Source organism: Cinclus cinclus, chromosome 28 (assembly GCF_963662255.1).
Source record: "Cinclus cinclus chromosome 28, bCinCin1.1, whole genome shotgun sequence".
In the NCBI taxonomy this organism is placed as follows: Eukaryota; Metazoa; Chordata; class Aves; order Passeriformes; family Cinclidae; genus Cinclus; species Cinclus cinclus.
The window spans coordinates 5,049,688-5,169,522 of NC_085073.1; the positions used below are offsets into that span (position 1 = coordinate 5,049,688).

At 51.9% G+C, this 119,835-nt stretch overlaps 1 protein-coding gene across 2 annotated transcripts; it reads left to right on the forward strand.

Annotated features, from left to right (window-relative positions):
* The first annotated feature begins 45,634 nt into the window (after positions 1-45,634).
* PTPRS (protein tyrosine phosphatase receptor type S) lies at positions 45,635-118,929 on the forward strand. 2 transcript variants are annotated; one of them, XM_062510247.1, is made up of 34 exons: positions 45,635-45,805; positions 46,708-46,849; positions 55,232-55,420; positions 57,997-58,008; positions 62,335-62,349; positions 64,788-64,898; positions 67,313-67,324; positions 77,259-77,528; positions 79,933-80,514; positions 81,326-81,459; positions 81,615-81,759; positions 87,159-87,464; positions 89,170-89,363; positions 89,817-89,843; positions 91,698-91,815; positions 94,140-94,730; positions 95,385-95,482; positions 95,598-95,851; positions 96,263-96,356; positions 96,554-96,769; positions 98,376-98,533; positions 101,193-101,305; positions 107,050-107,147; positions 109,210-109,333; positions 111,939-112,114; positions 112,656-112,775; positions 112,890-113,044; positions 114,394-114,679; positions 115,089-115,267; positions 115,891-116,017; positions 116,114-116,239; positions 117,425-117,579; positions 118,272-118,407; positions 118,861-118,929. In XM_062510247.1, the coding sequence occupies exons 1-34, from the start codon at positions 45,635-45,637 to the stop codon at positions 118,927-118,929; spliced, it is 5,703 nt and encodes a 1,900-aa protein (XP_062366231.1). The 2 variants fall into 2 exon arrangements, with proteins under 2 accessions (XP_062366231.1, XP_062366232.1); XM_062510248.1 differs by lacking the exons at positions 45,635-45,805; positions 46,708-46,849; positions 57,997-58,008; ... (1 more) ...; positions 67,313-67,324; positions 89,817-89,843 and adding exons at positions 99,441-99,452; positions 103,561-103,608 and having other exon boundaries at positions 55,252-55,420.
* The last annotated feature ends 906 nt before the right edge of the window (positions 118,930-119,835 follow it).

Below are 119,835 nucleotides of genomic sequence, written 5' to 3' on the forward strand. Positions count from 1 at the left end.
AATGTGTGTCCGGAGCAGGAGAGAAGAAAATCCACAGCAAATCTGGTGCCAGTCTGTCCCCCCAGCTTTGTCACCCTTGGGAGTCCTGGCTGCTCTTGCCTGGCTTCAGGGTCACTCGGTTCATTCCCTGCTGCTTCCTATGGATTCAATAACCTCCTTCTCTCCCCGGAGATCATCTTAAATTAAAACTTTATCCTTTACTTAAGGAAGCAAGCAGCAGCCTCTCCCCGTGCTCTGTTAGAGGATCTGGGTACTTTGCAGGGCCCTGTCCATCCCTCTTTCCCTGAGGTCACCAAATGGGAACTGCTCCCTGGAGCTGGCAGCTCTTGGGCAGCAGGAGGGGCACAGGGGATGTCTTCTGCTGATCCTTAGTCAAGGAGTAGGAAAGAAAAACTTGATTTTTAAAAGATGCCCTAAGGGCAAATAATTTGATATGCCTGGCCTGGGAAGGGGAAGCCAGTTGGTTTTCCTGGTGTGGGAGCTGTGTCCTGGTGGTATTGCTGGGATGCATCACGATCCTTTCCCAGAGGTCACTGTGCCAGCCCATGTCCATGGAAATGTCACTTGGCTGCCTGCAAGAGCAGGAGGATTTTCATAGCCATGACGGCCACCAGGAATGGGCCAAAATGGGGACCTCGAGGAACAGCCACAGTGAAATCCAATCTTGGACAGGGGCTGTGTTCCAGGATCAAATCCACGTGTAAAATGTGCCCAGAAGGTTTAGTGTCTGCTGGCTTTGCCCCCTGGCAGTGCTGTAGAAGGGAGGTCACCTCTGCAGGACTGGAACTCGTGTGCGGGGGCAGCAGGTGCCCACAGGTGTGTGCTGAGCTGGGTTTGCTGCAGAACATGAAACGAGGAGTGCTGGGACTAGGAGCTTTGGTCCTTCCTTGTCTTGCACAATGTCAAGGCGCTGAACTGCCTTGTGAATTTTGGTTTCTTCCCTGTGTTGAACAAAGTGTTGGTCAAGGGGGGCCATGGCAGTGCAGCAAACCTTGTGTCTGCAAGGTTTCTGAGGATGAAAAACCTTTAAATATTGTTCTGAAGAAGACAGGGGAATGAAAAATAAGGGATAAAGTTACAGCTCCCATCCTGAAAATGTGTTTATTTAACTTTAGCAGCAAAAGGCAGAAAAATTTGGGGGAGGGGGAAAGGAGGGAAGAAGTGACTGTAAAAATGCGTGCAGGGAAGTGAACAGCTGTGTCCTGTGAAATGGGAGCTGCTGGGATTCAAAGGATTATGTCACTAACCAAGACCTGGTGTTTGCTCTGGAGCTGAAGGCTGGAGCCCCAAGCATGCAGGCAGGAGCAAAAAACAGAGTCACGCAATGGGTGAGGCTGGAAAGGACCTGCAGAGGTTCAGGCTGCTCCAAGCTGCCCAGGTGAGTTCTGTCCTGCTGGAGAAGGGCTCCAGCAACCAGGAGGGCTCTGGTTTTGCAGTGTCCTGTGGGTCCTGTTCTGGGAGTGCTCTTGTGCCATCCTCGCCTTGTTCCTGGAGCACTGAGTATGTGTGGAGTAGAGAAAACTTGGTTCTTTGCCATTCTCCAGCACGTATAGGTTTGGTGTCTCAGGTGCCCCTCTGTGCTCCCTGCTCGATCCTGCTGCAGCTCCTGTGCCAGGCATTGCTGGCTTGGAGCTGGCAAAAGCTTCACCCAGACAGGTAATTCCTCGGAAGCTTCTGCCTTTGGGTGCTGCTGGACAGGATGGATGACAGAGGCTGCAGCTTGCCGTGTTTGCCTGCCTGCAGGGAGGAATTGCAGTCCATTACCAGGAGTCCATTCCTCCTGCCGAGGGTGGAGCGCTCCTGCTCGTGTGCCATGAAACATTCCTGACAGCGCCTTCCAGAGCAGCATCCCCTCGTGAGTGATGGCCCCACGCCTGCTTTATGCACTGCCCTGAGAGGTGGCAATGTGTAAATCGCACCGTGCCGGTGATTTAGCCCCAGGTACAGTTGTGATTCAAAATGAATTTCTGTCCCCGCTTCTCCCCGGTGCCTGCGCTGCGGTAACAACTCGTTGTAAACCAGGAGGAGATTGCAGCATCCCCGGTGCCAGGAGGATGTGGCTGTCCCCTCTGTGTCCCCTGCATGCGTGGGCCCTGTGCCGGCACAGGGTGCAGGGGTGGCTTGGTATCAATCCATGTCTGTCTCTGGGATAGAGAGACCCAAATCCGTGTCTGTCCCTGAGCAGGGAGCCGTGGCACAGCTTCCATCGGGCTTAATAGGGAAGATGAGTGACATGGTAAAAGTGGCTTTAGGTTTTATGCAAAGCCAGTGATGCTTAAGACAGCTGGGGGATTTTAGGGTTGCCAGCAAGTTTTGTTGGACAAAAAATTCCTTTGGAAAGTGTCTCGGGTCTAGGGTGAAATTTTGGTGGATTCAAGGTGATGGGTGTGGATGACTTCACACCTCGTGTCCACTCTGGGGAATTGATTTTCTTCCTTCCTGCTTTGGGGAAGAAAATGTCAAAGTCAGGAGAGACTTATTTTCCTTTGTGGCAAGAAATGAACATTAATATTAAAACTTCTGGAGTTTGTTTGTTTGTTTGTTTGTTTTTTGTTTGTTTTTGTAAGATTAGTTTTGCTTCTTGGCAGTACTCTGCTTTAGGTCTGAAATTGCTCTGGAAATGCAAGTTTAGGCAAACACAGAGAAAAGGTGAAGTGTGGACTTCACTGTGGTGTTTTCCTCATGATTTGCAGAGCACTTCTGGTGCCTCACCATTCTCCTGGCTCTGCCTGATGTCCAAGACTTGATTGTTCCTGAAAATTTAAAGGTCAGGAGTACTGAACCGCAAATACTTGATCCATGTTTGAGGCTTTGGCTCTCCTGACATAGACATGGTGTGGGTACTTTCTTACAATTCCTAAATACACCTGTATTCATTTCACTGTTTCAAAGTGAACTCATTTTTTCAGAAAAATCTGCATTTGCTGTTCCTTGCCTGCAACCAAGCGTGGTTTGTGGATAACCAAATAAAATTCTCAGTTCAAAGTGTTTCAGCAATGTGTTAAAGTTTATGGAGCATTTAACAAACTTTTTTAGTGTGCAATAGTTTATAGTGCCAGCAAACAGCCAAGTGTCACATCAAAGTTGTAGTCTTTTCTCACTTAATGGCTCAATGTTTAGTGCTTTTTTGGTTTATCTTGGGTGGCTTTTCAGCCCACAGCTTAGAATGGCTTTTTCTTTCGTTTCTCCCAAAAAAAAAAAACCTGAAAAGTCAGGTTATGGATACTGATTTAGGGCCCACAATTCAAGCCAAGTGCTTGGATTTATTTTTACCTTTAAAGAAAGAAAACCACCAACGGCAAATAATCCCAGTGACTTCAGGAGTTCTGCCTGGGCAGTTCTCTGCTGGGCTGGGAGAGCAGAGGAGCAAAATGGAATCTGCTCCCATCCGAGGGCAGGGATAGTTTTGCCATCAACTCTTGCAAATCTTTAATGATTTTTCTCTTCACCGGGATCTGGGATGTGTCTGCAGCTAAGCCCCAGCCCACTGACACCAGTGGGGCTCCAGTTTGCTGCCTTTTGCCCAGATTTTGGGAATTGCTCCTCTTCTGGACTAGAAGAGGATGGGCTTGAGGGAATTCTCTAAAGGTTTTCCTCTGCCCAGGTCCTGTAGGAGAGGAATAAGGAAGGAATGTAAAGGAATCTGAACCTCCAGAGCAGCTGCTGCCATTGGGAATTTCCTGGAGCTGAGAGTTGTCACTTCTACTAAACTTGAATTAAATAGGTGTAAAAGCTCAGCAATAGTTTCTAGATACTGCATCATAAACCATCTGATTTACTTTATTGTGGATTTAATTATGATGATGCAGATATATATAACCATGTCCACGCACAAGATCTATTCAGTAGTAAAGGGTTTATATAATGTTATAAATAATGAAACCTGAGCTGTTCAAGAGCTCCCTGTAGCATCCTTCATCACGCCCTGGAAGTGGGAAGTCTCCTGTTCCCTGTGAGTGACACAGGGCTGGATTGCTGAGGTTCAGCCATTTCCAGGGGATTGGCTTGTGGCAGGGGTGTGATTTTCCTCACAGCGCCTGCGTTTGTCTGAGTTTGCTTTGGAAATTTTCTGTGGAGTGGAAGACGGTGTAAAATGTCTTAGGAATGCTGATGGGATCTGGCATTGGCATACCCAGTGAATTGGTGTATGAGAGGCATGTCAACAAATCTGAAACCGAAATAATCTGCCTGTGTATTATTAAAAAACAAGCCAATATGCAGCAATAGAATGTGAGGAAATGCCATTTTGAGCTCCTAACGACAAAGCTTTCTCGCGTTCCTCCCATGATTTATATAATTGCTGAATCACTTTGATGTCTTGATGGAATTACAGCTCTGCATTACACGATGGATAATCAATCAGAATAAACGGTGTTTACCCCTCTGCTGCAGCGTGTGTATGAAACAGGGAATTGTTCTTTAACACTGGCATTTGTGCGGAGTTTCGGGTGTCATTCTGGGATCTGATATCTGTGTAAGCCTGACCTCACCTTGTAGGCTTCAAAATCATGCTGGCTTCAGCAGGGGCTGTAGTAACTTGCTTTTTCTGTGGTGCATGTAGGAACATTTCTGCCTAAATATGCAGTGGGCTTGTTTGTTTAAATATCACAGACAATCAAACCGCAGCGAGGAGACAGGAGGTGCCAACACCCGAGCTCTCCGTCAGGGCTGGGTGAAGCTTGTAGGCTGAAATTCTGCCTTTCTAGGCAGGCTTGGAGCTGGTCTTGGCTGATGCTAAACGGGCTGCTCTCCACCTCATTTGCCACACAAGTTACTGGAGTTTTAGTGCCTGGCTTTAGAGGAATTTCTTACCCTGTTTACTAGGTGTGCCGCTGTGGAGCGTGAACCCTTTTCTGCAGGAATTCTGGAGTCAAAATGAAACCCAGTCTTTGTAGCTAGCAGTAGCTGGGATAACGTATCAATGGTTGATATTTGTGTTTAAAGAGGTGGGTGTGCAGGAGATGCTGCTGTTTGTCACTGCAGGGAGCTCAGTCCTTTCTTCCCAGTGGGTTTTTCCCTCTTGCCTGCCCGTTTTTGGTCCCTTTCCCTGACGCCAGGGGTTTGGGGAAGCTCTGTGGGTTTAAATGGCTTTAAATGATGCTGCAGAGCTGGACTTGCATCCCTCCTGCATGGGCAAAAGCTGGGAGATCCTGAGGAGATGATGGGGATGGGGATGGGGATGGGGATGGGGATGGGGATGGGGATGGGGATGGGGATGGGGATGGGGAGAAGGAGGTGGAGATGAGGAGATGGAGATGAGGAGATGGAGGTAGAGATGGAGATGAGGAGGAGATGGAGATTGGGGATGGGGATGGGGATGGGGATGAGGAGATGGAGGTGGAGATGGGATGGGGATGGGGATGGGGATGGGGAGATGGAGGTGGAGATGAGGAGGAGATGGAGATGAGGAGGAGATGGAGATGGGGGCAGGGATGGGGATGGGGATGGGGATGGGGATGAGGAGATGGAGGTGGAGATGGGATGGGGATGGGGAGATGGAGGTGGAGATGAGGAGGAGATGGAGATGAGGAGGAGATGGAGATGGGGACAGGGATGGGGATGGGGATGAGGAGATGGAGGTGGAGATGAGGAGATGGAGGTGGAGATGGGGATGGGGATGGGGATGAGGACGAGAGGCTGGAGCAGGGCTGCAGGCACAGCCCCATTCCCTTCACTCGCCCCTTGCCTGCTGCAGTAGCCCTGGCTCTGCCGCGGGTTTTTGGCGTCTGTCCCCATCGCTGCCCCCGGAGCGATCCTGTCTCCTTCTCTCCATCCTCGCCTCGCTGTAACGGGATCACAGCTGCTGAGTAAATGTTAAGATAATGGTGTTATTACGGAGTAATTATACCGCGAGTTATTGAATTAAAAGTGATGAGGCTGCGGTGCTGCCGAGCGGGGAGGGGAGGAGAGGCTGGGTGGGAGAGCGAGGAAGATGCAGAACGGGAAAAACTCATAAATTTCCTCTTGTCGAGAGCCCCTCGCTGCCGGGACTGGGACTGGGACTGAGAATGAATGAAAGGGAAGCTCAAAGAGCTAATAAATAAGCCATTTCCCTGAGAATAGAGGGTATAATTAGAAACCATGGCCCTGTGGTTTTGTGTCTGCCCTGGGGTGGAATCTGCTTAGCGCTGTGCTGTGGCGATAAAACAGGGAGACAATGTGGAGATGATGTCGCACAGTTGTTAACTTTTGAGGAGGGAGATGCTTTGTTCCTCTCTTTTTCTAAGAAAAAAAAAATAATAAATAATTTAGGCTTTATGTTGCAAAACTTCACTAACTGACAATACCTTGGGGCCTCTCCATCAGCAACGCCGGCTCATCCCACATTTTTCTTTCTGGATATTTTCTTGGAGGGGAGGGTGGTTTCCACTGTAGACCTTAGAAAAGTGCACCTTTTTTCATTTTTCTTCCTTTTCCTCTCAATTGAGCCAAACCCGTTTGTTTGTTGGGGTTTTTTCCTACGTCAAGCTGAGATTTATCTACAAAAGGAACATCTCCCAGTCCCCTCCAGCCATAGCACCGGTACAGCTCCGCTCCAGGGGCTGCACTCCGTGATCCCTGTGGGTCCCTTCCAGCTCAAGGTATTCCATGCATTCTTCCTGCCTTTTCTGCATTTCTGAGCTGGTGATAACGAGTGCCGCGGCAGATGCAGGGAGCACGGTGGCTGCACAGTGACAGCAGCGGGGATGAGCGTGTGGAGAGCAGCGGGAGCATCTCCTGGGATGCTCACGGGGATCAGGAGGAGAACACCGCGCTCTCTTTGGCTCCGGGCAGTCTCTGACAGCCGCAGGCTTCCCGTGGTTTATCAGATAAACAAACAAACAAACAAACAGGTAAACAAAGCGCTGCGCCCTCGCTGTCCCAGCCAGGTGTGCTGTCCCAGCCAGGTATGCTGTCCCAGTCAGGTGTGCTGTCCCAGCCAGGTATGCTGTCCCAGTCAGGTGTGTCCCGTGTGCCCGGGCTGCGGGGTCCGGAGCTGCTCCTTTTGTTGGCAGCGATCTCGGGGCTGAGACGAGACGAACACCGGTGATGAAATCCCGGGGAGGAGGGAGGAGCGAGCCTTTGCTGCCGCTCAGCCTCGGATGATCCTGGATCCAGGATCCTCGGAAGATCCTGGGTGGCTTTGGATGAAAAGGGGATGATGCTCGGTTGGGAACAGGACGGGCCCCCCGCACCGGTGTTAGTGGAGATTGAATAATTCTTTCTCAGAAGCTCTTGGGTAGGTGTTAGAGAAATGTTGAGTGTTTACCTTACTTTACAATTTTAAAAGCCCTAATAAAATACACAACAGGGGTATTAACAATGAAACTATTTTGAGGATTATTATGCTATTATAAAAGAATGGAAGAAAATCTGCCTGGCATTATGTTCTATGCCACTAGATATTTAAATTAATGCTTTCCTATAGCAGCTCCTTCAGAAATCTTTAAGGCACTTAATCATCTTCAGGGAATTAGATACTTGGTGGTGTTAAAAAGCTCTTCAGCATCCTCTGTTCATGGAGCATGGGAAGAAACTGAGGCAGAACGATTTGGGCGGTTCACTCGCCATGGGAAGGGTAAAGTCGGAATTTGTTTCACATGTGTTGGCGTGGTGTATAATGGAAAATGCCCTTGTCCAGCGATGTTTCCACTGCCTGGGAGTGCTGGAGTGTTCCTTCCTTCTTCCCCACCCTGCCCTGCTGCTGAGGAGCAGAGCCCTGCTGTTGGCACCAAGAATTCCTCATGGCTTTTCCTTTTGCCTGATGGCTGCTGTGCAGTTTTTACAGCTCTGCCTGTGCCCATCTCAGGGAGACCCATAAACCCTGATATAATGGTATTTCCTTGTAAAAGGCAATTTGTAAAGATCTGTCTGTGGGCTGCTGTCAGCATATCCATGGGATTTATTTCCAGTTTATTTACGGTTTGTGCTCATGTATATGCATCTCTTCTTTCCCATCATAATCCAAAACTTGATTGTCCCTTGGACTTGGCTGTCACTTGCAGCATTGGCTGGGCAGGTCCCTGGGCTGCCTCTCTCACACAGGTTGATTTTTAATTTTATTATCTGTTGAGTGAGGAATGTCTGTAGGCATTGCATCCACGTTGGTCTTGGAATTTGCTTCCAAGACCCCCTGCCCCACAAAGGTTGTGTGTGAAATTCATGGCTTAGATTTAGGCTAATAAATGATTTCCTGACTTTGATGGCACACAAATTCTTTGGTTTAGGAGTGGCTGATTTAAGGGGTGATTTCTCCCTGGTCTCTGCAATCTGTTTGTGATGGGATCTGGGGACTCTTTTTTCCTTTACCTATTCTTACAAGTCCTGCATGTAGGAGGTCAATACCTGGAAGTGCTCATTTAAAAATAAGGTTATGGCATCCAGCAAAGGGCTGTAATGCTTTAAATTGAGGTGCAACCCCTCATCCACTGAGCAAACCTTGAAAAAGATTGTGGCACAACCCCAGCCCTGGGCAGTATCTGAGGAGCTGCTGACCCAGGGGTGCTTTCTTCAAGGAACAGCTCAGAAAAGGGACCTGAGCTGGTGAATTCCTTTGGTATGCAGAGGAACATGCTGTAGATATTCTGAAAAAAAACCAAAATCAATGGGAGAACAGGTAGTGGAGCTCTTTGAAAGTTGTTCAAAGAGACTCTGTCAATGTGAAACTCCTATTTGTTTTTTTTTTCTGCCTCCTCTTTTCTTTTGTTGATACAATCTTGGAAGTGGGAGGAGGATTTACAAAAATGCTGTGTTTTTAAGCTGCTGCTTCAGACACCTCTTCTTCCCTTGTAAATATTGTGTAAGAAGCCAAAAAGAAAAGCACAGAGAGCAAACACAGAAAGGTCCTCATCGGACCATTTCTCTAATCAGTTCAGAACCTGAAAATCAGCTTTGTCATGGGCTGTGTTGCAGATGTGTCCCCAGAGATGCGCCAAGGACCAACCTGTAAAACCCATCCCAACCTTAGAACCAGCCTGGGGACTTCTCTAAAGGTCTGTGGGGACAGAGCAGGGGCTCAGCACCACCAGGGCTCTCCAGGAGGTGCCTCCAGACTCCTCTGGTCCTTCTTCAGGTGTGTTCCTCAGTCTCTGACTGGGGGATTACCAGGGGTGTTGAAGGGTGCATGAAATAGCCTCGAAGTCAAGGGCAGAGGAGCACCCAGCCTGTGCTGTGCTCGACCCCATCAGGACATCCCCAAGTCTGGTGATGAGCACCACGGCAGCAGAGGGAAGGCATCCAACACTTTAAGCAATAAAAGTGAGTTTTTAGAAAGTTTTCTGCCACTGGTTGCAGCAGCAGCAGCAGCACTGGAGTGGTGTGAATGGTGTACAGACCTGGCACACGAAGCCCAGGGGAGCTGAGGAAGATGTGAATTTACTGAAATAAGCACCAGAAGCTCTGTGGATGCTGCTTTTTTTCTTCTTCAGGTGCTTGCTGGTTACTTGGAGCCCTGTCTGGGCTGAGCAGCCTCAGGAGAAGGTTATATTGGAGCAGACTTAGATTTTTCTGTAAATTAACAAGTGATGTCAGATCTTGTGGGGTCCCTTGGCTTTTCCTTCCCTGCCTGGCTCATGGGAGATCCATGAGTGTTTTGGCTGCTGGGCAATGCTCAAACAAGCTCATGGTGAAGCCGTGCCAGCCCTGGGTTTGCAAGGAACAGGGCTCTTCCAGAAACGTTTTTCTTGGAGATTTGCATGGGTTTGGCTGAGCTGTTTGCAGAGGTGCAGGAGAGCTGGGAAGAGGGAATGGGGCAGCTTTGCTTCGTGCTGGGCCATGGATCTGCACTGGCAGGGAGTGAGAGCAGGCGATGAAGGGTTAATTACAGGGAAGGATGTGCAAAGCCCTGAGCTGGAAGGGAGCAGGGTTTGCCCCAGGATGAGGGGAGATGGAGCTGGGCTGGAGCACGGTGCCCAGGCTGCTGCTCCTGCCGGGAAGTGGTTTTGGTGTCCATTGCCAATACCTTTACCTTGATTTTTCTGGCTGTCGGAAAAACTGTCAGGGCCTGGAGGACTTGAGCTCAGATGCCTGGTGTGGATGTCTCTCCCTGGAAGCTATGGAAAGCAGAACTTGCAGTCCTGTTTGAACTTGTTAGTTGACAAGTTAAAAGGTTGTTTTGACCCTTCGGGATATTTTTTTTTTTTTTTTAATATTTCTTTCACCTTCCTTCTTCCAGCTTTATGAGAGGGCCAAGCCAAGAGCTTTGCACCCAGCAGTAGGAGTGTAATTACAGCAAGTCTGGGCCAGTGACTCTCCCCCAGGGCTGTTTCAGAGTTGGGTTTTGCTTCTCTTTTTTGCCCTCCCCCTGCTCCGTGTTATTGTTCTTGTCCCTCCTCTCCCCATGCAGGTGCGGTGCCGCAGCAGCTGCGGGACCCCGCTCCTTGCCCGGAGCTCCGGGGGCAGCAGGGGGGGATGCAGCCCTGGCTGCAGGGTGAGCCAGACAGGAGCTGGAAGGGAGCTGGAAGGAGCTGGAAGGAGCTGGAAGGGAGCAGGAAGGGAGAAGGAAGGAGCTGGAAGGAGCTGGAAGGGAGCAGGAAGGAGCTGGAAGGAGCTGGAAGGGAGCTGGAAGGGAGAAGGAAGGAGCTGGAAGGAGCTGGAAGGGAGAAGGAAGGAGCTGGAAGGGAGCAGGAAGGAGCTGGAAGGGAGCAGGAAGGAGCTGGAAGGAGCTGGAAGGGAGAAGGAAGGAGCTGGAAGGGAGCTGGAAGGAGCTGGAAGGGAGAAGGAAGGAGCTGGAAGGGAGCTGGGAGGGAGAAGGAAGGAGCTGGAAGGGAGCTGGGAGGGAGAAGGAAGGAGCTGGAAGGAGCTGGAAGGGAGAAGGAAGGAGCTGGAAGGAGCTGGGAGGGAGAAGGAAGGAGCTGGAAGGGAGAAGGAAGGAGCTGGAAGGGAGAAGGAAGGAGATGGAAGGGAGCTGGAAGGAGCTGGAAGGGAGAAGGAAGGAGATGGAAGGAGCTGGGAGGGAGAAGGAAGGAGATGGAAGGGAGCTGGAAGGAGCTGGAAGGGAGAAGGAAGGAGCTGGAAGGGAGAAGGAAGGGAGAAGGAAGGGACACGTGCGAGGCAGGGCTGGACCGGACCCGGCTCTGGCTGCTGCTCTGGCTGGGGGAGCCAGGCCCGAGGAGAGAGAAGAGAGAGGAGAGAGGGGAGAGGGGAGAGGAGAGAGGAAAAAGAAGAGGGGAGAGAGGAGAGAGGAGAGGGGAGAGGGGAGAGGCACCAGGAGCAGCGCCCGGCCGGGATGCAGCTCCGCATCTCCTGCGGTTCCTGCATCTCCCCCATCTCCCGAGTCTCCCCCATCTCCCGAGTCTCCCCCATCTCCCCCATCTCCCGAGTCTCCCCCATCTCCCCCATCTCCCGAGTCTCCCCCATCTCCCGAGTCTCCCCCATCTCCCCCATCTCCCGAGTCTCCCCCATCTCCCCCATCTCCCGAGTCTCCCCCATCTCCCCCATCTCCCGAGTCTCCCCCATCTCCCGAGTCTCCCCCATCTCCCGAGTCTCCCCCATCTCCCGAGTCTCCCGCAGCCGTTCGGGCAGTGCTGGGTCTGTCGCACCCGCGGGGCTCGGTGAGCTCCAGCTCTGCTCCTCGGTGCTGCCCCATCCCTGACGGGTCCAAGGCCGTGTTGGGCAGTGCCCTGGGCACCGTGCCGGGCCGGGGTATTTTTAGAGAAGATAAGAGCGGTGGCAGGAGAGAGGTCTCCATTCCAAGGCACTTGGACTCTTTAATTATGGTTTTGGTCTAGAAAATGATACGGTTCCTAGAGCATAAATAGAGAGAACACAGGGAAGGTAATTGCACCTCTGGGTGCAGATGAGCTGCCAGGGGCTGTGTGGAGCCTGGGATCAGTGGGAAGAGGTGCAGGGAGAGGGAGAAATGGGCTCCTTGGAGCTGCTGGGAATTGCCCCTAACATTGCACCCCCGGGTTCCTGACACCCCGTCCTCTCCATGGTGCTTACCACAAGGTAAAGGTGAGGACCAGCCCTGTGAGTCACCCCACTGCCATAAATCCCTGCATTTTGGGGGAAACCACCCTTGGGCCCTCCCTGTGCTGTCCGCAAAAATCGTGGTTGTGATCTGCCCCTCTGGAATTACCTTTCACCCACTTGGAGCTGATTTCAGCACAATTGCTGACTTGGCTTTATTAGTTTCTTCCCTATCTTTGGAGTCTTGCCAGATGTCCTTGTGGCCTGTAAATTCTGCATTCTTTGCATCCATTATCAGTGGTACATCCTTCTTTCCAAACTTTCTTAACCTCCCTCTAGGTCTGAGATCATGATGAGCATGTCCAGCCCTAAACTTTAAGAAGTCAATTTGACCAACATGAAATTTGTTTTTCTAGTAACTGGATATCACTCAGAGCCTGTTTGCTACTGTTTCATGAATTAAATCTCCCTTTTTGTTGATTAGGCTTGAAAGTATACAAAGATAAAGCATCAAAGAACATTCTTACTTAAGAAAATTTTACATATTCCACATTTTGCAACACTTGGGCACAAAGGCCAGTCCAGGTTTTCTGGAGATGGTGGAGATGTGCCTCTGCCTTTGGCTGGGGTGTGCCCTGACCTGCACTTGGCTCTACAGGGAGGAAAGACATTTAAAAAGTGTTTTTTGTACCTTCCACTCTGTTCACGAGTGGAGAACCTGCAAAGAGAGCCTCATTTTTCTCTGCATTTCCTTTTCCTTCAGAGCAGCCTTGAGTTGCAGCTGTAATCCAGAAGTTCATGATGTAGCACATGGACCTCAACGTGCACGTCTTGCCTCTGTGCTGCCCAAAATGATGATCTTGTTCTGCAGCAGAAAGGGTGAAGCAGGACCATTTCTTTTCAGTGCCTTATTTTAATACACTCAAGCTTAATATTTGGGGCGTGCTTTTCTTTTAAAGCGTTTCATTTAAAAACCCCTGAAGCTCTGCGTTGGCGATTTCTTGCGTGTCCCCACATTTCTTGGCAGCCTGTGATTGCACAAGGAGGCTCCTCCAGGTGGGACCTCATTTTCCAAGCACTTCCCACCCCATCCCTGGAGTCCTGATGTTCTTGGGATCTGGAGCCTCTATCTGGGGTGAGTCCAGCAAACTCTTTGCTTGAGAGGGAAATCAAAGGTCTTGGTGATGGGAGGAAGTCTGACAGCTGGAGCTGGGAGATAGGAGAGGGACTCTGGAGAAAACAACTGGGACTGGATAAGGAAATTTGGGCTTCAAATCCATCTGCAGCTGCAATTTGTGGAGCAGTTTTGCAGAGCCTTCCCCCAGCCTCCCTCCTCTGGTTTAACCCTGCACATGGCTGAGTGCTGGAGATGGGGGATTTCCCTTCCCCCTTCCTCATGGTTCCCAGTATAAATACATGGAGCAAAGCCGCCAGCTCTGTTTATTGAACACAAATAGAAGATAAAATAGTGGAAAACTAATTTTTTCATGCTCATTGGTGGGAAAGATTAAAATTATGCAAATCCTCGGCAGCGAGCTTGGTGCAGAGATAAGGGGATGTTCGAGTCAGCTGGCTGCCTGCTAATTCACTCATTGAAAACAAAATGAGCAGGAGAGCTGTGAGCAGGAGAGCTGTGAGCGGCGTCACCGGCCCCTCACGGCTCGGGATCTCTGTGCTGGGAGGAGGCTGAACAAAGAAAACCCTTTCAACCCTTTTTTGGAGGTGCGCAGGGTCAGATGTTCAGCCCAGAGAACCACGTGTCTGCCCAGTGTCTGGGGAGCTCTGGGATGCAGCACCTCCACCTTGGCCAGGATGTATCTGCAGCCAGTGTGCAATGGCCTGGAATCCCCTGGCGTGGTGGTTCTGGAGGTGAGGCAGGTGAAATCTGCCACCTTGATCCCTCAGTTGGATTCCATAAGCAGAGCAAGGCTGGGAACTGAGTGGGAAACCACGAAATAGGAGCAGTTCTGGTCTTGGTGCTTTGTGCTGCAGCAGCGTGGCCCTGGGGGGCTCCAGCAGGACCTTCACTAAGGTGGTACAAAGGGTTCTGCAAGGCAGGGGAGGGCCAGGTCCTGGGCCTGGGCTTCCCCCCACGATCCCAGTGCTGCCGTGGAGGAACCAGTGCCCATCTCTCCCCACATCTCCCCCGGCCACGCCTGCTTTGTAGTGGGAACCCAGGCTTGAAATTCCCCGCATGGGCACGTTAATTAATTTTTGCAAAGCAACGGCGCTGAGGGGGTTTTCCCGGGATGAAAGGCCCGTGTGTGTGCCTGGGGAGGATCAGGGAATGTGCAGATGTGTTTGTGGTCAGGAAGAAGCCGGTGGAGCAGCATCCCATCGCCCTCTGACTCTGGGTCTGACTCAGCCCTGAGCTTTGGTCAAAGGGAGCACAGCTCCTTCAGACCAAACTGAGCCTGCACTGCTGGAGAGAATCAAGTGGCCACCTCTGGAGAGTTATTGGGGTGAATAGTGGGGTTTTTGCTCACTGTGCCCAGCACAGGCTCCTTAGGCTGTGTGTTTATTTCTTGGGATCTCTCAAGATGTTCCAGGCACAGGGGAGACCAAAAACCCTCACAAACCAAAACCCTACAGAGCAGCTGGAGCTGCTGGCCATGCAAAGGCACCCAGGAAATGATGACGACTGCTCATTGTGCTGGGAGAGGGACACAATGCCAGAGAGTGTTTTTGGAAGGGTTTGTCTCACTTCCTGTCAAATCAATATTTATTCACAAATCTATTTGTTTGCTTTTGTCATTGAAAACTCTTGTGGGCTTTTGTGTGTGTGTGTGTGTGAGAGTTGTTTTGTTCTCTTGTGTATTTTTGGCTGCACAGTGCTGGCGAGAGGGGCTGCCACAGCCTTTCCTGGCTCCAGCCATTCCAGCTGCCTCTCCTAACCCGTGCTTTGAGCCTCTTTTGTAAGGTGGAACCTGCCTGGCAGCTGTCCTGTGCCTGGGCACAGCTTCCTCCCCGCTGCCCCCCACGTGTCCTTGGGCTGCAGGTGAGGATGGATAGGAAGGGGTCGACCTTAGTGAACATGGAGCAGTGTTTTTCCATTATTGTGTTATGGATCATGGTGGAACAGGGGTGTGGAAGAGATCAACTACTCCCCGAAATCATAGGATTACAGAGTGGTTTGTCTTGGCAGGACCTTAAAGCCCATCTCATTCCATCCCCTCCACTATCCCAGGCTGCTCCCAGCCCATCCAGCCTGGCCTTTGGTACAGCCACAGCTTTGGTCCTGCTGGGGTTTCACCATGCCCACCAACCTTCCCCTTCATTTCTTCTCCATTTTACTGTGAGTGAAAACAAATGATGGCTGGAGCTTCACCCTCCCTCAGCTCCTCCTCTCCTCTCCTCTCCTCTCCTCTCCTCTCCTCTCCTCTCCTCTCCTCTCCTCTCCTCTCCTCTCCTCTCCTCTCCTCTCCTCTCCTCTCCTCTCCTCTCCTCTCCTCTCCTCTCCTCTCCTCTCCTCTCCTCTCCTCTCCTCTCCTCTCCTCTCCTCTCCTCTCCTCTCCTCTCCTGATGCCCGAGCCCATTCTCTGCTGTTTGTTCCCTCCCTACCCATGCTCTCACCTCCTGGGGGTTCATTTGTGCTGCCCTGGTGCTCAGCACTGGACAGGGATGGGGATGGAGCACCTCTCCCTCCCTCCCAGGGCTCCCTGGCCCAGCCCTTTGCCTGCCCAAAGCTGCAGGTGGAATGAAACAGGGATTTTTAGAGCCAGCTGAGGACCTGCTATGCTCCAGGGTGTGGGGAGAGCTTTGCCTCCTCCTGGGTTTGTCTGCTGAGCCCCATAGCTGGAATATTATTTATCTGCCCCCAGCCAAATCACGCAAAGCTAAATTGAGCTGTGGCAGGAGAAAGTGTGAAGCGTATTATTAGGAACAGGGAGCTCTTGTTCCACAGCTGCTGCTGCTGCTGCCGTTGGTAATTAATGTTTGAGGAATTGCAGATCTTCATTAGGAGAACAATTAGATTAACGAGAGAACTCGAGCCGAGGCTGTAGTGGGAAAGGGCTGGGGGGAGGCTTTAAAAACAAAATAAAATCCCTCCCTGGCAGCCTGCCTCGCTGCTCCAGAGACGTGCTGATGCTCTGGGAGGCACTGGGAGGAGACTGGTCCGTGACAGGCACAGGGACTTGTGCTGGGGAGGGAGCGTGGGGGCTTCATTACGGGCAGGAAAGAAGCAATCCATGATGGTCATAAATATTTCAGGCAGCCCAGCACCCATGGCTCAGCCACAGCGCGGGGTTATTAGCAGAGAGAGCTTTGGGCAGAGGCTGCTCAGGGCTCTGCAAGGTCCTGGGCTTGCATCGTTAAAAGCTTTAATTGGTGTCCTTGTTGCTGGAATCACTGACCCCTTCCTGGCCACAGGTATCACCTGCAGGGCCTGGGCTTAATTCAGGCCAATAAACAGGCCTGATGTTGAGGGATTTAAGATGCTTCTTAATAATATTCTTTCAGTAAGAGTTGTTTGGGTTCCCCCACCCCCAATTTTCTTCCCTGTGCTCTGTCCCCGTGCTGGGTCCATCCATGAACCTGCAGCAGCTTTGCCCTCACACAAGTGAGGTGCTCACAGCTGGCTGATGAGCAGGATGCAGCAGGAATTCACTCAGGATAAATGAACCGTTTAGAGAGGTTGTAAAATCACAGAAAGTAACGACAGAAGGGAGGTTGGAAGGTCAATTAGTCCCTCTCAGTGGCCCAAGGCAGCACCGTGCGTTTGGAAGTCAATGGAGGCAGATGCGTGCCTGGCCTTCCCAAAATCCTGCACTGGTGCTGTTCCCATCCCTGGATGTTCCCTGGCTCCCTGGCTGTGGCCCCACTGCTGTCCCAGCCCCACACAGCCTCTCCCATGGGGCACCAGCACTGCCCTCCCCTGAGAGATGCTCCAAGCACCCCTCTGGGCCACACCATGCCCAGCTTCTGGTGAAAGGGGTGGAGAGAGCTGAAGTTTTGCCTTTCGTGGGACAGCAGATTTCTCCCTTGGGTAATTGATGGGGACAAAAAGTTGCATTTCCTGGTGTCTCCAGATGGTGCAGTGCCAATAAAGCCATTTTCTGCAATATGGTGGCTTCTGCATGTCCAAAGGAGAGATTTGTTGTTGGAGCCATTCCTGTTTGGCTCGGTGCCCCCGAGGATGGACGAGTCACTCCCGAGCCTGGCTGAGGCTTGGGGGCCCTGGGAAGCTCCTGCAGCCCTGATGAGCAAGAGGGAAAGCATCAGCTGTTGTGAGGCAGAGCTCTGCCTTGCCCTGCTGCAAATGGAGAACACACAGCACAGCACCCTCCCCCTGGCCAGGCACAGCCTGTGGATGGTCCTCACCTGCTCAGGAAATATTATTGCATGTTTAATTCATGGCACTGCAAAAACATCGCCGTGAACGCTCAGCCAGCCTCCTTGGAAAAATCTCACTGCCTGATCCTTCTGATGATTGACTGCTACAAAGACACTGAGATGATCTCAGCAGCTTGTCAGAAAAAGCCCTTATGTTGGTTTAAAGTAAATATGAAGTTTAAATATAAAGCGACGTGCCAAGCAGGTGGAGGATTTTTGAATGCTGGGTAATGGGAAGGTTGTCCCATGGTGCTCTCCCAAGCTCCTTTCCTACAGCCTGTTCCAGCAGGGATATTATCAATCTCCAAATGCTTATAAATGTTGTAAGCCACCTCTGAAGCATGCCTGCTGTGCCTGGGCTGTGCCCGGGCTGCTGGATCCCACTGGAAGCCTCCTCTGGGCAGGGATGTGTGCACCGACCTCTGCAGTGGAGCAGGAAGGGAGAATACCAGATTCAGTAGAAGCAAACTAGCTGGGTGGGACCAGGCTGCCAGGCGGGAGCTGGAGTGCTCTGAGGACTGTGTTACTCCCAGTTTATGCCTAGTTAGCAGCCTCTTAATTTTGCATCTTGTACGGAAGATGAAAATGGCAGCAGAGCCCTGCCTGGCTGAGCTGCTCGGCTTGGGAGCAAGCCCCTGGCTTTGCCATCTGGGGGTTGCTGCACATTGGGGTGGTTTGTGGGGCTTCAGTCAATTCGTGAGGGGAATTTCTGGAGGCACCCGCTGCAGCTGGGGCTCTCTGCAAGGATGTGACAAGAGCCAGAGGCTTCCTCAGACAGACAGCCCAGAATTAAATCAGAGGGAAAGCAAGCACGGAGCGTGGACGTGGCTTCCTGACCCCGCTGCTGACCTTGAGCACTGCAGCCTAAGACTCTGTCCAGTCTGTTCTGGTGTCTGCTGGTCTGCAGGGCTCCACCAGCCCAAGCAGTGACCCAGCATCCTCCCAGCTTAGCTCTTAAATTCAGATGAGATCACAACAGCAAATGATGGATGGGGTTTTTTCTTTCTCTCCTCCTTTCTTAATCTCCCCTGGCTAGTGGGTCTGAGACACAGGATCCCTGCCAGAGCAAGGGAAGGGATTTGCTCATCTTGTGTCTTGCAAGCTCAAACCCAAATCCTCTTTATGGAGTTTAACCCCCTGTGTTGGCTGGCAGGGCTGGAGCGCCTGGCACATGGGGAGGGAGTGAATGCTGAAGGAGAAGGCAGGGTGAGCTGCAGAGGGGAGCCCAGGAATTGCATCTCAGTGCCCAGGGGTGCACTCTGAGTGGGGCTCGAGGCAGCACTCCTGATCCTGGGGTGGACAGAAGGCAGCTGGGGGCATTGCTGGGCCAGTGGCCGTGGGAGCCACGTTGCCCCGTGTCCTCGCGAGCGGGCGGCTGTGACACCCAGGGAAGACATTTCCTAATAACCTTGATTAGCTTTCCTCGCTGGTCGCTAATCAGCAAGATGCAAGCCGTGGTGCTGAAGCCAGCTCTGAGCCAGGGACAAAGAAAGACAAGGCTCTTTATCCTTCTTACTGCGGCTCAGCGCCCCGTCCTCGCCCAGGAGGATTTGCTGGGGTGGTTGTGGGGCTGCCGCTCGCCCTCCCAGTTCCTCCATCCCCTCACTGGAGCACAGCTCTGCCTCTTCCGTGGGCTGTGAGGAAAGCAAACAGCTCATCAGCTGCGCTGTTACCACAACGATTTTCATTTACCGTCGAATAGCAATTGGGAGGAACTTTGCATGTTTGCTTCGCTACTTTTATTTCCTGTCATTTGTTTTTCACTGATGAGCAGAGTGCTCTGCCCAGGCACTGCAGCAATCCCGTGGCATCTCCCAGCCTGGTGCCCTGGGACGTGCAGACAAGAGTGGCCATGAGGTCTAAGACTGTTAAAAGGAAACTTAGTTCTTTTCTTTTTTTGTTTCCCGAGGCTCTTGGCTCGGGGTGTGTGGTCTAGGGGTGTTCCTGGGCTGGAATTCAAGAGAAAGGAGGGACAGTCCCTCTGCATCTCGGGTACTGGGGACCCTGAAGATGATAAGCAGGGGGTTAATTTTTCCACTGTCTTAGTGTAAATCCCGACCAACTCTGTCATCCTCCATGGAAGCTTCTCTGGGTTCAGTGGGCTGGGGGGAGCAGGGTCCTTGCCTGTGGCTGGTTAAAGTCTCCCACGTTGCTTAGAGAGAGTTTTGTATTTTGGTTTTGGTGTGAGGTGCGTGCCTGCGTGTAGTTTGGGAATTTTTTTGGTTATTTCACTCATAACTCGTATTGTTGGGGCCTGTTTCTACCTGGGGATCAAAACGAGCTGTGCAAAATCTGGAAGAAGCTGGGGCTGTTGGTGCTCCCCTCCCTGGGGCATGCCCTGGTGGGAGCAGCAGGAGGGTGTCCCTGCCATGTCCTTGCCCAAGTGCCATTGTCACCCCCTTGCCCAGGTAGCTCTGCCCAGGTAGCCCTGCCCAGGTAGCCCTGCCCTTGCCCGGCTGTGCTGCGAGGCGATGGAGACAACAAAGGAGCGATCGATCAGCGATCGATCAGCGATCCCGATAATGAGCGGCTCGTTCTGGCGCTGGTGACATCCCACACCCGCAGCCGGAACTGATACAGCACCCTCGTGTTCCTAATTAACTTTCTCGAATGTTTTTTCTTCCTTTCGATTTTCCATCTCTTTTTTCCCTCTTGCTTGGGCTGCGGGCTGGCAGGAGATGCTGCTGGAGCAGCAGCTCTGGGGGAGCAGGTGGCCACAGTCAGCTGAGCCCCTGGCCACAGGGTTCCACTGACCACAGGGTGTCACTGACCACAGGGTTCCACTGGCCACAGGGTTCCACTGACCACAGGGTTCCACTGGCCACAGGGTGTCACTGACCACAGGGTTCCACTGACCACAGGGTGTCACTGACCACAGGGTTCCACTGGCCACAGGGTTCCACTGACCACAGGGTGTCACTGACCACAGGGTGTCACTGACCACAGGGCTCCACTGACCACAGGGTTCCACTGGCCACAGGGTGTCACTGACCACAGGGTTCCACTGGCCACAGGGTTCCACTGGCCACAGGGTGTCACTGACCACAGGGTTCCACTGGCCACAGGGTTCCACTGACCACAGGGCTCCACTGACCACAGGGTTCCACTGACCACAGGGCTCCACTGACCACAGGGTTCCACTGACCACAGGGTGTCACTGACCACAGGGCTCCACTGACCACAGGGCTCCACTGACCACAGGGTGTCACTGACCACAGGGTTCCACTGGCCACAGGGCTCCACTGACCACAGGGTTCCACTGACCACAGGGTGTCACTGACCACAGGGTTCCACTGGCCACAGGGTGTCACTGACCACAGGGTTCCACTGACCACAGGGTGTCACTGACCACAGGGTTCCACTGACCACAGGGCTCCACTGACCACAGGGTTCCACTGACCACAGGGTTCCACTGACCACAGGGCTCCACTGACCACAGGGTTCCACTGACCACAGGGTTCCACTGACCACAGGGCTCCACTGACCACAGGGTGTCACTGACCACAGGGTTCCACTGACCACAGGGCTCCACTGACCACAGGGCTCCACTGACCACAGGGTTCCACTGACCACAGGGCTCCACTGACCACAGGGTTCCACTGACCACAGGGTTTCACTGACCACAGGGCTCCACTGACCACAGGGTGTCACTGACCACAGGGTTCCACTGACCACAGGGTTCCATTGGCCACAGGGCTCCACTGACCACAGGGTTCCACTGACCACAGGGCTCCACTGACCACAGGGTTCCACTGACCACAGGGTTCCACTGGCCACAGGGTTCCACTGACCACAGGGCTCCACTGACCACAGGGTTCCACTGACCACAGGGTGTCACTGACCACAGGGTTCCACTGGCCACAGGGTTCCACTGACCACAGGGCTCCACTGACCACAGGGTTCCACTGACCACAGGGTGTCACTGACCACAGGGTTCCACTGGCCACAGGGTTCCACTGACCACAGGGTTCCACTGGCCACAGGGTTCCACTGACCACAGGGCTCCACTGACCACAGGGTTCCACTGACCACAGGGTTCCACTGGCCACAGGGTTCCACTGACCACAGGGTTCCACTGACCACAGGGTGTCACTGACCACAGGGTGTCACTGGCCACAGGGCTCCACTGACCACAGGGTGTCACTGACCACAGGGTTCCTGGCCTGGCTGCTGGGGCTGGGAGCCCACTCCTTGTACTCAGGGGATGGCTTGCACAAGACTTGTTGGTGAGAAGCACCTGTTGTGTGAGAAACCAGTTGAAGTTGTGCTCAGAGTTTGCGGAGGGCTTTAGGAGCTGGAGGAAGGCTGGGCAGGCATCTCTGGGCAGGTGAGCTCCTGTCGGTGAGGAGCAGCAGCCCCAGGAATGGTCTTTGCCCCCTGCTTGCACAGGGCTTTGGGATGGAGGAGGAATTCTGTCATTCACTGAACACAAAGGGATTCCCTGTGCAGACCTGGCAGAGCGCTTTGGAGGGTGGAGGAGGTCACAAGATGCAGCAGCATCCAAATTTCTGTGTGAAGGGAGCAGAAAGCCAAAGCTGGAGGAATTAGCCTGGTCAGAGGGACTGATGCCATCTGGATGGACTTGTACTGGTGCAGGTCATCTCCATGCCGTGCTGCAAGCCAGGAAAGCACCAGTTCCTCATTGCTCAGGGGTTTTCTCATGTTGTTAGTTGGACACGCACAGATGTGAGGCCAGGCAGTCTTTCTTCCCTAGGAATGTGGAGCTGGTCTGAACCTGCATTTGATCTCAGAAAAAAGCTTTTCCTTAGCTTCGACTCCAGACTTGAGAAAGGCTGTTGCACTTTTGTTGGTGTGGAGCAAAAGCTGCTGCTTGGTTGAGTTCTTGGTTGAGTTTTTGGGGTTTATTTGTCTCTTTTCCCTCTGCTGTGTGCAGTGTCACCATCGGCCCAGGTGCCAAGCTTGGGGTGCAGGTGCTTTGGGAGAGGGGTGATGGCTTTAGCACTGCTCTCTGTCAGAGGATGGTGTTGGTTCCCCTGGCTGGGCAGAGGATGCTGCAGGACGTGGCTGATGGGGTTATTACCTGAGCACAGAGATGGGATGCAGTCTGTGCCCCAAGGAGCTCCCAGCCTGCCAGGCAGCTAAGCTGGGGCTAATGATGAATGACTTCCTAAATAAATAAATAAAGCTCAGAGGCAGGGAAGGAGAAATGTGAAGCATTACCCTGAACCACAAGGCAATTCCGCTGGTGGTTTGTGATGGGCTCGGCAGAGATTGCAATGGTTTGCTGGGAAGTGCTGGAGGATGGGGAGGGTTTGTGTGGGAACGAGAGCATGGGGATGGGGAGAGTGGTCCTGGGTCAGATCCTTCCCTTTGTGCATCCTGGAGGAGAGCCCAGCCTGCAGAGGAGAAGCCACATCCCCTGCTCTGTGCTGGTCTGGAGGATGCTCCTGGGGTTTCTGGTTCATTCTGGTGCTGCCTCTGTCATGACTTTCAGCATGGGGGTGCTTTGGGGTCCTCCCTGGGCTGTGGCCACAGCCCCCGGGGGCATGGATGGGCTCCCTCAGCAGGGTGCAGTCAGACCAGGGCAGCTGTGCTTCCTCCTCTTCCTCCTCCTCCTCCTCCTCCTCCTCCTCCTCCTCCTCCTCCTCCCGTGGTGCTGCCCCTGTGCCCTGTCCGTGCTGGGCTGCACCTGCTGAATGCTCCTGGCACATCCCTGCCTGTCACAGCTGTCACTGCGGGGCAGTGATGGGGGAAATTAATTCCTCCTGACCATCCAAACCCAACCCGGGGCTCTCCTGTCTCTCTGTCCTGCAGTTTAACCCTCGCTGTGCCATCGCCCCCCTGGGCAGGGAGCAGCATCTCTTGGAACACCCACATGGCTGTGCCCCAAAATTCCACTTGTGCCTGTTGCTTGGGGACCGTGCTGGGTGCTTCACACACATGGGAGAACCAGAAATGCCACAGGGAAGAAAAGAGAGAGACAGAGAGAGACAGGGGCTCTGTGTGTGTGTGTGCAAACACAGCGAGCTGTCTTAGTGTGCATTTTCCTCTGGTTCCCCACATTGTAAAAAGGGATAATACTGTCATATTAAAGCACTTGGAGATCTGGGGATGAAGAGCGGCGAATAGGACCAAGACAGTCATGATCAAAGCTCTTTTTTTTCCTCCATCTGTGTTTGTTTCCCCATGGAAGATAATACTCTGCCTCTTTCTTGTAAATATTTTTTTAAGATCTGAGTAACTCCATGATAGATAAACAGCCATGCTTCATTCTGAAGATCTCTGCTGCCTGCTCCAGTTGTGTTTGCCAAACCCCTGGCCTGCCTTAAGGAGTGGCCTGGGGAGCTGCAGTCCAGCCCAGAGGAGAAACTGTGTCCAGAAGCTTTGTGGGGGAAGGCACTGACCTGGAAATGCTCCATCACCTCCTTTTTTTTGGGCAGGATCAGGTACCTTTTGAGATCTGCACAGCTGGTGGAGCTTGGCACCCAAAGCCACCTGATGTGCCTGCCCCATCCCTGGAAGTGCTCCAGGCCAGGTTGGATGGGGCCCTGGGTCCCTGGTCCAGTGAGTGGCAGGAGGGGGTGAAGGAGGAGATCTCCTGAGGTCCTTTCCAGCCCAAACCATCCTGAAATTCCATGGCTCCAGATCCAGCTCTGCACATTGGCATCTCCTTGTTCCCCCGGGCCAGGTCCCTGTCCCAGCCCTGGTGAGGCTGGGTTTGCCAAGGACAGGCTGGAGGGAGCAAACTGGAATTGTGGGGTAGTGAATTCAAATTTCATCTCTGCCCTCCCCAGGGGAGGTGACAAATGAGCTGGTGGTTGTGCTAAAAGCTTTTCTTTCTCTCTTTAAAGAGGTTGCTGGGAGGAAATGAAGTGACCCACTGACCTCTGTTAATACACAGCACAAACTGAGCTGGTGCTGCTGGAAGGAAGAGCCCTCAGTGCAGCCCTCTGCCTGCAAGGTGTTTGCTTCCATTGATGTGTCTAATGGGAGCAATTCTCCCACAGCAGCTGCCGAAAATGAAGATATTTAATCATCTCCTAGATCCGAGTGGAACTTTTTGCAGAGAATATATTTAAAATTGCCCTTCTCCTTTCCACAGGCAGGTGAAACAGAAAAGAAGCCCAAGTGAGCTTTTCTTGTGATTTTTTTTTCCAAGTTTTCATATTGTAATGAATCTGCATGGTTCCTTCCTCCTGGATTTTTTTCAAACGCAGAGCAAATGTTTCAATTACCCAGTCCATAGGTGCTAAGAACCAGTTACATATGGCAAAATGTTGCCCAGAGAGGCTGTGGACTCCCCATTCCTGGGAGTGTTCAAGGCCATGCAGGACAGGGCTTTGAGTAGCCTGGTCTAGAGGAAAGTGTCCCTGTCACTGAAAGCTTGGAACAGCATTATCTTAAATGTCCCTTGAACCCAAAGCATTGTGTTCTGTGAAAATCCTGGCACAGTTCTGACCCATCCCAGGGTCTGTCACTGTGCAGGCATTGGCTTTTAGCAGCATTTCCCTCTGGAAGCAGTGAGGACCAAAGCAGCCAAACCCCTCCTCCCGGACCCCCTCGATCCCCAAAGTGGCTTAAGGGACTTAGGTGTCCAGCACCCTCTGAAATGGGAGTTGCTGGGGGGAAAATCTTCAAAAGCATCTTAGCGGCTTAGGCTAAGTCCCTTTGACTCCCAGGGGAACTTAAGCTCTTAAGAAATGTAGGTGCTTGAGAGATTTCACCCTCTGTGCCTCGCTCCCCTGGGTCCCTGGCTCGGCCCTGGATGCAGGAGCTGCCCTGGGAAGCTGCTTCTTGCAAACACTTCTCAGTTTTATTATTTTTAATAATGCTCTCCAAGACCCCGTGCTCGGTGCTTACAAGCTTCACACATGGCCTTGCTTAGAGCTGGAGATTAGGCAGCACACAAGAATGAATGTCTTACAGGAGCTCTTTTACTGTAAGAATTAATCTTATTCCTGAAATGTGACCGTATCTAGCACAAATCTGACCCCACTGGGGGCCATGGCTTCACTTAATTGCATTCTTTAGCAAGGATTGAGGTCTATTAGGTGGTTTGCTTGTGTTGTAGGGGTTCCTGTGCCAGAGAATTTAGTGAGGGTTTGCAGAGGAAAAGTGCCATTATGTTGGCTTGGCTGGTGCCAGGAGCTTGGCTGGGTTCTCAGAGGCAGCCAGGGGTGAGCAAACCTGCTCCAGAGAGCACAGACAAGATAAGCTGTGCCCTGAGGAGGGCAGAGGATGGGTGACTGAGCCCTTGGGATTTGAGCTTTCATCAGAATAATTCTCACTGGATTTCAGCCTCGGTGGCAGCTGGGTTCCAGCAGGGCTGTTCTGCTCTGCAGGCAGAAATCCTGCAGGGAATGAGTCTGTTCCTACTGGCAGCAGAGCAAACCCTGCCCCAGCCTGTGCTCCACATCCCCAGGGGAGCCAGGTGGGTGCACATCCTGCTGTCCTGAAAATCCCGTGTCGGGGGGGACAGCCCCTGATGTACCTGCTCTGAAGGATGAGCTGCTGGATTGAAGCTGACATCTCCTAATATCTCTGCCAGCACTTTCTGTCTCTGTCAAGGGCTCGGAAAGCACATTAGCACTGGAGCAGAAGTGTCACCCTCTGGCATCTCCCTCTCTCATCTTGGAGCTGTTGCTGGATCCCCTTTACCAGACCTTCTCCATCAGGGCCCATGATATGGCATGAAAAGCTCCTCTCTCTGGAGAAGGCAGAACATTTCCCTGACATTCAGTTCCCTGCCTTCAGCTCCATCCTGGGGGGACTCTGGGGACTCCTGCAGGCTCTTGGCTGCTTTCAGCTGTGCAGGATCATTGGTGCCATGTTTAGGGAGCACACGAGGCTCGAGGAGATGTTTGGTGGCATTTTTGGCACTGGCAGGGGTGGATATACTGCTCTGATAAAGAAAAATAAGAGTTTCTGAAATGGTGGCTGAGCCAGTGTGGTTTGTTGGATTTTATTTTAATATAGGCACCTAAAATAGTTGAGTGGATTCTTGCTCTCCCCAACGCCAGCCTTGCTGGTGGGAACAGGGACTGAAGGAGGAAGAAGGAAGAGCCAGGAGCTGCAGCATGGCTCCATTTGCTGTGCTGGCATCGATGCCACATCCCCAGTTTAATTAACAGTTCCCATCACAGCTATTCACGACGTTCCCACTCTCTGCTCGCCCCTGACAGCAACAAAAGAAACCCCAGCACATTGTTCTGTGCCCTGGAACCCTGTGATCCCTGCACTAGGGCTGGCTGGAGCCTCTCTGTGTTTCTCTAAGTGTGTCTAGAGCAAACATTTGAAGAGATTCCCAGTGACAGGATTCAGATTTCTTTCTCTTTTTTGTTTCAGTATTTATGCTGGTTTCTCGTGAGCTGGCACTGAAGCACAGTGGATCTGAGCTAGCACAGAGCACACAGCAGAGGCTTTTTAATCCTCAAAGTGCAAGTCCAAAGCTTCTCTCTGAAAAGTTGTTCTTTAGGGCTGAGTACATACGGGGACTTCTTGTTTATCCTGGCTTTTCTTTTAATTCTGCACAGTTCAGCCTTGGAGAGTTAATGGGACAGAAAAAGATTAAAATGCCCCTTCACACCGCCTGTCCCGACGGCCTCCCACCCCGATGTGTGTCAGAAAGCTTAAACAGCCTCACTATCCCCTTAGTCCTTTCAAAGCCTTTGATCATTGTACAATATCTCCTACCTGGCTTTCCTCCAAAAGGTGATAAACCCTGGGTTTGATTTCTAATTGGAGTAATGATAGCGGGAAGGAATCTGTCAGATCTGAGAGCATCCTTCCATCCTTCCACAGCTCTGGCCCATTATCCCAGAGCTCAGCGTCTGCCTGATGGGAAACCTCAGAGCTGCCGACCCTACGAGGAGCCTGTGGCTGCAGCTTTCTCTCTATTTTCAGCCCTTCTGGGGCAAATCTCACTCTGTGACTGAGGGAAGTGTTTGCCAGTGTTGACACACAGGGCTGGGGCGGGGGCTAAGAACACAGCTGCCTTAATGCCATTCCTGCTTTGCACAGAGATCAGGATAAAGCTGTAAGCAGGGAGCTCCCTTTGGAGCCAGGAGTTGTCTCCATGGAAATGTGCTGGGCAGGGTTAGGGGAGCAGGCTGGTGCTGAGCTGGATCTCCCTTGCCACAGCCCTGCTGATCTGCTGGTTCTGTCCTGCTGCCACATTCTGCCATGTCCAGGGCAGAACCGGTCAGGAGAAAATCTCTCCCACCTCCTGTGCAGGCTGCATTTGCTTGATCCATCAGGATCAGCTATGGCAGCCCCTGCTCCAGGGATTCTCTCCTCCAGTTTTGTGTCACTCAGTAACTCAGTTCCTCTGTGTGCTGCAGGTGGGGAAACTGCAGCACCATCATGGAGCTGGGCTTAACCCAAGGGATTGGGCTTAACCCAAAGGACTGGGTTTAACCCATGCATTGGGACTGTGCTCATGGACTGGGGCTCTCCACATGGATTGGGGCTCTCCTCATGGACTGGGGCTCTCCCCATGGACTGGGGCTCTCCCCATGGATTGGGGCTCTCCCCATGGATTTGGGCTGTGCCCATGGGCTGGGGCTGTGCCCATGGATTGGGGCTCTCCCCATGGATTGGGGCTGTGCCCATGGACTGGGGCTCTCCCCATGGATTTGGGCTGTGCCCATGGGCTGGGGCTGTGCCCATGGACTGGGGCTCTCCCCATGGATTTGGGCTGTGCCCATGGACTGGGGCTCTCCCCATGGATTGGGGCTGTGCCCATGGATTGGTGCTCTCCCCATGGATTGGGGCTCTCCCCATGGATTTGGGCTGTGCCCATGGACTGGGGCTCTCCCCATGGATTGGGGCTGTGCCCATGGATTGGGGCTCTCCTGTAGCACTGCCCTGGGTGCCAGGCAGGTGCTCAGTGCCACCCTGGGGAAGGTGCCCCGTGTCCCCCGGGCTCTGCTGGGTCTCTGTCCAGGCACCTGTCCCTCAGAGCTGTCCCTTTGTGCCCCGCAGGTGCTGACAAGGCTGGGGAGACGCTGCAGTTCCTGCTGAGCCGGAGCCTTCCCGGCTGGGGCCGAAGGCCTTTGCAGAGGATGAGGATCCTTCCCAGCCCTGGAATGTCTTCGCTGGTCTCCCTCGTGAACGTCCTCTCTGTGCTGCTCATGGACTGCCTTGCTGAAAGTGAGTGACTCTGCTGTCCCCCTGCTCCTTTTCTCACTCTTCTCCTTTCACTGCTGAAGAAGTGAAGCTCAATACCTGAAGGAGTGTTTCATTTTCCAGCACCCTTAACTTTCCCCCAGTGCCCTCCTGTTGTTCCCAGCCCTGCCTCGGATGGACACAGGGCAGCTGGGTCGTCACAGCCTGCTTTGACTTTTGGGTTGCCCTCAAGGTTGCCAAAGAGCTGAAGGGAAGGGAGGAAGCTGTCTGGCAGCTCTTGCCAGAGCCTTCCCCACCTTCTCCCAGCCTCATCTCCTCCTAGCTCGCCCATATCTGTCCTGCTCCTGCCTTTCAGGGTCTGTCAGACACTGGTGGCCCTTGTCATGTTACTTTCTGGGGCTGGGTTCCAAACAGCGTTTCAAGAAAGAATATTATGTTTCTCCTTCCCCTGAGTGAACCAGCTCCAGTTCAACACAGTTTTTATCTTCGCTGCCTTTCAATTCCTGCTTTAAAAAATGAAAAGGGGAAGGGAAAAAAAAACGTGAAAATCTTCAGCGAGTTGAATGTAATGTTCCTTTGACATGAAGGCTGATCGCTTGGGATCAGTGGGGAATAGACTTTTCCAAGCTGATTGAATTATGAGTTTTCTTCCTCCCCAGCAATGCTGCTTGAAGCTGGTGAGAGGGCTGCTCTGGTCAGCACAGCCCTTGACAGCTCTCTACACAATTGTTCCTTATCAGGGTTTATTGTGGTGACGTGGCCACCGGGGCTTGAACAGATCCACAACGTTTTGCTGCTGGGAGATGTTTTTGGAGCAGTGCTTTCTGTCCTCTCTGCAGCAGGCAAGTGGGGATGTATTTGCCCTTGCCTCTCTCCTGGGTTTTGCTGGGTTCGTGCTTAATCCCTCTTTGCACAGAGAAACACTCATGTGCACAAAGATAATGTTTTCTTTTATTCTTTTTCGTTTCATAAACCTGGCAAGTGAGCTGGGTTCTGGAGGTTCGTGCTGGGTGAAGTGTTGGCTGTGGGTCAGTCTGCAGCTCAGATGGTACCACTGGTGACCAGACAGACACACAGACAGCTTCAGTCTGAGCTGTCCTGAGTGGCAGCAGCAGTGCAGGGGCTGGCAGGGAACTGCCCCGAGCCTTTTGCCCAAGGATTTATCCAGGCTCCTCCTCTGGTGTTGGAGCCAATGCTCTTGCAGGGGCTTGGTGAACACCCAGAATTGGTGGGTGCTGCTTTGTGGGTTCAGGGTGGTTTTGTTGGCTTGTGGAAGTGGGCACTGGGCATCTCCTGTCTCTTTGTGCAGTGATGTCAGGAGTGGGGAACCAGTGGAAATCTCAGTCAGGACTGCAGAGTCTTGTTCTTGCCCCTGGGTTCCTGTAACAACGCCTGGCAAACCCACTTGGTTTGCAAAGCAAGCTGCAGCTCTGCAGGCGTGCATGGGGAGTTCAGAGTCTTGCAGCTCTACAGCCTCTCTGTGTCAGCAGAGCCCTGATTCATCCCAGTGACACACCAGTGAAAACTGGGGTCCATTTGAATTTTGAGTGTGCATCGAGGCCTGTGCTCCAGTGCTGGGAGTGGCAGAATCAAGACTTCTTCAAATCATGACTGTGTCACCTCAGTTCTCCTGTCCTTTTCGTTTTCCCGGGAAGGAACAAACATCTTGTCTGTCCCTCATATTTGGGGTGAGGTTTGCTCAGAGATTCCAGCAGAGATCCCAGGTGCTGTCTGACTGCCACGGGGCCCTTTTGGGGGAATTGTGCCCTCAGGAGGGGTTGGTGCTGCTCAGACACAGAATGCACCAGTGGTGTGGCCTGAGCCCTGCTGAAATCTGTCACTGCTCTGCAGACACCTTGCTGCTTGCAGCCAAGTTTCCCTCTCCCGTAGTTCTGCAGTGTCCTTGGATCCTGAACTGTGAGGGTTTGTGCTTTTTTTCCCTCTGGCTGCTCACAGATGTCTGTGCTGGGACTTTGCAGGTTGCTGAGCCGGGGCTGCTCTTACCTGCAGATGTTGTGCCAGGTGTTGTCTCTCCTGTTGACCTGTGGAGCATGCCAGCACCTCCCTGCCCTGTGCCCTTGGGGGTGCTCCCTGCTACCAGCTGTCTGACTTGTTCTGGGGCTGTTCTCTCTGCCTGGGGAGGGTGAGTGGGCACCGAGCTTTGGTTCCTGGCTTTGAGGGGCTCCTGAGCCCTGCGAGATCCCATTTTGGCCAGCGGCACCCGAGCTGGTCCGTGCTGCTCCCCACGGAGCCTTGCAAACAGCAGCCAGCTTTGTGTGTCACAGCTGCAGAGCCTGTGAGGAGCTGTCCCTGCTCTGACAATGTCCTCTCCCATCAGATGGCCCTGGGCTCTGTCACATTCCCGTAATCCCTTGGCCAGCTTCCACTTGGCCGGCGCTGGCCACGGGCTGACCCCATTTCCTGCCCTAATTCACCCCAGGCCCTGCAGCCCCCCGGGCACACTGGGCTGGAGTTGGGGAAGCCCTGGGATTCTGGCTTCTGGGGGGGCATCACCCTCCCAGCTTTGCAGGGAGCAGATCCCAGTGCAGCAGAGCCCGGGCTGAGCTGGGACCTGCCTCCTCTCCCAGTGCTGCTCTGGAGGAGCTGTGGCCTCTGCAATCAAAGGACCATTAAAATACTTCCCTTGTTTCCGAGGCTAATTGATCTCAGTCAGTGATTTAAATCTTTCTGTGGCAGGAGCATTCTATTTAAAGGAAACTGCCATTTAAATTAAAAACCCAAAGCACCACAGTACTTTCTGCCTGCTGTTCCTCCTTGGGAATCTGAGGAGAACAATAATTGAAAGGTGTGACACAGACATGTTCTTTCTCTTTTTCTTTGGTTGCATACGGACATTTTCTTTGTTTCTTCCCTATGGTCAAAGGCAGCCATGGAACTGGAAATTACAAATTCCATTATTATTTTCAGTGGTGTAATTAAATGGAAAGTATTATCCTTTTCTTAAGGATTCTGCTGTTTGTGAGTATCAGGAATTGGCATCACTGCAGGAAGTTAGGGGAGCCTCCCAGGGGCTGCACAGCCAAATGTGCCCCTTGGAGCTGAGAGGAAAGCAGGCAGCAGAGACAGATGAGGCCTGGAGATGAGTCTGGGGAGAGGAATAGCTCCCAAATTGCTGATGGACCTGGGCACAGCACCAAGCCTTGCTGTTTCCTGTTCACACACCCAGCCCGAGCCATAAAGGCTCTGTGAGGAGCACCCCAAAGCCTCTCGTTGTGTGTGCACAGATCCAGCCTCGTGTGGCTGGGCAGGAGCTCTGCTTTTTTGGGCAGTGGTCAAGTCCCCCTGCCCTCCTCCGCCACCCAAAGGAACCACGGGCCTGCTCCAAGTGCTCCTCAATTGCACATAAAAAGCTATTTACTGCATGGAAATGTGGCCATTTTTCTGACTGGAATCAGCATGCTCGCTGTTTTCAAGTGGATTTTTCTCATTGATTAAACCTTTGTGTTTTACAATAGCACTTTGCTAATTGGCACTTTGCATACACAGAAGGCTGGTGCGTGGCTCTCTCCACCCCAGCAAAGATTTAAGGGCAGAGAACATTGCTTATTACTTACAATTCCTTCCTTCTGTAAATCACGGTATAGAACCCTTACTAGCACACTCTGAAGTATTACCATAAATAATTAAATCTAAATTGCAATTGACAAAATAAAAGAATAAAGCCCCTTTTATGATGCATTACCCTGGCTTTCTTCCCTTTTAATTGCCCGTGCTCCATCATTAATTTGCAGAACACAGTAATTCATGGGAGGTGCCTGTGAGAGGGGGCTCTCAGCATCCCTGGGGCCAGCAGCCAGGTTTGCAGCACGTGGGACTCCAGAGATGGCAGAAATCATGTGATGGGATGGGAATGGAGCTCCTCCAGGTCCATGTTCAGGCTGTTTTGGGGAGCTGCTGCCTTGTTGAAGGTGTGTGCTCTGTGCCACAGGGGCAGGAGCTGGTGGCAGCTCCTGAGGTCCAGCTCCCAGCCCTCACAGGTGTGTCTGCCTCCTCTCCTGAATGGTCCCTCCTGTGCTCTCATCCCCACAGGATGAGCCCCTGCTGCACAGCTCACAGCTTTCAGCTCTGCAGCTCCAGGCTCTGAGCTGCTGCTGGCCAAGACAGCAGCTGTCAGGTAAGATGGGAGTAAACATCAAGGAGGCTCCATCTTAGCACTTGATAGACACGTTGACATGAGTGGGAAGAAGATGTCTCCATGGTGGGGGAAAGCTGCTCCAGTTTGAAGTGTTTGAGATGGGAGCACTGCCCCAGGAGAGGGGAGGAGCTGCAGTGTGCTGTGCCACGGTTCGGGTCACAGACCCTGATTGTTTGGGGACCCCCAAAAGGACAGGGAGCCTGCAGTGTGAGGAGCCAGGGAGGTGCTGCAGAAAGGCATGACCCCTTGGTGGGTGGGTGGGAGGGGGAGCAGAATTTATGAATTTAGGGTGGGAGCATAGAGGAAGTTTTGCAGTCGATTGGAGGGTGATGGAGTTTTCACTTGGTGTTGCACATTGTCCTTGCAGTGAGTGGAGTCTGAGAGAGGAGACAGCAGCTGAATCCTGAAAAGGCAGAGATCACTGCTTCCCTGCCCAGATCCACCTGCTGCTCCTGTTCCTCGTGCACCCGTTGCCTTTGTAGGCAGGGGACACTTCCCTGTCCTTGTTGCTGCTCTGCCCTTGCCTTTGCTGCCTTCTCCTTCTGCCAGCTGAGATCTTGCTGAGGCTTCTGGACTGGTTGTTGTCTCACTCAAGGACACTGAATTAAGCTTCTATGTCACCTTAAGTGCCTGATTAAATTAAACCTTGCCTGACTGGATCAAGTGATATATCTCTTTTCTTTTATTTTTCTTTTTTTTTTTTTTAAGATAACTCAAATTGGAAAGTTTGTCTTCTGTAGGACCCAGAAGGAAATAAATCATGTGTTGAAAGAGCATCCTAGGGGGCAGGGAGGGCTGTCACTTCCCAGGTCTCAGCTGTGCCCCACAGTGTGAATGCTCCTTCAATTAATCTCTGCTGAGGAGCCCCTGGGGACAGTGACAGCCACGGTGTTTGGGACCCAGCCATGGGTGTCTCCTGGTGAAGGATCTTTTCCCTGCCAGAGGCTCCTTCTGCTCAGCTTCATTAGATGGTTAAGTTAGGGGAAAAGAGCATCTGTTTGTTGTGTAAACAAGTGGCTTGTGTGAAAATGTCACCTGCAGAGGATTGGGATGGAGGAAATGCCTGTCTTCATACCTGGTTGCCAAAACTGGGGCTGTTTTTCTGTGTCAGGCTTTGCCAAGGAGCCAAGACTTCTTTCTTTATGACTTTTCCCCTTGGTTGTCCTTTTCACATCAACAGTTCTTGCCCTTGCTGCCAGGAAGGACAGGATCATTCCAAGGTCTCTCCAAGGCCCTGGGTCACATCAGCTTTTCTTCTGTCTGCCAGGGTCTGTGCTCGTGTCTTTTCAAGACCAGCTCAGTACAAATCTCTTGGGTCACTAAAGGGAATCTGTGCAGGGTTCCTCCTTTTTGTGGCCTGGCAAGCCCAGCATTATTCTTAGAAGGCAAGCAGAGTGTTTTTCAAGGACGCCCGACCAGAGGAATGTCGTTCCTCCATGCGTGGGATGGAATCTGGGCTCGAGCTGGCCTGTGAGACACCATCTCCCAAGAACAGTTTTATTTACTCTGTGCCACTCTTCCCCTCCAGTCAAGGATGTTCTCTTGCAACATAATTGGTCCCAGTTCCCACCTTAGAAAGCTGTGATGTTCTGTGCACTGCAGCTGCCTTTCATTTTTGGGGATTGTTAAAGTTCATGAAAATAATCACGTTTTGCACCATCTGCTGTGTGCAGGAAGGTAGCCAGGGCTGCAGGCCAGGGAGTCAGGAGCAGCCTCACTCTGTGACTGCACCTTCCCAACCCTCCTTTCACTTGCCTGGATTTGCTGTTCTGAGCAGGGACTTCTCTTGCTGTGTTGTTGTCTGAGCAGCCCTGGTTTGGTTAGCACACCCTGGTTTGGTGAGCAGCCCTGGTTTGGTTACCCCACCCCAGTTCTCCCCCTTCAAACCCCAATTTCAGCCAGAGCTGTGGATGTGGCAGCGATCACAGCTCACCCAGACCTGAGGAGGGCCAGGAGAGAGCAGTATAAATAAATATATTTTGGATGTCTGCTGCTTTGACTTTGAAAGGGGATACTGGGATGAATGATTTAAAGCGTTGACAGGAGGGACTCTGGGCTGCCCTGCTTTCACAGAATCGTGGTGCACAGAACCCTCAGCGTGTCCTGTCCTGGTGGTTGCAGACATGAAACGTTCCATGCAAGTGGTGGAAACCAGCGCTGCTCGTTTCATCTGCAATGCACTGAGTCATTTCTGTTTCCTTTTGAGGCCGAGAGGAAAAGCAAAGCTTTAAAGAAGGAAAAAAATAAATAGAAGGAGCTGCAACTGGTTTAGCATTCTACAAAGTTTCTCTGAGTCCTCCAAATCTTTAATTGACTCAGGAGCATAAAATTGGGAAAGGGGAGAGAGTGAGAGAGCGTTCGAGTGGCGCGAGTGATTTGAATAATTTATTGTCCTTTGAAGTTGCAAGAGAAATTTCAGCTGCCTTGGGGAGTAATTTCTCCCCATTCTGAAAGGGTTTCTCCTTATTTTAAACTCATTCAGAGGATGATAGTTTTGCATTTTCTGCATAATTAATGAGCATTGCTCCCCCCACTCTCACACAACCTCTAAAGAGTGGTGGGGTGATGAAACTTGGTGGTTTTCTTAATTAATAAAGTCAAATTAATTTGACTGTGTCCTCATCCTCCCTCACCTCCATTGGAATCCATGGATTTATTCATAAATTAGTCTGAGCATGCTGTTAGGAGTGCCAACACTTACAAATTTTTAGCCTGGTCTTTGATTTGTTTGGATGAATTTCTGAAAAGATGGTGTAAGGTTTTTTCAGTTCAGCTCTTAAAGATCACCTTGAGACTGGCTCCAGTGATCTCCCAGGGAGCCAGGAAGATCCTCCAGCTCTCATTTTTCTTTGTCTGTCTTTTTGGGGAGGATCTGATTGATTTTGAGAGGGTCTGTGTGGTTTTTTTTCTGTATGAGTGCTATGATACACCCCTTTCCTTCTAAGATCTGCTACTTGTGATTCATTCCAGTGGCTGCCACTTGAGGCAATGAAAAGGAGAGGGATCTTCTTCCTGGTGCCTGGAAGGGCTGCAGGACAGCCTGCTGGTACAAAGCCATCCCTTGGCAGGTGTCAAACATGAACAGGAACTGTCCTACTCCAGAAAAGCTCACCTTCCTCAATTATTGTCTTTGACAGACAAATTTAAGACGTCGCTGCTGCTTTTCCATGTTTCCATTTCTCTCTCATTCACATCTTGCACTGTTTTCTGGCTCACTGAGTCTCTAGTTGTCCCAAAACTGAATTCATCACATTCCCACTGCTGTCAGTTCTCAGAACTGTTGTTGAAGTCTCCTTTTTTTTTATTCTTTTGTGTTGATGTTCCCACTACAAATCTGAATGATGAGTAGTGTGGTTCAGAGACAGAAATTGCAATGACTCGTGTGGTAAGAGTCGAAGTTCACCACTGTTGGAGGTTGTGCTCATCCATTAGTCATGGCTTTACTAGGTCTTGGTTTCTCGTTTTTGAGATCTCCCGTCTCGAGCTTCCTCCACATTGCAGTTTCAATAAGCAGTGCAGGCTCATAATGTAATCATAATGTACTGTTTAGACCCAGGTGTTTCAAGCTTGTCTATCCAGAATCTCCTTTTGTTCCATGGAAAGTGTGGGCTGAAGTCTCTCACCAGAAGTCAGATAGGAATGGTGTAAGGATCTTTTAGAAACACCCCGAATTCTGGGCTCTAGGAATTGCTCCCTGCTCCTGTAGTCTACAAGACTAGAAGAGTCTCCTTCTCTTGCCTGAAGGAAAGAAGCAGTAAGTGGAAGTAATCCAGCTTTTATTTACAGAGTAAGAGAGAAGATCTTTATCAGACATATTTTATTTGCCTGGTGTGTCTTTCATCTCCAAAAGATCCCCACGTGCCCATGTCAGCTGCAGCTCTTGGCTGGGGTCAGTGCAGCCCCTGCTGAGCTGGTGGTGCAGGGCAGGATTTCTTTCCCTGTGTGTTTGCAGGGTGCAGAGCTCTGTGGTGTCACTGACCAGGGACTGGAGCTGATGTCCCTGATCCCATCCTTGGGGCTCCGGCGCCGCGCTGCCTCGGCAGGACCACGAGCTGCAGGAGCTTGTAGCACTTTGTTTTCCCCTTGCTGCTGACTCTGCTGTCACTTTGCTGTGGCACAGGACCACGGTTGGGATGGATTAAGATGGCATTGCCCCCTGGGAGCTAGATCTGGTCTCGTTAAGCTTTTGCTCCTTGCGGGCCTGTCCCATAAGAAATGTTTTTCCATGTTCCGGTTTCCCCTGTGGACTCTGCTTCTTTAGTGACTCAAACAGAGCAGTGGAAGTTGAGCAGAGAGCCAAATCCTTTTCAGCTGGGTCTTTTCTAGGCGGGTGGTGAATCAGGCTGCTCCAGGATGCCAGTATCAATGACATGGATGGAGGAGAAGCTGTCTTAGCGATATGGCAAGGGCAGGAAGAGCTCCGTGCCTCGAGCTTCTGCTTGCAAACAACCTGGGATTGCTGTCAGTGATGGACAAGGTGCCCTCATTAAGTTGCCAGGACAGCTCCTTGGGTCTCTGGCTCTGCTCTGGGCTGTTATGCCTTGTTATGGGACTTGTGGACAGATCTGGGATGAGATGCTGCTGCAGCTGATGGGAAGCACTCGTGTACCCCCGGGGTCCTGGCTGGCCACGTTCCTGTGCTCCTGTGCTTGCTGGAGCTTCCTGCCTGATCCTGGGCTGCCATCCTCCATTACAGCAGTGCTCATCTTCCTCACAAGCAGAAACTTTCTCCTTGTAGGGCCAGAAGGTGAAGGAGGATCCTGGCCAGAGGTCCACCTGCATTCCCACCAGGTTATCCCTGGCTCTCAGGTTGGTCGGTACCAGGAGAGGGTGGGAGCAGGGAGCAGCAGTTGGGGTCCCTGCCGTGCTGCCCATCAGGATGGGTGAGGGAGGGGAGTGGGGAAGCTGAGGTGTGGGAGGAGCATCTTTGGGAAATGGCTACACATCCCTGTCCTGTCCCAGGGAGCAGTTTGCATCCTGTGTTTGTCACTACACGTGTCCCGTCCCTTTGAATAAATCACAGCTGGAAGAATGTTCTGCTGGGCTGTATCAAGGAGCCAGTCACTGGAGCTGGGACTCATCCTTTTTGCCATGGAGAGAGGTGGATCCTTTCCATGCACAGGGATGTGCAATGGTAGCCTGGAGGAGTCCTGTGGGAACAGGATGACTTCATCCCAGCTGCTGCTCCCATGTGATAAGGAGCAGCCCCATCCCTGAAAACCAGCAGTTCAAACAGACCAGAAGGAAGGATTATGCTTCCCCTCCAGCAGGCAGGATAATGTGGTTTTTCTCACCTTGGATGTCAGAGCTAGGAACAGATTTTTGGTAGCCTCAGTCTCCTCCTGCCTCAGTGCTGCAGGCTTGTGCCTCCCTTCCAAAGGGTCTGGATCCCAGTGCACTGCAAACAGGAGCTTGAAGGCTGTGTGGATGTGCCAGATCCCAAAATTGCCAAAGTACAGCTTGGCATGTTCTGTCTGGGAAGGGTCTGCTGCCTCATCCTGGCCAAGGAGAGAGGGGGCAGCGGGCACAGGGGTTGGGGTTGTTGGACATCCAGTGTACTAAAGGTGTATTAGAAGAGTTCTTTGTCTTCCTCACCCATATTCTGTGTGTGTTAACTCCCATGCTGGTGCCATTCTTCACTGCTGTCTTTTCCCTTCTGGGGCCTTGCAGGAAGGGAGAGGGTAATCCTCCAAGTGACATTCCTCATGCCTGCAGGGGAACAGGCTGCATCCTGTGGTAGCTCAGCTTTTCTGAGTCAGGTAAGGGCTTTGGTGGCTCAGCAGCAGGGGAGTAGCCAGGTGGAAGTATTTCACTTCTAAAAAAACATCCTCGATCTTTTTTTACCCTCCTCTGCCCAACCTTGCCAGTCCTGTCTCCCTGAAGGGAGCCAAGAGCTGCTGACAGTCAGAGGAAGTCTCCATCTGAAGCCTATAATTATCCTGTCTGCCTTCCCAGAAAAGGCCAGTTGGGGAGCGAGCGTGCTCCTGTTCCCTGGACCAGCCCTGCCTTCTCCTGCCTCCCCAATTACTGCTTAATGGACTTTTTATGATGATAAGACGACTGGGTTGGGGAGAAGTTATTGATGGGGAAATGGAATATAATTCACTCCCTGTTTGTTTGTTCTGTCAGAAAACCCTCATTTTAATTTTATTTGTGAGGCACTGAGAAACAGCGCTCAGAAAGAAAAAGTGCAAAATCTGTCAGTAAAACCCTGGATTCCATGGGGTCCAGAGTCTCTGCAGGACCTCTCCAAGGGGTGTCCTCAATCTTGTGGAGTGTCTCCATAGAGACTCCTCCCCAGTCCTCCTCCTAGTTCGCAGCTTTCTCACTTGTCCTGAAGAAAAATGTAAATTCTGGAGCTCTCTTCCTTGCCTCTACCCCTGTCTCAGCTCCCCCGCTCCCCAGCACAGACCCATTCCAAACAGCGCATCCTTGCTCCCCACTCTCCATCTGTCTCAAATTTGGCTGCTCTCTCCTGTTTTCATCTGCTCTGTGGTTTATCTCCTCCATCTAATCTTCACTTCCTTGCTCTGGGTCTAAACACCTCCCTGCTCTCCAGTTTGCTCCAGTTCTCATGCACAAAATTGTGGAATATCCTGACTTGGAAGGGATATTCAAGGATCGTCAAAGTCCAACTCCTGGCCTGGCACACGTCAGCCCCAGGAATCACACTGTGTGCCATTTTCCCTCCTGATGGCTTCTCATTCCCATTGATTCTCCCATCCTTCCTACCTTCTGCTCCCCATTTTATCTCCTTGTCCCCTGCTGGGACAGAGCTGCTCCTCTGGCTGTCCCTGTCCCTCACTGCTCCGCTCTCCCATTCCCATCCTGAAGTTCAGGGCACGGATCTCCATGTACAGGCAGACCACAGCAGTGATGTGTGCAAAACTGCTCCCTAAAAGCAGCAGACAAACCCTGAGAGCCCTGCCTTCCTGGACAAGAGTTAAAAGCACAACTGCCCAGGGCTGTGGCTGTGGAGGACCTTGGGCTCATTCTCCAATTGGGAACCCATCAGCAGGTGTGGAAAAGGGAGATGGAGTTCCACTAGGCCAGCAGAAAGCTCCAGCCCAGAACCCAAAGGGAAGAGGAGGAGGAGGAGGAGGAGGAGGAGGAGGAGGAGGAGAAGAAGAAGAGGGGGTTTAATCCTGTGCATGGCAGTGGGAAGGCCATCAGATTCCTCCCAGATTGCTCTGGAAATTAGCAGGAGGTGAGAAATAACAGGGAGAGAGTCTCATTCCAGCTGACACGACTTGGTTATAGGGAATTTCCAAAAGATTTTGTCTAGCTTTCAATTTTTATCTTTGTCCCCCAAGAAGCACCTCTTGGGGGAGGTCTCTGAGTTCTCTCTCGTGAGGATTTTGAGGTTATTTTGTTTTTCTCTCTTTTCCAAGGCTACAGCTGTGCTCGGTGCCACCCGGGGTGCTGAGTGGCGAGCAGCTCTGTTCCCAACCCGTGCCCTGCTCCAAACTGCGTGTGGTGTCTAGACCAGGACAGGCAGGAGGTGTGAGAGATGAGCCTGTCACCTTCCCCACATGTGGCAGCCGGAGGCACGGGAAGGGCGAGCGCCCAAGGTCAGCCCAGTTTGCACCAGAGCCAGAGATCTGAATCCCAGTTATGGGAATGATCTGGAGCCTGGAGGAGAACACAGGGTTGTGCAACTAAAAGTGGAGGTGCACTTGTGTGTGTGTGTGTGTGTGTGTGTGTGTGCGCAAAAAGGTGAATTTCCTTCTGCTGAATGCTTTTGAGCAAGGATAAAAGTTGTGTCTGCCTCTCCTGTAGCATGGACATGCTCCCAAGTGGGCAACTCCATGGGGAATGCAGGGCTCAGCCCCGTGGGGAATGTGGGGCTCAGCCCCGTGGGGAATGTGGGGTTCAGCTCCTGGGGAATGTGGGGTTCAGCCCTGTAGGGAATGCGGGGCTCAGCCCTGTAGGGAATGCGGGGCTCAGCTCCTGGGGAATGTGGGGCTCAGCCCTGTGGGGAGTGTGGGGCTCAGCTCCTGGGGAATGTGGGGTTCAGCTCCTGGGGAATGTGGGGCTCAGCCCTGTGGGGAGTGTGGGGCTCAGCCCCGTGGGGAATGTGGGGCTCAGCCCCATGGGGAATGCGGGGCTCAGCTCCTGGGGAATGTGGGGTTCAGCCCTGTGGGGAAAGCGGGGCTCAGCCCCGTGGGGAATGTGGGGCTCAGCTCCTGGGGAATGTGGGGTTCAGCTCCTGGGGAATGTGGGGTTCAGCCCTGTGGGGAAAGCGGGGCTCAGCCCCATGGGGAATGCGGGGCTCAGCTCCTGGGGAATGCGGGGCTCAGCCCTGTGGGGAGTGTGGGGCTCAGCTCCTGGGGAATGCGGGGCTCAGCCCTGTGGGGCCGTTTGTTGAAGGTCGATGAGCAGAAGGACGGCTGTGCTCGTGTGCAGGGGAACTCATCAAGCCGCAGGGAAATGGCCTTCCTGCTGTGCCCTTGCCGCAGCTCCAGCTCGTGTGCCACTCTGGGGGCTGCTCCTTCCCCGGGTGGGATAATGAGGGTTAGTCACCGGCAAGGGAGGAGCTGCAGCTTTGTGCAGGTCGTGGGCATCCAGAGAGGTGCCAGCGGGCACCAGGGCTCCAAAAACAGGAAAAAAACCTTCTAAAAGACGTGTTCTCTAGCTGCCTTTCTTTTGTCTCCGTGGATTGCTGCCGCTGTGGGCGAGGGGCCCTTTCAGGCAGACTCCGGCTGCTCTGTGCTGAGGCCAGATGGAAAACAAGTGGGTTTGTCTTTGTTGGCAGCCCTTTGTTGAGGTGCTTTCCTGGGGCGGCAGGGGCAGGAGGTGGGGAGGGTGTGAAGCACACAGGTGAGAGAGGTGAGGTTTGTCACCTGCACTCAGCACCAGGTCCCTGCTGTGGGGCTGGAGGTGAGGAGAGAGAGCTGGAATGGGGGTCAGGAGGATGCAGGGGCACCTCTGCACGCCCTCAGGGACAGCCTGGGGGACAGAGGGACAGAATCCCACACACAAATACAAATACACGTCAGCGACCATCCTCCAGCCTGTTCCTTGCCACCTCTGGGGCCAGACTAAGGAGACAGAGGGGAAGGGGACGTGTCCCCATCCATGTGGGAGCAGCTTTCTGCCTTGGACCGCCCCGAGGCTGGCTGGTGGAGCTCAGGAGGGAGCAGCAGCTCTGGGGTGCTGTGGAGAAAGCTGCTCCTGCCCGTGGCGTCAGGGAGCCTCGATTCCTGCCCAGCCTCCTGTGCCCTCCATAGCCCAGCCCTGGCTGCAGCCTGGCATGGGGAGGGCAGGGCAGGGACATAGTGCACATCCACAACTGGCTCTTTTTTCTTCTCCCCCTGTTCTCATCAGCTGTCAGCTCAGATATGTGAAGCTCATTTGTTCTCCTGCCTCTCTCCCACCCCTCACACCACCTCTGGGTTCTCCATGCCTGTCCCTGGCTCTGGCTGTTGATGTTTCAGACAGGCATATGGTGGCTGGGCTGTCTCCCTCGCTGCTCATCCATCACTGCCTATTCACCGTGGCAGCCCTTCCCGAGGGACATTGGGTTCAAAGGCTGAGGATGTCCCCTCCTTCTCCCCACTCCCACATCTCTCCAGCTCCCCTGCTGCAAAGCTCTCAGCCTGTTGTGCCATCCCTGTATCCTTAGCAGGGAGATGTTGGGTGGTTTTACACGACTCTGTTCAAAGAACTTTTCCTGCTTTGGTGTCACATGGAAAAGGGAAGAAGGAGAGGGGAGAGGAGGCAGCAGCATCTTTATGTTTGGTGAGGAGCTGCCTGGGTGTGCAGCCCTCATCCGTGGGCTGGGGGATGAGGAGACCCCCACCCTTCTCACCTGGCAGCCAAAATCTGCATTAGAATCCCAAAATCACCCGTGTCCCTTTGGAGCAGGTGCTGCCCGTGGTTCCCCGGGCTGTGGTTTGGGAAGGGAATCCCACGGGAGCTGATGCAGTGTGGGGATGGGAGGGTGAGCGTGGGACCCAGGCAGGAGCAGTCAGGGGTGGCCAAAGGGGTCAGGGGTGCCCAGAGGGTCAGGGGTGGCCGGACACGCTTGTGCCAGTGCAGCTGCAGAGCAGGGGATGCAGGAGGTATCTCTCTCTTTCCCTGCAGCTCTCCAGAGTGGTGCTTGTTGCTTTTGGGAAATGTGTGGGCAGTGGGCAGAAGTGAAAGCTTTGGTTTGACTTGATGGCTTTCCATTAAGCTGTGGAGCAGGATCACAGGTACACAGCAGCCATCCGGTCTTCTCAACCTTCCCTCTGGAGACCCAGACCCTTCAGGAAGCCTCTTCTAGTAGGAAAATTCTTTTAAGCTCCAGATTTTTCCATTCCTATTTTGATACTGCACAAAAAAAAGGGGTTTTCTGCTTTGCAAGCAGAGAAAGGGGAAAAAATTATCTCTGTGGCTGCTGGACTGATGGAGCTCAGACTCAGCCTTTCCAAACCTGACTTGTTCTCAGCTATCAGGGAAGCTTGGTGAAGTGATATAAAATCCCCTGGACTGTCACTATGTTGTCTGGAAAATGTGTTTCTTTGATTTGTATTTATTTATTTAAAGCCATGGTCCTGCAGTCTTGGCAGACGAGGGGAAACACCCTCTGGGTGGGCTGAGAGGGTTTCAGCTGGCACCTTGTCCCTGCCTGTGGAGGCTCCCAGAGCCCTGTGCAGAGCTGGAGCCTGAGCTCTCACCGTGTGTGTCCCTTCCAGCTGGGCCTGGCACGGCAGAGCTCAGGCAGTCCCAGGCAGCATGGGGAGATGGGCTCCAGTTTTGGGTCACCAGCCCCTTGAATCACTAACACCTTGGATCGCCAGCACCTTGGGTCACCAACACCCTGCACCACCAGCACCATGGCTGTGCTGGCACTGGGTCTCTCCAGTTCCCTCCACTGTGCCTGTGCTGGCCCTGGCTCTCTCCTCCCCAAGGGGAGAGGGCTGCTCAGCGCTCAGCATGAGCTGGAGATGAGTGCTGCAGTGACTGGGGGTGCAGAGGTGGAGAGCACGAGAGGGGAGGAATCAAATCTGCAGCTCAGCGCTCGGGCAATTTTCAAATCAACAGTTTAGCTCTGATTCTCACCCATTTTCCAAGTGAGCTGTAAAATCGTATAGGTTGGGTGGTAAGGATTTTTGTTTGGCCCTTTGTGTCTAATGGTGAGTCCCTTGGAGGCAGCTGGGAATGGCAGGAGCTCAGGAAGAGCCGTGGAGAGCTCAGCTCCCCCATCACCCCACACTGGGGCAACACCCCAAAAAGGGATGCTGAGCAATGACTCCAAATGTAGTGGTTTTTGGAGCACCACGCCGTTCTTCAGGACGGAAATAGAACCTTGTTTTTCTCCTCGGCTGAGCTCTCATCATGCAGCCTGCACCCATTTAAATGTATACGTGACATTAAGGTTTATTAGGGGCTTTTATTTTAGGAAATGAACTTGCATCAATAAAGTGTTCTTAAAAGCCCTGGATGTTTTTAGCTGTACCTTCAGAATTGACTTTGCAAACTCTTCAGATATTGAGCGGAGGTGAGGGGAGGAAGGAAATCAGGGGCAGAGTGAGCATTTATATTTTAGCCTGGAGAAAAGTTTGGGTTTTACCTTTCTCAGATGGAAGACACCCCAGTGCCAGTTCCTCCAGTGGGACTTGCTTGATAACCTTTAGCTGTAACATTGCAAAGAAGACTCTGACCTCTAAATATAGATTTGGGTATTTATAAATGCGGTGCTTTGTACACACAGCATTCGGTGGGACGTAAACAGCTCCAGCAAATTGTATTTACCTCCAGCATGGAAACAAATGCTTGATTGCATCACATGAGCTTGCTCAGTGCCTTTTATTTATATACTGCTGGCCATGCCAGGCAGGCAAGGGGAGAAGGCTTCCTTTTGTGTTTCGACCCCTAAAAGACCCTGGAGATTTCTCCCCAGCTACCATTTGCCCTCCTGTCGAGCCCTGTGGGAGGCTGTTTGCATCTTATAGACTCTTGACTATGAAGGGATAAATACACACATTTCAGAGTCACGTGCTCTGCTTTTCTCAAGAAAACAGACGGCAACTTTATGATCTGAGTGATTTTATTTGAACACAGCTGTGGCCTTGTGATTTAAATATTTCAATAAATTTTAAAGTAACAAGATGAGAGGAAACAGTGCAAGGAAAACAGGTTAGAGCACGGAAGGAGGATTCCCAGAGGGTGGGGACAGTATGGGCTGTGCACTGCTGGCCTTGGCTTCCTCTGGTGAGCAGCCCCTTGGTCAGAGAGCCCAGCCCAGCCTCCTGCCATCCCTGCAGAGGTGCTCTACAGGCAGAGGGGTGTTGGTGGAAATCAGTGGAGGGGCTGAGGGAGGGCTGCTCTGGGCTCAGGTGCTGTTCTATGGGGCTGGGCTGGCTCAAACACAGCCCCAGACCTGCGTGTGCATTCCAGCATCGCTGCACTGCTGCTGCCTGTGAGAGGAGTGTGGAGGAGAGCGTGGCTTCCTCCTGGAGCAGCAGGAATTCCGTGTCTTTCTTCGTGCTGAGCAGAAGAGAAGAGGAGCAGGCTGGGCCCTGCTCTTGTGTTTGACAGCTGGGAGGTTGTGCCCTGATCACAGCTCTCAAATTGCCTGTTCTGAGGGGTCACTTACCTGGTCTATGTAAAGGTACCAGGGGAGGACCTGCAGGTGAAAGAAGAGGTGCCACAATCAAGGGGATTTCGCATCCTGAAGCCACTGGCATCAGACTCTTTCACACCATTTTCCTCAAGATCTCTGTGTGCCAAGTCCTGCTCCAGCTATTTCATGGTACTTCTCCCACCTTCTCCCCTTCCCTGGCTATATTCCTATAACTCTTCCCCCATTCCTTGGTGTTTTGGTCATCTCCAAGGAGCTGGGGAGTTCAGTTCACTGTTTCTAAGTGTTGCTTTCAGCTCTACCAGCTTTTGGTGATGCTTATTAGATGGGTTTTGCAAGGGCAATTTCCCCTGTACAAAACAATTTAAAAGTCCACTTTTCAGGAGTAAAAGAAGCTTTGCAACATTGAAATCTCTTTGTAGGATCAGACCCTTAGTCATTTTCTGGTGGAGCTACTTCATATGTAAAATGGAGGTAAAGGCTGCTCTGAAAAAGGCCAAGAGGTTTAATTTCAACTGGGATCATTAAGAATAGCAGCAACAACACTGCTATTAATTACAAAGCGCATTTATTAGAGTTTGTGTTCATGACTGCCACTGATGATGTTTCCTTTTTGTTCTCAAGGTCCCCCTGTGTTCATTAAAAAGCCTGTGGACCAGATCGGTGTGTCAGGAGGGGTGGCCTCCTTCGTGTGCCAAGCTACTGGAGACCCAAAGCCAAGGGTCACCTGGAACAAGAAAGGGAAGAAAGTGAACTCTCAGAGGTTCGAGGTGAGAGATGTCCTTGAAACCTGGTGTCCCTGTGAAGAGAGACTGACACAAAGCAGCCCCTGCTCCTCTTTGGCCACTCTCAGACCTGATAATAAAGGGAAATTTGGAAGGGGAAGAGTTTTAACAGCAGGAGGAGTGAAATGCAAGCTCTTGGTCATGTCAACAGCTGAGTTTGTTCCAAAGGAAGAGAGAACTTGGCTCAATTATGTTACTGAAGTTTTTTATTTTATTTTATTGGGTTTTTCCCCTTCCTGGGATATAATATAACTTCCTGCTTTCCTAAGAAATCCCAGCTAAGCTGGTGGTACTTCAGCTCTGTAAATGTACCTTTCATCCCCATCCATGGCTCAGCATTTTAATCCTGGGACTGTCTGGAGTAAACACTGCAGTTGTTGGCAACCAGAGCCAAGCAATTGGCATTGTTTAGATAGAAATGAGAGCAGAGGAACAAGGACTGGGAGGTCATCCTGTGGAATTTGCTGTGGGACTCAGCCCTGCCAGGCAGCTGTGTGCTGAGAGGAGCTTTGTAGTGTCAGCTGCCCCTGCAGATGGAGGGACAAGGCAGGGGTTCATTTTTCTTTCGTTTTCCTTTGGTGTGTTTCGTCCTCCTTCAACCCAGTTGTGCTCTGAACACCCACTCCACACCCTGTCACTGAGGCTCCTTCTTTCAAAAACTTTGAGATGCACACTGGGGGTTTGGTGGCTCAGTGGTCACTGGCAGGGGTGGCTGTGACAGCTCTGTCACCTGGAGGTCGGTACAGAGCCAGGTTGGATGTGTTGGTGATGTGTGAGGGCTGAGGGGCAGCTGCTGGAGGTTTGCAGTGGATGTGTGCTTGTGTCTGGGGTCTCCTCAGAAGCACCAACCTTTATTGTGTGTGTGTCTCTTTGCCTCTATCCCCCAGACCATTGAATTTGATGAAAGTGCAGGTGCTGTTCTGAGGATCCAGCCCCTCCGGACCCCCCGGGACGAGAACATTTATGAATGTGTTGCTCAGAACCCTCATGGGGAGGTCACTGTCCACGCCAAGCTCACCGTGCTCCGAGGTAAAGAACCTGGCCAGTGGCACAGGGGAAAGGGCCCTTCAGCTGGGTGGGAAGGCTGTTAAAAATCTATGGCTAAGGCACAAAGTCCTCCTGGGCTTGGTTTGGTTTGGTTTGGTTTGGTTTGGTTTGGTTTGGTTTGGTCTGACCCATTAGATCTCTGTGCTGTTCTTACCCCAGAGAGACATAAAACTGCTGTGTAAGAAGCAGAGGTAAAACTGGACCACTTCAGGAGGTTTGACTGATGATGTGCTGGGGTTCCTTCCAACCTGAATTACCCTATGACTCTTATGATCTTCCTCCCCTCCAAAAATTCCTTCCCCAGATTTAGGAACAGCACCAGGACCTCCCCACTGTACACACAGAAATGTGGCTCCAGGAAAGCCTTCACTGAGGAATCACTCAATGGGCTGGGGTTAAGGTCATTATGGATCTGCAGGGGCTTGCACACATTTGGTAGCAAAGCAAACATTTCTCCTTGTGCAGGATATCTACTGTGCTTTTCTGGGCTTCTCCCCTCTTCCCAGAGGTCCTTGGCTCTGTGCACTCTCCAAGAAAACAATTCCATTCTCCATTTTGTTCTGGTTCCTTTTCCCACTTGTCCCCATTACAGAGGATGTTTACATGGATGCCTCCCTCATGTCATCTGTTTGAAATATGGTCCCTGAACTGGATGTGGGGGAGGGAACAATATGCTGTTGCTCTGGATGCCTCTGGATGTTTGCTGTTATAGCCCTGGAGATCCCTAAAATCAGTGTGTGAAGCACTGAGCCAGGCTGGGTGCTAAAACAGACCCATTGTAGAGTTTGGAGCACCCATCAGTGATGTTCTGTTCCAAGCACAGGGCAGTGCAGGTGATTCTGGTGGGAATGGGGTGGTGGATAACTGCCTGAGAGCTCCCAAGGGGAATTTAGCTTGGCTGTGGATGGAGCCATGGGTGTTTGAGTAGCCCTGGCAGTAAAAGCCCTTCTCTCTGCAGTGAGCAGGACTGACAACAATTCTAGGTGCTCCAGGAAGGAGCCCCACAGGACCAAGGGGCAGCTCTGCCTATGGGCCAGCTGCTTTTCCTTCAGCAATTCCAGCATTCCTTCTGGGAGCAGCTTAAATCCTTTTGTTTAAACAGGCAGCGAGCACATCCTTCAAAGTGCAGAGCAAAATTGGTGTTTGACTCCCCAGTGTGCAGCAGGGAATTAACACCAGACATAAAGGGCACAAGGCAAAGCCCCCAACCTCCCTTTTTTATCTGGGAATATCCCTGCTGTGGGCTCGATGCTGTCAGGATTTTGGCTGTCTGGGAGTGTGGGGGCCCGTGGTCCAGTCATGCCTGACAGATTTGTGTAGGTGACTTAGATGTGTGTGCAGCTCCTGTGCCTGGCATGGCATTTAACCTTCTGTTGGAGGAGCGTGGTGGGATGGAGCTGTCAGGAGCTTGGAACAGCACAGTGTGACAGGAGTGTGCCTAACTGTGCTTATCCCAGAGGGTGGAGCCTTATTCTTCACACTTATTCCCATGAATTCCTTTGGAGCTGTGACAGTCTGGGAGAAGGGCCCCTGCAGTCATATTTGAAGTTTGTACCCCTCAAATTTAGCTACAAGCAGTGGCAGAGGAAGGTCCAGTTGCTCCTTGGGCACTTTCAGGGATGGGCACTCAAACCTCCCTGGGTAGCCCCTTCCAAGGAGAAATTCCTGCTGATGTCCAACCTGAACCTCCCCTGGCACAGCCTGAGGCTGTTCCTGCTCCTGTCTCTGGCTGCCTTCGAGCAGAGCCCAAACCCCCACCTGGGCACAACCTCCTGTCAGGGAGCTGTAGACGCTGAAATAGGAATGAACTGAGCTCAGGGGCCATCCTGAGGGACCTGGGCTCTTTGTACAGCTCTTCCTTCTGGGATCAGCATCATCCACGTCAGCCTGGGACAGCTGACAGCACAGGGGCTGCATCTGCCCACTGCCTGACTAATCCACCCTTTGCTGGTCCCACCAGAACATTCTGACTGAGGCTCTGCTCTCACAGCCCCTGCTCTGTTTGCCTGATGGGACCTGGTTTGGAGTCTCCTGGAGCACTGGGGGTACCCGTTCATGGAACTTGAGGGAGCAGGAATTACCTGCAGGGTGGGCCAAGGTGATGTTGAAGAGCATCAAGGAAGGAGATTTTGTAGCATATCCCCCCCTTCCCTGCTCAGCTGGAGTTTCTCCATCCTCCATCACTCCTTAGCTCTCGCACAGCAGAGTTTCTCCCCTCTTTATCTGCATTTTTAGGTGCTGGGCAAGTTAAAAGCACCCAGCCAAATGCACTGATCTGCACAATGACAAAGTGAGCATGTTGGCATCTACTCCTCTCCTGCTCCTCCCCTCTTCTGCACCCACCCACTCTCCTGTTTGTCTTTTCTCTCCCTGCTCAGCCTCCTCCTCTCTGTCTCTGCTCTCACTTGCAGAACTGATGCTGAGCAGAGAGGGGGCTGCTCCACAGCCTGGAGATAGATGGGAGCTGTCATTTGCACAACCTGTTACCTTGGCACACTCTGGAGAGTGGAAACCTGGGTCCAGCTGCTGCAAACTGCACGGGGGGCTCTGGGGTAGCTGTGCAGCCTGTTGCCTGTGCTGCTGTGATCCCAGACATGCCTGTGGGAACCTTTCTGCACCAGCATTGCTGCATTTCCTCAGCACCAGTGCATTCTCCTAACAGCAAATAACAGAAAATATTTTCTCTTTTCAGAAGAGAGAGCAATACATTCTTCCCTACTACATGCAGCTGCTGACAGGATTGAGCATAAACCCCTCTTGCTTATGCACTTGATTATTCCTGGAACAGACCCTGGTAGAAACCCACATGCCTTCACTTGAAAACAGGAAACTGCAGGAGAGGAAACCTTGGGGAGCTTCTGAGAAGCAGAGATGTGATGGACACTGTTCAACTCACACAGTCCCTTCACACCAGCTCTGCTGGCTTGTTTGTCCTTCCTGCTCTGCTTCTCCAGGGATCCCAGTTTGGTAGGGCTGTGGAGACTGGCTGTTCTTTCCACAGCTGGCTAGACAGAGTGCCTGCAAACCTGACTCCTGCAGAGCTTGGAGAAAAAGAAATAAAGCAGATTCGGGGAGCATTTGCCAGTTGTTTTTGACTCCAGCTGCTGTTGTTTTTCGTTGTAACCTAGGCAGGAAGGAAGGTCATTGGCACAGGCATGCCAGCTCCCAGTTGGTGTAGATTCTCTGAGCTGCCCACTCCCAAGGAAGATATTTATGTATTACATATATAAGAAATATAGTCTGTATTTCTTGGGATAGATACAGAGAGGTTGTGGACTCCCCATCCCTGGGAGTGTCCCAGGCCAGGCTGGACAGGGCTTGGGGCACCCTAGGACAGTGGAAGGTGTCCCTGCCATGGAAGGGCTGGGGTGAGATGGGCTTTTAGGTCCCTTCTGTCCCAAACCAATCTGGGATTCTCTCTGTGTCTACATTTATAGCTCTATCATCTCTGTCTATATTATGATGACTATTATTGCTTCCTGCATGCAGCTTATCCTTTCCCTCCACATCTTGAGAAGCCTGAGAGAGATTCTGGTGCTGTGAAGGCTTTCCTGTGCTGTCAGGGCTGGGTGGGCTCAGGGGACAGGGCCCCTTGCTCAGCTGCAGGAGCAGGGGCTGGGTTTCAAACAGGGACCAGGCTGGCTCCGTTCTTTGCTCTGGGAAAATTGATGGAGGGAGTTCTGTGGGGGTTACTATTGTGAGTCATTGGTAAATGCAGCACAAAAAGCAATGATTAGTCCAGCTCAGTGCAAGGGAGCAGAATTTGGTGTGCCCTGAGCCACCACTCTGTACATCCTGGGCAGTGCTGTCTGCTCCTGGGATTGCTGCACTCCAGAGCATGGGGGAGAAGGGGCTGTGGGACATGTCAGGGCTGTGGGACTCCCTCCTGGACTGTCACTGGGTCTGCTATGGACAGACTTTCACAGCTTCTAGTGTTTCCCTCTTGGTTTCCTTGCATGAAGTATTCAGACTTTGCTTTAACAATTCCAGCCTGAAATCTCCCTCACACATTTCCTACTCCAAGAGCACATCTGGTGTGGGAATGTGTAAAGTTCTAGCAAAATCCCTGTGGTTTGTTGGGGTTTTTTTGTAGTTGTTGGCTTTAAATCACAGAAGGTAAACAAGAAGCAGCTCTGGATGCTCAGCAGAGTCCCACGGGAGCACACAGGAAAGGGAAGCTACCCCCTCTGAAATGTTACCTTGCCATTTGGAAAATTCCTGGCAGTCTTTCTTCAAACTTGACTTCCTTTGCTTTGCTTGTAGTGACCTGAAAATTGGGTGACATTGACAGCAGTTAATTCTGTAGCTTCTGAATAACATCAAAGGAATTTTAACTGAGATGCCTGTAGAAGGAGGGTACCTGGGGACATGTTAGTGGAGGGAGCACAGGCATTGCCTGAACTGCTGTGGGGTGCAGCACACATATCTAAGGGTGCATTTATTGCTTGTGAGCCCACAAATTTTAATAACATTGCTAGGCTATTACTCTTTTCATAGTGAAACTTTTAGCTCCAAAGAAATGGAATCAACAGACAGAGCACATTACTGAGACTTCTCCCTGCATTAAAATTGTCTTTGGCTGGGCAATAACAGAAAGCTGAGACACAGGTACAGACACATGGGTAGAAATAACTTGTTGATGTAATTTCACAAGGCACACAGTGCCAGGATACCTGGGGAGAGGGCAGCTCAAGTGTTCATAAACATAATGAAAGGAACAGGGATGGGTTCAAGAGTGCTGGATTTTGATCCTGATTAAAACTTGTGTCACTTGAGCTGCTCCATCTGTGTGTTCCTGCTTCTTCCACCCTGGATGAGGACAGTCAGAAGAGCCAGCATCCACATCTCCAGAGGAGAGTGAAAAATCCCTCCTCCTCTTCAGAGCATCCTCGTGGCTTTCTGCACCAACTCCATGGCATGTCTGCTCACGCTCACACCCTCCTCCTCTAAATTATTAAACAACTGTGTACACCCTGCGGGAAAAAGAGAAGCAGCAACACCCGCTTTATCTTCCTTAATCATCCTCATTTCCAGCACAGCTAATTAGCTAAACCCAGAGCTGCCACCTTGCAGAGTGACAAGGGGACAGAGCAGCCCTGTCCCCTGGCTGGGGTTGGGGACCTTTGCTGTGTGTGGCAGCCTGAGCTGGGTCCAGGCACATCCCCGAACACAGAACATGTCCCCGGGTGGGATTTGTTATAAATGACAGCCAAAATGCTCCTCTCTCTTCCCCTGCCTCTCTCCATTCCTCCTCCCCTGTTCTTTCTCACCCTCCTTTGCTCAGTGAGGTCTTGAGGTGATTCACCAGCTCGGGGGGGCTGTGAAAAGCTGGGTCTAAGTCAGGGATGAACAAGGTGTTGGGATGCTCCCTTCATATGGCAGCTGCACCTCAGGAAAAGCTTTGCCTGCATGAGCCAGCACGATTCCAGCAGCAGCAGCTGCCCAGATGTGCCCTTGAAGCATCTCCAGCTTGTGTCTGGTTCTTTTGTTCCTGCATTTCTGCTGTTCTGAAAGCCTGAGCTGCTTTCAGAAAGAGAATTCACAACCCAAAGCATTCCTTGTTTGTTTGGGGACAGGTCTGGGGGTGTTTGGGATGGATGAGGAGGGGTGGCAGGGCACGTGTGTGCATGTCCTGTGGGCATTGCAATGAGGTTGTAATTGCATTGTTACAGGGAACCCAGCTGGCAGGGGATGGAGGAGTTTTACTTCCCTGACAGGAAGGAAATCTGAGCACTTGAATCGGAGTAGTCTGGGATGTTCAGAGATGCTTCCTCTGCTCATCTGATCCTCAAATCTGATCACGCCTCTAGTCGCAGTTGTTTTAATTAAACTCAGAGGAATTCTGCACATTGTGCTGCAAGATTAACATTTTTGTTTAATTAGAAACACTCCGTAATAATGGTTGTATCTGGCCTCCCCCGGCACACACACACACACACACACACACACACACACACACACACACACACACACATACAGACACATGTGCACACACATCCCACCAGGCACAGGTTATTCCCTCTGAGGATTAATTGGCTCGTGGAAGGAAGGGGCAGGGGCTAGAGGCAGGTGGAGCAGCATCACCAGGGAGCAGGATAAAAGCAGGGATCAATAGTGATGTCATCTGCAGCCAATACGGCTCCAGCTCCTCACCCTCCCACGGCTGCTGAGAGAGAAGAGGGGAGGGAGGACCATTAAAGCCTGGCTGAAAGCTGTGCACAGGCACAGCAATTCCCAGAGCCCCTGTGCTGGCCTGACATCAGTGCTAGGGGGCTGGGGGGCTGCAGGAACACACGGTCTGGAGGTCCTGCAGTGCCCCAGCTCAGCCCAGGCAGTTCAGAGTCAGTCCCTAGTTAAAGATGTGTGTGAACTGCTCCAGTTTAGGATACAAAATTTTGGTTTAGAGGTGCTTCAGATGCACCAAAGTGGCTTTAAACTGAAAGAGTGCAGATTTAGATTAGATACCAGGAAGAAAATCCTCCCTGGGAGGAGGGGAGGCCCTGGCACAGGGTGCCCAGAGCAGCTGTGGCTGCCCCTAGATCCCTGGACATGTCCAAGGCCAGGTTGGACACTGGCTTTTGGAGCAGCCTGGGACAGTGGAAGGTGTCCCTGCCCATGGCAGGGAGTGGCACTGGGTAGGCTCTGAGGTCCCTTCCTTCCTAAGCCATTCTGGGATTCTATGAAAAGGCTCCCACCACAGCAAGGCAGCTGGGTTTCTCCCTTGTCCTGCTTTCTCTGGGTTCTGCCATTTGTATTTGGCTCCATTCCTCCTTACCCATCATGTGCCAGCCTTAGGAAACTGCTCTGGGTGTGTTTGCAGTTGGCAGGGTGGTTCCCAGCCAAGGTCAGCCCCATCTCAGCACCCCTGTGAGAGCTCCCAGCGGTGTCAGTGGGGGGCTGGTTGTGATGGATGTTCATTTTTTAAGAATCCCGCCTTATTTAATTCCCTGCATTATTTCCCTTCTGTTCGCTCACCTGCTTTTGGGATGGATTCCATGCACAGACTCCCAAGGCTGTGATTCCCTGACACGGCTCATTGGAGCTGACAGAGGATCCCTCCCAAATCTCACCCTGATGCTGGCATCCTCCTTCCAAGCTGCCCTTCCCCAAACATGTTCTGGGGGTGAAAATGGCACATTCCTGAGCTGTGGCAGCCAGCAAGAGACAGCTCTTCCCATCCCACAGGAGTAAGGGGCTGTGTCAGATATTAGTGGGTAAACACTAGGGTTTCATAGAAGTTACCACAAATTAGTCAGCACTGTTGGGACTGCCCTCCTCACCCTCATTAGTGAGGCAAAAGCAGGATTGAGAGGAGCAGGAAGCTCAGCTGCAGCTCAGTTGAGCCTCTCTGCTGGGTGCTGGTGCCACTGTTCTTGGAGGGCAGCAGCACTCGGAGTTAATAAATCTAAAAATCACACCCTGGCTGACAGCACTTGGCATGTTGTGTGTGTGTCCCCTCTGGTCAGTGCAGCTGAAGGAGGAGATTTTCCTCTCCTTTCTCTCCCAGTCCCACTGTCTTTGACAGCCCTTTCCACGTGGGTTCCTCCATTATTTCTCTTGTGCAGTGTTTTGTACTGTGAGGTTTGGAGGGGGAAGGTGAGCACTCCCTTTTAGCTGTGAGTGCTCAGAGTGTTCTGTGAAGTGCAGGGATCCCTGCACAGCCTCTGCTCTGCAAACCAGCCAGTGCCAGCCCTGACCTGGCAGAGCTTCCCTGCAACACCTGGAGAAGCTCTGACACGGTGACTCGAACACAAATCCTGTGAGGAGCAGGAGAGGGAGCTGGGGGGCTCAGCCTGGAGGAAAGGGCCTCAGGAGGGACCTTCTCACTCCCTGCAGCTCCCTGACAAGAGGGTACAGCCAGGTGTGGTTTGGTCTCTGTTCCCAGGTAACAAGTGATAACACAAGGGGAAATGGCCTCAAGTTGCTCCAAATTGTTTAGGTTGGATATCAGGAAAAATTTCTTCACCAGAAGAGTGAATAAACATAGAACAGACTGCCTGGTGGAGTGATCATCTCTGGACATGTTCAAAGAACGAGCTGACATTGTTTGGTGGGCAGGTGGACCTGGGGATCTGGGAGGTCTTGTCCAACCTTAATGGTTCTCTTAATGATTCAGAATAGAATTATATTCTGCTATTCCCCAGAGGGTTTTAAAAGATTGAATTTAAATGTAGAATCTTGTGTTACATTGAAATAATCACACAAAATGGACAAGCTGGTAAAGCTCCGTGTGTCACGTGTTTTCCATTTGGCGCAGTCAGTGTTTGCACTTGCACTGCACAGGGCGATGCCCGGTGCTTTCCTTGGGCTGTTGCGCTGAACCCTGGCACCTGTTTGAGCCCTGTCCTTTGTCGTCCACCCCAGAGGACCAGCTACCTCCTGGCTTCCCCAACATTGACATGGGGCCACAGCTGAAGGTGGTGGAGCGGACGCGCACGGCCACGATGCTCTGTGCGGCCAGCGGGAACCCCGACCCCGAGATCACCTGGTTCAAGGATTTCCTGCCCGTCGACCCCAGCGCCAGCAACGGCAGAATAAAACAGCTGAGATCAGGTAAGGGCTGGGGCTGAGGCTGGAGGAGTTGAGAGCCAACAGAGACGTGAGGAGACTGCTCAGAGGGTCCTGAAGCAGAGGAGAGGGCTGATAGATGCAGGCCCCGCTGCTGTGGATTGGGATGTTTGAGTTTTTTGGTCTTTACACCAAGAGTGGTTGGCGTTTCCACTTGGAGCCCTCCTGGTCTTCTCTGCTGCCCAGCTGGCACGAAGGGAATGACAGCAGGGAAGCTGGTTCCCATCCAGTTCCCTGGATCACGGTACTCTGGAGCTCAGGGGAAGCTGGGGCCTGGATGGGGGCTGAGGGTTTGCTCCTCAGAGCAAGAACTGGCAAAGGAAGAAAGAACCACTCTGGCAGGCACGGCTTTTTGGGCCACACACACCTGGGATAGGGTCCGTGGCTCAGGCAGCCTCTTGCTGCCAAGAGCGGTGGTGCAAATGGAGCCTCTCAGAGCTGGTGTTGAAGAGCAGCTCTTGCAGGATGTCCCCAGCATCATGTCCCTGCAGCCATGGCTGGAGAGCACTTGGGAATGTTCTGGAGTGACCCCTCGGTGCCTCTGCCCATGGAGTCCATCTCCACCAACAGATGTACCCCAGCTCTGTGGCTCTTGTCAGTTTTCCATCTTTCCCCATCTGCTTGTCCATCTGTCTCTCTTGTTTGTTTTCTGTTTGCTGTTTTGTGTGTGTGGCAACGTGACATCTCTTAATATTCACGTTTCAGGAGCTGTTTTTGTACTTGTTAAATCTGCCAGTTCTCTGTGTGAGAGTGTGTGCAAGGAGGGCATAGGTGGATTTATTTTTGAGTACTACTGATAAAATACTTCCATTGATAGCTGCAAAAATGAAACAAGTTTTGCAAGTTCTACCTTTTGACAAAAACTAGTCCAAGAAATAATTCTTTTCACAAACTGCTGGGGCTGACTGCTTTGACCCAGCCTAGAGGAAAGGTGTCCATGGTTCATTTTAAAGTATTCTTTGGCAAAAGAAAGGCATTATTGTAGGCACAGGAAAAGCAGAGTCTTTGCTGAGGCAACTGGAGTTGATTTGTTCATATTAGACCTTTCACAAGTTCTCCAGTAAAGGGATAACCAACTGCTCCTGCCCAGATCTCCTCTGGCCCTGGAGAAATCAGTTCTGGCTCTGTCCTGTTGGATCTGGACAGCAAGGCATAGAAACACCTGGTTTTTCTCTTGCTCTGTTTGGCAAAGATTCTACATAAAGGTTTTTAGTTCTGTGGGCCACCGGTGGAAAAGCTTCAGCATAGCTCCAGTTTAATGTAGCTTTTACACACCTGCATAAATGCTTCCTTGTTCAGTGAAGCAAAGTTACAAACAGATCCTTAAACTGCTTTGTTGAATTAGAATGGCTTGTTGAATCCCATGAACGCAGATGAGATTGACCTCCCTGTTTTATCATAACAGCTGAGGCAAATGCAAATAAAAAAAAATCACCCAGCATAAATAATGAGAGGTAAACTAGAATTATATCATGCTCTGTGACCATGATCTGAAGTGTGAGTAATACACAGCCAGATTATTTTTAATACATTCATCATCTTGCTAGAATGCCTTTACTCTTTAACTCAGCTTGATCTGGTGTTTTCCTTGAAGCCACCTGAGTGCTGCCTTTTTATTCCAGTGAATTTATTAACCTCAGAGTGAACCCTTGACCCTTCTGATAAATAGAAGATACCTGCTGAGATTTAATCTCATTTACAGCTGTTTTAAATTAGTAAACTGGTGAAACCCTGAAGCATCCCTGTTGTCTTCAGGGCACAGACCTGTTGCCTGTGTGTCAGGAGTGCAGCCAACACTCCAATTTCACCTGCTTCCATGGCCTTGCACACCTTGCACGTTCTGCAAAGAAAGGCCTAAGAAAGTGCAGAGTATTGATGTGAGGGTCGTTAATTTGTAATTATTGGTCATTAATATGTCCAGTGTCAGCACTCGTGCCTGTGGGAGGGAGACAAGGCCGAGGCAGACTCGAGCGAGGGCCTGTGAGCGAGGCGAGGCCTGCCAAAGTCAGATCTCCATTTAATGTGTTTTCCTCTCCAGAAAACAAACTGTGTCACCACAAGGGTGGCACAGGCACACCTCAGGGCACTGCTGATGGAATTCAGGGCCTTCCAGCCACCGGTGGGGCCCGGCCGAGCCCCTTGGGGGGCCCTGACACCCCGCGAGGGGTCTGGCCCTCTGGGAACAGGGAGCTCTGCAGCTACATCACACCTGCACCTTGTGCTGACAGCTTTAGGAAGAAATTCTCCCTGGCAGGGTGGGCAGGCCCTGACAAAGGGTGCCCAGAGAAGCTGTGGCTGCCCCTGGATCCCTGGAATGTCCAAGGCCAGGTTGGACATTGGGGCTGGGAGCAGCCTGGGACAGTGGGAGGTTTCCCTGCCATGGCAGGGGTGGCACTGGGTGGGCTTTGAGGTTCCTTCCAACCCAACACAGTCTGGGATTTAGTGATGTGAGCTGTGTGCGGCTCCTGATGGAGCCTGGGACAGGCTGAGGGAGCACAGGACAGGGCAGACACCCAGAGTCCCCCTGCAGATGGAGCCAGCAGGACAAGGGCCATGCTGAGGGAGCACAGGGGGTGCTAAGAACTGAATTTTTATCAATATTTGAGTTAGTGGCAAATACGCAAACGAGCTCATTAAAAGGAACAAGTGAAATGTCAGACAAGGAGCTCTGAGATAGGGTTCCAGGCCCGGATTTGGTTCTCACTTGTGTTAAATCTGAGTGTTTGGCTGGCAATACAAACAGACCTCTGAGACCATGGTCATTATATTTCCACCATCCCAGGAACCTATTTGGAATGTAGGTCTTCACTCTAATCAAGACATGGGTGATACATCATTAACCACAGTGGCTTTTCTCTATCGGATGTTTCTTCCCCTTTCCATCTCCAGATAAATTTCCAAGCAGCTGGAAATCTTTTAACTCTTGGGGTTTGGGCTGAGTACAAAGCTCAGTTGTTAGTCAGAGGAGAATGGGAAGAAGCTCTGTCTGGGCTCCTGCTTCCCATAGGCATCATGAACATCTCAGCCTTAGAGATCCGGGTTGGACAAGAATTTAAGTTGCCTTGGAAAATGGGTATTTCTGCTTATCTTGGGACATTTAAAGTAGAAGGCAAAGCCAGTGTCCTCTGTTCAGCTGCCATCTAGGGGGGATATGGGAGGCAGCCTTCAGCCACCTTCCTCAGAACTCAAACACTAAAACCTCTTGTGTCTTGTGTGTGTCTTCTGTTTTCTAAATAACTGGCTATAACAAGCTTTTCTTTTCTTTTCTTTTTCACTTTTTATTTAACATTCAGAGACCTTTGGTAAGTTTGTTCAATTAAAAAAAAAATTAAATCAAACCAAAAAACCCCAAACCTGCTAATGTTCAGATTTGTAACCCTTGCCCTTTAAACTAATTCCTTTGTAACAGCTTCTTGAGAGGCATGCTCTGCATTTCTTCTACTAACTCTTTCAGTAGGGATGTTCTGCCCTCTAAATTAATTTCTGCAGGGGCATTGCAGGCTACAAAAAAAAAAAAAGAATAGTAATAATAATTCTAATTAATTTATCCATATAAAGAGATAACAGCTAAATGTGAACCTCCTAACATTGGATAGATTTTTTTTTTTTTGTATCTTAGCAACAGTTGTCCTGGAATTCCCCAGTTACACAATAGCTTGTACCCTGGAACTGTGATAATTGTGTTCACACCTGCAGGAGGTCTTGGAGTTTCACATCTAACGGGGTTATTGGCATTTTGAGAAGGGAGAATTGGGGGTGCAGCATTTCCAAACCGAAGCTGTAAATCACAGGCCAGTGGCTGAGGGAGAGAAGAGCCCCCTACAGCCCTTCTGCAGCCCCAGGAAGGCAGGACCTGCCCCAGAGCTCCCATCCTTGTCCCTGCAGGGCCAAGTCCCCCCTGTGCCCCTTTGTCCCCCTCTGTTCCCGGGGACCTGGGGGCTGCAGCTGCCAGCCAGGACCCAGCACTGCAGATCTGCAGAGACCCCGTTGATTTCCTGCTTGTCTGGAGCTGAAAGCTGCTCCAGCCCTGGGGAGAGCAGCTCAGCACACACATGTTCCCACACGTGGCCTGACAGAAGGTGGGGATGTGTGTTCTGTCATTGCCATGGCAATGGTGACTGTCCTCCTCTTCCCTAGGCTCAGAGAATCCGTGGGCAGCTCGGCATGTGGGGAACCAGGGGAAGGGATGGTGGGAGAGCAGACCCCATCCTCAGTGACAGAGGGGGACACCTGCACAGGGAATTCTGCCTGGCACAATCTTGGGCCTTTCTAATCCAGAGGCAAGGCCTTTGAGCTGCCTTTTGTCTCTGATGCTAAACCCCAGGCTGGCCATCTGGGCTCATGCAGCCTCAAAATTTGCCCTAAATAGGCAGATCTGGAGATCCAGGGAGTCTGTGCAAGGCAGTGTGAAAAGTCTGCACGTAGCATCTCAAAAACAGCTTTTCACTCCAAAAGTCAGCATCCAGTGTGAGCTTTTCCTCCTGTAGTCCTCCTGCAAAGCTGGTGCCTTTGCTGTGCCATAGACCCTGGCAGCCCCCTGCACATGCTCATGCCCTGTACAGGACACCAGGCAAGCCCGGTACTGACTGCAGGTGCCTCCCTGCACCCCCACGAGCCCGTATCAAAACCCTCCAGGACCTGCCAGAGTTCCTCAGAATAATTAGTGGAGTGAATATCCTCTTCCAGCCCCCTCCTGCTGCCCCTGTGTTGAACATGGAGCTGGTTAGATGTGAAACTCCAACAGTGAAAATCTCCCATCTGTGTCTGTGCCCCCACCCAAAGTACTGCTGGAGCTCATTGACTCAAATTCTGGTGTGGGGCATCATCCCTAAGCTGTCCTGCCCCTCCCCATGTGCCAGAGTGAGATCTGGGGAGCCCAGGGTGGCACTGCCTGCTCTGCCAGAGCCCTGTCCCTATGTCAGGCTGTCCCCAGAGCTGCTGGCAGCCCTTTCCAGGGCAGTGCTGGTACTCAGAGGAGCAGGGAGTGACAAACCTGCCATGACACAAGAGCTAACGCTGATGTTGTTGTCTGGTTTTGCACAGCTCTAACTTCCAGCATGTTTCTGCTGTCAATTAGAGTGAACTTTTGCAGGAAACTGCCAGGCTTAGCCAAGGCCAGAGAAGCTTTTGAGCCATGGGTGATATTGGGATCTCTTCCCCTCCTCTACCCTCTTCCCATTAGCCTTGTTCCATATTGGTGCCACAGATGGCAGATTTTCACTCCAATTTTGAGACAGAAGGATGTATCAGAGGCTGTTTTTATTTCCACTGAATTGATCTATAACCTTTTGCTGCTTTCTCTCTCTCTCTCTTGCTTTTTAAACCTTCCTGCCACCTCCTGGGTGGGGATCTGCCCAAGTCCATGCTCCCCCACCTCTTCCAAGCGCTGTCTCTCCAACCTTTGTCCTGAGAGCTAACAACCTGCTTCATTAACCTTAGCTAGTTCCTAACCCTAACTAGATGCTAACTTTTCTCTAGCTAATAACCTAACCTCATAACTAGAAGCTGAGTCTAACTAGAGTCTAATCCCTAACACTATAATGCCTCTGTTCCCTTAGCTCCTTTGAAAAATAAAGGCGAACTCTAATTAGTAACTATATTTTTACCTTCTATCCTGAGAATGGAGGATTGAACCGCAGCAGAAGGTTGAGCAGGGCTGAAGGATAAGGAGGGAAGGGGTTTTTGGTGATTAAGGCAGAAGATTGGCAGAAGAGGAGGCTTTGACTCCTGTTCTTGCCTCTGCCAGACTTCCCTCCATGACCTTGGGCAAGTTGCTTCACCTCTACCTCAGTTTCCCCGTGTGTAAATCAGGATCATAACTCTGCTGTTCCTCCCCAGGGGAGAGGAGAGGGTGAGAGGCTGATATTTGTCATTTAATGTGCTCTAGAGCCCTGGCTGGGAGTGCTGCAGAGTGGCAGCAGTGTCACCATTGCAGAGCAGCTCATGCATCTCTCCCTAGGGAGAGGCAACGCTTGGCACTGCGGGATCTGCCCTGTTCTCAGGATTGGGGTAAAAGCCACCAACTAAACCCCTTCTGTGATAAGTTCTGAATGCCACTGTGAGCAAAAGGACCTGCCGTGTTTTCAAAGGAAGATGGTTTGGATGCAGCCCCAGGAGGTCAGATGGGGGACAGGGGCTTTACCCCTGACTGTCACTCCCTCCCACCTGGGAGCCCTGCCCGAGGCTGGGCACTGAGAGACAGCAGGAGGGGCTTGAAATAAAATAACCCAAAGGAGAGGCAGCCAGCCAGCAAGTGTAGCAGGGCTCTTCTCTCCACACAGCCCCTCCTGCAGGAGATTCCAGGGAGCCCTGTCACCTTTTCAGTGTCCAGACCTGCCTCAGTCCCTGTGCAGAGCCCTGGGGGATGGCCAGAGGTCCTGAGCAGGACATGCACTGAGCTCCTCACATCTGTGCCAAGACATAAAGTTTGGAGCTGGGGATTTGCTAGCCTAAGTGGGATCAAACCTGCAGCTCAATGTGGGGCAAGGCACCCACATGTCCCTGTCCCTGCCTGGGCTAACACAGCCCTGATGCCAACCTGTTCCCAGCAGTGGTGAAGGTAATCATGTGTTCAGTGAGTAGCAAACAGTGATGTTAGCTGAGAGCCTGAGGGGTTTTTTTTTACATTCCTACAACAAAATGGAGCCAGTCTCAAGCCTTTTTGAAGCCAAGAGCCACGGAGGCTCTGCCAGCAGCCAGCTGGATTGGGCTGCTTCAAAGGACACCCCACCTAAAGTACCCCAAGCCCTCTTCAGTGTCCTGTAATTTAAGATGAGATAGACTAAGAAGTTTCCTACTGGGAACTGTCTTCCTTAACTCAGGTCCTTTTCCCACAGGCAGTGCAGGTGTTTGGGGTTTTGCAGTCATTTCACTCATTTTCTTTGTTTTTTTTGCAGAAGGTACACCGATCCGAGGTAAGACACCCCCAGCTCACTCACTCACCCACTCTCCAAACACTTCTCTCCACACAGATCCCGTTTCATTGCCCTGTGCTCAATACAGATTCGTGTTGTTGTTTTCTTGTCCTGCTTCACCTCTGGATATTTCTTTTTTTTATACCTGTCTTTATTTTATCTATGGTTATAATGTCCTTTTTTGTTCGCTGGGTGCACTTGGTAATACTGATACTGTTATTCTAATAATGTCTCCGGCTGCGCTGCCTCCGATTTATGGCAGAGTTTTAAGAGCTAATCTCTCCAGGACTATGAAGGACTGAAGTTTATCTCGAGCATTAAATGCTATCAAAGCTTGGTAAATACTTAGGACTTTCTCTTGGTTGGTGCAAAGTGCTCCCGAGCTGCTGATGGTGATGAGAGTTTTCCAGTCCTTTGCTCAGGCAGATCTCCAGCACTTACCATCTCAGTGTACTCATTTGTTTGGCTCCAGAGCCTCTTTCCACTTCCTCCCCACTCTCTTACCCTTAGGTTTCTCTGGGAAAGATCCATGGTAAGTAGCTTCTGCACTGTCTCTTTAATGGAGTCAAAAATTGACCTTGAGCTGAAAGGCAGGAGGAGTTGGGTGTGCACCCCTTGGAAGACCCTGCTTTGGTTTTATCTGCACTGGCACATTTAAAATTCCATAATTCTCTGCTGGTAAAAGCAACAGGAGGTGCTGTAGGTGAGATTTACGTGTTCACACATCATCTCTGTTGGCTCCTGACAAGTGCTGAACACTCCTCACCCTCTCTGCAGCCTCATTTCTGCCATTGCCTTGAACAGCAGGGGTGAGGAGTGGGCAGGGAGGGAGGGCTGAGTCCCCATTCCCCAGGGAAAGCTCCCACTGCAGTCCTTGCTTCCCTTCCTGCTCTGGAGAGAGGCTTCATCTCCCCTGAGTACTCTCAGACCAGTGATGCTCATGAGCAGCACAGAAAATGTATCTGGAACCGATGGAAACAACCCCAGATTTGTCCAAATTAACAGAAATTTCTGGGAAAACTCACCAGCCAGCTTTCCACCCAAGTGGAGCTCTCCAACAGCAGAGCTGGAGCTGTAATTCCATGTGAAATATGCTCAGCTGGGTGCTCAGTGGGAAGCTCCAGCCAGTTTGGGGTTTAACTCCTGTCATGCTGAAATGCCCATGGATTCTTTTGGAATGGATTTTGTTTGGTTTACTGGCCTGGGTGGGTTTTTTGGGGGGGTTTAATTTCCTCTGTTCTGCCTTTGGGAGCTCCCAGGCACAGGGGATGCTGTGGGGAATTGCACTCACAGCCCAGCCTGTCCCAAATCCTCTCCCAGCCCCACGTCCCCCCAGCAGCACCGTTCCCACGCACACACACACACACACACACACACACACACACACACACGCAGAGGAACGTGAGCTCTGTGTCCTCTGTGAATACCCTGCTTTTTCATGCCTGAAAAGGCTGTATCTGCAACCAACAATGATCTCATTTGCACTCCTCTCACTTAAGATTTTATCAATACTATTACATTGAGCTGGAATTGTTTGGTTTTCATATTTAGGTGGGGTTTTTTTCCAGAGATGGGAGTTGGGAGTCTTACCACATGTGAGCTCTGTCCATATCTGTAGTATAATCATGTACTCCTAATACATAAAACATTTGAGATCCTATTGAATTATTTATGTAGTATGTATTTTAACTGGAGTTTTGCAGGGATGAAGCCTTCTGAGGTAAATGAGGCAATTTTCTTCCATGTAGTTCCATGCTGCATCTCTCTGCATATTTGCTGACAGGAATCTTTAGTTTGGGCTCTGGGTATATTCTTGTAGCCTGCAATAATATACAAGTTTAAGAAAAACCTTAATCCTTTTGGCCCAGATGATGTAAACCATGCAGGCAATTTTGAAGTTCCAATGCAGTATTTACAGGGTTTTCCCTGGGGAATATTTACTATCAGTAAGGTGCTTTTCATAGGGGCTCTTATCTCCTGTAGGTTTACTAAGGAGCAGGTATTGGGCACAAAACAAAGGCAGCAGTGATAGAAATTCCCCAGGCAGTGGGTGACAAAGCCTTTCACTTTTATGGTCACTGCTTCAAATTGAGCAAGGGGAAGTCAACTGCCTGCTGATGGATTTCTGGGGATCACAGTAATATGGATTATTGAGGCTGATTTCAGGAGTTCTGGTGCAGAACGCCTGCATTGCAGAAGCCACAAAACTTGGTGCTTTTGCTGATGAGTTCAGGACAAAGAGCAACACTCACTGGAGAGGGGGGATTCGATTTTCTCATGGTGTCGGGTCCGTGTGCAGGCACAGCCGGGGGCTCCGTGCTCCCGTCCCGCTGTGCCCGGGGGGAGGAAGGAGCAAACCCGGGGGGCTCCTGGCCTGCCTGCCCAGCCAGCAGAGCGGTGACCGTGTGTCTGTGCTGCCGTCTCTTCTCCCCTCACAGGCGGGCTGCAGATCGAGAGCAGCGAGGAGACGGACCAGGGCAAGTACGAGTGCGTGGCCAGCAACAGCGCCGGGGTGCGCTACTCGTCCCCCGCTAACCTTTACGTGAGAGGTAGGGAGCACAGCGGCTCAGCGGCACTCACCTTCCAGGACCTTCCCCGGACCTTCCCGGACCCTGCCCCAGCCCATCCCACCCTTCCCGAGGGAGCAGGGCGGCTCAGCTCCACTCCCCTCCCCGGGCCATCCCATCCTTCCCGGGGCTGCACCCCGAATCCCTTGTGGGGCCCCAGGGCAGGGTGGCTCACCCACGGCCGAGTCAAGTGTGACCCAAGAGAGGGCACCCCAAAATCTGCCGGGGTCAGCCCGCAGAGCCCACGGGGGAGAAAATGCCTTGGGCTGAGGAGAGTTCTCCTTCCTCCCGGAGGATCCCTGCTCCCTGGAGCGCCTGGTGCTGGTTCTAGTGCTGGTTCTGGTTCTAGTTCTGGTGCTGGTTCTAGTGCTGGTTCTGGTGCTGGTTCTAGTGCTGGTTCTGGTTCTGGTTCTAGTTCTGGTGCTGGTTCTAGTTCTGGTGCTGGTTCTAGTGCTGGTTCTGGTTCTGGCGCTGGTTCTAGTGCTGGTTCTGGTGCTGGTTCTAGTTCTGGTGCTGGTTCTAGTGCTGGTTCTGATTCTGGTGCTGGTTCTGCTGCAGCTGTGAGAGGAGGAGCGGAGCCCGCAGCCCTCCCCGGGCTCTGTCCCTGGATCCCCCCAGATTCCAGCAGCAGGGTCACTGCTCCCCTCAGCCCAGCTGCTTTTCCCTCTGCCCGCAGGCATTTGTCCCTGGTTCTTTGGGCACAGGGCTGGGGCCACCAGCAGCCTGCCTCAGTGACAGTCCCTTGGCCCCGCAGAGGGGAACACATGACAGGGGATTGGCTTCTGCTCCATGTCCCCTCGATGTTCTCCCACCCCATGGGCCAACAGCCTCTCCATTTTCTCTTACTTTGATCTCTCTGACCTGTAATATTTTGTGTGTAGCTTTGGTTTAACATCTTTCCACAGCAAAAACCCTTTTGGTAACAAGAGAGCAGGGCTGGTCCTTCTCAATTAAAAAAAAAAAAAAATTTAAAAAATACCATTGGGAGGAAAAAAGCAAAGTTACATCCCAGCAATGTTCCCATTTCCATCCCATCGACAGAGGAGGTGCCTCCCACCTACACTCCCGTTAATCTGCAGTCCAATGCAGAGCCATGCTCCTGTGTGCACTCCTTTCTCTCTCTCTTTCTCTCTCTCTCGTGTCTCACGCTCACTAAATCACATGCACATGGAGAGAAGGCTTTTAATAATTTAATGTTTCCAAGCTAAATTTTTAAATAGCCTTTTGTGGCCAGCTGGAAAATTGCGTTTGAAATTTGCCCTGTCGCCTGGGCCCCGAAATTCCGCTTTTGGGAACATAAATCTGGATCTGATACTAATTCAGGGCTGAATCCATTGCAGACAGCTTAGCTGGAATGGTTTGAGTTCATTTAAAAAAAAAAATCAACAAAACAACTAAAAAGAAATTAAACAGAAAAAATGTGGGGATTTTTCATTATTGTTTTGTTTATAAATTTCCTCTACTTTTCTGGCCACTCGGAAACTGCCCAGGAGACAAAGGTTGTAACTCGGTGTTGTCTCCACACCTGGAGGAGAAGGCTCCAGGTGATAGCCCTGGTCCTAGCCCAGTTAGCCCGAGTGTACCTGGGCTTGCCTGCAAACCAGCATAACCTGCCGAGAGAGTGCAGAAAACAGCGAGTGCCAGCTCGGCCTGTGGTTTGGGTGTTTTTCATGCTGTTTAATTCCTTGTTTCTTGTGTGTTAATATCGTGGAAAGGTAACACATTTCTGAAATGGATTTGCTTTGGTGGGAGGGAGAGTTCATGCACATTTTTCTTCCCGTTTTTTGTTTTGAAAGAGTCTCGAGCACTCTTGTGTTTCCAATTGACTTGTTTCTCCCATAACATGCTTGTCTCTATAGACCACCTGGGATAGGAGTTGTAAGTTTGAACATTGCAAGGAAATGGTTTGGTTTGGTTTTGCTTTTCTTTTCCTTCTTCTAATTATTTCTATTTTTTCCTTATTGAGTCCCGTGGTGGAGTCAGAGTGAGCAGGGCCGGGCGTGGGGCTGGGGGGAGCGTGGGGAGCGGGGCTCTGCCCGGCCGGGCTCCGCTCCCCTCTGCGAGGAGCTCAACTGCAGGGAGGGACAATCCTGCCCGGGCTCGGCACCCCTGGGGGCTGATTCTGAGCGAGGATTGCTCCCAGCCCGGCCTCCCTGCGGAGCTTGGTTGGGATTAAAGGGATGGGAGGGGGAGCGTTAGGAAGGCAGGAAAGAGGGTCGTTACTATCTTCATTTTTTTTTCCTTTCTTTTTATTTTGGTTAAGAGAAAAAAAAAATCAATCAATTTGCAGCTGACAGCCTTGAGAAGGCCTTTTTTTACTCTCTCTGTGTTTCCCCTATTTTTCTCTTCTCCTCATGTCATTGTGTTCCGCATCAAACCCCCTTAACATCCCTCAGAGCTACGAGAAGGTTGGTGTGGTTTTTTTCTTTTTTACTTTCTTTACCCACATTTTTACATTCGTAAGAGAAAAAAAAAAAATGAAAAAAAAATTTAAAAATGAAAAGAGAAAAAGCAAGAAATCTTTAAGATGAGCGAGACCCGCGCATTCCCGGGTCTCACGGAGATGAGTTGAGTTGCATTGTGGGCCTCTCTATGCATCCTTTGGTAATGTTGCTGAGTTCTTGCACTTTTTTGTCGTCATGGTTACCTTGCCGTTTGGACATTGGGCCTGATGCATGATAGGAGAATGTAACAATCTTCTTTGCATGCCACTTTTTAAATTAATTATTAATTATTTTCTTTGATATATAAATATGTATAGTTTCTTTTCGTTATACAATTCTGGTTTCTTTGAAGTGGATTTACTCTTACTTTCCAAATTTCTGGTTCTGTTGGGTTTTTTGCTTTCTCTTGATTTCCTGTTTCTGTTTTGATTGGTTATGCTGTGCTGTAGTTTATTCCAAACGCATTGTGAGAAGCCAGTGTTCCTGCCCACCCGGTGGTAATGAACTCCTCAATCCCTGCAGGAGGAAAGGAGTCACACAGCTCTAACGCCTGTCCATGGAAGCCCTGCTATTTGGGACAAGCCTTTGTTTTGGGGGAGGGAGGGATCTGGGAAGTGGAAAAGATGGTGAGAACCCAGGGGGTCATTCCAAGAGTTAGAGCAGACCCCTGGTCACGTTATTGCTTATTTATTTCTTGAGGTGTGGCTCTTGTTCCACCTCCTGCACACAAAGAAAAGCCCTGACCCAGCTCCGAGGGCTTCCCCAGCCATGGGAGCTCTCACTGGTCGCTGCCCAGTTCCCTCCAGTAAGAGCAGGAGCAGGGGCTGTCAACCCAGCGTGGCACGGACAGAGTTCCTGCTGCTCCCAAATCCCACGCTGCTCTCTCCTGGAGCACCCACGAGCGGCCAGGCAGTGCCCCAGCTCCAGGCAGAATCCCGTGGAGAAGGTGACACCTCATCCTGGGAATGCTGGGAGGGAAGGGCAGCTAGGCAGCTGCCTCCTGGCTCTGCCTCTCCCCATTTTCCTGCTCCCTTCCCTGTGATTTATCCATTGAAACCCAGCCAGGCACAGCGAAGGCAGAGCCTCCTTCCTGAAGGAGTGTGGGAGGAGAATGCAGCTGTGCAGGCACTGGAACAGTGCTGGGGCACATCTGGCAGCTGCAGCTATTGCAAACAGCAACCAGCAATCTGGCCAGTGACAACGGAGCTCAAAATGCCTCTTTTCCCTCTTCTCACCTCCCTGTTTATCCCCAAGAAGCTCCTGTTGCCTCTCATGTGTGCACCCCACGCGGGTGAGGCACATGGGAGCGTGAACAGGGGGTGTGCAGTGTGTCAGTGGTACCAGTGGTGCTTGGTGCTTCCCCTGTGCAGAAGTGAATGCCAGCCCTTTCCCTGGCTATGCCTTTCCCTCTGCCCTCACCTCTCAACCAGCTACCAAAGGAGTGGCTTTCCTAGGGCACAGGTATTAAAGCTGTGTGATTTTTGAGAAATCCAGTGCAGTATTGACACAGTATCTGTCTCTCTCTTTCTCTCTCTCTCTCTCTCTCTTTCTCTCTGTCTGTCCTTCTCTTTTTTCTTAAAATGCTGAGATTTCAGTGCTCGGACCCTCAGTGCTGGTATTCTCCCCTCCCCTTCCAAGTCTCCCCCCTTCCCGTAGGCACCAGGGTACCCCTCCCAAATGCTGCACTCCTGATCATTCTCTGGGAAGAGACCAGCTGTGGCTCTTCTGACTTGGATACCAATAGCCAAAAAACATCCCCAAGTCCCAAGGCTCTTTTTAAAGGAAAAAAAAAATGCCTGTTTCTATTAAAAAACAAAGGAATAGCATTTGAAATGAGGTTTTCCCATCCCACCTCCCTCCTGCCTAGGACTAAAAGGTGATAATCACTCCTAATTACAGGATTTTCCTTCATGACTAGGAGTTTGAGTTTCAGGATTTAGGTGCAATTAAAAAGGGATTTATACACCATTATTTTTTATTTGTTTATTTTCTCTTTTATAAGGTATTTCTAACATGGCCAAACCGCACTGCTGCTGCTAAGAATCTCTTGTGATCTGAGAAGGCTTGAAGATTAAATTCTTCCTTAAGAGCCAATAAAAATAATAGTAATGATAATGATATCAACAACAGTAAACTAAAGCTAAATGGGATGTAATCATGATAGGCTGGAATGACACTGGTTGAGGAAATTGAGACTTGACATCTGCCTAGAAGAGGTTGTGTGGTTTGCTAAAGTGATGGTCTCTGAGCAGCCTGGTCTAGTGGAAGGTGTCCTGTGATAGCAGGATGGGCTTTAACTTCCAAGCCAAACCATGGGCATGGGCTTGAAATGACTGGAAAAGGGTTTGCCTGGTGTGTTCTTACAGGTCAGATCATGCCATGGTCCAAAGTAACAGAGTGCTAACAGGGGATGCCCAAGGTCAGAGGCAGAAGCAACTTCCTGGAGACCACAAAAGCAGGTCAGAAGCAGCTGAGGTGACCTCTGCCACCAGCCCAGGTGTGTGGCAGGTTAGGCTGAGCCAGGGTTCACCTGTGGTTGGTGAAAAGGCAGCTGCAGCTCTAGGGGCAAGCCAGCACCTCAGTGTGAGTCCTGGTTTTTATGGGAGCCATAGAGGTGAGAAAATCCAGAAGTCTCCTTGGATGCTTCTCTGTATCCCTAGAGACACAAATGCCATGAAACTTGTGGCCAGTAATGAGTGCAGGAAAGGATGGATTCAAAATCCTGCAAATCAAGAGCTGTCTGCCCATGATGGTGTTTGAGAGGCTGCCCCTGCATCCTTGGAAGTGTCCAGGGCCAGGTTGGACCCTGGGGTTGGGAGTGGCCTGGGACAGTGGGAGGTGTCCCTGCCATGGCAGGGGTGGCACTGGTTGGGATTTAAAGTCCCTCCAGCCCAAAGCACTCTGTGGTGTTTTTGTCTGGAATCACATGGGGGCTCAGCCATTACCCCAGCCAGGACCTGTGTGTGTCCCCTCAGCCAGGACCTGTGGCCAGAGCTGGTTTTCCCCCTGGAAATGGAGCACTTTGCGGCTCTCCTCTTAATTTGGGGAGCTGCAGGAAGCCACCTTGATTTGATCCCAAAATCCAGCTGCTGCTGGGCTGGAGCCCTGTGTGCCAGGACCTCATGTCCCTGTGCTCCTCCATGTCCCAAAGGGCAGGAGGGATGAGCTGAGCTGGGTGCCTCAGATCCCCTGAGCATGCAGAGCAGCTGCTGCTGGTGCAGGACATGTTGGTGTGGTTGAATTTAGCAGAATTAAGAATTTTCCCCTTTTTCACACAGTGGGGCCCTGTCAGGAGGTACAAAAGGCAGCCGTTAGGATGCTGCAGGGATAATCCTTCCTGCTCTCTGCTCCAGCTTCTCTTGGCTCTGCTCTTTTCCAGCCCAGGGAGCTGTAAGTGGCTCACAGGCATTTAAAGCAGCCCAGCGCCTGCTCAGGCCCTGCCTTTGCTGCTTGTCACCATCAGCACAAGCTTTGTCACCCTGAGCCAGGTTCTGCAGCCCAGGTCCTGCTGAGAACATTCCCAGGAACTCCCAAGGCTCTCTGGAAAACCTCAGCTCATTGACAGACCAAAGATAAAACCAGGCCAGGGCAAAACATGTAAGAGCTGAACTAGTGGAAATCAATTAAAATAAAACCCACAGAAAGGGCAGGGACAGTATGCCGAGCACCTCAGGAAATAAAGCTTCAAAATAGATTAAAATGGGACCAATTTAAGCAATAATTTAGCCGGTAACCTGGGTTAAGTTTGGCACATGAGTAATTTGACCGTCAGACCAGAGCTGCTGGTTGGTTCCAGGTGGAACCATTGCTGAGCTTTTCCCTTTCAAACCCATTTAGAGGTTGAAGGAAATAATTCCACATGCACTAGAGATTTAACAAATAGCCACAAGGTCAAAACAGTCACTGGTATTTCAAACTGTAGGAATTTTAATACCTTTTTAGCTAGATTTATAAATTCTTCAGTGAAGAAGGAGGGAGGCAGAACCACCACTGGGTTGTACAGCTGCCTCTGCAGTGCCCAGTTTCCAGGTGTAAAATAGAGGGATGAAGAGTTCTGGGATGATTTTTAAGTGTTATTTTAGCACTTCTGTGGGTGGGGGAGTGCCCTGTCCATGTTTGGGGTGTCCTCAGCTCTGAAATTCTAGTTCCAAACCAAACAAAGCAAACCAAAACTTCACTGTGTTTCTGCAGAAGGATTTCTCAAGGTTATCAGGAAATGGATACAAAAAGTTACCCCCCCCCCAAAAAAAAAAAAAGCAACCAAAAAAAAAAATCCAAACTGTGTATATATCTATGTATATACATGACTATCTCTCTATAGAGGGCACTTTGCAGGAACACTGTGCTGTACTGATCTCGAAATCTCTGCCTGCCTGTGTCTCTTACACCTTTTGCATCGCTGTTCTCTTTGTTTTAGGGGAAAAAATTAGATTACACCTTGTCAAATTAAAATAACAAAAACTAAAACAGTCAAGTCTGTGTTTAAAATTACAGAGCTACTTCAAAAACAATTGGATTCTGATTATTTTCTGTTCAATCCTGTAAAAAAAAACAGAAAAAAAAAAAAGAATTGCAAAAAGACCAGAGATGTTCAGCCAGCCTGTCGCTCAGCTAATGTGGTTTTTTAAGTGAAACGTAACAATTATTGGGAAGGTAATGGATTTCCTCCAGACCAAATCCAAGCCTTGGTCTCATTCTTTATTTATCTACCTATTTACGCATTTATTTTACTTACTGTGAAGGAAATGAGGAAGGAGCTGGGCAGGAGGAGGGAAGCTTCTCGTCCTGTGGAGGGGCAGAGGTTGGAAATCCAAGGCCCGAGAGGTCTCGGCCCAGGAATGAGCCTGGAATTGGAACGGGAGAGGGAGGAGGCAGAGGCGGCTGCACGGACACGCAGGGGCAGGGACAGACCTCATTTGGGAGGGGAGGACAGGTGTAATCTAAGCTTCACTAATAATGTAGAGGCTGCACATTATTTTGGCACCCTTTCCCCTACCCCTCCTCATTTTGGAGCAAGACGGAATGACTCCTGTCTCCCCAAAATGGCCAATAATGTCCGCCTTCTCACCTCATTTGGAGCAGCAGCTTGCTGAGTGTCAAAATGTTTAATACCATTTGGTTTTGTTTGGTGCTTTCAACCAGTCACTTCACTTTCTTTTGTTTCCTTTTTCAATTAATTTCTTCTTTAAGGTATAAGATGCGTTTCTCTTTGAGTTGGTTTAATGTGAATCGGGGTTTGAAGTGACAGGTTCTTGTCCAGGACATTCTCCTTTTCCCACCTCGCTCCTCCTCCAACATTTTTTCTCTCTGAGGGAATCTGGAAGGGGATTTAAAAGAGCAGCTGGTGGGGTTCCTCAGCACAAACTGGTTGGTCCTCAGGTTTCTCTCATTAGCAGCATCATGGGAACACATTTTAAGGATGGATTCTGGTGTTGCAAAAGTCAACCCTGGATCTCCCAGTGTCTCTTCCAATCAGGTCTGTAAATCTTTGCAAAAACACCTCTCACTTTGTGGACCCCGAGTGGTGGTGGGGAACCTGAGCCACGCTGAGTGGGACCAAAAAAGCCAAAAATGCCACTCACAGAACACAAACTGGGTCAACCTCTGCCTCCATGAGCAGCAACAAAACCAATTGGCTTCCCAAGGGTGTGAAAAGTTGTGGATCTGTTCTGTTTCTAAAAAAGCACAATTTGGGGTGCAGATTTGCAGTGTGAAACGCTTGTCCAACAATTAAACAGACTCATAACTAACTGCGCTTCGGAAATTTTCCTGTGCCTCCGAAATGGCTTCTCTGCATTGAAATAATTTAATTGCATCCCAAACATCCAGCTCCAGTCCTGGAATCTGGTTCTGTCTGTAACAAGCTGTATCCTTGTTTGAAAAAAAAGCTCCTGAGAGTTTTTTGGCCATGGACAATGTCTGTTTGTGTGTGCCTGCTTGTGTGTGTCTGTCGGGAGCTGCTGCACATGGAGCATGCACGTCCGTGTACGCATGCGGGGTCTGCCAAAGCTGTTCTGGAAACCAAACACCCCTGGAACTCAGGGAAGCTCCTTCTTGTACCAGAAACTGGGAAAAGTATTATTAGACAGGTGTCCATAAAGCAGAGCCCTGACTGCCCCATCCCAGTGTTTTCTTTCCAGAGAGGGCAGTTTCTGTTCTTCCCGATCCTTTGAAAGTTGGATGGAAAAATTGAAAGAATCTCTTCACCTGTTTTTTTATTGTAAAATTCCCCTCCTGCAGCTGCTGGTCCTGAGCTGGACCCAGAGCTGAAATTGGTCTTGATTCCATCTCCAGCTCCCTTTCCACCACAGCTCTCTTCCTCCTGGGCCTTGACCTAAAGGCTGACCCAGAGACTCTCAGCTTGACAAATTCTCTGTCTCCAGCCAAATGCAAATATTGTAGCAATTAAAATAAACAGCAGCCTGATGGTTCTGGGTAGCCAGAGATGAACCCTGTGCCAGTTGTGGTTGTCACAGCCCTGAGCCATTGCAGGGCTGTATCCAGGGAACTCTCTGAGGTCCCCAACATTTAATTGCAGTTCTTTTCCCATCCTAGATCAGTGTGTGGATGTTGGTATATCTGTGCACACCGTTGTTTTTTTTTGAAACCAGGATGCACCAAGGAAGTGCTGCTGCCTGTTTGGGGCTCTATCAGCCCTAATCCAAATTCTGCCTCCTTGTGGAATGGGCAGTGCTGAGGGCTGGCACCAGAGGTGTTGGGTGCTTCCCTTGGAGGGTGACAAATGCCAAAGCAAGGATCCCTGTGCCCCCAGGGCTGACCTGCACCCCCGGAGTTGTCAGGAGGAGGGCAGGGCTGCTCTGCAGTTTTTTGGGAACGTGCTCTGCACAGCCCCTGAGCTTGTGTTTTGTGAGTGGATTTCTCCTTCCCTGCCCAAAACCACAGCCAGGAACAGTGGGTTCCCTTCAGACTCCGATTCTCAGCACTCCGCCCTACATCAGATGATGCTTTTCAGTTATTAAATTCTGGTTTGTTCTTTCTTTTTCTTTCCTTTCCTTTTCTTTGTTTTTTTTTTTTTTTCCTTTCTCTTTCAGTTGGGTTTCATTTCTTTGCGATTAGCTTCGGTTTGGATTAATTGTCTTGTTCTGTTCCCATGACAACTCAGTGTTTGCATCCCACCTGCCGTTGTTTGTTGCTGTTGATGCTGTTTGCTGACCGGAGCTTGTCCGGATGTGTCTCCCCATTCCTCCTCACCTTTCCCACCTTGCCTCCCCTCTCCAGAAGGTCACATGCCAGCCCCCCTCAGAAGAGTCATCCCCACCCCAGATCTGTCTGCATGTTGACCCCACTTGTTTCTTTCCGAGTTCTCTCCATCTTGTCTCAGACTGTGACAGGTGTGGTTTCCACCTGGCTCCATTTTCTGAAGTGTGGAACTTCTGGAAGCAGTGGGAAGCAGGATGGGGTAGGAAACAGGGATGTAGCCTCATGGCTAGGGCTGTGTTCTCCTGTGGCAGAAGGAAGCGAGGAGCAGGTTGCCTGATCCTTTGAGCCAGTGCTGGTTCCTGAGGTGGAACAAACACCGTGGTACCCCACTACACCTTTCTGCAGGTAGAAAATCATCTTCTAGTGTCAGTGGCCAGGTGAGTTGGCAGCCCCTCCCTCCACATCCTCATCCTTCTCCCAGCTGAGGGCATGCCCCATTCTCTCTGCCAATCTGTGCATGCAGGAATTCCCCTTTGCCATCCCCGAGCTCCTAATGCCACCAGCCTGGAAGTGTTCTCTCCCTTGCCTCCCAGTGCTGGTTCCTGGCTACTGGTTCCCACAGAAAAGGGTCTGACAGCCCGATGGGGAGAGCAGACCTTGCTGGGACAATGTCCCTTGTCACCTTGCAGGACGATGCAGGGGCTGCAGTTGGCTTTTTTTGCCAAAGCCCCGCGAAAAGGCAAACAGCCTCCACTTCTCCTGGCAGTGCCCTTCCCCTTGGAAAAGATCCACAAAGCTGGAAGATAAATACTAGCAAGCCCCAAGACGGTTCCAGGGGACACTGAAGGCACTGGGAGGGACAATGGCAGGCTCAGCTCTGCTGTCCTTTGCTTTGCTTTGGCATGAGGCAGCGCCAGCGAGCTTTGGAGAGGTTGTGCAGAGGTTAGCTGGGAACAGACAGCAGGGGCAGGGAGCTCCCAGCCCTCCAGCACTCCGGACCCTGCTGCCCCTCGCCCACCCCGCCTGCAGCAGTTCCTGCATGGCTGTCCCTGAAGCTGCAGGAATCCTGCACTCCTGCTCCCCTCCAGCTGCTGCAGTTCCTGCATTTTCCCCGGGTCCTGGGTCCTTTTGTCTTTTTGTGGGATGAGACCCTGCCCTCAGCCCCCTCCCTAGGCCCTAGGCCCTCTCTGACCCACACACGTTCTCCTTTGTCCGTTCCCCTGCTCTGCCCCCCTAAGGAAGAGCACCCACCATCCCTCCAGCCATCCCAGGTAGCTCAGAAAATGGAGCCAAGGAAACCACAGCCTCCCCCTTGCGTCCATGTTCTTCCTGTGTAAGGTCTGGAAGCTGCATCCACCTCTCTGCTAAGGAGATGCACAGAACATGTCACTGTTTTCTCAACGTTAAAAGTTTCATTACCTTGTTTTTCTTATTAATTCTATTCTATTTATTATTCCGCCAGGGCTGAGATGTGACAATGTGAGCCACCACATTGAGTCACATCAGCTAGAAAAAGTATGCAGCATTAAAGTGGGTTTCCCCCTCCCCTCCCTCTCTCTCTCTTCTTTCTCCCTTCCCCTCTTGTTCTCCTTCTCCTGGTCTTCCTTCCTTTCTCTGTCGCTCACTTTCTATCCAGTATCCATGTGGGCATTTGCTGCCGCCCAGAAATTATATTTCTCTGCATTTTCCTCTCTCTTTCTCTCTTTCTCTCTCTCTCTTTTTTACCTATTTTGCATGATGTTTGTGACTCTGAGAGCTGCATCTATCGATGGAACCGTGTCAGATCTTAAAGAGGCTTCGTTAGGGTTTCTATACCCGAAAACCACAAAAATTTCATTAGAGTTTCTCATCTTTTCCACACTCTCTCTCGCTCCAGGGGGGCTGTGTTCCCCTGGACGCTTCTCACACGCAGACACCAACTAAATTCTGTCCCACTCCGGGGGCTCCCTCTCCTCCCTCGTTTATCCTTTTGCCTTTCGCTTCTTAAGTGGAGCGTCTGGAATTTGGGGATGTGATACTTCTCTCTTTGTTGAATTCTCTGGGTCCAATAAGGCAAAACGTTGAGAAGTCTCCATCTCCATCCCAACCTTCTCCTGGCCCCCCACCCCACCTGTGCAGCAGCCCCGGGTGGGAGAGGGCCCCTCTCAAGGGGGCACCTGGACCACGCCGGGGTGGCCGGGCTGTTCCTCGGGAGAAGGGGAGAGGGACTCAGACCCCACTGGGAGAGGGAGGAGCAGGTTCTGGGCTGTGGAGCAGGGAGCTGGGGGCCCCAGCAGCTGTGGAGGAGAAGTTTGAGCGCTCGCCATGCCAGCTCTTGCCAGTAAAGATGAGAAATTGCTAATAAATTTTTGTGTATTTATCTGTGCTGTGATGGGTCTAATCTTGATCAATGGAACCCTGTTGCTATGAAATATCGCTTTTATGTCTATATTCTATATATTGTTTGTGAAGTACAAATTTATTTGGAGTTTGTTTTTTTGGTTTTTGGTTTTTGATTTTTTAATTTCTTTGTTTTTTTGTTTTGTTTTTAAATGAAGGAAGAGAATAAACTATGACAAACCCCATCTATATTTAAATTATCTTTTACTCTTTTCTTTTTCTCCTTTCTTTTTCTTTCCTTTCTTTTTTTGTTTTGTTTTGTTTTGTTTTCTTCTCTTTGTTCTTTTTGTTTGTTCGTTTGTTTTGGTTTGCTTTTCCGTTTTTGTTTTTTTGTTACCTCTGTGCGTCTCGTCCACAGTTCGCCGTGTGGCCCCTCGCTTCTCCATCCTCCCTGTCAGCCATGAAATCATGCCCGGGGGCAACGTCAACATCACCTGCGTGGCCGTGGGGTCCCCCATGCCCTACGTGAAGTGGATGCAGGGAGCAGAGGACCTGACCCCCGAGGATGACATGCCCGTGGGCAGGAACGTCCTGGAGCTCACGGACGTCAAGGACTCTGCCAACTACACCTGCGTGGCCATGTCCAGCCTGGGAGTCATTGAGGCCGTTGCCCAGATCACGGTGAAATGTAAGGGAGGGGGAGCAGGGTCCTGGCTGCACGTGTGGGAGTGGGCACGTGCTGGGCAGGTGTGGGGGCACGGCCAGAGCTGAGTGTCTGAGCATGAGAGCAGGGGACACCTGGGCACGTGTCCTGCTCGTGCATGGGAGCGATGGTGATGTGGGACACGTGGGACGTGTCACCAGAGTGGGAATGTGCTGCGGTTTGTGCCTGTGTCATCGTGTGTCTGCATGGGCAGAGCCTGGGACTGCCTGACCTGCACCAGGGACACAGTTCTGCATGTCCAGGTGCTCCTGCACGAGTGGGGTGTGTGTGCATGGACAGGGACACAGTTCTGCATGGACAAGGACAGTTCTGCATGTCCAGGTGCTCCTGCACGAGTGGGGTGTGTGTGCATGGACAGGGACACAGTTCTGCATGGACAAGGACAGTTCTGCATGTCCAGGTGCTCCTGCACAAATGGGATGTGTGTGTGCACGGACAGGGACAGTTCTGCATGTCCAGGTGCTCCTGCATGACTGAGGTGTGTGTGCATGGACAGGGACACAGTTCTGCATGTCCAGGTGCTCGTGCCTGACTGGGATGTGTGTGTGTGCATGGCAGGGACACCGTGGCTGTGTTGTGGGCACGTGGCTGCAGGAGTGTCAGTGCCTGTCCTTACCTGTGTGTACATGTGGAGCTCTGAGAGCACAAAGCAGCAGGACAGACTTGTGCACCAGGAGTGCCCCGTGCTGGGATCTGTGCATGTGTCCTCGGGGATCCCACACACAGAAGAGCCCACAGTGGAGGGGAAGCTGGTGGCTGAAGACCTTCCCTTGCTTTAGGACACCTGAGCTGGTTGTTATGAAGAAAGCTGTGCCTCAAATCCCCGCATGCTGGGTCTGTCCTGACATATGAGGCTGGCTGGGCACTGTGCAAGGAGCCTTGGATGGCTTGGAGCCTGCATGACATCGTGTTCCAAGGCCTGAGATTCAGCCAAGGCCCTGAGGCTCTCTGGCATGTGCACCCTTGTAGCAGAGCTTAGTTCCAGCATCTTAGTGGCCGTTGTTGCCTCAGCAAGATGGGGAATAAGCCCAGCTTCCAGCTAGTGATTCCCAAGAGGAGCACGGGTGCCATCTTCAATCTATTCTGTCCTCAGCAGGGGAGTATTAAACCCAAGCAGGAACCCCTGAGGTTGGGTGAGTGTAGAGCTCTGAGTGAGCTGGTGTCTCTTCCGAGTACTGGGAGAGGCGGGGTGGGAAAGAATCCGTGGGTGGGGGAGAGGAGAAACACTTGGGAGAAAGGGAGGGATAAGGAAAAACAATTCTGTTGTATCAGTGACCTGTTTGAGGAGACAGGAGAAATGAGCAGGGACTAGAGAATCTCAGCATGGCCCGTTCTGAGCTCCTGCACAGCAGTGGGGCTCTGGTGCCAGCAGAAGGACTCCTGGGGCTGGACTCGCATCCCTCCCTTTATTTTCCCGAGCATTCCCTTCCTTCCCTTTTTTCCCTGTCTTACCCTGTCAATCTGAAAAGCTGCTGTGTAGGGCAGATTGCTTCTGCTTCCAACTCTCCCATCTCCTCACATGGGGACTCTCACCCTGCTGGTCCCTTCTGCCTTTTGTAATTTTGTTTGGATCTTGTTCCCTGCTCTGTTCTAAGTGTGAGCACCTGCAGCTCTCCTGGGCAGAAAGTGAAAGAAGTTGGAGCTTTACTGTGATCAGGTCTAGAGAAGTTTGGCTTCAAGGCCAGGCTGGACACTGGGGCTTGGAGCCACCTGAGCCAGTGGGAGGTGTCCCTGCCCTTGGCAGGGGTGGCACTGGATGGGCTTTAAGGCCCCTTCAACCCAAAACATTCTGGGATTCCCTGATAAGAAGAGGTTGAAAAGGAAGGCTGAAAAGGTCTAAAGTGTGCAGTGAAAACATAAAGCTTGAGAACAGGTGAAGTTAGAACACATCAGGTGCAGTTCAAGTGCAGTCCCCAGCAGGGTCATGGAGACTCCCTGGCTGAGGGAGAGGGGAGATGGGAATTAACTCAGGTCTGTGGCTTGAGGGAAAGCCCTCCCAGCATTTCTGGGGATTTGTTCTGGAGAGCAGAGCCTGCCCTGTGCCATTCCTTGCCCGTGGGGGCTCAGCAGAGAGATGTGAGCACGTGCTAGGAAGGAGCTGCTGTCCCTCCCTGCCCCGGGAGCCGGCGGATGTGCAGCTGAAGCCTGTGCTAATGATTCCAGATGTTTAGCTGAACACTTTGCCTTTGATGGAGCAGTTTAAGGAGGATAATAGAGTGGATAACTAGGTTCATCATATTCCAGCAGCACTTTCCTGAGCTGCCAGGATTGGTGCTGTGCCTCCGGCTCCTGCAGCCCTAACCAGACCAATTAGGCACCATTTCAGCATCTGTGGTTTTTTTAAATGCCTGTTCTTCCTGATTCTCAGCACTTCCCAAGGCTCCTGGGACGCCAGTGGTGACAGAGACAACAGCCACGAGTATCACCATCACCTGGGACTCTGGAAATCCAGACCCCGTGTCGTACTATGTCATTGAGTACAAGTCCAAGAGCCAGGATGGACCCTACCAGATCAAGGAGGACATCACCACCACACGCTACAGCATCGGGGGGCTCAGCCCCAACTCCGAGTACGAGATCTGGGTCTCTGCAGTCAACAGCATCGGGCAGGGGCCCCCCAGTGAGTCGGTGGTCACCCGCACTGGGGAACAAGCTCCTGCCAGCGCCCCCCGCAACGTGCAGGGCCGCATGCTGAGCAGCACCACCATGATCATCCAGTGGGAGGAACCCGTGGAGCCCAACGGGCAGATCCGAGGGTACAGGGTCTATTACACCATGGAGCCCGACCAGCCCGTCAGCAACTGGCAGAAGCACAACGTGGATGACAGCCTGCTGACCACTGTGGGCAGCCTCCTGGAGGACGAGACCTACACCGTGCGAGTGCTGGCCTTCACCTCCGTAGGGGACGGGCCCCTGTCCGACCCCATCCAGGTTAAAACACAGCAAGGAGGTGAGCACCTGTGTTGCAGACCTGGGCTGTGGGAAGGAGGGCTGCTGGTCAGATTTGGAGATTTAGATTTGATGTTGGGAAGGAATTACTTACTCTGAGGGTGGGGAGGCCCTGGCACAGGCTGCCCACAGCAGCTGTGGCTGCCCCTGGATCCCTGGAAGTGTCCAAGGCCACGCTGGACAGGGCTTGGGGCACCCTGGGGTAGTGGAAGGTGTCACTGCCCATGGAACTGAATGGGCTCTATGGTCTCTTGCAACCCAAACCATTCCATGATTATAAATGTCTTTAACAGATGTAAAACTGCCCAGGCAGTGGTGACACTTTAACTCTTCCAGAAGTACCCAGGAACTGTTTTGTCAGAGATGAGTGGGGAATGTGTTATGTGTTGAGCTGCGAACACAAGGTGTTTTGCCATGGGCTGTCACCCAGCACATGTTTGGCATCGGGTATGGGAGGAAACCCTGTGTCCTCAATGGGCTGCTCATGGGCTTCCTACTTCCAGAATCGTGTAGTACTGGGATTGATGGGAAGGGCTGTATTCTGCACTGCTGAGAAAGAGGCATACGATCCACTGGGATCCTTCCATCTCCAGCAGCTCTGACCATGATGGAATCCTGCAGTGGGATGTAACTCCACAGCTTTAGAAGCAAGACCTGCCCACGCTGCAGTGTGGCATTTTGCTGCTGACGTGCTCTTCCCACACAGGCTTTGAAGAAAACAGGGCAAGAGCCTCCTAATTAGCCAAGTTAATGTGGTTTCTCCTGTTTCTCATCTTGCCTCCTCTTCCCCACCGGCTCCCTGTCTGTGCCAGTTCCCGGGCAGCCGATGAACTTCCGAGCAGAGGCCAAGACCGAGACGAGCATTGTGCTGTCGTGGAGCCCCCCACGGCAGGAGATCATAGTGAAGTACGAGCTGCTCTACAAGGAAGGAGACCACAGCAAGGAGGTGAGTCCAGAGCGGGGCAGGGCCGTGGCTGAGCAGCTCCCGCCGCTCCCCACGATGTCGGAGCGAGGGGAGCAGGGCAAGCGTCTCTGGGCAGGCCTCACCTCTGCTGCCTGTTGTTTGGGTTTATTTTTGTCTTCCCCCCTCGCCCGTCGCAGGTGCTGAAGAACTTTGAGCCCACGACGTCGTTCACGGTGGAAGGCCTGAAGCCCAACACTGAGTATGTCTTCCGGCTGGCCGCCCGCTCGGCCCTGGGGCTGGGGGCCTTCACCCCGGAGGTCCGAGAGCGCACCTTGCAGTCTAGTAGGTGTCTCTCCTTTGCCAGCCTTCTCTGAGGGGACCACGGTCAGGGAGCCACCCGTGGTGGGCACAGGGGTATGAGCTGGGGGCTGGCGTCTCGCTCCGGGGAGGGGGGACACCCCTGGGACCTGCTCCCCTCTCCCTTCGCGGTCCAGGCAGTTGAGATGTGAGCCAGGAGCAGAGCTGGGCTCTGGGGGGACGGCAGCGCCGTCCACTGGGGCTGGGAGCCGCCAGGGCTCGGTGGTGGCCACAGCTGGTCACCACAGCTGGCCGTGTGCTGAGCATGCTCAGGGGATGGCAGCCACAGCCCCTCCACACAGCCCCAGCAGCTGCAGAGCCGTGGGGAAGAGGGAGGGAGAGGAGAAGGGAAGGTGATTGTTCACAGGCCAACCTTCCCCAGCCTTTGGGGAAGTTGTCCCTACGCTCCTTGCCATGAGCACTCCACAGCCAAGGGCAGGAAGGCCTGGAGCTCTGGGAATGGCCCCATTTGGGCTCCCAGAGCGGGAGAGAGGAGCCCTGTGGAGGCTGGGAGGAGGACACTGATGATACCAGGATGGAGTGTATGCAACCAAAACGTGCTGGTTTTAGTTTAATGGATTGTCTCCCTTCACTGTTGCCCTGGGGACAATAACCCTGGATGGCAATATTTCAACCTGGGCTTTTCACAGATCTTTGCTTTTAAATGAGGTGTTTTTTCACTGCATGAGTGGCTGTGGCAGCTGTTCTTTGTGTTTTCTGTCTCCTCTCATCTCTACTAAATCACTCCGCTGCAGTTTGGAGTAGCCAGGAGCAGAACTAACTCAGAAGTGGCTCTGGTCACCAGTGTGAGGAGGGAGAGCCCTGCTCCCATCCCTCAGAGTCCCTAACAAGGGGGAGCAGCAGGCTCTCAGCTGGGCTTTTTAATTGTCACTTCCTGCTGTCTCTCCCTTTCCCTGTCTCCTTCTCTTTCTGTCCCCTGAGGAGTGGGAAGAAAGGGGAGTCTGTTTCTGCACAGACAGAATTCCTCACTGGGGCTTTCTCAGGCCTCCACTCCATTCAAATATTCTTTTGGTTTTTCTTTCCTTCAAATGTTTTTCCCCTTTTTTCCTTCTTTTCTTTTTCTCCATACTCTCTCTACGTTTTGTAGGATAATCCTTTCCTGACTCTGCTGCACATCTGCTGGTTCTGATCCCAGTGTGGTACTGTCAGAGGGAGCATCTCTGTGGGGTGGGGGAAATGAACTGAAAGGACCTGAAAAATAAGTGTTAAACTTACACTCTGCTTCTGTTTTCCAAGGGGTTTCTCTCCTTGAGACCTGTGGGGATGGGAGGCAAAGATGGTCTGGGATTTGTGCTTTCTGGTTCAATAAAACAAGCTGGAAGAGGGGCGTGGGAGCTGGTGGCAGTAGGGCTTAGTAAAAATTTGTCCCTTAAGGATGAGGGAAAGGGGATCTGGGAAAAGGGAAGGCTTTGGGGCTTTTTCTAACTTGGCATCTGCCCAGAACACAGACAGGTTTCTCTCTCTGTAGCTCAGCTTTCATAGGGAGAGTCTCATTAATTTAATGCTCTTAAGAACATCAGCTGGGAGCTGTCAGTGTCCTGTAACACGGTGAAACATTTTTTCCTGGCTGGCTGTTGGAGGAACGAGTCAATTCTCCCTGCTCCGGGTGACATCCTGCGGCTCACAGACCTTCTGGCTCGGGACAGGCTTTTGTGTCTTCCCTCCTCAGCTCCTTTTCCGTTCAGCTCCTCCTTGGCCCGCTCCATGCCTCTTCTTTCTTCTCTCTTCTGCTCTCTGCTTGCCTGCCTGCATGCCCTGCACCCGATGAGCCAGCTCCCTGCTGTCCCTGGCTCCCTGCTGTCCCTGTCCCTCGCTGGCGATGTCACACCACGATGGCATCTTGTCTCTGGAATGACAAAGCCTCTCCCTGGTCCTCCTGCTGCTCCTGCTGTCCCCTCCCTGCACCCACCCGCATGTGGCAGCCCTTCCCTGCACCTCCCTGCCAGGGTGGCTCCTCCTGAGCATCATAACCAAAGTAAAATCCATTAAACTAAAGGTAAAGTATCTTTTTCTTCTTGAAGTAGCTGGGTTTTAACTCTTCAAGTACCAAAGACATAGCTTGTAAAACTGACAGACTCTCGTGGCTGGGAGAAGCTAGTCTGTCCTTTCTGGCTAGCCATGACCTTCCCAGGCTCCCTGGCAACTCTCCCACTGGGAAATTCCAGAGGGCAAAGTGTGGTCAGCAGGCAAGGCTGGCAGGGTGGGTGCTGTGAGGCTGCATGTGCAGGTGTAGAGGAACAATGAGGCTTTCTCACCCTCTGTTCCTGCCCAAGAAAGGATTTCCCCCCACATAGCTCTGCTCTCCCTCCTGTCCCCCTCCTCACAGTTCATGAAGTGAATGAAATACCCAAAGTCTATGGTACCTAAAGGGTTAAAAAACATTATATTGTGCAAGGTCAGTAAGGGTCATTCTTGTGGCTTGGACAGTCAACTTTAAAGCATGTAAAAGGTGCAGCTCAGGTGAGTACTGGCTGGTCTCAAGCAGATTCACAAATACAGTCCACCCTGTGGCTGCAGACACTCCCGGATGTCCCGGAGCCCTGGGAGGGTGGGGAGGGGTCCCAAAAAGCTGCTGAAAGCAGCCAGCAGGCCAAGGCAATGCTCTCCTGGCCGGGGGCTCCTGCCTGTGCCTGGCTCCCTGCCCAGGGAAGGGCTGCTGGCAGAGGTGGGGTTGGTGGCACTGGGCTCCTGCCGCAGCTCCCGGCTCCTGGCGCTGTCCCCAGCGTGCCCAGGGTCACACAGGTTGGGCTGGATTGTGAAGGAAACAGTGCCATGAGCTCCCAGAGGTGTGTCCAGCGTGGCCAGCCAGCACCCCTGGCTGTTCTCCTCCGCTGCTGCAGTCCAGGGGTGACGGGGAGGGGGCCGGGCAGGACCTGGGCCTTCTCCCCCATCACCCACCCCCCACCCCGCCTTTTTGACCAGACAAAGTGCAAAACCATCCCAAAAGGAGGCCTCACCCCAGGGCCTCTCAGTAGGTCCCTGTGCTGGAGCGTAGAGGGTGAGTGAGCGAGCGGGGCAGCGCAGACAGTGCCCCCAGTGCCAGCTGGAGCTGAGCTCTGCCTCCCGGGGCTTTCAGAATGAGGTGCAGGATGAAGGGTAGGTCAGGTCAGACCCTCTCTGCAGTGGGTTTCTCAGCTGTGGTGGCTTTGGCTGGAGCTAAGCAGGAAAGGTGGATTTTAATATGCCCAGACTCTGATGAGGACAAAAAAAGATGGGAATGGCACCATGGCAGCAATGGGAGAGGGCTGAGTCTGCCCCTCCAAACCTTGAAACCATCCCTGAGCTGGTTCTGGGACATGGGATGAGCAGTGCACCTCTGTCCTGGAGACGTGCTGCAGCAATCTCAGCAGATGGAGAGAGCCAGAGGGAAGATCTGCCACTGTCCTGCTCTTCGTGCTGACAGTTTAGCAAAAGAGAAGAGATTTGGGTCCAAAATTGCCATTTCTGCAATAGCTGGGATTCTGCTGCTGGGGGAGGACTGGAGGGGACTCATCATGAGCAGAGTGGCATTTTAAAAGCCAGTCATGTGCAGAAACCCACCAGGAGCTTGGTCTGGCCTCGTAGCTCAGTTCCTCTTGTTCTCTTGTAAGAAAGTCTTATAAGTTAGCAGTTGAAGCATGGAAGGTAGGTAAACAGACTGGGAATATTCTGGAAGGAGTCACTTTTTATATCAGTATTATTTTATTATGATGATTTCCTTTCTGGTGTTTTTTGTTTGTTTGTTTCAAATTATTGGCTTATGTTTTTATTTTCCAGTTTGTTCTTTTTGGTTTGGTTCATTTGACATCTTCTGTGTTGTTTTGTGTGGCCAGCCATGGCCAGGGCTTGTCAGCCTCCTCACTGGGAGTGCTGGGGAGAAGGTGCCAGCTTAAAGACAGCAATAGTGCATAAAAATAGAAGGAGAACACCCAAAACGTCCTACTGGGCAGGGTGCTCAGACAGCAGTGGGAGGATTATCTCTGCCCTTTTTGAAAAGCCACTTCCCTCTGTCTCCTGGAGGCTCCTGGAAAGTGTGTGGCTCTCACTCCAGTGCCAGCTGGGCTAAGTGTGAGTGGATTTAGCAGAGTCCTCCAGGCAAACTGGGCCTAAACATCTGTGTTTGACTCAAGGATGGGAGTAAGAGGTTTGAAAACAATCATTCCTCACTAAAAGAGCTTTTTTGTTGATTAAAAAGAATCAGAGGAATGAGAAGCAGTGAGCAGCCCTGATCTACTTGGGGGGCTTGTGAGTTCACCCCAGTCTGCAGAGAGTTAAAAGCTCTTTATTGCAGTTGGGTGATATTGGATTTATTGATTTACCTTGAGAATATATCACACTCTGCTTCCCTGGGCTGATCAGCTGTGATTAGTGACTGGCAGCAGTGTGATCTAATCCCTGGCAGTGTTCAGGGCCAGGAAGGAGCACCCTGGATGGTGGAAGCTGTTCCTGCCCAGGGCAGGGGATGGAACAAAAGGAGCTTTAAGAGAGAGCTGTGGGTTCCACCTTCCCCAGCCCTGGTCACCTTTAGACAGGTGTCTGCTACCACCCTGAGAAGGTGCCTGGGTAGGACCACAGCTCCCGGGATGTTCAGAAACACTCTGGGGTAGTTCAGGCAGAGAGCACAGTGGGAATTAGACCTGCTGCTGCTTTGGAAAATCCCCTGGATCCCTGAATACCTTACCAAACCCACTGCTTCCCTCCTTCTGCAAGTGTTCTCTCAAAACCTTCCTCTTTAAACACCATTGCTTGGCAGTGTCCTGGGCATTCCCACTGTGGGATTTGGCCTCCTCCAGTCTGGGGACGACTAATCACTTCCATCTGGAGGTACAGACTCTTAAATTTAAGCCTCCTGGCAAAAGATTTGCTTTTCTTACTTAATTTTCACAGATCCCTTCAAAGAAATTCAAGATCCCAGAGACTGAGGTTGGAAAGAAGTGCTTTCCCAGCCAGAGCAGCATTTGCCAGGCTGCTGTAAAACAGGGAGCCAAAGGAAAGGGCTTTTATAGGGTGCAGCTGGGTGTGTAGCTGGTGCCAGCTCAGTGGAAGCAGCAGGACCCCTCCTGGCTGGCCCGCTTGCTGGTTTAGTCCTTTGCTTTAAACCATTTCAGTTTTGATGCCCCATTTAATTTCTGTTGGCTTTTTTTTTTAAAAAAAAAAAAAACCTCTTTATTTTGAAAAAAAAAAAAAAAGACAACAACAAAAAGCTCTCTTCTCTTTTAATTTTATCTTCCTAAACCAAACTTTCGTACGTTTTATTTTAGATTTTTTTGTTATCATTTTCCTTTTTTTTTTTCTTTTATCTTTCCCATCTTTTGTTTTTTTCCCCCCTCCCCTCCCCTCTCCCTTCTTTCCCTTTCCCGCTCCTGAATTTTCCCCCCTCGTAGAACCGTCTGCCCCCCCTCAAGATGTAAAATGTGTCAGCACCCGCTCCACCGCCATTCTGGTAAGTTGGCGGCCGCCTCCGGCCGAGAGCCAGAACGGCGTCCTGGCCGGCTACAGCGTCCACTATCGAGCGCTGGACTCGGAGGACACGGAGCTAAAGGAGGTGAATGATATCCCCCCAACCACCAGTCAGATCCTGCTGGAGTCCCTGGACAAGTGGACCGAGTACCGCGTCACCGTGGTGGCTCACACCGAGGTGGGGCCGGGCCCGGAGAGCTCGCCGGTCATCGTCCGAACGGATGAAGATGGTGAGTGAGCTCCTGGGGTTCCCCTGGGGGGTTCCTGGCCCTGGAGGGGTTGTTCCCGTGCCGGGAGGACACAGCCGGGTCCTTCCCGTGGCTCTCGAGTGGTGCCGGGCCAGAGCTGGAGGGGGAACCGAGGTCTGCGTTGTGCAGCATCCTCTGGAGCCGTCACCCCGAGCCCTCTGAGCCCTGCGCTCTGTAGGGTTCTCCTGCCCCGCATTAGAGCATTTCCCAGATTTATGGGGGAAAGATTTATGGAGCTGGCCCTGTGCCTGCTGCTCAGGACCTGGGGCTGCCCAGACTTCCTTCCATCCTTCATTGCTTCACCCTCAGCTTCTCTGAACTTCCCAGCCTGGGCCAATCTGTTCCAGTCTCTTTCTGCATGAGCTGGGCTGTGTAACGGATAGAAGGAGGGAGGTTGGGACTTTGGCGACTCCAGGTTTGTTTTTCCCTACCCTGGGAAGCAACTGGGACAGGAGGCTGAAGTCAGGTCTTTCTCCATAGCTCTGAGTCTTGACTGCACCACTGCCCCTGAAAAGATGCTCTCACTGAGCCAGGAGCAGTCAAGGCACCGAAACCTTTGCTCCGAGGAATCCTTTGCTGCCAGAACTTGGTTTCCTGGAATCGTTGTATATCCTGAGTTGGAAGGGACCCCACAAGGATCAGCCAAGTGCAGCTCCTGGTCCTGCATGAGACAGCCCCTAGAATCCCACCCTGTGCCTGGGAGCGCATGTTTTAAAATATTAAAGAGTTCTTCCCACACATTCCTTGTTACTACCTCCTCCTTAAGTCAGAATTTTTTCAGTCAGGGAAAGGAGGAATCTGTTAAAGTTTCAAAAATCTTATGACAACAGTTCAGTGGCCCCGCTCAGAGATTTGAATTTTCCTGGTATTTCTACAGTAAAATAAAACCAGGGAAAAGCATGAATGGGTGCATGAAGGGAAAGGAGCACCCTCACTGTGAGGGCAGGACCTCAAATAATATAGGTCAAGTAAATAACATATGGAAATCCCGAATTTTCCAGGTGTTCTTCATCTATTCCAAATAAAAAGAATTTTTAAAAAGCAGCAGGTTTGTCCCTGGTCCTGTTTCCCTGAGCCTCTGCCCACATCTAGATGTAACATAGAGTACCTGCTCAGGAAGTGTGATTTCCTGGTAGATGAAGCTGTCATGCCTAGTAGTAGTAGTAGTAGTGGTAGTAGTAGTAGTAGTAGTAGTATTTCCAAAGATTCAGCCACATTCCATCCAAGACACCTCTTGTTTCTGTTCTGAGATTCCACAGTGGTTGTAGCCACTGAGCCCCTGTCCTGAGAGATGAGGGAACTCCAAGGAGAAGCCCTCTCCTGGTCCTCTCCACCCTGACCTCTCACAGGCAAGACCAGAGCTTTTCGGGCTCACTGGACATTGGCTTTGCCCTCAGAAGGAGATCTGGAGCTGTAATGGTTCCTTCCATCTGAGCAAACTGGGCACAAAGAAGCCTGTGGAAGGGTGACTGGATGATGAGATGGGGCCTGTTCCCATCCCTGTCTCCAGGCCATGCACACCAGGTCCCCCAGGGAGGCCAGCGACCGGTGATGGGACACTCGGTGCCCAGCTCCCCCCTCCTCCCAGGGCTCAGACCCAGTGCGTGACGTCCCCGAGCAGCAGGGACAGGCTCCAGCCAGAACCCCCCGGTGACTGGAGCCCCTCTCTTGCCTCCCCTGCCCGCAGTGCCCAGCGCTCCACCACGGAAGGTGGAGGTGGAGGTGCTCAACTCGACGGCCATCCAGGTGTTCTGGCGCTCGCCGGTGCCGAGCCGCCAGCACGGCCAGATCCGTGGCTACCAGGTGCACTACGTGCGCATGGAGAACGGCGAGGCCAGGGGGCTGCCCCACATCAAGGACATCATGCTGGCCGACGCCCAGGTAAGGGCTCACCTGCCCGAGCCCCAGGGCTGGGAGGGGTGGGTGCTCACCCCGGGCAGTGGAACTGCTGAAGGTCCATAGGGACATGGGGACATGTGACAAGGTGTGGGGGTCATGGGGACGTGTGACAAGGTGTGGCTGTCTCTCTGCAGTTCCTTTGTGCTCCCAGACAATATTACTGTGGAAGAGTGTGAGCTGCTGTCCCAGCACTGAGATAAATACCCACTCACCCATCCGTCCTCGCTGTGTCTGGGGAGTCTTTTAATCCAGGCCAAGGCCACAGTGGAATCTACTAATTTCTCCCACTCTACTTCTTCCCTCATGCTTGCCTAGTAACTTCTGACCTTGTGTGGTTGCTTGCTCAGGGACTCCTTCCTCATGCTGTGTCTCTGTCTTTCCCTTCTTTCCCCTCTTGTATTCTCATGTGCCAAACCTCTCTTGTTCTCTGCCCAGTGGGAAACAGATGACACTGCTGAATACGTAAGTAAAAACATAAAAATCCTGAAATCCTCCCATGCTGGTTCTGCCTCTTCCCTTCTCCCTCTTCCTTTTGTGGTGTGATATTTTCCTTTTCCTTTTTTTTTTTTTTTTTGTTGTTGTTGTTGCAGTGCCAGTGTGCCTGTTTTAGAGCCTGTTTTTGGTGTTCCCATGCATTGTCCCCTCCCTGTCACTGCTCTGTGACCCTCTGTGACTATGTCATTCATCAGCACACAGCAATCCCAGAGGGTTTTCCCTTTGGCTCTGAAGGAGAGATGGGTCTGGCTCCTCCATGGGGAAGCAGATGGAATATTCAATTTGGGACTGCTTTGAACAGATGAGAATCCTAAAATAGTTTGGATTGGAAGGGACCTAAAAGGCCATCTTGTTCCACTCCCTGCCAGGGGCAGGGACACCTTCCACCAGATCAGGGAGCTCAGATGGGCTGCTTTGCAACACCTCTGCCTCTGAAAAAATAGCCTGGGAAGCATTGGGCGTACAGAATCCATAAGTCCTGAACTATCACGGCATGAACAAATGCTTTGTACTCTCAAAGTGCCAGGATTCTTAGAAACTCATTGATGCAAAGCACTGAGTCATTATTGGTGCTTTTACCTTTGAAGTACCTTAAAATCAGCTTGGCTGTTTGGCATTTGCTATTTCTGCTAAAATGATAAATGTTTTCCAAAATCCTACAGCTACCAAGCAGTAGGAGAAAGCATTTTGTCCTTGGAATGACAGGGTCCAAAGATAACACACGACTAAACTGGTTGTGTTCGTGTCTCCTGGGGATTGCCAAGTACCCTGCACAAGAGAGGGGCCTCCCTTTGAGGGATGGAGAATGAATCTCTTGGGAGGCAAGGCCCCTGGCCTAAAATCTTAATAAAACTCCATTGCAGGTGTGAGATCAAAACAGGTTTCTTGACTTCCAGAAGCCAGAGCTGTCCCTGCAGCTGACAGCCTCCAAAGTCACTGATCAAAATCCCACGGTTCCGAAGTTGAGCTGTTCCACTCCCAGCTCACCATCGGGGAAATAGTTCTTTTCAGGACCAACCAATCCTTCCCAAATGCTGCCCTGAGATTTAATTTTGAAAGCACAAAGGGGTGAGAAGAGGGGAAAGCCATAAAACATGCACAACATTCCCATCTCCCTCCTTTCTGGGGCCTTGGGGAAAACCCTTCTGCATGTGCTGTCATCCTGTTTGATTTAGCACGGGTGTTCCTTTTCCAACACAGCCCTTTGAAAGGCTGGATCCCTCCTGGGGAAGGGGCTGTTCTTGAGGCCAGTGTTCTAACAAAAGCTCCTGGGAGCCAGGTGTGGGGAGGCTGATAGAGGATGGGGAAGGAGGGGTGGGATTTAGCAGGGAGCTTTAGCGTGAGCAGAATGTGTCGTCTTGCACTTTGCATTCAAGCAATCCCTTTAATATTATGAAGGCATTAAAAATATCTCCGAGGAGAGAAGACAGGGGTAATGGTGAAAAAAATGTAATCTCCCTGAAACCTCTGAGCCTCCTCTGAGGCTGCACAGTGGAGAGGAAAGCTTTGAAGGGAGCGACAGCATTTGGATGCTGAAGTGGTTTTTGTGAAGATGGGAATGTGTGAGAGGCAGATCTGGAAGAGGATGCCCTGCACAGGGCCCTGCAGAGCCAGGCTGTGTGTGTAGAGCTGTGAGTGCCTTGCAGGGGATCGGGGCTCTGCCCCTCTCCACTTCCCACACATACCCCGAGTGTCTCGTGCTCTTGGATTCGGTGTTCCTGCATGCTGGAAGAGGGCTGAGACTGCTGCAAGGAGGAGAGAGCTGCTCTTGGGTGTGGATCTGAATACTGACACGATTTCCCTTTGGCATCTGGCAAACAGGAAATGATCATTGCTGGGCTCCAGCCAGAGACTGCCTACTCCATCACCGTGGCCGCCTACACCATGAAGGGAGATGGTGCTCGCAGCAAACCCAAAGTGGTCACCACCAAGGGTGCAGGTGAGAACCTTTTCCTCAGCCAGTGGGATTCACCTGTTTCCTAAAGCCAAGGAGCTTCTCCAGGCTCACCTTCTTTGATCCCACTCCCTTCTTGAAGGACAGATTTGCAGCAAGAGCCAGGCTGCCCCAAAGGCAAAATTAGATTTAGCAAGGCAGAAACCCTTTCGTTCCTCACACGCAGCCCTCACCAAATGTCACCATTTTCTGTCCAGTGCTTCGGAAAGCCCAGGCAGACCCAGAAATAGAACAGAAGATGCATTTGCAACTTGTAATCTTTTGGGCTGTAAATTCCAGTGCATCAGGAGGAAAGTGGCTCTTCCTGGTGTGACTGCAGCTTTGCAGGTGGCCCACGCAGGTACACTGGGGACAGGAGATGTCTGCTGGCAGGGTGGTGACTTGAGCAAAGGCCTGAAGAGCAGCAGGCAGACAGTGGTGCTTGTCCTGCCTGCTCTTCTCTTCTGGTACCATGTCTGGATGTGCATCCCCAGCGTTCAGGAGTGGTGGAGGGAGAATCTCTGTCAGTATTGACTTTTCCTGGCTCCCATTTCTGGGACCTGGGCTCTGCCTGCACATACCAGCCAAAGCCTTTTCCTTCATTCACCCTCCTCTCCTTCCCCTCCAGTTCTGCCCATGTTTCCCCTCACTAAATCCCTGGTTCTCTGCTTGCCTTCTTTCCAAGGCTCTCCACCCTTCCTGTTTTTCTCTCCTGGAGCCTTTCTCTCTGCCTGGCTCCCCTGTCACTCTTGCTTGTCACCCTCCCTCATCTCTTCCCATTAGAATTTGCAGTGCAGGTGATCAGTCACAGAGGGATGTTTTCTCCAGCCCAGCAGCTGTTTCCCAAAACTTAATTTCCCCCGAATTAACATAGCTATTTAAAAAAAAAAAAAAAACTTTCAAATGGCTCTGAAACAGTCTTACCTTCTCTGAAGCATTGAGTCAATACATGTTCTGAGAGGAGAGATTTCTTCCTTTATCATTCAGGGCTGGGGGCTGAATTTAAATACAGTAATACATCTAATTTTCTCCTTTACTGTCCAAACGAATTGCAGAATAAAACACTTTCCCCTCTCTGCACTTTCTTCTCACCTTTATTCTAAACAATATTTGTTGTGCAGATGTAATACTTTCAAGCTCATCTGATTACAGTAACATTTGTGATAAAAACTGAAACATAAAGGTAATGGCACTCTTCTTTTCTTTAATGTATTCCTTAGGCATTCCCAAGGGAGGGGGCTGGCTCTCCCAGCACTGTCCCTGCCATGCTTTGGCACTTTGGAAGGAATACAGCCTTTGTTTCAGAGACAGCCCCTCATCCCCACTGAGGTATTGGTGGAGGCAGCAGGCAGAGGCTCCCCAGTGTGACCCTTGCAGATCCTGCCCTACTCTCTCAGCCACACTCCAGCCTTGCAGCCCTCACCCCTTGGTCAGGCTTGTGCTGTCGGAGTGTGCTGGGATCTTTCCCAGCTCCATTTTCTCTCCTCCTGTCTAAGCAGGAGAAATACCAAGGCGGAGAGAAGGAAATTAGATCTCTAACAGTGGAGTTGAGTGTCAATGATGTGTGAGCTGCTGGAATTAATGCTCTGCTTTCTCTGGCTTTGGGAATCTCTGGGCCTGCACGTGTCATTTAACTGTGGCTGTGGGCTTGCTTAGCAGTCATGCAGTGCCAGGGCTCATTAGGCAGAGACATGGCACTGCTGAGCTCCCCAGAACCCCCAAATGTGGGGGAGCTCACCGTCAGGTAAGGAGCAGCTCACTGAAAATGCACCAGCACTGTGAGTTCCCTTCCTCCAGAGCAGAAGAGCAGCACAGAGCGAGCAGCAGCTCTCCCCGCCCTCTGCAACACACACAATTTGGGCTCTGGTTCCTCTGCCTGTGCTTCCTTCTGTGCCCAAGTGGGCGATGAGCTGCCTGCCAGCCATGGGAGCTGGCCCTGTGCCTGCTGCTCAGGACCTGGGGCTGCCCAGACTTCCTTCCATCCTTCATTGCTTCACCCTCAGCTTCTCTGGACTTCCCAGCCTGGGCCAATCTGTTCCAGTCTCTTTCTGCATGAGCTGGGCTGTGTAATGGAGAGAAGGAGGGAGGTTGGGACTTTGGGGACTCCAGGTTTGTTTTTCCCTGCTCTGGGAAGCATATTGGCAGTGCTCCTTGTTTCCCAAACTGCTCAGGGCCCATCTACCCATGCAGGGTGGCAGCAGCTTGGGTTCCACGGAGCCGAGCTGGAACATTGCCGCTGACTTGAGGAGCCTGGTGCTGCAGCTGAAGAGTCTCTGCAGCTCCTCTGCCCTGCCCCAGCCTTGGCTGAAGGTGTCTCTGTTCTCTCCTAGTCCCTGGAAAGCCCATCCTGTCTGTGCACCAGACAGAGGAGAACACTCTCCTGGTGAAGTGGGAGCCCCCACTGGACGCGGAGGGCCAGGTGCTGGGCTACCGGCTGCAGTTCGGCCGCAAGGACGTGGAGCCTCTGGCCACGCTGGAGTTCTCAGCCCTGGAGGATAAGTACATCGCTACCAGCATCCACAAGGGCGCCACGTACGTGTTCAAGCTGGCCGTGAAAAGCCGGGCTGGCTTTGGGGAGGAAGCTGTGCAGGAACTCACCACCCCCGAAGACATCCCCAAGGGTTACCCCCAGATCCTCGAGGCGAGCAACGTCACGTCCATGTCGGTGCAGTTTGGCTGGCTGCCCCCCGTGCTGGCCGAGAGGAACGGAGCCATCGTCAAGTACACCGTGGCCTACCGGGAAGCAGGTTCTCCAGGGAACCTGCTGGAAAAAGACCTGCCCCCCTCCCCAGAGAACTCGTACACCCTCAACGGCCTCAAACCCAACACCGCCTATGATGTTAAAATCCGTGCTCACACCAGTAAAGGCCCCGGGCCCTACAGCCCGACCGTCCAGTATCGGACGTTCCAGCTGGACCAAGGTAGGACTTACCGGTTTCTGCTCCCTCTCTCCCCTTGTATCCGGGGCTGGTGCCGGGAGGCAAGAGAGCTGGAGAGGTCAGGCCAGGCTCAGCCAGGCTCGTGAGTAAATGCAAAGCACTCTGGTGTCACACTCAGTCCCTCCGCTCCTCTCTGCCTTGTGCCAGGTAAGTCCCTTTTACCACTTTCTTCTAAGTTAAGTCCGGACACCTCCTGTCACTGGCACCTGAAGGGGGGGCCAGTCGCTGTACAGGTGGGAAGAGCGTTTTCTTCAGCTTTTGCAAACAGCCAAAAAGAAAAGAGCAAAAATCCTAAAAAGCAAACCTTCAAGCCGTGACCTGGGATGGGTTTTTCCTCACCTGAGCATGCTCAGCCAGGCAGCACCTCGTTCCTGCAGCAGCCACCCAGGCCCAGAGTGTGGGGGCAAAGCCTCCTGGGGTTAGGCAAGGGGACAGGGAGCACTGGGAGATGGACCTTGGCAAAACTCAAGCACAGTGTGGAGGAGAGAGCAATCCCTTCTGTTCCTGCAGCCAGACCCAGCCTGGCAGCCCCTCTTCCAGCCCTTGACATTCTCTTCCTTCTCTTTCCTGCTCTTCCTTCCCTCTGCTGTCTTTTCTTCTCCTTTCTCCCCTTCCTCCTCACTTTTTTCTCTGCAGTTTTACCCAAAAACTTCAAGGTGAAGATGGTGACAAAGACATCTGTCCTTCTGAGCTGGGAGTTCCCTGAGAATTACAACTCTCCTACCCCATACAAGGCAAGTGGAGTGCAGGAGCTTTTCCCATGTGTGCCCTGCAAACGAAGGGGGTGGGGAGGAAGGGGCTGGAGCAGTGCCAGCCTTGCTCAGGGAACATCCTGCTCCCCTTCTCCAGATCCAGTACAACGGGCTGCACGTGGACGTGGATGGACGAACCACCAAGAAACTCATCACCCACCTGAGGCCCCGCACCTTCTACAACTTCGTGCTGATGAACCAAGGCAACAGCATGGGGGGGCTGCAGCAGAACGTGGCAGCCTGGACTGCTGCTGACATGTTGTCCAAGAAGCCAGAGGTGACCCACAAGCCTGATGCTGATGGCAATGTGGTGGTGATTCTCCCCGACGTGAAGAGCTCTGTGCCTGTCCAGTAGGTTTCTGTTTAACTGCAGGGGTGGGGTGCTCAGTTCATGTTTGGGGGGGGTCAGCCCTGATGGCTGGAGACCACCATGAACCCACAGGGCAGTACCCTGTGATCAGTACCCAGTACTGATGATCCTGCACTTGATCCCTGAATGATCCCTGCATTTCCAGCCTTTCTGACTGTTACCTCTTAGAGGCACTTTCACAATTAACAGGGAAAGACAAAGAAGGGTGAAGGGAGTACACAAAGGAGGCATGGGGCTCATTCCAGGAACTGTGCAACATTCCACAACTGTGCTGAATGCAAAATAAGGGGCTTGAGCCAGTGGGGCAGTTTGGGCAAATTCACATTAGTGTGCGTGCTCCCTTCTTCCATGGCTAATTCCCTCTGTTTCTTCTCATCATTCCCAACATTCAGAGCTTTCTACATTGTGGTGGTGCCTCTGAGGAAGTCCCGAGGGGGACAGTTCCTCAACCCCCTGGGCAGCCCTGAGGAGATGGACCTGGAGGAGGTGAGTGGGGGTGAGACTAGACTCAGCTTGGGGGGAGAGAGAACAGCTGGAATGGGATGGGATGGGGACCTGAGGGCTGGGAGGGGGATTTGGGGTCCCTGTGCTCCTCGTCCAGGGCAGCTAAGGCTGGGAGGGCTGGTTTGGCTTTCCCTGCTGCTCCTTTCCAGGCTCTCAGGGTGTTCCTGTGCTTCCTGCAGCTGGTCCAGGACATCGCCCGGCTGCGGCGCCGGAGCCTGCGGCATTCCCGGCAGCTGGACTTCCCCAAGCCCTACATCGCTGCCCGCTTCCGCTCCCTGCCCTCCCACTTCATCCTGGGGGACATGAAACACTACGACAACTTTGAGAACAGAGCCCTGGAGCCAGGGCAGAAATACGTGCTCTTCATCCTGGCCGTGCTGCAGGAGCCCGAGGCTGTAAGTGCTGCCTGCTGCCCCCTTGCCCTCTCCCAGCCCTGGGATGGGCCAGGGGGCTGCCACAGCCCTGCTGCCCTCCTGGCATCCTCCAGGGGTTTTTCTTTCCAGCTGTGGAGGTTTTGGATGTGGCTCTTGTGCCTGATGATCTGCTGATGCTTGTGCCTGCATTCATCTCTTCCAAGCACCAAGGACACGAGCAGCTTGTGATTGTCTCAGTCTTTGTGGGCAGAACTTGTACACTGGCTCCAGACTGGAGTCCAGAATGGGGAGGAACACTGAACTATCCCCTCAGGACTGCACAACAGTTCAGGGAGCCCTGGGTCAAACCCCTTTTTGAACAATAATTTCTTTAAAAGGCTGTTCTTTAACTCCTCAGAGCAATGACCCCAGACATCCTGCTCCAAGAGCATGTCACTCTGGCATTGCTAAGTTCCTCTTCAAGCACAGAGGGGAGCACTTTTTTATGGAAAACTACAAGTTCTCTCTACCAATTCAGCATCTCTGCTGTTTTCACTGGGGCTGTGCTTGAGTCTATGAAAACAACTATTTTAATATTTACCTGCCTCCTCCCTCACACGCAATGGGAAACATCCTAATACTTTGTTGTTTTTAAATCCCCCTATGGAATTGTAGTGGTGAGCTATTGGAAATTAAGGGTTTTCAGAAGTTTTTTCCCCAGTAAATATTTAGTTGTGTATTTGATATTAAAGGATTAGGATGACACGCTCCTGAATGGGTTTCTCAATCGGATTACTGCAGCTTGAGGTAATTTCTGCTTTAGAACAAGGTGCTGCAGACTCACTTCCAGTGGCCTGGATCCACAGCAGCTCCTGAGTGTGGAGCATCATTCCAGCCTGCTCAGAGCTGATGGAATTCAAGCACCCAGAGCCCCTGTTCTCGTCCTGTCCTTGGCTGCTCTCACAAAGCAGGCCATGCCAGTTCTCTGTGCTGCTCAGTAACTGGAGTTCCTGTATAGGATGGGAATTCATCCTTAGCCAGGACTCTGAAGGGTTTGAATGTGCCTCTAATCCTACTCAAGAACCCAGCTCAGTGCAGAGGGAGCAGAGGACACACACACAGTGTTTTACTACTTTATATTTATTTGTTAGGGTTGCTTTTTTTCAGTCACCAGACCAAGCGTTAATTCTTGTTTTAATTCCTGCCCTCTTGCTCTGCAATCACATCTGACTGTCAAAATCCAGATGGTTGCAGGAGAGCTTGTGGAAAGTGTTTGTGCGTTTGTGGCAGTGGTGAGGGCTCAGGGCTGTGGTGGAACAGAAGCAGCTGGATCTCTAAAAGCACCTTCCTGGCCATGAGAAGGGTTGAACCACAGGCACAGGGCAGCTGCAGCTTCACTTGAGTGTGGTCTCTCTGTGCTCTGTCTCACTGGAGCATTGGAAGTGGAAGACACCCCTCATGTGGAGGCTCAGGAGCAGGGCATTTCCTCCAGGCTGAAGAGGGCATTTTCCCTGTTAGCATTTGGGTTGTGCTGCAGAGAGCTCACATCCTCCCTAGCAGTTCCTCCTGTGGAACACTGTGTGCTTGCCCACTCTTCAGTTCCCATCCCAGCTCTGAGCTGTGTTCCACCCTGGTCCCTCTCTTCCAGACCTATGCTGCCAGTCCCTTCTCTGACCCCATCCAGCTGGACAACCCTGACCCCCAGCCCATCATCGATGGTGAGGAGGGGCTCATCTGGGTCATCGGGCCCGTCCTGGCCGTGGTCTTCATCATCTGCATCGTCATCGCCATCCTGCTCTACAAAAAGTAAGAGCTGCTCACTGCCCACACCTGAGATGGTTCTGAGTGTCCCCAAGGCTCCCCAAAGGGAATTTCTGTCCCGGTCAGATGAGGGAAAGTCCTTCCTTGGGCACTGGAGAGAGGAGCCCTGAGGCACAAATGCTGGAATGGGAGAGTGTCCAGCACAGGAGGGATTGGCAGGGCCTTGCAGGGATTTGCTGCTGCAGATTCTGCCCCATGACACTGCCAGGAAAGCTGTGCCTGTCCCACAGACACTCTGTTGGGCTGTGTGTGCAGTGAGCATGTCAGGACTCCAGCCTTGCTGCTCACAGCCTCAGGCACCCCTTTCCATGCTCCCTGTGCCTGTGGGCATTGAGGGCGAGGCAGGGAAGGCACCTCTGAGTCCCCACTGCTCTCAGACTGATTTTCTCCTGGAGCTGGATGTGAGTCTTCAGGAGAGAGAAGGCAAAACCCCTGGAAGTGTCTCCCTTTCCCTTGGCTTTCTGAGCAGCTTCTGGTGTGTGGATGAGAACTGGGGGTCCCCTGAGCGCACACAGGGCAAGGGAAGGGGACAGGAGGGGAAGCAGGGGCTGAGCAGAGTAAATAAAGGTGGCAGTGGCCAGCAGAGGTGTCCTTAGCTGGGGCAGCTCTCTCCCAGGGTTGGGAGAGATCCCCTAGCCCTGCTCCATCTTAGACCTGCACAGGTGTGTTCCCTTATGCCCAGGAGTGTGGCCTCTGCATCCCAGCATGTGAGGCTGCTCTGGGGCACAGGCTCAGGGGTCCTGCTTGGTGTCTCTCTGGCTGGGGGATGTTTGCTGGTCCCACCTCTGCTGCCAGGGTTAGAGCTGAGCAAATGCTTCCCCCTCCCTCTGCAAGTCCTTTCTAACCTGAACATTTGTCTTGTCTTCTTTCCACTTACTGCTTTCCTGGACAGCAAACCAGACAGGTAAGAGCAGATTTGCCATTTTTTTCAGGTTCTTGCTTGCTGTGTGTTAAGCAGTGTTTGCTGTGTGGTGCTGGGACTTTGTTGGTGCAATTCCCACCTGGAGATGTGTCCTCACAGAAATCCCATGTCAGACTAGCCGGGACCATGTTTGAGTTGGGGCAGAAAAAGCAAAGCAAGCCCAGTTTTCTCCTGTTTGTCTATTCCTAAATAAAACGGCCCTTTCCCAGGTTGAGCAGCAGTGACAGTAAATGGCTCATAAAGTGTTGGGTTAATGGAGCACAGAAACTCTCATTTGTGTGGCAGGCAGAGGTGAAAGTGGCTTTCTGCACGTCTGGCTGCTCCACACGGGCTGTCCCTGAGCCACAAGCAGAATTCTCCCCAGCTGAGCTGTCCTTGTCCCATGGCAGAAGCTGCTCTTGCCCCTCAGCCAAGGGCTTCTGGCATAGTCTGTTTATGACTGCAGAAATGAGACTTTTCCCCAACCATTTCCAAGACTGGAAGAGCTTTCACTGGAAGTACCTGATGGGTTCAGCCCATGAACTGTTAACAGCAGTTTGGGAACTGCAGCAAAAATAAACTGCTCCCAAACTGCAGAGTGGTGTCATTCCAAAATGCTGCCCCCATGCAGTGCTGGCAGGGCTCAGACCACTTCTGGCTATTAATGACATCAGGAGACAGCTAAAAATGTCCTGAATAACCTCCTCTCTGCCTAAGTAATTGCCATTGCTGCTGCAGACAAATTACTGGAGGCTTCTGTGCACCCTAAGCAGAGGAAGTGAGGAGCTCCAGAGCCCCTGGCTGGAAGGGCTGGACCCCCTTTCCAAACCTCGGGGTGGGGGCCACGTTCTCTGCTCTCTGCAGAAGTTCAGCTCCCAGCAGCTCATCACTGTTTCTTTGCAAGGAGTTATCACATCTTTAGGTCAGCACTAGGCTTTGCTTCTAAATTCTCTTCAAGGAGAATGAGCCAGGTCAGCAAAGACTTTTTCAACTGCCTAAGCTAACCTAGCCCATTTGGAGGGAAATGTATGAGGAAGCAGCTGCATGTGCAGCTCAGCTGGCAGGTTGGAGCAGGCTCTGGCTCCTGGCAGGGAGAAGAGGATCTCAGCAGGCACAGCTGTGCTGGGAGAGGATGTGTCTACACTGTTTGGTGAACCCAGATTTTTAGGGTTCTGAAGTTCAAAAAAGATTGAAAACTGCTGCTCTGACTTCTCTGTCTGCAGCAGGGCAGCTTCTGAACAAGCCAACAGCAATATCAGAGCTTGACATCCAAGGTCACAGCCAGGAGATTCTGTACTTTTCCAAATGATTCTGCTGGCTCTGGTTCTCTAGACTGGAAATGGCTTGGCCAGAGTTGGAACACTTTTGCTCTGCAGAGTTCAGTGGAGGCTGCTCTGAGCAGGGAGGGTGAGGTATGAGTTCACAGCACCTCAGATGCTCCTGGCTGCCAGTCTGTGCTGCTGGGAGATGGAGGGAACTTCCAGACTTACCTGAAAGCTGCTGAGGGGCTCCCAGGCAATTCAACCCCTAAAACATTGCACTGGCAAGCCTTCCAAACCTCACCAACCTTCTGCTGTGCTTTACGTTACTTAAACCTTCGGCTGCACCTTTGATTTTCGGTGAGAGTTTTGCTCCTGCCTGAACATGAGTAGCTGAGAAGTAGCTGAGACCCACCAGGCCCAGAATTAATCTGCTTTTTCTTTCTGGTCTCTTTTGGTTTTTTTTGGGGGGGTTGTTGTGAAGCAAACGGAAAGATTCAGAGCCACGGACCAAGTGCCTCCTGAACAATGCTGAAATCGCTCCCCACCACCCCAAGGACCCCGTGGAAATGAGGCGAATCAACTTCCAGACCCCAGGTAAGCAGCTGCTGACCAGCCCCTCTGCTGGGAGGGCAGGAGGGGGGCACCTGCCCCTTCCCTGAGCCCTTCCTGCCTGCCTGCAGCTGCCAAGGCACTGCCTGCACACCCAGTGCTACCCTTGGGCACAGCTCAGGGTCCCCAGCCTTGTCTGTGCTGAATGCCAAAGCTGAAAGGACCTTTTGGTGGGATCCTCTAGGACCTTGCACAGGCTGTGCCCAGTGCTGGCAAGACAGAAGAAGGGTTTTCCTGGATTTCCAGATAAATTGGTTCATTCTGGGCTGAACTGCAAGCTCCTGGCTGTGCCCAACACACCAGAGCACCAGTGCTGCCCCGTGCCCGAGCTGGGAGCTCCTGGGTGGGGAGATGGAGCATGGCAGGCTGCCCAGCACCCAGTGCTCCAGCCACAGCTGGAACTGGTGCTTCGTGGTGCCAAATCACTCCTGCTGGCAGCCAGGCCTGCCCCTGGGCTGTGCAAGGAGAAAGGAGCTGGTTGCTTGGTGCAGGTGAGGCAGCATCTCCTGGCTTGGTGCAGATGCTGTCATGGAATCCCAGACTGGTTTGGGTTGGGAGCACCTTAAAGCCCACTCAGTTCCACCCCCTGCCGTGGGCAGGGCACCTTCCACTACCTCAGGCTTTTCCAAACTTTGTCCAGCCTGGCCTTGGGCACTGCCAGGGCTGGGCCAGCCTGTCCCTGCAGCACTCCCTCCTGCACACACGTGTCCCCATGTCCATGCATGTCCCAGCTGCCTGCATGGCACCTCTGCAGCCACCACCAACACGTCCTCACACAGACAGACCCGTGGCCACGTTGACCCAGTGCCTGTCCACACCTCTGCCTCCAAGTTCCTGGTGCTCGAGGATTTGGAAGGGAATTTGTTTTGCTTTTTGGGGGCTGGCTGTTGTTTTCAGTTTGTTTGGTTTTCTGTTGTTTTTTGGTTTTTTGATTTTTTTTGCTGTTTGTGCTCGTTAGTAATGTTTCTGTAGCTCCTGTTTTCCCTTCCCATCCCAGTCCTGTCCTTAGCGTTGTGAGTTTGCTTAGGGTGGGGCTGGCAGTAGGGACCCCGAGGGCAGGGATTTGTAGGGAAGCACAAAGGCAGCGCTGAGCTGAGGGACTCTCACCAAAATGAGTTGGGAAGCACCCTCTAGGATCAGCCCAGGCTTAGGAGATGCTCAGCTGGGTTCACTCCAGGGACAGCAGCCCAGCACAGGTAGGTCCCTAAATCAGCTCCCAGTGCTGCTCTTGCAGGACAGTCTGAAGGTGTTGGAAATCTTTGGAGTGCTCCCAGCTGCATTTTGTCCTTGTCTGGGTGCTTCCTTCAGGAGAGTGCTGGGGGTGCTCTACGTGGAGGGAGGTGGGAGACCCAAGAGAAGGAGCTGCACTCCCTCAGATGAAAAGACTGTGCTGAGACAAAAATAAAAACTTGTGGCCTTCCAGCTTGGTCTTGGTGCCAAGAGAAGCTGGAAATGCTGGTCCCTGTGTTTCCCTGAGTGGGAGTTCCTCAGTGTCCCACAGGACAGCAGAGTCAGCTGAGGGTGCTTCCATCAGGAATGGGATGGATGGAGGAGGGAATCAGGCTTCCACTGACCCCACTGCTCTGGTCAAACTGTGGATTCTGGCTCTGAGAGGTTTCTGAAGGGTAGCTGAGTCATCAAAACCTGCATTAAGGCTCTGCAGATCCCAAAAGACACTGCCTGTGTCCAGGAGATGCTGCCCTTCCTTTTCCAAGTTTATCTGGCCAGAGTTGACCTACCTGGTGTTACTCTGCTATATAATTTATGAAGCACTAAAAGATTTTAAAGGGTTTGGGGGAGTTGATCACCTGCCTCCCACAGAATTTTGGAAACATTGGGTGAAAATTGAAATGGATGGGAAAATGAGCTTGGGGTGTGTTGGCGGTGATGGAGAGGTTGTGATGCAGTTTGCAGGGAAAGAGTCCACAGGTGCTCTCTGAGTTAAAGGCATTTAAATTCAATATATTGTGGTTCAGAAGGGGCCTGTAGACTCTTCTCCAGACAGGTGACCCCATGTACAATCTCCATCCCAGCAGTGAAACAGAGGAGGGACGTGGGAATGGGAATGTGCAGCTCAGAGAGGGGAAAGCATGGCACGTCTTAGATATCCTGTCCTAATCAGCACAAAAAATACCTTTCTTTTCCTCTTTAGATTTATGTTGGTTTTTGTTTTTTTTATTAGCATGAAATTTTTACAAAAGTGTATCTTTTATTTATTTATTTTTTACTGTTTTCTGCAGATTCTGGTCTGAGCAGCCCTCTCAGTGACCCTGAGTTTGACTTGGAAAGTTAGTTCCTGTGTGTTTTTGTTCCTGTTGGTTTCATTTTTCCCCCCATTATTATTTTCCTCTTCTGCCACTTTCCTTTCCAATTCTTGTTCCGTTCCTGTTACTCTTTTTTGATTTTCTGCCGAATTCTCCGTGTTCCTGCGGTGTTTGCCCATCCCATCCCTTTTCTGTGCCATCTGTTTGTCTGAACTGCGCTTCCAGTTTTACAGTTTCCTGTTAGAGGCCTTTGGGGGACCCGGGGGCAGCTCAGAGCCCGGGGAGCAGCTGGGCTCCCCTGCACCCCTGGGTGTCCCCGCTGGCCCAGGGGGATCCAGGGCTCCTTTCCCCCCTGTGGAAAATGTTCCATCGCTGCTCAGTGTCCTCACTGTCCCCTGTACTCGTGCACTGATGTCACTGGGGGGTTGTGCTTTGGTGTTTGCAACGCAGGGAAAGAGAAAATGGAGCTGCAGCTGCTGCTCCCCCTCTGAAAGAGCCACACAGGAACCTTTTCATTCCCATTTCCCAGCTGGGGCAGTGCCTGCTCCTTGGCACCGACATGTTCCAGGAGCACAAAGAGCAGAGGCCACCCCAGCATTCCACAGGAGTGCCTCCAGCCAGGGTGGTTTTGCAGGATAAATGGGCTCTGGACCACAGAGCAGATGTTAGGGTGACGTTTCTGGTGACTTGGCTGGTGCACACAGAGTCAAGTCTTTTGTGATAAGATTAGAGAGATTCAAGTGATTGAAATGTTAGATGAGACTGGCTCGAAATCCCATTAGGAGCCAAGATCCCAGCCTTGCTGGGTGGTTTGGGCTTGGATTTTTTTCTAATACTGAGCAGGGAAGGATGTGAGGTTTCAGCTGACAAATGTGAAGAGTCACAGATGCTGCTTGTGCTCAGAGATGTGAGGGCTGGGATATTTCCCTGAATAGTTTAATCCAAATATTGGTCTCTTTGATATGCAATATGTCACAATTGTCCCCTCAACCCCCTCATTGTAACAGAGGGGTTGTGGGTATTTTCCTGGCTGAACTCAGCCCTTCATGCCCCAAAATTAGTTTCTGAATTAAAGGAGAGAGGAGCAGCTGAGCCGAGGCAGTGCCACTGCTGCCTCATTTCACAGCAAACTCCTGGATCCTGTTGGAAACCCCATCCACTTGGCATTTTGACCAGGGAAGTGTTTATTGCTGCAGACGTTCTTTTATTCCAAAGAGCCCTAGAAATCAATCCCACAAGGAGTTCCTTGGGTGAGTTCCCATGTGCTCCCAGGCAGGTTCTGTGCAGGGAGGGCTGGAGGGGGAGCAGGATGAGCCCCAGCCAAGGGCAGAGCTGCTGGTCACACTTTGGGCTTTTCCTGGAGCTTTTATGAAGGAAACTCGTGAAATTCCTTCAAGGAGAATGTGACTCCTCATCTCAGATTGGCACAGGGGCCTTTCCCATGCATCCCACTGGCTCAGAGGTTGTCACACAACACGTGTTGCTCCATGACTTCTGAGCCAAGGACAATCTGGGGTTTCTCTTGCTTGTTATTCCTGGGGTTGCAGATTGTTTATTTTCTCCTTTTAACCTACATGTCCATCGAGTGTTGGTGGTGTTAAACTGGTTTGGTCTGATCTGGAACACCTCAGCCAGGGTGGCCTCCCCAACCCATGATGAGAGAGGAACAGCTCCTCCCAACACTCCAGTCTGCATCTGGTGCTGGGATGGAGGGCAGCCCCCTCCATCCAGGTGGAGGAATAATCCTCCAGGTGTGATGGGACAGGACAACAAGACACTAAATGGGAGATTTTCCTCCATGAGCCAAGAGAGCTTTCCTGCCCTGATCCCAGCAGGCTGGAATGGAGCCAGCACAGCCCCCAGGATAGTTCAGGGTTATTTTTTTGAGCTTTTTTGGTATATTTCCCTTCCTCTTCTATTTTCAGCCATATTTCCTTGTGCTGAAAATAGATGTGTGGTGAGCTTAGGAGAAACCTGTGCAGGTATGGCAGACTCATCCCGTGCCCAGGCCTGGGGGAAGCAGCACCTCTCCCAAATCACTGTAAAACTGAGGATGTCATGCTTGCTTTGCCATCTCTGTGCTGAGTTTTCAGAGTATCTGACCATGCTGCTGCCACGCCGCTGCTTTGTCACCCACCAACACCCACGGGGCTCGAAATTCTCCCTGGCTTCCATCTCTTCTCCACTCCTGTCCTTCTCATTGGGGGCACTGCCCAGGGCTTCTCGGAATGCTGCTCTCCAGGCCTCTGCAGAGGCTGGCAGACAGCATGGGAAGCCTTTGGAAAAACATAATCCAATGCAGATGAGCAAAGCACGGAGCGCTTTTCTCCTGGGTTTGTAGCGTAGCCACTGAGGGACTGTGGCCAAGGAAGGGTCCCTGCTCTTCCCAGAGCTCCAGCTGCCCCTTTCAGAGCAGGATGTGCAAACCCCAGGCTGAGAACTGAGTCAGCCGTGGCTGCTCACCCCGGAGGTGTCTGAGATGTGCCCCAGTTGGACCAGTCTGACCCAGTGGGACCTCCCAGAATGGCTCCAGTGAGTTCCCTGCAGCTCTGGCTGCCTCAGCACCAGCACACCAAAATGCTGGGGGGATTGCAGGGGCAGCAGCTGAACCAGCTCAGGGGCATCAGGCCCTGCAGCAAATTGTTCCAGCTCCCTGCCTGAGGAGGATCTCCTGCTGTCCACCCCAAAAGGTGACAAGGTTCCCAGCAGAGCCCGACGGGGCCGCTGCAGCCCGAGCACCACGGGGGAGGGAGGGCTGTGCTGTAGGAGGAACATCACCCAGCAGCCGTGAGTGGGAAGAGGAGCCAGGCAGGTGCTCCCAGCCTGGCTGCACTCTGGGAATGGTGGAGGTCAGAGCTCAGTGTCCATGAGCACACCCAGAACTTCCAGAGACGATTTGTGCAAAAGACAGCCCAGAGAACCCCTGAGGTCGGAAAAGACCTTAAAGATCATCAAGTCCAGTTCCTGAAAAGCCTCCCCTGCTTCCCCCCATCTGCATATTCCCATGTCCTGCCCACATCTCCATGGCTGGCTGGATCCTGCCCCTGCCCCTTTCTGTTGGAGCTGTTCCTGATCCCGGTGGGGGCTGTGCCATTTGCTGCGTAGGTTCCTCTGGCAGCGTTTGCTCATTCCAAGTCCACTTTGGAATCGCTAACACGCATCTGCTCTTCGGATTTTCCTTTTTGTTTTGCTCTGATTCCCACATTGAAAATGGGGCCATCACGGGAACACTCTCATTTTACTGTTTTTTTTTTTTTCTTTTAATTTCCTTGATTTTTATTTTTTACTTCCAAGGACACAATTTCGAGCCCTGAATTCTTCTCTTCTAACCTCCCTACTTTCATTGCAGATCTTACATTGTAATTTATTTTCTTTTCTTGTTCCTTCTTTCTTATAAAATGTGCAATGCTTGTGAATTTTAGTTATTATTAAATGAGATTCTTTTCCTGCTCTCTTGTCTTTTAGGTATGCTCAGCCACCCACCCATCCCTGTTTCCGAGCTGGCTGAACACACAGAGCATCTCAAAGCTAATGATAACCTGAAATTATCCCAAGAGTATGAGGTATGAGCAAGAGTGAGTGCTGTGCATGGGTTTGCAGAGCCAGGAATTAGGGAATTCAGACAGGCCTTCATCCAAATGAATAGCTTTGTTTTAAAGATCTGGTTAGCTGAAATTTAAAAGCTGTTTCTGTATTGGAAATTAAGTACTTCTGAATGCTTTGCTGGGTTCAGTTCTTGCTCATAAGAAGAACAAGGTTGGTCCATGAGCTGCTCCTGTCAGGTCAGCAGAGGCTGTGCTCCCTCAAAGAAGGGGATGCAGTCCTGGAAGGTGACTGTTGGGTGGGATGGGAGCTGTCCTTGGGGTACCCTTGTCTGGACACAGAGGAGACCAAGCAAAGGACTGTGACACCCAGGTTATAGAGCTGAGCTTGAGTGAGATGAGCAGGGAGTCCACAGCTGGTGCCATCAGCAGCCACGGACCTAAAGAAGGGAAAACAGGATGATTTGTGCTTCCTTGTCATGTCCGAGGGGTTTGTGCACATTTTCCCTGTCCTGGTAGTGTTTGGTTACCCAATCCCAGACTGGTCTGGGTTGGAAGCACCTTAAATCCCACGAGTGCCACCCCTGCCATGGCAGGGACACCTCCCACTGTCCCAGGTGCTCCAACCCCAATGTCCAACCTGGCCTTGGACATTTCCAGGGATCCAAGGGCAGCCCCAGCTGCTCTGGGCACCCTGTGCCAGGGCCTGCCCACCCTGCCAGGGAGGAATTTCTTCCTAATATCCAATCTAAAACCTCTTTCAGTTTAAAGCCCCTTGTCCTATCGTTCCATGCCCTTGTAAAAAGCCTCTCTCCACTCTTGGTTTTGTTGTTGAAAGCCATCAAATGCTCTGATATTTTTAGCCTAATGACGAGTCTAGACTGCAGGGAGCGAGGGGATGTTTCCCAAACAAAGGGATGCTTTCCCAAACAAAGGGATGCTTTCCCCGCCCTGACTCCCGGTACCACCGGCACCGGAGCAGGGCTCACGCCTTGCAGAAGGCTCGTTCTGCTCTGCCGGGGTCTCTCCTCCCACGCTGGGTCGCGGGGGCAGCAGCAGCTCGTTCTGTGCTCTATCCACATTCCAGAGGCTGATCTGCATAATGCCACATCCCTGTGCCCTGGCTCCGAGCCAGCCCATCCTCCTCCGGAGGGAGAGCCAGAGCTGAACAAACACCGCTAATGAAGTGAAGGCGAGGCATGATTAGAGGGATGGAGAGCAAACAGACACATTACAATAGTATAAATACCCATTAGTTAGGAATTCTCCGCAGCCAGAGTACCGAGCTCGTTCTGTGGGAGGTTTTTGTACCAGCTGTGCCCGGCAGCTCCGGGCTGGGCACAGGCAGGGAGGGCAGCGGGGCCGGGCAGGGGCCGGCCCGGAGGGGTGGATTTGGGATCTGGGGTCCCTGTCCCTAAAGGGTGGCAGTCAGAGGGAGAGCAAGCAGCAGCAAACGCAGCTCGGCGCGTTCCTGCCAAGCCTTCAATTGAGGCAAGCCCCAAGGGCTCTGCAAAATGATGAAGGAATTAAGCCCTTGTTTTATTTAATTCTCTGGCTGAGGATTTAGAGGTAAACGTAATTAACCTAATTTCCATATCTGGGACAGCTGGACTTTAGTGAGGGAAAAAAAAACCAACCACCAAACCTGGCATAAATCACTAGGACGGGCAGAGGGGATTTTTTCTCTCCAGTGCATTTAATTGTTTATTCCTTCATCCTTTCTAGGAAAAATCCACATTGACTGAGTGTCCTAGGGCTGGGGTCCTACCCCTGGTTTGTGCTGGGGGTTGCACTCTTGTCCCTGCCGGGCTCCCGTGGGACTTCCTCCCCATTTGCACTGGGAGACCTTCAGTGCTGAGTCCAGAGGGAGAATGACCTCAGATGTTGCACTTGGGGCCCAGGGAGATGGGACATGAGCTGTTCCACAGGGCTGGGGCTTTCCCACAGCAAAGCTGGGTTCTGGCGGGATGCAAACGGTGATGGCTGCGCTCCTCCATCAGAGCCATGTGGAGCAAGTGCTCAGAACTGCATCTGCTGCTGTTCTCCTCACTGACTGTCCCATTCCCTTTCCCATTCCCTCCAGTCCATCGACCCTGGCCAGCAGTTCACCTGGGAGCACTCCAACCTGGAGGTGAACAAGCCCAAGAACCGCTACGCCAACGTGATCGCCTACGACCACTCCCGGGTGATCCTGCTGCCCATCGAAGGTAGGAGCAGCCCCATCCTCAGGCAGTGCTGGGATGGAATTCCTGCAGGGAACTCCTCTCTCATCTCCATTTATATCCTTCTCTTAACTCTCCCTGGGAGTTTGGTAGGCAGGAGATACCTCTGTAAACCAGGCATTTGTTACATTCTGGTGACTGACATATTCCCCTGGAGCTGCAATCCCTCATATCAAGGGCTGGTTTATCAAGAAACTGCCTTCCCTATGCTTGGAGATGCCTGTTTGATGCATCTCTGACTAAGAGGAAGAATTCAGACCACATAGTGCTTTAGAGGGAGCAGGAGCAGGGCGGCCAGAATGCAGAGCGGGGCTGCACAGGGAGGGGTGGGAGGCACGCCAGGGCTGATTGTACAAATGTGACAGGCAGCAGAGACGTGGCTGCTGAGTTGTACAGGCACAAAGATCACTTGAAATGCAGCCCCTGCTGCAGCCCTGGCCCCTAAAAGGCTCGGGATAAGAAGGGGTTAGTGAGAGCCTGGCAGGTCATAAATTGTTTCCTGGGCTGCTTGTGTGAGCGATGGTGCAGTCGGAAAATTTACATTAAATTTCACAACTCGTGGCTCTTGACAGAGCTGCTCCAGTGCATGCCAGGATAAGAGGGGCTTGGATGGAGTTGAACAGGGCACCTGCTTGGGTTGCTGCTGCTGAGATAATGTTGGAGTTTCATGGGCTCAGGATGTGGCTGTGCCGGGTGGATAAAGTGTTCAATGCCAGGCTTGCGTTGCCAAGAGCTGATCATCAGAGCAGAGAGGATGTGGGATGTCCTGGTGACTGCCTGGTGAATGGAGAGGTTAATTCCAAAGCCTTTGAGGCAAGGGAATTGCTAAAATAATCTCCCTGTGCCACGGTAGCTCCGAGGGGAAGGGGAAGGGGAAGGGGGAGAGCTGAGGCAGCAGCAGAGCACGGTGATTTGCCAAAAAACTGCACAAATCTGGATTGCTCTGGTCTGCTATTAGAGGGCTTTAAATGTTTCTCCCTGTGAAGCTGACTGTGTTCTGCCTTGGTTTAATTCCGAGATTAATATTGTATGAGTCAAGGAAAGCAGAGGCTTTAAAAAGTTGCTTTGTCATTCATGGGAAGGGAGAAGAGCTCAAGTGTGGGAGTGAAGGACACTTCACTGGAGTGGTCTTGGATCTGGGGCTGGATGCAGGCAGCAGTCCCAGGTCTGCCCAGGACTCTGTGAGGGACCAACAATGCAAGGATGATGGGCCAAGGTTGAATTTTCAGGCATCTGAGAGGTTCTGACACATCTTGGCTGCTGGTGTGCTCCTTCCTACTGGGCACTATTTTATGCTCAAGGCTGGAAGATGAAAGGAGACAGAGGAATTAGTTTTGTTGCTTTCTTTTTGTTTTAAATCTGGATTTGTCAAGGCTGCAGATTGTCACTTGCTGCTTGGTCAGGAAGAAGTGGCTTTAACTCTGTGACTTCTCTGAAGCTGGGCCTGTCACACAGTGAAACCTTGCAGGAGCTCATGGCCACCATTTCAAATGACAGAGTGGACCCCAGGGGGCTGGAGAGGAGATTAATTCCAGAAGCTCAGCCTTGAACACGCTCCTGCCATTGCAGCCACCTTCTCTCCCTCCTGAAAGGGAGAGAGCAAGGGTAGGGAACCCTCCAGAAATGTAACCAAAAGCCATTTCTCCAGCAGCTGAAGTTCCTGAGTGCCCTTGAGGACGGGCAGGCTGCAGCAGCAGCAGTCCCGACTGCTGGAGCCCAGTTCCCTCCTGGTGCTGCTCCCCACCCTTGGCTCCCCTGGAGGAGGAGTGAAGTGCTCTGCTCTGAGTTAATCATGGGTTTGCAGATCCTGCCAGCCCTGCCAGGCGCTCGCTGTGCTTGGGAGCAGCCGAACCAGCCCGTGCCAGGCGCCAGCTCTGGAGCTGAACCTGGGCAGTGCTGTGTGCCAGGGCCTGTTTAAACTTCAGAGCAGCTTTCCCCTGCCATGTCCCAATCAGCCTCTTCACTCTGGCAGTGCCTCCTGCTCATCCCAAACCCTCAAGCAGGGAACCAGGCGAGCAGCTGGAACTCAATAGCCTGTAACTCGTAAGTAGGGAAAAAAAACACTCTTAAAAATGACAGCAGGCAATTTACAGCGAGTCAAAACCTGTAATTTGAAAGCCTTCATTGGCTAAATCAAGCCTGGCTGTATTCTTTACTCTGTCCAGCTGTAGCTCAATGCCTGGGATTAGAATATGGACCACACAATCATTGTCCAGGTGCATTTGCTGCCTGAGCTTGAGGCAGGCTGGGACAAGGACTCAGGTTTGTCCTACTGGACACTGATGCAGCAGGAGCCCTGGGCCAGGACTTCGCTCCTGTTAAGCACATGAGTAAAAATACCATGGTTACAAGTCCTGATGTTCAGTCTATTTAATATCTTTTGCAAGGAGTTTCTGTCTCTCTGCAATGCAGGAGCCTGAGCTGGGAAAACCTTGCCAAGAGCCTGTGTGATTCTGACCCACCGAGCCACAAAGGCTCTGGTGTTTCTGTAGGGGTACTTCTCTCTAACACCATCCCTGCAAAAATCTCCTCGAGCCTCCAGCTGTCTGAAGTCCTGTGCAATTCCCTGATTTTTGCTGATTTGCCACAGGAATTGTGGGCAGTGATTACATCAATGCCAACTACATCGACGGGTACCGGAAGCAGAACGCCTACATTGCCACACAGGGACCCCTGCCAGAGACCTTTGGGGACTTCTGGAGGATGGTGTGGGAGCAACGCTCAGCCACCATTGTCATGATGACTAAGCTGGAGGAGAAATCACGGGTAAGATGCATGAGAGGGATGACTGGTTAGTCATAATCTAGGGGGATTGGAAAGGAGAGTTTGGGGAACAGCAAATCCCTTTGATGTGCAGCCAGGGGGGGATTTCTGCCAGCTCTGCCAGCACCCTGAAAGTTCAGTGATTCACTGCTTTTAAAAATACAAACCATTCACCCTGCTAAGCTGCAGCCTTCTTGGCAACTCCAGGAGGAGAGGCTGCTGGATCCCACTGGATGTCTCTCTTGGAGTTAATCATGTGGCAAGTTTCACATTCAGTTGTTTAACAAGCCCCAGTACATTCCCTCTAATCTTCAGGATCATTCCAGTCTGTTGTCTATGGGATTGATGTAGCATCAAAGTCCGTGCTTAGTCAGTGGGAGCTTTTCCTGATGGGTCTGTCCCTGTCCTGGTGCTCTGCAAAGCCTCTTTTTGCACCTCCCTTTGCCACCAGCCCAGCTTCCCCTGTAAGAGGGCAGTTTGGGAATGAGCATCCCCACCAGTGAAGGGTTTGTCCCAGCACTGAGCCATCCCTCGTGCCTTGCAGATAAAGTGTGACCAGTACTGGCCAGGCCGAGGCGCAGACACCTACGGAATGATCCAAGTGACCTTGCTGGACACCATCGAGCTGGCCACGTTCTGTGTGAGAACATTCTCCCTGCACAAGGTGAGCTGCTCCTGCTCCTGTGCCCCCTGGAGCTGGGCCGTGGCACCCTGTGCACACAGCACAGGCAGGTTTGGGGTGCTGGTGCCCCCTGACCCTGGTGCTCCTGCCCTGCAGAACGGCTCCAGCGAGAAGCGCGAGGTGCGGCAGTTCCAGTTCACAGCGTGGCCCGACCACGGCGTGCCCGAGTACCCCACCCCGTTCCTGGCCTTCCTGAGGAGGGTGAAAACCTGCAACCCCCCAGATGCTGGGCCCATCGTGGTGCACTGCAGGTAACAGGCTCCCTTCCCCTGGCACGGGGCCACCTGGGAGGCAGGCAGACGTTCAGCAGGGTGTGGATTTACCTGGGAACAGGGACAGCTCTTAGCCAGAGGTGGATTCCCAGGCAGCATCTGGGAGGGAAACCTGGGAATTCCATTGGCCACAGAATTTCCTGAGATGATGAGAGGTGTAATTTGTGCCAAGTCACTTGGATCAAGTGTTCCAGGCCAGGCTGGATGCCTTGGAGCCACCTGCTCTAGTAGAAGGTGTCCCTGGCCATGGCAGGGGGTGGAACTGGATGGGATTTAGGGTCCCTTTGGAACCAAACCACTCCGGGATTTGATGATCTTGTTAAGCAATGGGAAGTGCCTGGTGCTGTCCCAGTGTCTGGTTCTGTGTGGTGGGGTTGTCTCTGGTCACAGTGAGAAAGGAGGAGGATCAGGTGTGACCTCAGAGTGTGTTGGAGGAGGCAGAGCTGCCTCAGCTGCTCAGGGCAGAGCTGACAGTGATTGACAGAGAGTTTCTGAGTGCTGCAGCCTTTCTGATCATGCCAGGCTGAAGGCAGGTGACATTCTCGAATTCAATTTACAGCCCAGTGAGGAATCCTTGAAGCCTCAATGCAGATGAATCCCTGTGCTCCTCAGGAGGGTGTGGAGGAGCCTGTGGGTTCCTGGGCACTGGGGGAAGATCTGAATTGTACAGGCTGCTGGGGAAGCTAATCCTGCCTCTGCTGGAGGATGCCATTTAAACAGTATTTGTGAGTGGGCAACTTATCACTACCCTTGCAGATGGCAATTATTGTGCACCTCAGAAAATGAATAAAGAGCTGTCAGCTCACAACCAGCTCCCAGATCAGCTGTTAAATTCTTGCCAAAGCTCCAGTCACCTGCTTGGTTCAGGTGTTAGGCAGTCTAATTAAGAGAGATCAAGGGGGCTCGATGAAGAAAGGGACAGCACTGAAATGGTAAAAGGAAGCCCTTTATTAGCAGTGGCACCAGAGAGCACAGAGCCCTGCTGAGGCACAAATGCCATTACACACAGGTCTGATGTTACCTGATGCACAAAAGCATTGGGGGAGAGAGCTGACGCATGTTACTCATTACAGCATCACTGCTTTTTCAGCTGTTGATATCAGAGAGATTAAAGAGGCTTTTTCAGCCTTCAGATCCTCCCAGCCCCTCGCTGGAGCCTCGGGCTGCCACAGCTGTGCCTTGCCTGGGGTGCCACAGTGGAGGGGACACAGGACAGAGCATTTGGAGGGGACAGAGCAGCGTGGAGAGGGGACAGAGCAGTGTGTAGGGGCAATAGGCACCTGCCCAGGGGAAGGACAATCCATCACCTCCCTGTCCCCTGTCCCCAGCGCCGGCGTGGGACGCACCGGCTGCTTCATCGTGATTGACGCCATGCTGGAGAGGATCAAGCACGAGAAGACCGTGGACATTTACGGGCACGTCACCCTCATGAGGTCCCAGCGCAACTACATGGTGCAGACAGAGGACCAGTACAGCTTCATCCACGATGCCTTGCTCGAGGCCGTGGCCTGCGGCAACACCGAGGTCCCGGCTCGGAACCTCTACAGCTACATCCAGAAACTGGCCCAGATCGAGGCCAGGGAGCACGTCACGGGCATGGAGCTGGAGTTCAAGGTAAGGCTGGCCACTGGCAGGGGACAGCAGGGCCTGGCCAGGGCTTGGTGCTCACACAGAGCCCTGCTCAGGCTCGTGGCACCTTGCTGCTTCCATGTGGGAGGTGATGCCATTGCTGAGTTGTGCAGTTCCCAAGGGAGACCTGCCTGGCACCACAGGCAGCTTCCCTGCTCGTTCCAGACCAGACTGCATTCGCTTCCTCTCAAATTGGAGGGGTTTTGAAGTGTTTTAGTGGTAGCACTGTTTTCTGAATATTTGACTTAGGGAAAAGCCTCAGTCTGTGTGCCCCAGCCCCAAAAACAAACACCAGGAGGGCACACAGAGGGGTGGAGCAGGGGTGGGTTGAGGGGCTGGCACAGGGGCAGGAGAGCCCCGAGCTGAGGGGATGGATGGGTGTCCCTGCCCGCAGCGCCTCGCCAACTCCAAGGCCCACACCTCGCGCTTCATCAGCGCCAACCTGCCCTGCAACAAGTTCAAGAACCGCCTGGTGAACATCATGCCCTACGAGAGCACCCGGGTGTGCCTGCAGCCCATCCGCGGCGTCGAGGGCTCCGACTACATCAACGCCAGCTTCATCGACGGCTACAGGTACGGCCGGGAGCACCTGAGCTCCCCGAGCCCCCTGGGCTGGGCTGCACCCTGCTCCCGCTGCCCATCCCTGCACACAGGGCCAGAGGGAAATCCCACACCCAAATCCAGCCTGCTGAGAGGATTCTCCCCTGTGGCTAAAAGGACTGATCCCCTAAAGCAGCGCAGCCCTTCCTCAGCTGCTGCTCCTGAACACAGAGGGTCAGCCAGGGCTGGATTTCGCTCTTGTTCTAAATGCTTTTTTATTACCTTTGTGATTTGGGGGCATTGAAATCCCCAAAGCTTCCCCCAGGAAACTCCAGCCCTGGAAGCTGCAGCCTTCCGTGGGTGGGTTTGGAGGGAATAAAGAAACTCCACATGCAGTTTTTCCTCCTGTCCAGGAGCAGCAGTGCTGGTCATGGCTGTGGCACTGGGATTAGGGCAGCTCCATGCCTGGAGGTTGGATTTACTCCTTGGAAGGGATATTTAAGGAGAGCTTCACCCCGGCTCTTTTTTTTTTTTGACCACTGTCACCAAAGACATCCCAGCCCCTCATGCAGTCCTTCCCTGCTCTCCATGCATTTCCCGAAGCTGCTGCCCATGCAGGGCTCCCCCCTGACCCCTCCTTGCTTTGGGCTCCCCAGGAAGCAGAAGGCCTACATAGCCACGCAGGGGCCACTGGCCGAGACCACCGAGGATTTCTGGAGGATGCTCTGGGAAAACAACTCCACCATCGTCGTGATGCTGACAAAGCTTCGCGAGATGGGGCGGGTGAGTGGGGCTGAGGAGGGGCTGGGAGGGGAATCCTGCAGGACAGAGGCTAACAGGGGTTATCAGGGGCTAACAGGGACTGTTTGTCCTGGGCAGGAAAAGTGCCATCAGTACTGGCCCGCGGAGCGCTCAGCACGGTACCAGTACTTCGTCGTGGACCCCATGGCTGAGTACAACATGCCCCAGTACATCCTGAGGGAGTTCAAGGTCACGGATGCCAGGGTAGGTGCTGGCATGGGGCAGTTCAAATGGGAGGAAAGGGGCTGGCAGAAGACACAGGGTTTGGTGGGCTCAGCTGAGGTGTCCACACTTTCTCTGGGATTGTCAATGGAGGAGAGCTCCTGGAATATTCTGGTTGGAAGGGACCCACAAGGATCATCGAGTCCATGCCCTGCACAGAACAAGGTGTGGGTCAGACTCTTCTCCCAGGACAAGATGAAACAGCCTCAAGCTGTGCCAGGAGAGGTTCAGGTTGGACATCAGCAGGAATTTCTTCCTGGAAGGCGTGGTCAGGTAGTGGAAGGGGCTGCCCAGGGAGGTTTGGGGTCCCCGTGCCTGAGAGCTCAGTTGTGATGAGGAGCAGAACACACACACACAGATTGTGTGGAATATTTGTTCTTACAAACTGAAAGTAGATTCAAACCTCTCTCACTGCCTTGAGTTGCTTTGTTAGAGATGTGCCTGGCTTTGGGGTTTAGCTGCATCTTATTTGAGGTGAAAGCAGAAAGTATTTCCCCCCAGATACCAATAAAAGTCTTGCAAAGGTTTCTGTGCACCGTACAGAAAATGAGCACTGCTATGGCTGGGAGAGGAGCCACTGTCAGTCATGTTCAAAGGGACAAATTCACTCCAGTAATCTTCAATTCAATGTCAGGTTTCTCATCCAAAGGAACATTTCAATACCTTCTCAAATTTCTGTAGCAAACATAACCCTCCCTGTCACAGCACAGCTTTTGAGGTTGCCAAAGTATTCCACAACCTGATAATTCAATTTGCAAGGTTGAGGAGGAGGATGCCTCATCAGTCCTCGTAGAACAAGATTTATCTTCCTGTCAGCTGTAATTCTGACACTGTGGCAATTCTTTGTGAAGATTGATTAGAGAGGCCAACACCTCACCTTGAACGTTCCTTTGCTGAAGACTCCATCTGTGCTGTCTGCAGTGGTCAGAGCTTTCAGCACCTGCCAGGATATGGATCTGTGCTGACAGCCTGACTCCAGGAACGTCAACTGCAGCACAAGCAGCTTCATCACAGTGGGGCTGGATAATAAATACTTGACTACAACACTGACTTGCCTCAACTTTTCACGCCCTTTAACAAACCAGCAACAAAACTAGGGGAGTTTTCTGCCTTTTCTGTCTGTCCTCACAAATGCAGGTGTTTGACTGTTCCTGTTTTGTCCCCCAGGATGGTCAGTCACGAACTGTTCGTCAGTTCCAGTTCACCGACTGGCCAGAACAAGGTGTGCCAAAATCAGGAGAAGGTTTTATCGACTTCATTGGGCAGGTACACAAGACCAAGGAGCAGTTTGGCCAGGATGGCCCCATCTCTGTCCACTGCAGGTAGGCACAGGGACACCCATGGGATGGAAGGAGTTAAAACCCAGATATCCCCCCTTTCCCACCCCATCCTTGCAGGGAGATTTCTTGCGAGTGTTGGTGCCAAACACTTGCCTCTGCCAGCCAAACTCATCTCCCTTCAGCCCTGGCACTGCACACAAGGCTTTTGAGCCTTTATATTTAGAGGAGAGGTTTGAAATACTCCGAAGGAGATGTATATGTGTTACACAGTGTTATGTATAACACATCTGTAGAATATCTATAATATTTGACCTGCAGAATTAGAAGTATTTTTTTTACCAGTCTCAGCCCATTTTACACCTCCAGCACTGCTTGGCTGTTTGTTGCTAGCAAGAATTGTACCTCCTTGTAAGGAGGACAGAATGATCCATTCTTATTAAAATTATTTCATTTCAAAAGCCCAGTATTACATATTAGGAATAATTCTTCCACTGAATGCTGTTTACCACTACCCAAAAGCTTTTAACTTTTTAAATTTCCCTTTCCAAAACATTTTTTTGGGTCACACTCTGGCACTTGGGTTATTTCTGGGTATCTCTCCTGGAGCCTGACCCAGGCTCTCCGCTTCCAACATGTTCACAGGGCACAGCTCAGCCCCACCCCAAGCAGCATTTACAGGAACATTTGGGCACTGTGGCACACAATCCCCTGTTTGTTTGCTCCCCTTCCTGCAGTGCTGGCGTGGGCAGGACTGGAGTGTTCATCACTCTGAGCATCGTCCTGGAGCGGATGCGCTACGAGGGGGTTGTAGATATTTTCCAGACAGTGAAGATGCTGCGAACACAACGACCTGCAATGGTGCAAACAGAGGTGAGGGGGGCCCTGTCCTGTCCCAGGAATCATAACTTGAGTTAGGTTGGGTTGGGTGGGGTTGGTAATGGTTTCTAACCATTACCAAATCCTCACCTGAGGTCACTCAGCAAGCCCAGGCTGCACTGCTGACTTCACCTAAGAAATACAAATTATTGTTTTTTAATGATTCCTATTGTTAGAAAGTCTCTTAAAGATTCCATCACAGTCTGGAGCCTCGATTGTTACCCAAGAACCAGAACCTGGCTGTGGGGCTGGCAGGACAGGGGGGGATGTCCAGTACCTGAGAGGCACAGACATAAAGGGAAGAGCTGGAACTTCCTCTCCCAGGAGTTCCCAGCTCTGTGAGAATCACAGAGGTTCCTGCTCAGCTTGGTGCTGTCTGGAAAGCGGGACAGGGATCCTGAGGAGCCCATTCCCACATCTGAGGCTGCTTCTCTTTGCTGTTGGCAGGATGAATACCAGTTCTGTTACCAGGCAGCTCTGGAGTATCTGGGAAGTTTTGATCACTATGCAACATAAAAAGCCATCGTTGTGCAGACTCTACCAACCACTTCAGTCCTGGAAGGCCTCTTCTGACCCAGGAGGAGCGCTTGAACTTACAAAACTGACTCAGAAGAAGAACCTTTTCATCTGGACAGTGCATCGGGAGCAGGGGGGAGGATTGGAAGGAACACCCCTTGGGGAACTCCATGTTGTAACCTGGCCCTCCAGGGGCAGCTCGGGAGGGCTGCTCAGAACTGCTCTGGAACCTCAGGAGGTGTTCGCTGGGGAGGACGGATGGACACGGGGAAACTGATCCAAAAGCTCCAACACACCTTGGGAACTGTTTCTGCTGGAGAAGGGAAGGAAAAACCGACTTTGGTTACATCATTAGAGTTCAGTTTATTTACTAATATAGTTGGCAGTCTTTAAAGGAAGTCACTTGCAGAATTGAAGGCGTTCTGTGAAAGAAAAGGAACTAAATCTCAACACTTAGGCAAACTTAGGGTCAGGAGTTCTTCTAGCTGGAGTCTTAATAACCTCAGTATCAGCATTGGGATGATTCTGGGCTTGCAGGCACCTTGCAAACAGCATTCATGGGATGCCCCTGCCACGCCAGAGGTTTTATAGCTCACATTTTGAATACTTGGAACATTCCTCATTTCTTCTAATTCCAAAATTTATTTTTTAGGATATTTAAAAGGTTAGAGAAAGAGCGAGAGTTACAACCCCCAGAGCTGGCTGTGGGGGCAGCCCCTCCCCTTGCTTGGGCTGGGGTCTCTGGCTGCTGGGTCTGGGCCCCTTCCCAGCACACCTGGCTTTCCTTGGAGCAGGGTGGGAAGAAAGGCAGCCCCTTGCCCAGGCTCTTTGCACATCCACACCCCGCTGCTGCCCCGGGCAGCCGTGTCCCCCCGCTCCTGCCAGCAGCATCTCCCTGCCAGGAGC

Bases quoted from the DNA above. Each gene is read 5' to 3' on its own strand.
- PTPRS (XM_062510247.1), top strand. From the start codon at position 45,635: ATGATGTTTCCTTTTTGTTCTCAAGGTCCCCCTGTGTTCATTAAAAAG. The intron at 94,731-95,384 runs GTAGGACTTACC...TTTTCTCTGCAG, and splicing joins GACGTTCCAGCTGGACCAAG to TTTTACCCAAAAACTTCAAG. The intron at 113,045-114,393 runs GTAACAGGCTCC...CCCTGTCCCCAG, and splicing joins CCCATCGTGGTGCACTGCAG to CGCCGGCGTGGGACGCACCG.